Source organism: Ziziphus jujuba, chromosome 7 (assembly GCF_031755915.1).
Source record: "Ziziphus jujuba cultivar Dongzao chromosome 7, ASM3175591v1".
NCBI lineage: Eukaryota > Viridiplantae > Streptophyta > Magnoliopsida > Rosales > Rhamnaceae > Ziziphus > Ziziphus jujuba.
The window spans coordinates 10,555,836-10,686,546 of record NC_083385.1 but is presented as its reverse complement, the minus strand read 5'-3'; the positions used below and the strand labels follow the sequence as shown (position 1 = coordinate 10,686,546).

Genomic DNA, 130,711 nt, shown 5'->3' with positions numbered 1-130,711 from the left:
AAGATAGCGACACTAATTGACCTAACAAGTTCTGACCAACTCACAAAGAGTCCAAAATCTGCCTAATTAAGCAGCTCTATATTCTTATTTGGTCTACTATGTTTGAGAGCTCCTTAAGAAACCGTACAAGGCCTAACACAACAAAAAAGTTCGGTGGTACTCAAGAAAACCAAGAAAAAAAAAATAAAGGTCACATATTTGTAAATAAAAGTAAACTACTAGCTGATTCAAACGTGTAGAAGCTTCCTTCCATCCGTTTTAGAGTTGAATTAGTTCTAAAATCGGACTAGCTTGTTTGGCGAAAACCCAATACATACCAAATATTCTTTAATTTTTCTAAAAAAAGGAAAAAAAAATTACTAAAAATCAACGTGTTGAAATCACATTGACAGTTTATTTATATCGAGTTGACATTAATTAAAGCAAAATTCAAAGAGTGACAACCAAGGAAGTTTGCAATAAGATTAAAGTCAAGATACGGTGTTTTTGTAAAACCACCAAACAAATGAAGTATCTGTTAGTTTTTGGTTAATTAATTAAACGTACGACCTGATTACCAATTGATTTGGATTTTTTACAGGGGACTAAATTTGCACATTACTGACCACTTCTAGGAATTGGATTTGAAAAAGAAAGTCTTTTCAAAAACTATGTTCATATCTTTTGCAACTATTTCTACCCAAAAAATATATATATATTGCAACTAATTTGAACCAGTGGAAACAGCTGCAAAACAGGCCCTAGCCTGCAAGAACCAAAACCAGAGTGGGGGGAATAATAAGGACGCATTTGGCAAATACTCGCTCAGTTCTTCGCAGCTCACCAATTCCTCCATTGCCGCCTTTGCTTAGCTCCTCTTTTATCTAATTAATAACAATCTAACATGTACAGCTGTGAGCCTAGCTCATTAAGTCTACTTTTAAATGACAGCACATATATATATATATACATTATTCCCCAGCATTTTTCTAGTTTGAAAATGCAATTATAAATCATAATTTCTGGGTTTAGTAGTACTTTAGGAAACAAAAAGGAATAGATTGCAGAGAAAATTTTTAAACATTTAGGATATGAAATTATTTTTGCATCATTCTAGAAACTCACTTATTTGAAATTTAAATAATCATCGAGGAGTAATTAAAAATTAAAATAAAGAACGGGAAATGAAAATTCAACATAATAAAGACAAGCCTTTTTACTCCCACGTTTTTCACTAGTGTACATTTACCAAGTAAAAATAATCCATATATATATATATATATATATATATATATATTATAGAGAATTAAGCAGCCACGTGAAGATCACTGATTGGTTTCTAAGTGGTTATTTTAAGAGATTTTGAAGATCATCCTGTCGCTCTTTTCATGTTCTTCATATCCATATTTTTCATATGAAAACAATGAATACACTATATAAAAATGTACAAAATTTGTTAATAGTCGAAGTAGTTGAGTATGTTTGCACATGGGCTTCGCTTACAGATATCGACCTTTACCAGGACCCATGTTAATTAGCCTCCCCCATTTTATAGAAGCATATCACAAGCTCTCCTGTACTACCAACCAGCATATTTTGATTGAAAATGATACAAGACCAACCAATAAAAAACAGTCATATAAATATGGAAAAATCTCGTAATCAAAGGAAATTACTTTTATTAAAGTGGGAGATTGTTTATTTGTTTCAGCGATTGCTAAGTGATTTATGATGGATGCCTTATTTTTATTTTTATTTTTGGTGAATATGGATACCTAAATTGTTAGCAAATCATCTCAACCAGTCCAATTAGGACAAATAAGAAAATTGGAGGAGAAACCACAAACTGCTGATTTTTCCGAAGACGTTGCAACCGGATATATTTAAGTAGTTTTTTATTTTTAATTTTTTAAACATATTTGTGCCGTAAGTGAAATAAAAAAAAGAAAAAAAAAAGCTCAATTTAATATTATTATTTTTTCTCTTATAACAATAAAATTTTATATTAAGAATGGGAAATAAGTCAAGCTCATTGGGCCTTGACTGCAATTCTTAGTCCAAATCTGATCACCCGCACGAAAAAATTTGTTGTGTTTCCGGGAGCACAACTCTCCCTGATGGGACCCACCTCTATGTGAGAAGGTGAGTGTGCTATTATGGGTCCCAAACCACGTACTGGAAATTTGTTCCACTTGCAGAAAGATATTAAAATGTGTAGTATTTTTTTTTTTTTTTTTTTTAATGAAAAGAAGAAAAAAGAGTTATGGATCGGCTTTCTGTTTGGTTATATTTCAAAATCCTTTTTAAGTCCTGAAAAAGATTATCGCAAGCCTTGATTAAATAAGAAGTTAACAAGTTTTAATCCTATTAAAATGTATCACGATTCAGTGACATAGTTTGGCACAATTGCCATTGAATTCAATTGCTGAAACATACTGAGGTGGACAGTAAACAAAAGTAATTGACTTATGATTTTGATAGTCGTCTCCACTCTCCATTTTTGTTGATCAAAGGCTATCAGATTTCAACTTAGATATGCTTGTGCTGGCAAAAAAATATTAAAAAAATAAATTAAAATCAAATTTGAGAAATAGATATGCTTGTTTACAATCATTTTCATTTTTGTTTTGGCACGACCAAAAATTAAAAAACAATATAAAATTTTGAGATCCAAAGAGTTCAGGACTGCAACTTGTAGCCAATATCTCCCTTTCGAGAGGATTGACTGGCTTATGACCAAGAATTCTCATTTTTATCCTTCCCCTACGCTTAAAGAAATACCTTATGTATGCAAGTCGAAGTCCAAGAATCCCTCAAGCAAGGAAACTAAAGTGTTCCTTTATTCATTTACAAGGCAAGCCAAAGTTTAGAAGAGTGAATCTCAACACATACTAGTGACTGAAATCTGAAATTCACAAGCCCGCAAGGGGTAGAAATTGAGATATTTGACAAGCCATTTATTACCAACAACATGAGTTCTAGCAAACGATCGTCACACAATTGACAGAGAAAAAACACCATATTGGCAGCATCTTCAAGCACAATAAGTAAAACACCAAATCAGCTAATGTATTTACAAGAACAAAAAGTCGCAAATCTAAACAACCGTCGCTGGTTTTAAGTTCACGCGGGAAGATCAACTCTACCAACATATCAGCGCAAGGATCACAAAGACACCAATCAACAAAAGAAGATTCTTCAGAACATTATCAGCCTGATGTCCTCTATTTGCCGGGTGAGCGAACCCATGAGCATGGCCACTGTGAAACGAATTGAATCCATAAGGGAAACCAGATGTTGTCCCATATACTGTAGCATCTGGGAACCCATGGAACTGAATATTAAGCAGAGAGGGTAACAAACCACCGAAAGCAGTTGCAAAGGTGAAGTTGCCAATCCTGGCAGTTGCCATGGGCACAAACCCTCCCATGAACCCAAAACCATAATTGGGCAACTGATTTGCTTCCGGCTGAGGAGCAGTTTCAGGCCTCTGTCCCGCTGGGCGATTAGGAACATTAATACCTTGATACGTTTTCGATCTTGGATCGGCTTGCGTTTTGCCCCTACCATAGAGAGGCACCAATTTCTCCTCCTGTACAATGGCCTTACAAACTGGGCATTCCTGGGAATGTGAGTGATGGTGAAGCCATCTATACAGACAAGGCCAGCAAAAGAGATGGCCACAAAGAGTTACAATAGGATCTTGAGCTAGTTCAAAACAAATATTGCATTCGAAATCGCCTGCATCGTTTGCACTATTGCCAGAACAAGAAGGGCTTTGGGGTGGCACACTTGTTGATTCCCCAAACCCACTTTCCATGTTCAAAAACTCTCCAAAAGGTCTACAAAATGCAACTCCCTGTAATTCAAAAATCCTAGATCAATAACGCAGCAATATATATATATATATATATATTATATGTTCCCACCAAAAAATGTATCTAAATTGCTCATATTACTGCCAATAGAAATAAAAATTTTAAAAGAACCAAAAAAGATTAAAAAAAAAAAAAAAAAAATCTCGCAAGGAAAATTTTGGATTCTCCACGAGGGGCAACCAGGATTACAGGCATAAAAGGACCAATTCCAGAATGACGAACCACCAAATTTCAATCCAAACCCACCAAATGGACGTGGCTGTTTTTGACAAAATTTGTTCCCATCAAATAATATTTGATAATATCGTACAGATCAAATCAACAAGAATAATAACAAACAGAAATAAATGTCAAATAGCCATTCGAGGAGAAACTAAAACATTCTACATATTGTAATACATAATCAACATATACCTAAAAAATTACATATATAAATAAATCGGAGAAACTGTAAAAATGGGAGAAAAAAACAACGAAAATGAAAGAGATTCAACAACAACAATGAACAAAATTAGGGAAATTCTAAGACAGAAAAAATGTGGAATTTACATACCTTGTAACGAGGTAGATGAAATTGAAGATCCGGAAGGAAACCAAGAACCCAAAGGTCCACGCCTCCACCAAACCCACCTGTAATTCCAAAGGTCTCGTAATACTAGGAGATGCCTCTAAACTCTGTGGAAGTTTCCAGGTTTTACTGAATTTTTATTTTTTATTTTTTATTTTTTTTATTGTTTATTTTCATTTTTTTATGGAGTTTTTAGTCTTAACAGCGGAACTATTAACAGCATCCGGATTTTGAATACGTGTATGATGCGGCCTCGTTGTCCTTTCACTAAATTGTCGCTTTCATCGCACGTTTTGGATGCGCTTTCTGCCCCTGAATCCCACGGCTCTGATCCGTCCCTGCGTTCTGTGATTATAATTCACCGACCTGTTATGCCGACACTGTAAGTTTTTTTTTTCCTTTTTTCTTCTTTTCTTATTGGCAAAATAAATATTACATGTTTTTGTGTTTTCTTTTTGAAATTCCCCTTTCTATTCTTAATGAAAAATAAATAAATAGAATTTTTTAAATAAAAATTATTTTTTCCACAATATAATAAAAAAAATATCTTTATTGGAAATTTTTAATTGATAAATAATAAACACATTGAAAGTCCTAAAATACAAAATTTAATTATTATTTAAATAACATAATAAATCTAAACTATATGATTTTTTTTTTCAAAAATATTTAAAGAAAATTATGAATTATTTCTGTTTTCAACAAAACAATGATCAACATATCATCTTTTTTTTAAAAATTATTGGTGTGGTTATTTTTCATTATGTGTTTTCTTTGGGTTGAAGCAGGGCGGCAACCAACCCAAAAACAAAGCTAAAAGTGTTGTTAATTATTTGACTTGGGGGGTACATTTTCTTTTTAGTTTTTTTTTCTTTTTCTTTTTCAAAGATGGGTATGTTGTTTCCAAAAAATAAATTAGAATACAATTTATCTCAATTTTTTTTTTCTCTAGAAATTAATCAATCTCTAGTTTTCTAAATGTAAAACTAATTTTCTTTAAAAAAAAATGAAATAAAACTAGCTTCTTCTTCTTCTCTTTTTTTATTTTTATATATATATATAAAGCTATAAAACTAGCTTTGAAGCAGCAGCTTCAAATCACAAACAACATAATGATAACAACATCAACAACAATAATAAATTGCCTTTTCTCCACATTGAATTTGTGTAATCCTAGCCTCTAACGAACTCACCGCAGCCATAGAACAGGCACAACTAAGGTATGATCAAGTTAGACAAACAAAATTAAAGAATATATCATAAACTTAATATATGCTTATTGAATGTAGAAAACAAGCTTAATTTATCCATAAATTAAAATAAGGGGAAAAAAAAAAATTATTTCGGCTGCAGATGAAGACCCCATCATGTAACTTCCATCATTTCAAATGGAAGTGAGCCCAAATCTCATAATAGCCAAACATAGAGTATTGGATCCCAATAATTGTCAGACATGAAGCCAGCCCATTCATTTGTTTTGCGTCTTTCTAGCCCAGAAGAGGCAGATGACCAACGAGACTGTTTTATGGGCTGGGTCGAGGAGTCATGGCCTTGTCAAAGTCCACTAAGTGGACATCGATGAATGTGCTAGGTCCATACACTTAAATAAAGTACCACTGACTGCCAAGATGTTACAACTTTGTTGTAGTATTTAAATTCCTTTTCGGATAATAAAAGAGGTAGGACATAGTGTTTCCTCCACTCTCCACTAACGACGATGATCGACAACCACTATCATTACCACCACATGTACACATATTTGGGCAGAGAAAGGGAAATCCATATTCATGCAACAGATTAATGGCCAGTTTACTAAAAGGCACTTGACTGGCTAAACTTTACAAGTCTTTCCTTTTTTTCTTTTTTCTTTTTTATCATTTTTTTGGGTGAAAAAAACTTCAGAAGCCTGCGCTTACCAAGTAGATAAGCAAAACTTTATCACCAATTGAATCAAATTCCAAGTGGGTGATCTTTCTTTTGGTTTTTTTCCTGTTGATCAGTCGAATTGGTCGTTTTCAGTGAGCAATGAATGATAGCGAGCCTTCTACCAAAATAATAATAATAATAATAAATAAATGAACGGTAGAAGGGTTTGGGTAAGGTTAGCGTTTTGTGTGTCAATTTTGATGTATGCACACCGTTTCACTTAAAATCATAAGTTGTTGTATCATAGTTGATTTCAACCGTGCATTTCATTATCTTTGTTACACATCGAGCTGCCAAAGAATTTTATGAGTTTGCTTTTTTACCTTTTTTTTGGTAGAAATGAGTTTGCTAGTCCAAATGACAAAAAGAAAGACTAATAAATGACTAAGTTATCTTGCTAGAAAAATCGAAAGAGAGAAGAAGAAACCAGAGCCTTTGATTAGTTTACTAGAGGAAAAAATTTCCACGTTTTGGGGAGCATAAAGCTGACTTCTAAGCCTGTTTTATCTACCACATACAATATTTATGTATTTCTTTTGGAAATGACTATATATAATATCCGAGGAAAACCTACACAACTTCCAAAAGATGATTAGATCGTTAAACATTCCATGTGTACATTACTACTTGAGAATTGACCAATTATTGGCTTTGCATATTGCAAATTAGGCTGCGCATATACCAATTACATGTCCATCTACACCGAACTCGAAAAAATTACAGTTGCCGTATAGTATGCAAAGTGCTCAAGATGCAGACCCAATTGCTTAATTTGCAAATTAGGCTGCGCTTTTTGAAGGAAAATGACTTCAAGTATAAGAAATATATAAATTATAAAAATAAATATACCATATAAAAATATGAAAAGTGTTTTAAAAAATATTCTTAAATGATAAAATATGTATAATGAATTTGGTGTGGACTAAATATTATTAAGATGAATATTTATTTTTAAAAGCTTTTGTAAAGTTTTTTTAAAAATAATTTTATTTATAAATTAATTTTTTCAAAAAAAAAACAATATAACATTTAATTAATTAATTAATTAATGATCATAATTTTTTATAATATTATTAAAAAAAATAATTTTAAAATATATTATATATTTATATCATATAAATTTAAAGCACGTTAATTTTTTTATATTACTTATAAAATAATTCAATTGGAAATCTTCATAATATCCCTATATTCAAAACGATGATCAGTGCAACACTTGGATACCCGTCCCCAGAGAGAAATCAATTGGAATTGATCACTAAAGCAGGCAAGCCCTCTATTAAAAATTCAAATATATATATATACAGTCCGTTGGACGATTTTCATACGGACCATAATATTGGTGATAATTTTTTATAATATTAATGATGATTTTTTAAAAAATATCATTAATATTATAAAAAATCATCACTAATACTGTAATACTCATACAAAACATCCTCATCATAAAATTTCTACTATTTTAATTTTTGATGGTTTCAACCATAAAAAATGTTCATATATTCACCAAAACTAGGAAAATATTTATATAAAAAAAAATTAAAAAGGGCTAAAACTTTTAGACGAAGAAATGCGCACCAATTTGATGGTCTGCCCCACATGTCAAATCCAACATTAAATATCAAACCAACAAAATCAGAGAAGGCCGTCACATGACAAAGCTTGTAAATTAATTACACACACACATATACATATAGACGTGTAACATGACAAAATAAAAATTGTTTACCCAAAAAAAAAAATTCACAAATTAAACTAAGTTTGGAGAAAAATCTACATGACTCTGAAGCTATATAATTAATTCCCACTATGTGAAACCTGTCGCATATTTCATACAGGTTGCGTGTTGAGTTGTGACAATAAAATATTTAGGATTCCTTGCTTAAGTATTAAGTAAAACACTCGCTGCCAAGCGCTTTGTTTGTTAGGTTTATCAAAGTTTGTTTTTCATATTTTCTTGATCAGAAGTTTGCCTTTTTTTTTTTTTTTTTCTTTTTTTTTTAATGTTTATTCGTTTTCTATTTTATTTTGTGATTGGCATTGATTAATTTAGAGTGATTGCAAAGTATTCATGTAACATACAAAAACCACGAGTTTGGTGATGAATATTGAATTCATTGTCGTTATGTATATAAATAAAAGGACCTTTGCAGTTTCCACGCGCTTTGGGATAAAATAGTGATTGGCATGACTTTATGATAATTATTTGCATAAATTATTTAGCCAAAAATGGAAAAACAAAGCATAACTTCCTCATGGGCACAAAAGGTATAGATAGGCAGTGTAAAGAATACTTCAAGTGCATTATCATCGGAGAAATATATGGGATTTCTATGATCATCTCTTCAATAATCATATAAATAAACAAACAATATATTATATTTGTCTTACCTTTATTTAGATTGTTTAGTAAGATATTAAATGGAAGTGCTAGTTTTTTAAAGTAGATTGGGAGTCCATTAATTAAAAGATATTAAAGGAAGTTGCTAAGAACTTTGATAACTTCATAATAAGATTTTCCTTTTAATTCGAAGATCCGGGCAAGTTTCCAAAAAAAATAAATAAATAAAAAGGGGAAAGAAAAATGATTTTGGCCAGCTGGGCAGGCTAAGTTATTGTGCTGTGCTAATGCAGGTGTACCTAAAAGATATCACGCTGACCCCGAAAAGATAGTTATATATAAAAATTATAAATGTGGCATCGAGGTTTTGGTCGGGAGTATTAAAATTTGTAATAACTCTATTTTAAACTCCTTAACTTTTCTCAGATTAATTAAAATTTGTTTTTTATTTATTTTTATTTTCCCATTGGTCAAACTACTGATAAAGTAGAAACTCCACCTAATTCATGTACAGACTCTATCGTTCACGCAATCATGGAAAAAAGCCACAGAGATTTGCCTCATAATATGAACAGTTGAATTTTTAAGATGCATTAGGATTGCAATTTTGTCTCATTAGTTTTATAATATATATTTTTTTATATATATGGAAAATTATATTTTTAAAAATATCTTTCACTATCATTTTCTATATTCTGAATGTGGTATACATTTCTATATATGTCTTGATCATATATATAATTATAATTATTATAACATCTTGAAAATGGTATAATTTGGAATATGATATTATGATTTGATTCATTATGATCTTCATCTTAAATATTCTCAATAAACGACAAAATTATCATTTTTCCTGTATTTAAAACTTGTACAACCTTTTTTTTTTTAATTTTTTTCATAAATTCTTAAAATTCCCTGAAATTTTACTTAATGCAAATGAGACCCTTACAGTTTGATAATTAATTATCTAGTAAAGCTCAATCTGTCACCTGGAAAAGATTTATAAATACTTTACATTGCATATATTATATTGTTCATAATTAATTATTGTAACTTATTTTCATTATTGATAAGCATGATTATGTTGTTTTACTATGATTAATCATTAAATTGGATAAGGGGTCTACACAAGCATGGTAGCTAATAGTCTATTTAACATTTATTGTACCAGTCACCCGACGGGCACAGGCACGGGCACCACCGCCATGCTTGTCCTACATGCTTACCACCTACCTTTCTGTCTGGAAGATAAGATTTCTCAACCACTCATTATTGTGCATGAGAACGTTGTTTCAATTTTTTATCAATCAAATTAAGAAATAGTGGGTTTGCATATGGATTATATCATTGATGCAAATTTAATGTAGCAGAATTTTAAACATATATATTTTTATAAAACTTGGCTAACAAATCTAATATAACTCGTTGCTTAATTTTTATTTTTTGTATTAATTACGACTTCACTCAAATTTTTTATTAAGTATAAAAAAAAATATTGTCTTAATTATCACAAATTTTTTTGATAAAAAATTATTACTAATTTAATTGAGATAAAGGATGCAGTGAGAAGTTGTATGATCCTGTATATTCAGTAAAAAATAAATTAAAATTCCAGTTTTGGATAAATTACAAGGGGAGGGATAAGGAGGGTGAATGGATGCATCTACTTTTTCTTACTCTTAATTTTCTATTACCAAATTGGATGCAAATGCAATTTGCACTCATCTCTTTTTAATTCTATTTCTTTACAGTTTTCCTACCAACCAAACAGAAACAAACAAAAGAGGTTAATAAATTTTATTGGAAAATGAAAGCCCTAAATAAAAAAAATTAAAAAATGTCAATTCGAAATGCAAAGTTACCAAAAAGCATAAAACATTTTGACCGCGAAACCTTTTCAACAAAAGCACAAGTCCAAAGAACTTTTTTTTTTTTTTTTTTTCGTCCTTTTTGAATACAAGTCCACAAGGTCCAAAGTACAAAAATAAAAATTTATTCATATGTTTCACATTCGCGATATTTCTTTCTTGTATACCCCAGAAATCCAATGAGATACATACACGTGTAAAATTTATTGGCTCATTTATAAATAGTACCATTACTTCATGCCCACCGATCATTCTTCACGTCCAACCCCCCAAATTTGATCTCTCAGTATCTCACACTTCCTCTTCTTTCTATTTTGCCCCTCTCTGTCTGTTTGCCTGTCCCTCTTATTACATTTTCAAACGCTATCGTTTCGATCCCTTCTTCTTCCCCAAACGAAAATTGAATGACCTGAACGCCAAAACACAAAGACGCGATCAATCAAAAAGGTCGTCTCCACCACACCAAATTAACATCCATCCGACCAGCCTCCACCGTCTGATCGTCTGCCGGTCAACGATGGGGAAGACCTTGACCCAGATCTTAAACTTCTGGCTCTCCGAGCATCCATCCATCGTAGCCTTTCGCTGGAGCCACACTCAATCATGGGGTTCCACCTGGTCCTTCCTCATCACCTCCATCGCCTTCTACGTCATTCTATCTACCTTCCTCCGCCTCTTTCTCTACATCTTCAACCGATCGGGTCGACCCGTATCTCTGGGACCCATACCCGCTATCCACAGCCTCTTTATGGCCCTTATTTCAGCCACCATATTCGCCGGAATCCTTCTATCCACGGCGGCCGAGATTCGAGAAACCCGATGGTTTTGGCGGCGCTCCAAAACCCCTCTTCAGTGGCTCCTCTGTTTTCCTCTGGGTACCCGACCTTCGGGCCGAGTATTTTTCTGGTCCTACGTTTACTATTTGTCTCGATTTCTCCACATGTTACGTACGTTGTTCACAATACTACGTCGTTCTAAGCTTCCAGTTTTCCACCTTCTGAACCATTCCTTTATGACCTGCATGTGCTTCTTGTGGCTCGAATTCTCGCAGTCCTTTCAAGTGCTTGCCATACTATCCACCACGCTTGTATATTCCATGGTTTACGGGTACCGATTTTGGACCGCTGTTGGGCTTCCAAGTGCTTGTTTTCCATTTGTTTTGAATTGCCAGATTGTGTTGTTGGGCTGCAATCTTGCTTTCCATGTGGGTGTTCTTCTGCTGCACTTTATGAAAGGTGGTTGCAATGGAATTGGAGCTTGGGTTTTCAATTCGCTGCTCAACGGCGTAATTTTGTTGCTGTTCTTGAACTTTTACGTCAAAATGCATTTTGGGAAAAGGAAGGTCGGTAGCTCTGGAGGTGGAATTCAACGTGGGGAGACCATGGTTCAGTCTTCCTCTGATTTGGTTTCAGAGATGGGAGCTAAAGAATTGTGAATACTAAGTTTATGGATTGAGTTTTTTTGACCACGTTTTTTTTTTTTTTTTTTTGGTAATTTCGGGATAAAAAGAATAGAATCCCCCTAAGCATTTCTTTTTTTTTTTTTTTTTTGGGCTAATAGGTGTAAAAATACATTGCATTAGCATAATAAATGTATATGGTTAAGCAAAGATTATAGTCAAAAGCAAATTTTGGGTAGAAATTCTTGTGCTTGTTTGTCAATTTCGTTCCCTTTCGTTGAGAACTAAATTTGGGTTGGAAATACTTTTGAGGAATTTTCTGTTGCTGTGAATCCGTCAATGACTACAAAAATTAGTATTCTCAGATGTCATGGAGCTGTTTTGATACTAATTAAGCAGCCGAAAATTAGCAGCCAAAGGAAAGAAAAAAAAAAAAAAAAAAGGGTTTCAAAAGGACAATCATTAAAAACTCTTTTCCTATATTTTCTCAGGAGAAATTATTGGTTCAATTGACGTATTTAAAACAGCAGAATACAGCACAAATTTCTGATATGTAATGATTTTGTTTTTGTTAATGATTGGAAAAAAGGATCTTAGTACCATCAGAAGAATATACTTGTAAATTTGGTAAAAAAAAAAATTTGGAGAATGATATAATTGTAAATTTGATTTGGCATCAGCAATGGAAATTATAGAAAAGTGCGGGTGGAGACGCATGACATGACATCAACATGTGAAAGCTGAGTTTGATAACACAATCGGAGGGGCATGGGTTTCCCGTTAATAATTTAATGATACCATACCTAATCAATGATTCAAACCCAAATAAAGTAATAATATTTTATTATTTTATTTGTTCAAAATAATCCATGAAACAATTAATACTAATAAATAAATCATACAAAAAAAATTAAATTAATCATATCCTTTGGTACTTAACGCTTATATAAGATATATTCAGCCAAAAACAGGCTTATAATATATATATATAAATCTTTTATTTTATTTTTTTGGTAAATCAACAACGCTTATACATTTATTAAGTATAAATATTGCTCCACAAATGCATAATTTGGCCCCTCTCAAAATAGTGGCTCTATGTTCTATACCTTTACCCGACATGTACTTCTTTTCTGTTTTCCGATAATAAAATACAATTTGTTTTTTTTTTTTTATATTTTCATATATTTGTTTATTTTACTCGATTAGGCAAATAAGAAAGTAACACTGTGTAAGAAATGGCCTATTTTTGCTTCAGCCAGGGAATACGTCATCATAATTAGAAAATCCATGGAACAAATGATTAATAATTAAAATTCCTAAAAAAAGAATAATCTAAGCATTACGTCAAAAATCACCACTCAGTGGCCACATAAAGCAGAAAGTAAATGCATACTGGTGATTGCATTCATTGAACAATACAAACCGTTGAGAGTGGAGTGCAGACCATTGAGGATTGGGCTAAATAACAAACATAGTTCGAAGAGATGGTCCACCCTACACATCTAAGAGATACGCTTTTACTGTTTATTCACACTTGCATTCCCAACGTAGCTTTTCAACTTCAAAATTTCCAAACTCCAATATGTATTGTTTTGTTGGTTCATGTGCACTTTGCAGACACGATACATACAGGAACAAATTTTTATTTTTTTCCTTATTATCCCCAAAAAAAAAAAAAAAAAAAAAGGGAATAACTTTTTCCTAGTTGTGTAGGAATAATTTCTGACAGTAAACGACTCCAGCTTTTTTCTTTTTTTTTTTTTATTTCTTTATTAATTTTTTTCTTCTTTTCTATTGGGGTGAATGTAAAGGAGTCCAGCTTTATTCATATTACTATCGTGCAAAACATAGTAAATTTTGTTATTTTTTAATAATGAAAAAGAAAGACGGAATAAAATAATTTAAGGGAAAAAAAAAAAGAAAGAGAGGGATTGCTTCATTATGCATCTCGAAGAGACTCAATCAGCTTTGGGCCGCCTAAAAATACGTTGGGTGGGTTGGACAAATTTCAGTTGGGCTGGATTATTATGTGGATTGGGTCAAAAACCAATCAAGAATTGAACATGGATCCTTACCCAAAGTAAGGATTTGCATCTTGGGCTGATTAGAAATTACTAATACTTCGAAAACCAAAAGGGTTAGTTGCAAAATTGCAATAAAGGTACAATAGAATTTTGTGATTAAAGTAGTGATTCAAACTTTTAATTTTTCAATTTATTGCATATTGATTGAATTTTTAATTTGGCCAAATGAATTTGTAATGTAGCATAGTTTATAAGAAAAGAGATTAAAGTGTTAATCATAAAAAAGAAAGCAACTCCATGGTTGAAACTGTTATCAATTTACTCGGTTGAATTGAAAATTTGACTAATATTCATTAAATAAAATAATTGAAGGTCTAAATTATTACTTTTGAAAGTGTGAATGTCTAAAATACAAACAATAGTACACAAGCCAAACACACAAAGTATGAACAAGAACTCGATAAGCAAACAAAACATGGGGAATTTGGCCCAATACCCCTGTAGGACCGAGCTTCATGAATTTTACCCCCTCAATTCATTTCTTTTTTGATCTACCCCTCCAATCTTTTAAAATCCCAAAATACCCTTATGTGTTTTTTTTTTTTATATGTTTTTTTCTTTCCTTTCTTCGACTTTTCCCCTCCATCTCTTTATCCATAACCAGACCTTAGGAGCCCTCTGTTTCCTTTCATGAATCGGCCGGATTGTAAGCGTGGAGACTGCGCGTTTTGAAGGAGATGGTGAAGAGGCGACTCAGAGAGAAAACTGCAGGATTTTAGAGAGCCCTAGGAGCAGAAGCAAAAGCAACAGGTAGACAACAGCTCTAATTTTGATTTTCTGTTAGTGGTGTTGGGAATTTTTTTTTTTTTTGGGAGAAATTGTGAAAGAGAAATTGTGAAAGTTGTGTTCTGGTTTTTTTTTTTTTTTAAATAACGGTGGTGGTAGGCATTTCTTGCTGAGATATATGTATGATGATATGATGCTGGATGGAGTACAGCCAAGTAGGGATACATTTCATTCTGTCATCAGTTAGTGGAAAGGTGCTTTCATGTTTGTTATCATGGACTTTCATTCTTTCTGGAATTTTCCGTTTGGTTGATTTTGTTTTGTTGCAGGTGGATAAGCAAAATGCTCATTTCTTTGGTGTTACGATCAACGAGCAACAAGCCGAGTGTGGTATTGTAGAAAGAGTTACTTCAAATGCACAAAGCAAATTTAAGGTATGTATATTTCATATTTTTGCATTTAAATTGTTTATATACCATGTTTGATGACTATGAACTCTCTCTCTCTCTCTCTCTGCATCTGCATTTTCTTTTGTGTTGCTGGTGTGACATTAAATTTATAATCTAATTGCTTTATTTTCCAGTTACTTTATTTCGAGCAAGATGTGAATGGCGGTTATGGTTTGGCCCTACAGGTACCATATCTTCTTTCCTATTGTGTCTCCAATCCATTTTCCATTTTATAGTGCATATGGTTTTTGCATTCTGAAAGCTGTCATGGTTGTTTAAAAAATTTGAAGCATAGATGGAGTCAACAGTGCCAATGATCATATACAATTGGTAGAAATGTTTTGTAATAATCTTGTCATGTTAAACTTTCTGCTGTTATATCCTTCAATTTCTAAGTACTATGCGTCTCTAATTTATTTTCAAAGCATAAAATTGTGGCTGTGAAATTGTGATTTTGAATATCACACATGGGTAGAACTTAAAATTAGTAACCTACCTGTGAATGTGACAATGATGCTCAACTTCTCTTTTCAAGTGAATGTCATTGCATTGTTTCAAGTGGTCAAGTGGTATTGGTGTGGCATTTTAATGTATTTCTGTTTAGTCCTCTGACCTCATTCCCAACGGCTTTCTTACTTGCAATTTGACTACAATCCTTTAAACAATTGACTTATATAATTGTACTATGATTTTATGTAGCATGCTTCTTTTTATTTTACTTTGGTTCAGCAAATCTTTACCTTTAGTCAATAATTTTGTCATATGGAAATGCTTTTTTTCCCCCCACCCCTCATCAAGCCATCTAAATTTCAATATATATCATTGACACACAAAAATCATGACAGTCAATTGCCTATTTAATTAAAATTCATTTAGCAGAATCTCTTCCTATGCACATGCATTTGACATTAGTGTGGTCTCTTTACAGATGGATAATTGATCCTCCTCTGGAGGTCAATGTACCATCAAAATGCACACCATGGCCTTATGCCCCTCCTGAACTCCCTACCAATGAAAATGTAGTGTTGGGCATCCAAGAGCATGCTGTAAAGCATCCTACAAAGACCCGCACATCTAGATCAAAAAGACGAAGCAAGAGAAAGCATGACACAAGAACGGTGGACACACAGGTTGCTTCAAAGCATTTTGAACAAATTTGAAAATCTTAGCACGAAGACGGCTAGAGATGCATGCTGCTGTGTGAATTTTAGGCATCATTCTTCAGCATCATAAAAAAATTTGAATTGCAAAGGCTTATTAGCACAGAGGCAGATGGCCTAACCTGGTATATGTGAAAAGAATTCTTCACGCTGGGCTAGTTGATAACAGGCATTGGAGTTTGAATTTTCACTTAATTTTTCACAAATTTTTTCTTTCTTTTATATATTTTTGTTTGGGATATCAGGATTTTGGTTCAGCATGAGTTATGCCAGCAAAGTCTTGCCGTGTCTGCTACCTTGTAGGACTTTGTATCCAATATGTTTCGAATCTTATACATAATCTTGGAACATAGGAATTATAGAGTTGTGTTCAGCTGGATTTTCGTAGAAAAAAAGATACCAAAATGTAATAAACAAAAAAGAAAAAAAAAAAAAAAGGAAACTTCCATATTTGTGAAAGGATCCAATTTCTTCCATATTCAGATTTTGTTTTTAGTTTTTGCACATGATTCTCTTGTCAATAACTGTTCACCATCGGGAAATTACCGACGAAACGGTCGGGAAAATACAAATGCCCTCTGGAAAAATTACCGACAGTTGCGTCGGTAATTTCCCGAGGGTGTACAGTGCAGAATATTTTGCCAATTTTTTGGACCCCACAAGGCCCCTAAGGTGTGTTGAATGAAAAAACATGCTAAACATGGATTCTATAATTGTACTAAGGAGAGAAAATCATAAAATTTCATAAAAGTGTATCAAACTTTGCAAAAAATTGATGGCTGTTCAACCTCGGGAAATTACCGACGAAACTGTCGGGAAAATACAAATGCCTTCTGGAAAAATTACCGACGGTTTCGTCGGTAATTTCCCGAGGGTGTACAGTGCAGAATATTTTGCCAATTTTTTGGACCCCACAATGCCCCTAAGGTGTGTTGAATGAAAAAACATGCAAAACATGGATTCTATAATTGTACTAAAGAGATAAAATCAAAAAATTTCATAAAAGTGTATCAAACTTTGCAAAAATATTGATGACTGTTCACCCTCGGGAAATTACCGACGCAACTGTCGGGAAAATACAAATGCCCTCTGGAAAAAGTACCGACAGTTTCGTCGGTAATTTCCCGAGGGTGTACAGTTCGGCGTATTTTGCCAATTTTTTGGACCCCACAAGGCCCCTAAGGTGTGTTGAATGAAAAAACATGCAAAACATGGATTCTCTAATTGTACTAAGGAGAGAAAATCAAAAAATTTCATAAAAGTGTATCAAAGTTTGAAAAAAATTGATGACTGTTCACCCTCGGGAAATTACCGACGAAACCGTCGGTAATTTTTCCGGAGGGCATTTGTATTTTCCCGACAGTTTCGTCAGTAATTTCCCGAGGGTGAACAGTCATCAATTTTTTGCGAACTTTGATACACTTTTATGAAATTTTTTGATTTTATCTCTTTAGTACAATTATAGAATCCATGTTTTGCATGTTTTTTCATTCAACACACCTTAGGGGCCTTGTGGGGTAAAAAAAATTGGCAAAACAATACGTACTGTACACCCTCGGGAAAGTACCGACGAAACCGTCGGTAATTTTTCCAGAAGGCATTTGTAGTGTCCCGACAGTTTCGTCGGTAATTTCCCGAGGGTGAACAGTCATCAATTTCTTTCAAACTTTGATACACTTTTATGAAATTTTTTGATTTTCTCTCCTTAGTACAATTAGAGAATCCATGTTTTGCATGTTTTTTCATTCAACACACCTTAGGGGGCTTGTGGGGTAAAAAAAATTGGCAAAATAATACGAACTGTACACCCTCGGGAAATTACCGACGAAACTGTCGGTAATTTTTCCAGGGGGCATTTGTAGTTTCCCGACAGTTGAGTCGGTAATTTCCCGAGGGTGAACAGTTAGCTTATTTTTTTCAAACTTTGATCACTTTTATGAAATTTTGGGATTTTCTCTCCTTAGTACAATTATAGAATCCATGTTTTGCATGTTTTTTCATTCAACACACCTTAGGGGCCTTGTGGGGTCCAAAAAATTGGCAAAATATGCCGTACTGTACACCGTCGGGAATTACCGACGAAACTGTCGGTAATTTTTCCTAAAGGAATTTAGTGGTTACCGACGATTTCCTCGGGAATTACCGAGGGTGAACAGTCATCAATTGTTTTGCAAAATTTGATATACTTTTATGAAATTTTGGGATTTTCTCTCCTTAGTACAATTTTAGAATCCCTATTTGCCATGTTTTTGCATTCAACACACATTATGGAACTTGTGGGGCCCAACAAATTGGTAAAACTTGATGGACTGTACACATTCGGAAATTACCGACGAAACCGTCGGTAATTTTTCCAGGGTTTATTTGTTGGTTACGAAAAAGCATTTCTGTAATTACCGATGGTGAATTGGGAATTATCGATGCACCATTGATAATCATCTTTCCTTTAATTTTTACCACAACCGAGGGTTTTTTTTTTATCTTTTATCTTTTATCTTTTTTTTTCAACGGTTGTCAATAGTAAAGATAGGTTCAGCATATTAAGATAACATTAGTATAACATTAGTATAGACCGTCATAACATTAAACATACGATCTACATTGAAAGTTTATTAAAGTACAAATCAACAGCATATTTTTTTCTAAAAAACATAATGTCTTGCAGACCAAATGAAGGGTTCTCCTCACTACTCATGTACTCAATAAATTTCAGAGCGTAGACGCCACAATCACCCCTGCAGAATAGCATTAATGATTAGCATTAATGAAAACCAACTACGTGTATTTTCACACATAACCACAATAAAAAACAGCAGCAATACAAGTTGTTTGAAATGACAACACATTCATACCCATTATCTTGGCGGGGTGCATCTTTGATCATGGTCATCGTGAATGGATCTAAAGTGGGAGACACGTCCGGATTCTTCCCGTAATATCCCCCATCCCTCAATAGGTAAGGCAGCATATACGCAAGGCATTCCGCATTCTTCAACTCTCTATTCTGGACATATTTATTTCCCATATTTGGATCGTATAAATCAATATGTCGGGCCTTCAAGTCCACACATGCTGCCAACCAATGCGCGCCTCCATTGTTGACAGGGATGTACACCTGCAAATTAGAACATAACCTCATTATCCACAAAATGGGAAACTTAGTGAGAATTTTTTTCAATATATGTATGGACTTACATAATCACATATCCGCCACGACACGCTAGGTTTGGGTGACCTCCCACGCACATAGTTACAAAGGGTCGCATCACATGAATATGTGCTACAAGATGCGCTCCATATGGGATAACGCCCTTTGATGGATGACTACCAAATAATGAAATATATACAATATAAAATATCATCAATATAACATTAAGCAACGCAGTAGCATCCCATCATCTTACCCAAAATAACACGTCTAATATGGCACAGGTGTTGGTGAACATCTTCTCATTATCAAACCGTCTTTTTCGTATGAAATACAAAATAGTGTCAATATGCTGCAAAACCACATTAAAGGAAATAAGTAACAAGTGCGAGGTGATAAATAAAACATCATTCCAAACATAGGACCACAATGATTTTGCATGAACATAAAACATATAACTTACATCGGAATTCAACCATCCTTCATCGGTCAGTAGCTCAGCAAAAGATTCCTTTCCCACCGTCATATAAGATGTACACACGGTTGCTTCCTTCGGTGCCACCCTATACCACTCATCGAACGCCCTCTCCTTTGATGCATCAATAGGTCGAGTAAGATTAAATTTGACCTTCTTTTTACACGGGTCGGTGTAAGGAGAGATGACGTGATGTGACTGGTGGTAAACTCGACCGAATCGGCTTGTATCACTAACGTTATGCTTCCGATCTTCTACCTCAATCTCAGCTGATTGGTCATGATGTGCACTGTCAGCTGAAGCACCGATATCCCACCCGAAATGTAAAGGCCGATATGGCACCAAAGCCCAGGAATCCTCCACATAGGGTCCTCCAGGTACGATAGGCTCAACCGGTGTATTACAATCATCATCCTCCTTCCTACCATTGGAACCGTCTATGGGTGCATCAAATTCTTCAGCTTGCTCTCCAACAGACGGTGCCACAGGGGATGATGGTCTAACCGAAGATGACGGTGAATGGCTATGCATATGATGCTCGGCCTGCAAAACACAATGATTATTTTTGCAGTTCCCAAACTCTAACAACAAATAATTGCTGAATTACAATATGTAATTTAATAATGCTGAAGCACTAATCTAATTGTACTAAGTTGTCTAAATGATACCTGATGCTTTTGTTGGTCAATAACAGAACTAAGCATCTTCCTTAACGCTGCCATCTCTTTATTTAATTCATCAACTTTTGCCTCCAAGCAAGTAAGCTAATCAATATCAATATCCAAAACATAAGTCAACATATATTAGTACAACATATGAAATACAAATTTGCGTGCAAGTAACAATTGCATACCCTGAAATTAGAATCTGGAGGGCCACTAGAATGCTCCCCAGCTTTGGACGCATCTTTAGCTCTAACATCTTTAGTGCCAACTATTGGTGCTACAATTGGAGGTGACGTGTAGCGAACTTCATGTATGTCAACTGCTATTGTTCGCCAGTAATCCATAGTCTTCTCCTCATTGGTAGCATCTAACGTCCAGTGCACAACATACTACATGCAATGAAGAAAGGAAAAAAAAGTAAATTTGGAAACTGACTATGGTAATGTAACTTGAATGTAGTCGTACCATGTAGTCTAAACAAAATTTGCCTTACACTCCTATTGGAGGAGAACCAATTATGGATAGCAAAATGGTTCGGTTGCCTTGGAGTATGCCATCCAAGGATCCTCGGACAACGGGTTTCCAACCGGTCGGCAAATTGGTTACCAAAATCAGGGATTGCTTCAAACCCCCACACCTACAAAATACAAATTATAGGTTATTAAATATAAATTTTAAGTAAACGCTACATGTATTAAATATATTACCGTACCTGAAACACCAATGGAAAACCTTTTAGGTCATAATACTGTGATATATTCTTTACTGCACGTCCTCGTCCTCGTAGCTGGAATGCATTGTGGAATGAGTTGATCGTCTCCTTGTAGCTCAGAATGCCCCAAGGGTAGGAATTAAATACGTCGAGATCAGCAACCAAATCAATGAATTTTTTTTTTATTTGAACCTTCGGATCCATTCCGAGTACACCATGAACTAAGAAATATAGTAACGCAATTCTAACAGCATCCCAATCATCCACAAAAAGTGTATCCTTGAATAGTCGTTCCAGTTCGGGCGGTTTCAAGTCACTCCTGTCATCTAGCAACCTCGTGCGCAGCTCATTTCCTTTGGAAATTTGCAAATCATACATCGAAGGGTACCTACAAAACTTTAACCCACTAATGAGTGCGAATTCCCACTTCGTAAACCGCGCTGCAAATCCGCCGAAGTTAAACTCCAGTACTTCTGGATTGTTGGACTCAACTTGTCTGCAAAGCAGGTGATGCACTAACTGACCAGAAAACCGGAGGTTCTTCATGTCAAGTAAGTGTCCAAAACATGTTTGTCTATACTTTTCGAGCTGCTCACTTGTGAGGACACTTGTAATTACTTTGTTCGCCCCTATTGGATTCCCGAATGAATGTGCCCTACCTTTATTTATATCAGCATCCTTCAACATCCGTTCCTTTGGAGCATCGATGGGCTGCAATATGAATTACATAAATGGAACTGACATCAACGATTTAATCATACCCTATTTTTCCACCCTAACTTGATAATAATAATTTCCAACTAAATCTTAAGACATATGGGTTCACATTTTTGAACTGTCGAGAAATTACCGATGAAACCATCGGTAATCAACCTACAATGAACTAAAAAAAAAGCCCGATGGCCTATCGGCAATTACCGATGGCCATCGGGTGAAGTTTTTCTTCAGTTTTCACATTCATGAATAAATACTGTCACATGTCTTATCATTTACCGCACAAAACAACCTAAATGAATATAAAACTTACCGTATCAGATGGGGGAGAGGAAAGTGGAACGTGCCCTCGAAGTTTGGTGCTTTCCGTCTCAGATTTGGATTTCTTCCTAGTAGTATGTTGACGCTTAGAGTCGGGTGCTACTGCTGTGCTACCACCGCGTCTCTTACTTTCCACCTTCTTAACTCCCTTCTTCGGTTGACGTCGCAAGTTCCTCTTTGGTGCCATTATAAAGTACAACCTACAAATGTACATTGACAACATTAATAAACTTTTATCTACCTTTAACAACATTGTCAACTATGTACACATACATGTATAAATATCCGCAATCCTCAATTTCATACGCTCTCTTCCTAAGGATATTGTGCATGCCATAACATTTACTGAACATTTAATGTATAGCAGTGTGCATGCCATCTAAATATTTCTTTCTTGTTCTTCTTTAATTTTTTATTTTTTTCTTTTGTGGGGATAAAGTGTTTGCGTGTTTGCTTCTAGCTAACCATGTACCTAAAATTTTATGCATCGATCTTCTCTCTCTCTTTCTCTCTCTCTCTCTCTCTCTATATATATATATATATATATATCTATACCTTTAGAAAGTACTAACTCTGGAATTCTCAACTTCAATTCTAATTAATCATAAAGTATTTTTCTCTTTTCTCCTAGTCAAGGGCCACCACCAGGAAATCCAAATCCGGGTTGGGGCGCACCAACAGGGAACCAAGGGAAATGGGGAAGCGAACGGAACCAAGGATGGGTATGTTGATGTTGCTGCTTGTAAGGGTCCTTTTGGTCTTAGTCAACAACCGTTAAAACATATTACCTTTATCTAGACAGGATGCTTTTATGCTTTTTGGATCAAATAAACGCTACCCTAGTTTTCATACATATTTGTGACCCAAAATTCATAATATATTTCATTATTTTGTATATGAATACAAGGAAAAAAATCTAATAGGGAATTCTTGACGGTATTACATTCCTTTATGAATTACTATTAATTTCTGTCTCTCTCTCTCTCTCTCTCTCTCTCTCTCTTTCTCTCATTCTTTCCCAAAAAATACCCAAAAAAAATAATCATAAAGTATTTCTCTCATTTTTTCTCTAATTAATTTCTCTCTCTCTCTTTCTCTTATCTTCAATTCTATATATATATCTATACCCAAAAAAAATCATTTTTTTATAAAAATTTAAAAAAAAAAAAAAAAAACGACGTGTCGTCTGGGTGTCGTCCATCCCAGACGACATGTCGTTCAATCCATCTTCAACCCTTGTCCGGGTCGACCCGAACCCGCCTAAACCAGCACGACCCGATTCTTGACCAGTTTATTTCTTCCACCTCCGGCCACCGATCAAGGCCAAACCGGTCCCATTTTTTTCCTCTCTTCATTTCCTACTAATGCCCAATATCAATCTATCCTAAATCTTCAAAAAATAAACCCACCTAAACCACTACCGACCCGATTGTTCACCGGCCTATTTCTTCCACCTCCGGCCACTGATCAAGGCCAAACCGGTCCCATTTTTTTCCTCTCTTCATTTCCTACTAATTCCCAATATAAATCTATCATAAATCTTCAAAAAATATAAACACAAAAATTATAAATAAAAACCCACTCCACGGCAACGAAAGAAATAAACATAAAGCCAAATCCACACAAAAACAACCCACACCGGTCCCACGGCAACAAATAAAGAAAGAGATTCAACCAATTACCTTATTCCCTGTGCTGAGATGAGATCCTAATGTTTGCCTTTTCCACGACAGCTTCGGTTTGGTTGTTTGTATTTGTGTGTTCGTGTATAAAGCCGTTTGTTTTTGTTTGGTTTTAAAAATAAAAGGATATGTAAGTAATTGTTTTTTGTTTGAGGATTATAAGGGATATTAAGGGGTAGATCAAAAAAGAAATGAATTGAGGGGGCAAAATTTATGAAGCTCGGTCCTACAGTGATATTGGGCCAAATTTCCCACAAAACATTCTACCGGCCCAATAATTGTCTCACCGTAACACCATATTATAGTATTTCCATTTTTATTACTTATGTGTGGTATGTAATATGGGAGGAATAACTCGTGATTGAACTGGAATGTTTACAAAATCAGAATTGTTCACGCAAAGAATTTCCCCAACATTTAAAAAAAATAAATAAATAAATAAAGTTAGAATGTTCATAGCATTAATTTTGGTCAAACTAAAGTTTTATGAGATAGACTCTTTTAGTGGAAGAATACAAAGAGGAAGAATGAAAATTACGTAGTGAACTTTTCTTATTATTATAATGGACGACATATTGATGATAAAGTTTCACATTTCTTTTTTTTTAATTATTTACTTAAATTCTCTCCATTTCTACTCTGCCACATAATTCACTGTATTTGCACTCTTTCTTCGAAACTTTTACTTTACTTGTAACTACAAATGCCTAATAAAACTAATAACAAGGATAACAATAAATAATAATTGATGAAACAATTATACTTAAACCAAATTATTTATTAATAACTACCATTGTATGCTCTTATACAGGTCGACTATCTAGACAAATACACATTTTCCCAACTTAAATGATACACGTGGCTGACTTGGTTTGGGCTTTTGGTCAGAGGATTAAATATTATGGTGCTGAAGTATGTATTTGTAGCAAGTTTAATCCTTATCCAATATTCCACCAATCAATCTTTCTCGTTATTATTATTTTCCAGCAGCCCAACCAAAATTGCACAGCTCTTCATATATTTTTCTAACATGATATTTAACGAAAAAACTGAGTCTTGTTATTCATCGTTTAGACATAACCCACAAGGCAAGCAGAATTGGGTCGGTGGTGGTGGGCGTTTAACAAATTGGAGACCCAACACGGAAAAGAATAGGATTTTGTGTTTGGGATATAGATATTCATTGTTTAATTTATTTATGCAAACTTTGTTGCCAAGATATAGATATTCATTGTTTAATTTATTTATGCAAACTTTGTTGCCAAGATATAGATATTCATTGTTTAATTTATTTATGCAAACTTTGTTGCCAAACAATACCAGCGTCTGCTACAAGTTAAAATCTGGGGTGGGTGGAATGACATGACTCCTTGACTATGTCCCAATTTATTGGAGACTTGGTTTTCTGTCTCGATCCCACCTTGACTACATGGATGGTGCAGGAAATCCACAGCATGTGGATTTGTGTTTGGTTGATGGGAAAATGTTGACCACAATGGATGCATGCTTTAATTTGCACATTTTCCAATTGATTCAAGAAAATTTCAACTTAAAAGACTTTTTCCATGGCACTACTCTGCTGAAAGAAACCTTCCCCGGTTTAACACTGGCCTGCTCTGCTGAAAGAAACCTTCCCTGGTTTAAAACTCTTTTCATGAGCAATGCGCTTCCCAAACTATTTAGTCAATTTTCAAGGTCTCTTATTTGCCAAAAATGGGTTCCACAAGACAAACCATACGCACTCCCCCACTTGCTTGAAAACGTGCCACTACCATTTCTGTCTATTGTCAGCATATTGTTATATATTCTGTATATTTTTAACACATTATAAAAGATTAAAAAAATCACAATCACGTTGAATTTATTATTATGGTGTTGAGATGGGATTGGGATGCGACGGAACTTGGCAGTCTTTTAGGCCTGCTGAGAAAACAGCGAGGATGCACGTAGGAATTGGACCGGTTGAGCAAAGTTACGCCCGAATAACCCTCATGTTGAATGGTAGAACAAGTCTGACCCTTCGGTGTGAAATGGAGAAGATTGTGAATAAAATAGATATGAGATATGAGAAAAACGGAGGTAAGAAAAAACAAAATTGTCTCTTATTTGGTATTAGAATAAACTAAGATGAGAAATGAGAAAAACATTTTTTAATAACTAGTTTCCAAATTTCAAATTTATTAAGTGTGATAAAAAGTCTTTGGGTTCAAGTAACCCCAATAATTTATTCAAAAAAAAAAAAAAGTAATCCCAATAATAATAATAATAATAATAATAATAATAAAGTATGAAAAATTAAAACTTTAACTAAAAAATTAGTCGCGCAAGGCCTGTTTGAAACTATTTTGCAAATCATTTTTTAATTTTGCAAATCAAAAAATGAAATTGCTAAATTGGATTTCATATTTTTAAAATTTAAACACATGTTTGGTAATTTTTTTTTTATAAGAATGAAAAAGATAAAATCATATTTGATAAAAGCATAATCTAATATATATATATAAGAAAAAAAAAACTTCGTTATTGAAAATAATAAACATTATCCTATTTCAATTAGATATATATTAAATATGGTTTATATTTATATAAGATGAATATTTTTTAATTTAAAAGGATAAATATTCTTTATTTTCTATAGTTTTTGGACATTTTCTATTTCCAAAGTTTTCCAGATACATATAATATAGTTTTTCAACATTTTAAAAATCTATCGATATTTCAACTTTTCTTCAAATTCTATATTTCAAAGATAAACGCAGGATCATTTTCGATTTGTAAAATAAAAAATCGTTTTGCAAAACATACAGAGCATGGCCTCAGTGTCCCATATTCTAAAAATTACTTGGTTTGATGGATTTATTAATGCTTGCACATTATATTTTCTTAATCCTCACGCCACCTTACCTGCCGAATAATATATTAAATCTACTTTCTACTTGCTTCCCACTTTTTTTTTTTTTTTTTTCACCAATACATCCTACCCAATCACTAACCGTTAAAGATAGAATTCTTTGGTTTCTTGCAATAGTTAAATTATAAATTTTAATTGCTCTTTAGTTTTGACTCTGCATCTACTTAAAGGATAGTTTTAATAGGTAAAATGATAAGTTCAAAATCAAATTGCTAGCTTTCCATATCCTCTCGATTATTCCAAACCGAGTAATGGCATTCAAAACTTTTGGCTTAACATTCAGTGTCGACCAAACCCTATTGGCCAGGTATAACTGCCAAATCGGACATTATTGTCCCCTGTTCTGCTCTTTTTTTACGCTCACGCCGGCGACGCTTTTGGATGACTTTTTTTTTTCTTTGGTCCACGACTTCAAATAGTAGCCAAGTTAGAAAAACCATGAATTGCCATTTATTTACCTTTTTTTTTTGTTTTTTTTTTCTTTGTTCCGTAATTAATTTCCAACTTTGAGTTCTTTTTCTCAACTGAGTCGGCCAAATAATTATTTATACATATTTACTCTCTGTGATTTTTCTTTTTTAAATTGTTACAGAGAAGACTAATTTTCTGAGCACAATTATAAGTTTCATAAATATTAGGGAAAATTTTAAATCATAATAACACTTTTTTTTGTCTTTTTTTTTCTCTGCTAACACTCTTCATGTTAGGTTTGCTTAACATAAAGCCGCGCCTAATTTTCTTAAACTTACTTACATAGAAGCTGGGAGTAATTAAAATAAGTTAAACAAAACTGTGTAGTCATCTTTTCTTATTTCTTTTGTTTGTGTCAAAAGTATTAATTATTGATGTATAACACCAAATTGCAATTTTTCTGAACCGTCCAACGATGAAGTCGATGGGTATGGATGAAAAGCTTTCTTAAGCTGATTATACCTTCCAATGTCAAAATTATGTAGCTTCATCAATTTCCTCTGCTTTGCACTGAACCGGCTGTGGTAAAACCCTTCAAAAGAAGGCTCTATGGAGGTCCTGAGGAAAAATGCATAGCCAGCCATGAAATACGTTGATGTCACATAGAAGCAAATGGGCTCCATGACATCCCATGATAGTTCCCAAAATGTGAGCCTCATGAAACCTGCTGTTTGGACAACGAGAAAACCAAGTCCACCCCAAAGCTCCCTACGGACCAAGGACTTAGCCTTTTTGTCAATTTCTGCCTTCTGCTTTTCCATTTCTTCTAGCTCTTTTCTTCTTGGGTCATTGAGGTTTGCTTGGGGGATTGGAATCAGTTCTTGGATAGCTTTCGCAATCTGTAAAATGAAAACAGTTTGAAACGTTTGGGTAAAAAATGGATCGACCCAACTTGCTTTCTACGTTAAGTTTCAGGCATTTAAAAGGTTCAAGCATGTGACAACTATGAACTTAAAGTCCTGAACGACTACATTGAATAATGGCTTTAATTAAATTTTTAAAACATGGTACCTTTTCCTCCAAGGATTATTAACCCAAAAAAAAAAAAAAAAAAAAAACAGAGACAAATTTCAGAAAAACGCGTTTTCAAAAGCAAAATTCAATCCGAAAACCAGCTCTATCGCAATAATGTGATGGACGATGATTAAAAAATATTAACAAGTAATAAAATAAAATCAAACAAATTAGTTCCTTTAAGCTAATGATAATATTCCACATCATATTATCAAAGCCAAGAGAAAAGAATAGGCACAAAACCATGATCTGTAAAGTATTATGCTCCTATTTTTAGTTTAATAAAACTTGATGATCAACCTCCCCGACCGGCTTTTCTTCCACCAAAGAAACCTAGTCCTACCAATTTTTTGGAAACCTACACAAAAATACATCTAGTGAGGTCCAAAGGCATAATTAAAATGTTAGGAAGAAGACCCATAGTATATCGTTTTCCACTTTCACTGATTTATGAAAATGACATGAATCCATCCCCTCCCATCTTTTCTTTTTCCTTATATATATATATTTTTTCCATGCCTAATCAAATTGAAATTTACACCCACCCATTTTTATTCGTTTTCTATATCTTTTTTTTTTTTCCCCCTTAATTACGATTTTTTTTTTTTTTTTTTTTTGAAAATAGTTATAGCCTCCAAAATTAGGAGGAAATTCTTGGGAAAAAAATAAAAAATCTTGTGCCACTGTAGAAACTGAAATGGCTTTAATTGATCCTTCCAAAAGCCCTATAAGTGACCCACGATTTTAGATCTGGCGAAACAACAAAGTTTCAATTTCCTGTGGAGAAAAAAAAAAAAAAAAAAACAAACAAACAAAGAATAATCATAAAAAAGCATCAGTTTTCGGTATTGTCCTTTAATTTAAAAAGTAAATTTGATAAAATAATATTTGAATCTCGTGAATTGAACCTAACCCATTCAGGACCATGACAATCTGAGACATAACAACAAAATTAAAAAGCACAAAAGCTGATACAAAAATTAAAATTGAAATCTATTTGGTCAAATTTCTTCAAGAATATAGTAAGAGAATCAAGAAACGAGATATTCACCTGCTCGGGCTTCAAGAACACAACGTTTCCCAAGACGATAACGCTGCCACTCTCATCCAGCTTTCTGGCTAACCGTCGACCCTCTTCCAGATCCGAACAGCTTTCCCCGCATATCCGTACAAAATCCGAAAATGGAATCCAGCTGTTTTGGATCTCTCTCAGTCTCGATTTCACCGCCTCTAACTGCGCCACGCTCAGCAACTTTTTCGCATCCTCAACTCTCAGTCCCGACCTCACCATAGCCGAGGCCTCCTCCACCGGCGGCGGCGGCGGCGGCGGCGGAGTCAGGACTTCAAGCCGAATACGGTCCTGCGCAATGCCTATGGACTTGAGCTTGTTCATCAGGTTTTCTCCGATCGGAAGCGATCGAATCTCAGTTGAAAGGGACGGCTGGAGAATAGCCCTCTTGTGAAGGAACCGCCGGAAAATTCCATTATCTCCAGGATCCGGAGCGATCTTCGTACGGTTCGGGTTGGGAGGGATACTTGTTTGGGTCGAGGACGAAGATATCCGACCGTTTGTGATTTTGGAAATGTTGAACAGACGCTGAGCCAGTGTTTTTTTGAACGCCATTGATGATCTGCTCTCTAAGGTAAAAAATCCTAGACGGAGAGAATAGGGTTTCAGGAATGGGATTTTTCTCGAAGCTTTTTGGTGATTGAGAAATAAAAAAGCCTTTGCTGGTTTTGAGCGAATGGAACAAGGTAAGTCTTTTGCTTTATATAGGTGTCCCATTTGAAAGGAAGACCAAGATATATTGAAAATACCGTGGTATTTTGAGTTTCATTAAGTTGGAGGGAGAGAAATCTGCATTGCTGTTATGGACGAGAAATTAATCCAGCCTTATAATTTGGAATATTCGCTGTATTGGTTGATTAGCACTTTTACAATAGCATTGAATTATTCCCACGGAAGTAACTCCTCCAGGAAACGGTTTAACATCTCGCCAACAACGCGATAATTTGATGCCTCTAAATTCACGAGAGGAAAAATCTTAGAATCGGCTGAATCACCACACACGTGGTTGGCTATTTTGTAATGATCAAAACTACCTGACCGTTCCATCATATGATTTCTTTAACGCAGGGGTGTCAAAGTGGACCTTTTTTTTTTTTGTTTTTTAATTAATTAAATTGCTAAGCATGATTAGTGTGGAGGAACGGTCATGTTTTCCACGTGGAATGGAACAACCAATCGTTATCCTTTAAAGTCAAAGTAATAACATAGGATTGCTTACATGGGATAAGTTTCTCCTCCTGTGTTTGAGCAAAGGAAAGTAGGGATATGGCAGCTCAGCGATAACTGGGTGAGGGCGATGGGCGTTGCGTGAACGCAAACGTGTCGCCACATACACAATTTCCACGTCAGAATATAAATGTTTTTAATTCCTTTTGGGAATTATTTTATTTATTTATTTATTTATTTTTACTTGGGGAAGAGTTTTATAACAGATTTTTTTTTAAGGTAATATTTCACCAGGAATAATTTGCCAGGTGGCATGTGGTGAGTGGGTTTCCAGATTAAACCTCCACGGGTTGTGGACTGTCAAACGGTTGCCGAAGGATCAGTATAGAGGGTGTGCATAAAACCCGACGGACAGAGAAAACCGACCGACCGACCGACCTGGGCCCACCGAAATTTTTCGGTGACCAACGACTGATCGGTCGGGCCATTCTCATTGCTCCAAGTGGACCTCGGTCGTTTTGCTTCTTCCAAATTCCAATTTTCAGCTAGGTCAATTAATTGATTATTGAAAAAAAAATATAAAATTTCTGTCTAAAAATATAGTGACTCTTTGCATTTTTACCACTAATAAAGAAATTTATCATACTCATTATATGAAATTCAGAAAATAAATTTGACCAATAATACTCATATTGGTTACCCTCTATGATTCCTTGACAAGTATTTTTAATATTAAAGCAATACTATTGAGTCCTAATTGCTTAAATTAAAGGTGTGTATATATATATATATTTATTTATATAAACAAAAGTAAATGGAATTATTATATAATACTTGGTGATCTACATTATTATATCGGATAAATATTAAATTCTAATGAAAGAAAAAAGAATGGACCCTAAAAGTCCTAGTATCCATTGGAAAATAAACCAAAACTAGAGAGTTATATTTTTGCTACCAAAGGGGACAATTTTGTTGGCATAATTAGCTTATTAGACCATAACTATCCATTAGCTAGATGAATATAATTGAGCTCATTTACTAATTAGAGTAATAGACAAATAAATTCTAATTACGGGGGCTTTACATATTAATTTTTCTTCTCCATAAACCAAGTAATCAGTGCTCTATTAGTCATTAGGTAAATTTGGTCTATGACTATAAGGAGTCACTTCCTTTTCAAAGTTTGTGAACGGTTTCGTAGAACTTCTAAAATTTATTTACCAAAAAAAGAAAATGAAAAAAGAAATTCTGAAACCACCAGATCAGAACCTGTACGTAAGAACCTATCCTTGTCATCCACGAGCTTTGTATTTCATATTTTCATTAATTTCTATATCTCACTAAATGCATGTGCATTTTTTGGGATACAAATAAATATTACATATTAATTTGATCAAGGGATATTTTTATGTTTAGCATAAACTCTTTCTTTGAATAATCTATTTGTCTCAATCAAAATTATTATCTAGGATTATACTCATTCTGTAATCTTTACCACGTGTTCCAAAATTCTATTTCTTTAATTAATTTTTTAATTTACGTAAGTGCATCTGTTATCAATCTAAATAACAATTTTTTTTTTTTTAAAGCATAAATGGTCAAGGGCAATTACGTGTTATTTACTACGAACTCCAAAACTATTTATTTAATTTAATATTTCTTGTGCTTATCACTCTACCAATTATTTCATTCGCAATTGTATATAATACAACTAATTAGATCCTCATTATATTGATTTAAATTCATTTTGCATGTTGGAATTAATTTTGCTTTCGAGAATGTGGAAGCCTGTGTGTTTTAGGTGATTTAAGTTTTGTATCAAACTTTTTTCTTTGATGTAAAACGTTTGAATCAAACGACCATAACAAGAATCATGTTTACAGTTAATCTGAAGTTCACATCATTGTTTACCTATTTCTACGTTCTATAAAAAAAATCATCATTTACGTACAGTATGGAAGCCATTTCTTACTTTTATTTCTGAGTCTTGACCAAAAACAATTTGTAAATGAACAAAATTGAGGAGTTTTTTTTTTTTTTTTTGACATATGAATGAACTGATGGGACTAATTTAGCAGATATATACAAATTCGGCATCCTCTTTCCTTTTATTTATTTAAGGAAAAAAAAAAAAGTAGATGAGGATTGAGGGAGGAGTGGGAACGAAAGCAATAAGTCTTAAATGGGGGACTACGACTGAGACCACCCAACTTGATGATGCCAACCCTATCACAATGCTTTTTCTACAATAATTTTATAGGATTGGATGCTTTTTATTTTAATTTCTTGGTGGTCAATTATTATTATATTTAAAGAAAAAATATCATTACGAAAAAAATAAAAAGAACATCGTTGCTATTTCCCTCTACTTGGTGATATTGGATTGTTTGAAAAATTGTCAATATTTTCATCCTCATTTTATATAATTTGAAGTGTTCCATTAGTAAAATTTATTCCGTAATAAATTGCCCCAACAAAAAAAAAAAAAAACAAAAAAAAAAACAAAAGATTATTCTGTAATACGAGTCAAAACTGTATACGATTTGTTACGCTGGATGGTACGGCAGTGAGATTACTCTCCAAAGTATCGTTGAAATTATATCATATCTATATTGCTCCATCGGCAGATTTCTTTTATTTTTTTATTTATTTCATTGGCGACCATGTAAATGGTATAAGAAATCAAGCTTTATATATTCTCAACCGGTCATGAAATAGACTAATTAACCCTACGATGGGTCTAGATTCTCATATAATTGTCTCTTACCGTATGGGTTATAATATCAATGTGTGACAATAAAAAGTATGAGAGTCATGACTGGTGATTTTAATACATGCAAACTAATTTTTGTTCACCAATTAATTTCCAACCACAATTATAGGCATATATTCTGAGGCATTATTGTTCTACCACGAGAAATGGTGAACAATAATTTTTATTCTCACAAGGTTTGACAGGCTCCACAAGAAAGTATTGATCCTGTTCTCAATCCCTGGCCTGACTTACTAATATGTTTTAGGACTCAGTTTGAAGGTGTCCAACCCACAAATTATGCATCTAATTAAATTATTCTAATTAATCAGTGTAGCTGTTATCCTGTTTGCTTAAAAATGTCGACTGAACAATCACCATATTAATATAATCGGCAGTTGGGTCCAAATGTTTAAAGCAATATGTTCCTCATTAGCTAGCGTTTTGGGGAGGGAGGCACCGTATGGTAAAGACAATGATCTGGCTACTTATTAATTTGTTATAGCGTGTATAGCTAAGCTTAATTTATTAATTTTGTTTGTTATCTAGTGCTTTTGGGTTACACCCTTACCATGCTTTAATAAGATAATATACTGAATAATAGGATAAAGGAAAAGAATACATTAAATGCGTGTGATGTGAGAGTAAAGATAGGATATTCTAAGAATTGATGCAATATATGCAACTTGAAGGATTTATTGTATAATATCATTGTATGTATGTATATATATATAATGTAAAACTTTATTAGTCCCATTAAAAGTGCATATTGAATATTCATTTGGACTATTGCAAAAAATTAATAATACTAAATAGGGTAAAAAAAAATTCCAAACCGCTATGTTTAGGAAAAAAATAATAACATGTCCTCCATTCTCTGAAAAATAAATTCCATTGCCGGGAATCGAACCCGGGTCTCCTGGGTGAAAGCCAGACATCCTAACCGCTGGACGACAATGGAGATTATACTGTCATGATATAGTCATTAAATAAACAGGTCAGAAAATTGGCTTTTACATCCTTCTTCCGTCGTGGGTGCATATTTCGTTCTTGTTTCCCTTTACATTCCGTTACCTATATAACGATAGGGATTCCAAATTAGACAGGAAAATTGAAACAAAACGTTCATTATTTGTTTTTCTATGTTCTCTATTTTGTTTTTTAGCTAAGAAATTCGAAATATACTAATTCATTAGAAATCGTTTGCTTAAACCACAATTAAAATTTACCATTAATTGTGTGTCAAATAATCGATTAACTTACATAACTTTCATTTTATTTAATGGCTCATCAAACTTAGTAGTCTAAAAGATATCAGAAAGTCATTTTGATTTGTGAAGTTAGTTTATCACTTTCAAATAATAAACATGTCCTATACAAGTTTTAAATAACTTTTTTAGGTCCCCATGAAAAAATGTGGTATTCACTATTAATCAAATGTATGTTCATATATGTATATGTGGATTGATCTATGAAAGCTTAATATGGATATGATATTTGTTGGGTAAGACAGACACATTTTGTCTTGTATAAACTACTAACTTATCCTCGAGGATTGACTCTTGTTTGAACAACACAAATATAAAGAAATATGCTGTCTAATTCTCAAAGCAAAATATGCACATCTTTTTGAGTTAAAAATTTTTGTAACTTATCATATCATTTACTCAGGTATGTTTTTATGTGAATAACTCAAACAATATATTAAAAAAACACAGTGGTTTAATTAAAAAAGAAATTACTAACTTATCATGAAGAATTTTGACTCTTTTTTAAGTAACATAAATATAAAAGAAATATGAGTTCTAATTTTATAACCTATTATTTTTATTCATTAAGGGTTTCTTGTGTGAAACGCACCAATAACGTATTAAATGGTTTGTTCTTGAGTGAAAAGCACAAACAATATATTAAAAAAATATAAAGGTTTAGTTAAAATGGAAATTTCTAATTTGTTATTAAGGATTTTGGCTCTTGTTTGAACTGCATAAATGTAAAAGAAATATGGTGTATAGTTCTTAGAACAAAGTATGCACATCTTTTTGGGGGATAAAATTATATAACTTATAATTATCATTTATCAAGGAGATTGTGTAAGAAGCAAAGGTAATACATTAAAGAGGGCTTGTTCTTGAGTAAAATTATATAACTTAGAATTATCATTTATCAAGGATATTGAGTAGGAAGCAAAAATAATACATTAAAGAGGATTTGTTCTTGAGTGAAAAGCACAAACAATATATTAAAAAAATACAATGGTTTAATTAAAACGGAAATTACTAATTGCCATCAAGGATTTTGGCTCTTGTTTGAGCTGCATAAATGTAAAAGAAATACGGCGTATACTTCTTAAAACAAAGCATGCACATCCTTTTGGGGGATAAAATTAGGAAAAAAAATTCCATTGCCGGGAATCGAACCCGGGTCTCCTGGGTGAAAGCCAGACATCCTAACCGCTGGACGACAATGGAATGATGACAATTGTCATAAAACATTAATAATGAAATGCACACCAATGAATTCGATAATAACTACAAATACGATCAACTCGATCGACATGTTTGCGAACCAATTAAGAAACGTAAGAATGTAACACATGATGTACCAATTGGTTAGGAACATAATTAAGCTTTTGATTTGGCGTCAAATGTTCAATCAAATTGCACAACTTCCATTTCTATCTGCTAACCATCAAGCTCAGTAAATACGGAAGTCATTTGTGAAGATTGTCAGTCAATTTGAAGTAATACACCCTAGTTGTTATTTGGATTTTGAGAGCTGAAAGTCTTGGATAAGCCTTCTTCAATGTCGTCTGGTTAAATTGCTAGTAAGTTTGTAATTTGCGACAAAGAGTCAGATGACCATTGAGATGGATGCATAAACTAGGCTTAAGTTAGCACTAAAGTTCAGTAATCTATTTATGGAGAATGAGAGGGTTCCTTGGGGTGAGGCTTTATGGATTCTGGACTCACAAACTCTCTAACGCACATAGAGATTGTTCCACGCTTTACTTTGCCACCAAAAGTGAAAGAACAGGAACTATCAAGAGTCTCCACACCCACCACTTGTTTGATGAAGTGCCTAATAGAGATGTTTATTCGATTAACTCTATTCTCGCCTCGTACACCCGCAACCGCGACTTTTCTGCTACATGGGATTTCTTCTGTGGTGCGCATCGCAAGGAATCTAAACTTGATGCTAAGAGTTTTACCCCCATCTTGGTTGCATGCTCGGCATTGTCGAACACAATGTGTGGTAAACAAGTTCATTGTCTCATGATTAAAACGGGCACAGAGTCTGGAATCGTGACAAAAACTGCTCTCATGGACATGTACTCAAGGTATTGCTATTTGGATGACTCGGTCAAGATCTTTGAAGAGATGGAATTCAAGGATGTTGTGACTTGGAATGCTTTGCTTTCAAGCTTTCTACGACATGGTCTTGTTCAAGAAGCATTTGCTGTGTTCAAAGCAATGAGGAGGGACAGAGTAGAGTTTAGTGAATTTACTTTGTGTTCGGTGCTAAAAGCTTGTGCCTTCCTGAAGGCCCTTCGACAGGGTAAACAGGTTCATGCATTGGTGGTAATAATGGGCCGTGATGTGGTTTTGGGTACTGCTCTAATTGACTTCTACTCCGATGTCGGGCATTTTGGCGAGGCCATCAAAGTTTACTCTGGTTTGGATTGCAGAAAGGACGATATCATGCGTAATTCACTAATTTTTGGTTGTGTTCAGAATCGCAAGTATGAAGAGGTGTTTCCTATTATGCGTACCATGAAACCTAACATGGTTGCTCTAACTAGCACTCTCACTGCTTGCTCAGAGCTTTCAAATTTGTGGACTGGAAAGCAGATACACTGTGTCGCTATGCGTCATGATTTTACATCCGAGACTCAATTGTGCAATGCACTACTGGACATGTATGCAAAATGTGGGAAGATTTCAGATGCTCGATCTCTGTTTAATGGGATTTGTAATAAAGATGTGGTTTCTTGGACAAGCATGATAAATGCTTATGGAAGCCATGGACATGGGCTTGAAGCTCTTGACCTGTTCAAGAAGATGGGGGAAAAAAGAAGTGGAGTGTTGCCAAATTCTGTGACTTTTCTTACTGTTTTATCAGCCTGTGGGCATTCAGGTCTGGTGGATGAGGGACGAGAATGTTTTAATTCGATGAGGGAGAAGTATAGTCTGTGCCCAGGTATAGAGCATTATGCTTGCTTGATAGATATGTTGGGTCGTGCTGGTCAAATAGATGAGATGTGGTATCTTTTTTATGATATGGTTAAGGATGGTATCGTGCCTCCTGCAGCAATATGGATAGCACTCTTGAATGCTAGTGGTTATAATTTGGATGCAAATAGGGGCGAGTTTGCTGCAAAGCAACTGCTGCAATTAGAGCCAAATAAGCCTGAGAATTATATTTTGGTATCAAACTTCTATGCGGCAGTTGGAAGGTGGGATTGTGTAGACAAGTTTAGAAGCGCCATGGGGATGAAAGGTCTGATTAAGGAAGCTGGGAGTAGCTGGGTTACTACAGTCTCGCAGTGTCATGGAAATGCTATCGCATTTTCTGTTTGATAGAGTACTAAACTATTTTTTTTTTATTTTTTTACTTATTTTTCTTAGGGGAGACTAAAAGATTGCCTTGTTAAAAATATTGTGAAACTCTTAATGTCCATTGAATAAATTGATATAATATTCATAAATTTGGCATGGTTGTAAAACCTTTGAGAATATATTTACAAATCCTAAATTCGACCAAACCTAGAAGAAAGTCCATTTTGTTTAGAATATATTGCAATTATTGATAAAAAATAAAAAGAAATATAAAACCAAGTAAATTTATATAATTTATCTTACTATGTGATGTACAATTTTTCTGTCCCATCTTTATTTTAAAATTTTTTATTTTAAACACAATTGATTCAATATTTTTGTTCTTTTTTCTAATTAATTTGTCTAAAAATGGTAAATAGTTATTGGAACAGAAAATTAAGCTGAGTTTATGTGGAAATTCAGTTTGAATCGTAGAGTGGGATAAGGAACGGTGTTCTTGAAAGAGATTCCACAGTAGCATTAAAATGATAACAAAAGTTACAAAACAAGCAAGAAACCTTGCCGCATGAACATTTTTGGTGAAGCGAGCGACTTGGTCATGCGGTAACCTTACTTTGACCTCGGTTTGCGTTCAAAGTATGTACGGAAGGTTGTACCTCGAACTTTATCTTAATTGAATAATATTTCTTATATTTGATATTTTCACCAATAAATCTTATCTTTAGTATGTTTATATGTATACAGGGAAAATGACGTATTTTTGTTGTGAAAGTCTGCCTGCTGATTTAGAAAGGGGTTGCTGGTTTGGGAATATGATGAGCGAAATCGGAAGTAAAATTTCTAACGTACACTAGCGGCTAGCTCTCTGTTTTGAGCCCACAGTTCCCAAGTCCACGTCATGTCATGAGTCATAAGTCATGACGGTCAAAACCTAGGATGTATCATGTATATCTACCCAAATGCCAAAAAAAGGAAAAAAAATGTCTCTATTGACATTCAAAGCTTATGTATTATTAAATAATTTTTATATTCTTCCTCTTCCTTCTAGAACTGAATTTTTTTTGGAGAGATTTTTAATTATGATTTGAAGAGATTCTTAATAGTAATACGCATCATTAATTCCAAAAGTGATCTAACCTATAGAATGGTAGACCTTTGCCATTGGCTTCTCATATATTCTTGAGGCTCACTAGATATACAAAATGAATATATTTTCATTATGAAATTGCACACATTCCTCATTCTGCTGCATAAAACTACTAATATATATACATACCACAAAGAATATGGGAATAATTAATGAAATCAAGAACTGAAAAAGCATAACCTTTTCCTGAGAACAAAGATACTAATATTATAATATTTTTTAAGTTAATTTATCTTTGAACAATAAACATTTGACAAAGTTGCGTTTGCGATGCAAAAAATTTGCCTTTTCATTTATATACATCTTGGTTTCCCATCATGATGAAAGGACCAAAGCATACTACATATATATATATATATATATATACATACACATTTACATTTTGCACTTATATACATAGAAAAGATGTACATACATATAAATTCCAAGTTATTAATTAAGCCACCATCATTTGGTGAAACTCATTAAAATCAACCACTCCATTGCCGTCAGTATCAAAGGCTTGAATCATAGCCACACACTCGTCGTAAGATTTAGCATCACCGAGACGACACAACATCCTCTGCAAGCTTTTGGGTGTTATGCAACCTTTCTCCAATTCGAACATCTCGAACGCCTTCCTCAAATCTTCTTCTTCAGCATCCTTTTTCATCAGCTTTAGGAAATCTTTGAAATCAATCAAATCGTCTCCATCTTCATCGAGATCATTGATCACCTCCTGAGCCTCTTCATGGGACATGTACTCACCGACCGATCCGAAATACGATCTTAGTTCCAAGGCCGATACTTTGCCATCACCATTCCCATCGAAATAGCTAAAGACTTGTCTCAGCTGATAATCTTCTCCGCTGCCGCTGTTGATTCTTGGTGTTCTAGGAGACAGAGGAGAGGCAGGGGAGCTTATCGTTGAGCTGGGTTTTGATCCACGACGACCATTGAAGCTTAGCTTAAGACTCTTATTAGCGAACCATTTAGAGGATTTGGAAACTCGATTATCACTATTTGCCATTGGAGGAAGAAAGCAATAATTTTTTTTCTTGAATTAAACTTAATATGCAGCAGATGTAACAGCTTTATATAGAAGGAGAAAAGGCACAAGTATCCAACTATATGACGCTTGTTTCTTGTGGAATAAAGAGCATGGGTACTTGCAATTGGAACTTCTAGGCAGAAGGAAAGTGCTTGGCAATTTCCTAATGGGTCCCAAAAAATTTGACTGCGTACTTTGCTTTGAAATGTTATTAAGCTTTATATATGCATATATACACACACACACACACACACACATATATATATATATATATACATGTCTGTGTAATAATAATTCGTAACGCCATACTACAATAGCGTCTAATCTTAAATTATTTAGGATTTTTTTGTTGTTTATTTAACTTGAAACTTCTATTTTTGTTTATTTATTTTTTTAATAAAGTCTATCTAATTTGCTTTAATTACTCTCTTTAGATGAGGGGGATTCTTTTGGCACAAGTTTGGTTTTTTTTTTTTTGTTTCTCTTTACAAAAAATTATTGATGCACAATGAGCATTTTCCTAAAATTAATGAAGTTCACAACTTGTTAAATTTTCCAGTAACATTTTGCTTAACCTCAATGAAGCGTTCAAAACGACTCCTCTAAATAAAACCAGAAATAAAAAGCTATTTTATAGAGGTATTAAATAATTTGTCTAATAACCAAATTTAAAATTAAAAAAAAAAAAAAAAAAAACTCTGCTTTGCATTGATTAGATTTCAGCCTTTCAGGTACGTACATTTTGGAATGCGTTCCACAGACGTTTTCAATGGCTTTGGAAGGTAGATGGTGCTTTCAATGTGACTTGGACATCCTTACCTAATTCACCATGAATTAGGAATTCTTTCTGCTGAGCATCATGCACAAATATTTATGCATGGGACACCTTCTGAAAGGTCCACAAACCCAATTTGAAATATTTTACGTTGGAATATTACATATAAGCAGGAAATGAATTGAGCAACATAAGCCTATTTGTCACCTGATAGAAAAAATTTATATACATATATATTTTTTATGATAAATGTAAATAAATATAAAACATTTTATTCTTGTTTCCTAACGTTTGGTAATTGGTATGGTGTAAGTAGATAAATTAGGTAAACTTTCGGTTGTTTGATCTGCTTTGGACAACTTGATTGTTTGATTTTTTATTTTTTTTTTTTGGGGGGGGGGGGGGGGGTAATAAACTTGTTTGTTAGATATTGAATATGAAACAACGAAAAAAAGAAAAAAAAAAAAAAAGTATTTTATCTCCAACCTCAGCTCTTACATAGACTTAACGCAGGAGGTAGATGATCAGAAGTGGCTCAGCTAGGTTTTCAATGATTGATACGTTCGGTGCACCTGCAAATTGTGTATTCTGAAGGAGCATAGTCACATTAACATCGTGTAGACCAAGTTTCACGAGTATCTTGGAAATGACATTGAGTAGTCAAACTTGACCCTATACTTCGTTGGTTTCATGTTAGAGACATGTTTCAAGTTGAGCTAGCCAGAGTTAAACATGTGTCAACCGCAATTAACGAAAGCATAGTAAGCGAGATTGCCTACCCCAACTTTTAGTGATGGTTTGGTAACTTTCCATATCGTCACGAGGATTGAACAAAAAACTATTGGAGGTTGATAATTGCAACGAAACTCCCAATGCATTTTGTTCGTCTTTTCTTCTCATCAACATGGAAAGTGCACAGCAGCTTCCTCGGTGATCAATATTGTGTAGTTTACTGAACAAGTGGATACATGAGTGATCAATATTGTATAGTTTACTGTACAAGTGGATACTTGTTTAGAGTTATGACATCATCATAACTCAAGTAATTAAGCTATAAGTTCATTGCGAAGTCAGCCTACTTGGTTTGATTGTAACGTAATACCAGTACAGCTCAGCTAAATTGGTTTTTCCTAACTAATAGTTAGCTGGATACTATTTCTATTTGTATTATGTTGAATTAAATTAATATTTGTGGACTTGACATAATCAATTACTCACTTACAGGGCCTATTTATGCCATTAATGGGACTGGCTTATTTTATTATTTTGTAGTAGGGCCCTTGGTCACACACTCTCTATAAGACTCTAGTTGGCCCATTGGACTGGAGGACCAACTCTCTTAATAAGCCCAATAACTTATCCATATTTTTCCTAGTATAATTATATTATCAAATTATTATTATTTTATGTGTGTCAAAATTAATGGATAAGTCTGACTTGCAAAGACTATTTAAAGGTCTAGGGCAAGCAAACAATTGATGCCATACGGTATTTTGATATTAGGGTTTTCAGAGATCTGAGAGTGGTTTGAGAGTAGTGTGTCCATAGGCACTACTTTACATTATTTTCTATTTTGCAGGATTAAAGATCTAATTTATCAATGGCTGCGTTTGGAGGTTAGTAAATTATGACTTATGGAATTTATTATGTATATTTAGATCCATAATAAAAAATTCTAACAATTGGTATCAGAGCACATGGTTAATATGCATAGTAAATTTCTTTGGAGTTTATTGCAGTTAGCATGTGAATATTGATCTGTGTTTTTGCCACTATTATCAATGTTCTAGATATATATATATATATATACTCATGGTTGGTTTTTTGTTTGTTCTTAAAAAATAAATAAATAAAAAATAAAAAAATAAAAATAAAATATATATATATATTTTTTTTTGTAAATATCGGGCTTGGTCAAAAAAAAAAAAAACAAAAAAAAAAAAACTGGGTTTTCGGCCATGAATTTCACATACTGATTTTCTGGGTTTTGGACCAAATTAATTTGGGGAAAGAGTTTCCCAAGAATACACGAAACAAAAAGCACCGATTTTGCCTAAAATTTGCTCGAATTTCTTGTGTTTCCATGGGTTTTTTGTTTGTGTTTTGGCCGAAAATAAACCTAGATTGGATGTTTATTTTGAGTTGATTTTGAATCCAATTTGTTTGTGGGAAACGTTGCCCGAGGGAAGAAGAAACTAAAGCCGCCGGAATCGTCGGAAACGGTGGCCGGAACGGTGAGTTTTGGCCGGGTAAGCATAGCGGGTCGCGTGACCCGTTTGGATTGGAACCAGGTCACCCGTGACCCGGTTGGCTGAAGAAGATGAGAGAAACGACGTGTCGTTTGGGGTTACTGCTGACGTCATATGCTGACGTCAGCACGACACGTCGTTTGCTGACGTCAGCAGATGACGTCAGCAGGCCCAAAAAAAAAAAAAAACTTATTTATTTTTATTGATTTTTTTTGTTTATTTATTAATTAATTTAGTGATTCAATTGTTTAATTTATTTATTTATTGTTTGTTTATTTGTTTAATTATCACATTCCAATTTTATTAAAATAAATTAAATATTTGTGATTGGAAAATTGGTTTGTGTGAGCTTACCCAAAGAGGCTTTGTGCCTAGTTGGTATAGTAGTGTGGGATTTTAGGTACTCACCTGTCGTGAGACTTATTTTATCTGCATTATGTGTACCAATGTAATGTATATTGGCATAGTGGATGGGATGTTTTATATTTGCCTATTTCATGAAATTGCCAATATGTTATTTTTCTCCCACTTATTAACCAGGGTCTATGCGGGTAATTAAGCTACCCTGTCGGTAGTTCTAGTTGCTTTGTATGACGCCTGGAATGGCAGTGGAAGTTAATTAAATGCCATGTATTGCAGGTTCTGAGTTGCCCTGTCGATAATTCAGTTCAATGCATTTGATTGCGGTTATTTGATTGACTGTCCCTGGCCCGCGTAAGGGTATCTTTAGTGCTACAAAGACCCTAAGCGATATTTATGTTTGTGTTTTGTGTTGAGGGGCTGGAAAATAGTAATTGAATTGTCTTAAATTTTTAAATGTCTTGTTGTTTACTATTTTTACAGCTAGTAGCACCCCAAATCTTATGCCTATGACTGCCATGATGAAATTGGATGGGACCAATTATCAGAAATGGAAGAAAACCTTAGTTATGAATTTGACCTTCATGAAATTGGATTTGGCTTTGGAGATAGATCCACCAGAGATACCGACTGATGAGAGTACTGCAGCAGCTAAGAAACTTTATGAGGATTGGAAACACTCTAATAAGTGTTGTATGATGATGATGGAGAATTACATGGATGAGGCCATATATGCTAGTATTCCTAAAGTGGATACTGCAAAGGGACTTCTTGAGGAGATAGGAAAGAAGTTTATCAAGTTTGATATGAATGAGACGCATCATTATTTGGACCTATTGAACAATACCAAGTATGATGGTATTAAAGGAGTAAGGGACCATATTATGCTACTTTCTTCTTATTATAATAAGCTGAAGGATCTTAAGATGGACATTGGAGAGGAGTTCTTGACCTATTCTATAATGAGGAGTCTTCCATCACAGTTTGATAATATAAGGTCGAGTTTGAATACTAAGAAAGAAGGTTGTAGTTTGGAGGAATTGACTACTATCCTTGTCAAGGAAGATGATGATATTAAATTAAGTAAGTCTAGGTCTGTTGCTATGGTTTCACATCAGGTAGATAAGTCCAAGAAGTTTTTCCAAAAGAAAGGACAAGGATTCAAGCCAGGACAAGGTTTCAAGCCTGGGCAGGGTTTTAACCCCAATAGGAAGAAGTTTTCTGGTATGAAGCCTAAAGGACCTAGGGATGGTGGTTTTCAGATTAGAGAAAGGAAAGAGTACTTCAATGGAAGATGTGGATACTGCAATAAAATTGGACACAAAAAGATAGACTGTTGGACCTTAAAGGGAAAGCAAGAGAAGAAAGGTAATATTTTAATGATTGAGACCAATATTATCGATGTGCCTATGAATTCTTGGTGGTTAGATACTGGAGCAACAATTCATGTTACTAATTCATTGCAGGGGATGATAAGCCGAAGGGGCCCAACCAATCTTGAGCAGCATGTTTATATGGGAGATAGCTCAAGAGTGAAGGTGGACATTGTGGGAACAATCAAGTTGAAACTTGCCACTGGATATGTTTTGGAGTTGCAAGAAGTTTCTTATGTATCTTCAATAAGAAGAAACTTGTTATCTATTTCTGTTTTGGATAGTCAAGGTTATAGTTTTTTGTTTGGAAATAACAAAGTTGAATTATTTAAGGATGGTAAAGTTGTCGGTTTTGGAACTTTATGTGGCAATTTATATAAGCTTGATTTATTTGATAATGGTCTCAATTTATCTGTTAATTCTATTGTTGCTTCTAAACGCCTAAGAGTTAATGACAATTCCTCAATGTTATGGCATAAACGTTTGGGACATATTTCTAGGCACAGGATGGAAAGGTTAGTGAAGGATGGGATACTTCCTAATCTTGATTTCTCTGATCTGTTGACTTGTGTTGAATGTGTGAAAGGGAAGTTAACTGCCAAGGTAAGAAAGGATAAGTTAGCTAGGTGTGGAGATGTTTTGGAGTTAATCCACACTGACATATGTGGACCTTTTACACCAATTGCTTTGGGTGGTTATAGATATTTTATTACCTTCATTGACGATTACTCTCGTTATGGACATGTTGAGCTTATTCGTGAGAAGTCAGATTCTTTAGTTGCCTTTAAAGAGTTTAAGGTAAAGATGGAGCTTCAAAAGAATAAGAAAATAAAAGCTGTAAGGTCTGATAGAGGTGGTGAGTTTTATGGTAGGTATGATGAAACTGGAAGGAACCCAGGGCCTTTCGCTATTTATTTGCGTGAGTGTGGCATAGATGCGCAATATACGATGCCTGGTACACCTCAGCAAAATGGCATAGCTGAGAGAAGGAATAGAACTTTGTTGGATATGGTGCGGTCTATGTTGGCAAATTCTAGGTTGCCAGATTATTTGTGGGGAGAGGCTTTAAGGACGGCAGCTTATATTTTGAATCAAGTTCCAAGTAAGTCTGTTCCTAAGACACCTTTTGAGTTGTGGTCAGGAAGAAAGCCTAATTTGCATCATTTTCGAATATGGGGTTGCAAAGCTGAAGTAAGGATTTATAATCCCCAAATTAAGAAGTTGGATCCTAAAACCATTAGTGGATATTTTGTTGGCTATTGTATAGGATCTAGGGGTTCAAGATTCTTTTGTCCTTCTCACACCACTAGGATCGTGGAATCAGACAGGGCCATTTATTTTGAAGATGATTTTGGGTTTGGTGATAGTAATGGTCCAAAGGAATCTCAATTTAGAGAAGAAAGTGTTTTCATTCCCAGTATAGTTGTTCCTGATAGAGATATTGTTGATCCAGTAGTTGATGAACCAGTAGTTGGTCAGAATGAACTTGTTGTTGAAGAGCAGGATATTTCAGCTATTGCAGATGCTAATGTACCCTTGAGGAGGTCACAAAGGACTAGGAGATCAGCTATTCCTGATGACTATGAGGTTTACTTGTAGGAGCATGAGTTTGACATAAGTGATGATTAAGATCCAGTCACTTATGAGGAAGCCATAAGCAGTTCAAATTCAAATTTTTGGTTGGATGCAATGGAAGATGAAATGAAATCCATGGCATCAAATGGAGTATGGGATTTGGTTGAGTTACCAGAGGGTAGCAAGCCTATTGGGTGCAAATGGGTCTTTAAGACTAAAAAGGACTCCAATGGTCAAGTGGAGAGGTATAAGGCTAGACTTGTAGCTAAAGGGTTTAGCCAGAAGGAAGGAATTGATTATACAGAGACTTTCTCTCCTGTATCCACAAAGGATTCTTTTAGAATTATTATGGCGATTGTGGCGCATTATGACCTGGAGTTGCATCAGATGGATGTCAGAACTGCTTTTCTGAATGGTGATTTATATGAGGATGTATATATGGTTCAACCAGTTGGTTTCCAACAAACGGGGAATGGTAATTTGGTTTGTAAGCTTAAGAAATCTATTTATGGTCTTAAGCAAGCTTCAAGACAATGGTATCTTAAGTTTGATGAGGTTGTCATCCAAAATGGCTTTAAGGAGAATGTTGTTGATAGATGCATATATATGAAGGTCAGTGGGAGCAGTTTTATATTTCTGGTGTTGTATGTTGATGACATACTTTTGGCTACTAGTGACACTGACCTATTAGCTGAGACAAAGCAGATGTTGTGCAACCATTTTGATATGAAAGATCTTGGTGAGGCTTCTTTTGTTTTGGGCATCAAGATTGTTCGAGATAGGACTAATTATGTAGTGCAATTGTCTCAGAGAGCTTATATTGATAGAATTCTTAAGAGATTTGATATGCATAATTGTTCTCCTGGAAGTGTACCGGTTACGAAAGGTGAAAAGTTTTCTAAGGATCAGTGTCCCAAGAATGATAGAGAAAGGATGGCAATGAAGAATGTTCGCTATTCTTCAGCAGTAGGTAGTTTGATGTATGCTCAAGTTTGTACACGGCCTGATATAGCCTTTGCTGTGGGTGTGCTTGGTAGATTTATGAGCAATCCTGGTCCTATTCATTACCAAGCAGTTAAGAAGGTCTTTAGGTATCTTCAGGGTACTAAAGATCATATGTTGACATATCGTCGCACCAACTCTCTTGAAGTAGTGGGTTATAGTGATGCAGACTATAAAGGTTGTGTGGATGATAAGAAATCTACCACTGGTTATATATTTATCATGGCAGGAGGTGCTGTGTCTTGGCGGAGTGCCAAGCAGTCAGTGACAGCATCCTCGACTATGGAGGCAGAATATGTGGCGTGTTATGAGGCTACCCGTCATGCAGTTTGGCTACGGAATTTTATCCGTGATTTAGGAGTGGTTGACTCCATTGAGAGGCCTATTATGATGTATTGTGATAATACCGCAGCGGTGTCTTTCTCCAATAATTTAAAAGGTACTCCTGGTGCGAAGTACATTGATGTGAAATATTTTGTGGTAAAGGAGAAAGTTGAAGAGGGCCTCATTACTATTGTTCACACGCCGACTTATAGCATGGTGGCAGATCCACTGACCAAGGCTTTACCGGTAGGCATATTTGAGGAGCATGTGTCCCGTATGGGATTGTTAGGCAGTTGAGACTGCTGTGGGTCAGTGGAAGTTTGTTATGTTTTCTGTAGTAATATCCATGTTGAGAATTATTTATTTCTTTGAATATTTTAATACATTGATATATGTGGATCATTATTAATTTATGAGATGATTTATTACACATATTATTGCTCCTTATATTTACAGGCCTGTTGAGACTATTAGTCTATGTATATGTGTATGTTGATCCACAGGTGCCATGGTGAATCTCTACTACCTAGTTTGGGTATATTGTTGTATCCTGTCGATACGCAATGTGCTTGAATGAAATGGTTTTGTGTGTTGGGGGATAACACATGGTTAGGTAAATCTCTACTACCTAGACTGAGTTTATGGCATGCAAAGTGCTCAGTTGAAATGGTAACATGTTTTGGGAGATTTACTGAGAGAATCTCTACTGCCTAGTCTAGTATATTGTTGTGCCCTGTCGGTATACTATATATTTGGATGAAATGGCATTATGGTTCGGGAGATTCTATAGTAAGTGAGTTTGGATTATATGATGATGATTATGCAGTCCAAGTGGGAGAATGTTGAATTAAATTAATATTTGTGGACTTGACATAATCAATTACTCACTTACAGGGCCTATTTATGCCATTAATGGGACTGGCTTATTTTATTATTTTGTAGTAGGGCCCTTGGTCACACACTCTCTATAAGACTCTAGTTGGCCCATTAGACTGGATGACCAACTCTCTTAATAAGCCCAATAACTTATCCATATTTTTCCTAGTATAATTATATTATCAAATTATTATTATTTTATGTGTGTCAAAATTAATGGATAAGTCTGACTTGCAAAGACTATTTAAAGGTCTAGGGCAAGCAAACAATTGATGCCATACGGTATTTTGATATTAGGGTTTTCAGAGATCTGAGAGTGGTTTGAGAGTAGTGTGTCCATAGGCACTACTTTACATTATTTTCTATTTTGCAGGATTAAAGATCTAATTTATCAATGGCTGCGTTTGGAGGTTAGTAAATTATGACTTATGGAATTTATTATGTATATTTAGATCCATAATAAAAAATTCTAACATATTAGACATAACTGTATCCGAAACAACTTCAGAGCTCCGCTTATATAAGCTTTGAGAGCTCAATCACATCCTTTGTAATATTGATTCTGCATCATAATCTCAGAATCAATCTTTCTATCACTTAAAGTACTAATCTCTTGCTTTTAGAATTTTTTGAAGCTCTGTGGGTTTCCATGGCTGCTAAGAGAAAGGGTTGTTTGGGAAATATTGGACCAAGCAGTGGCAGAATGCGGGGGTCAAATATTTCTCCTCCAGTGCATTTCTTCAAGGTGATACTTCGCTCCACCATTGACGACCAAAAACTGAAACTGCCAAAAAAGTTTGGTAGAGAATTCGGCAATGATCTATCTGCAGTTGCCACAATTACAGTTCCCAACGGCCGCACTTGGCAACTGGGTTTGCAAAAAACGGAGGAGGGCAGAGTTTTGTTTGCTGATTGTTGGCAAGAATTTGTGGAATACCTGTCTATAGATTCTGGCTACTTTTTAATATTTGGATACAAAGGATTTTCAAAATTCAATGTCTGTTAGAAATTTTATGGATCTAAATATACATAATAAATTTCATAGATCATAAATTACTAACCTCCAAACGCAGCCATTGATAAATTAGATCTTTAATCCTGCAAAATAGAAACAACGTAAAGTAGTGCCTATGGACACACTACTCTCAAACCACTCTCAGATTTCTGAAAACCCTAATATCAAAATACCGTATGGCATATGTTTGTTTGCTTGCCCTAGACCTTTAAATAGTCTCTGCAAGTCAGACTTAACCATTAATTTTGACACACATAAAATAATAATAATTTGATAATATAATTATACTAGAAAAAATATGGATAAGTCATTGGGCTTATAAAGAGAGTTGGTCCTCCAGTCCAATGGGCCAACTAGAGTCTTATAGAGAGTGTGTGACCAAGGGCCCTACTACAAAATAATAAAATAAGCCAGTCCCATTAATGGCATAAATAGGCCCTGTAAGTGAGTAATTGATTATGCCAAGTCCACAAATATTAATTTAATTCAACATTCTCCCACTTGGACTGCATAATCATCATCATATAATCCAAACTCACTTACTATAGAATCTCCCGAACCATAATGTCATTTCATCCAAATATATAGTATACCGACAGGGCACAACAATATACTAGACTAGGCAGTAGAGATTCTCTCAGTAAATCTCCCAAAACATGTTACCATTTCAACTGAGCACTTTGCATGCCATAAACTCAGTCTAGGTAGTAGAGATTTACCTAACCATGTGCAATCCCCCAACACACAAAACCATTTCATTCAAGCACATTGCGTATCGACAGGATACAACAATATACCCAAACTAGGTAGTAGGGATTCACCATGGCACCTGTGGATCAACATACACATATACATAGATTAGTAGTCTCAACAGGCCTGTAAATATAAGGAGCAATAATATGTGTAATAAATCATCTCATAAATTAATAATGATCCACATACATTAATGTATTAAAATATTCAAAGAAATAAATAATTCTCAACATGGATATTACTACAGAAAACATAACAAACTCCCACTGACCCACAGCAGTCTCAACTGCTTAACAATCCCATACGGGACACATGCTCCTCAAATATGCCTACCGGTAAAGCCTTGGTCAGTGGATCTGCCACCATGCTATAAGTCGGCGTGTGAACAACAGTAATGAGGCCCTCTTCAACTTTCTCCTTTACCACACAATATTTCACATCAATGTACTTCGCACCAGGAGTACCTTTTAAATTATTGGAGAAAGACACCGCTGCAGTATTATCACAATACATCATAATAGGCCTCTCAATGGAGTCAACTACTCCTAAATCACGGATAAAATTCCGTAGCCAAACTGCATGACGGGTAGCCTCATAACACGCCACATATTCTGCCTCCATAGTCGAGGATGCTGTCACTGACTGCTTGGCACTCCGCCAAGACACAGCACCTCCTGCCATGATAAATATATAACCAGTGGTAGATTTCTTATCATCCACACAACCTTTATAGTCTGCATCACTATAACCCACTACTTCAAGAGAGTTGGTGCGACGATATGTCAACATATGATCTTTAGTACCCTGAAGATACCTAAAGACCTTCTTAACTGCTTGGTAATGAATAGGACCAGGATTGCTCATAAATCTACCAAGCACACCCACAGCAAAGGCTATATCAGGCCGTGTACAAACTTGAGCATACATCAAACTACCTACTGCTGAAGAATAGCGAACATTCTTCATTGCCATCCTTTCTCTATCATTCTTGGGGCACTGATCCTTAGAAAACTTTTCACCTTTCGTAACCGGTACACTTCCAGGAGAACAATTATGCATATCAAATCTCTTAAGAATTCTATCAATATAAGCTCTCTGAGACAATTGCAATACATAATTAGTCCTATCTCGAACAATCTTGATGCCCAAAACAAAAGAAGCCTCACCAAGATCTTTCATATCAAAATAGTTGCACAACATCTGCTTTGTCTCAGCTAATAGGTCAGTGTCATTAGTAGCCAAAAGTATGTCATCAACATACAACACCAGAAAAATAAAACTGCTCCCACTGACCTTCATATATATATGCATCTATCAACAACATTCTCCTTAAAGCCATTTTGGATGACAACCTCATCAAACTTAAGATACCATTGTCTTGAAGCTTACTTAAGACCATAAATAGATTTCTTAAGCTTACAAACCAAATTACCATTCCCCGTTTGTTGGAAACCAACTGGTTGAACCATATATACATCCTCATATAAATCACCATTCAGAAAAGCAGTTCTGACATCCTCAAAAGGTGTCTTAGGAACGGACTTACTTGGAACTTGATTCAAAATATAAGCTGCCGTCCTTAAAGCCTCTCCCCACAAATAATCTGGCAACCTAGGATTTGCCAACATAGACCGCACCATATCCAACAAAGTTCTATTCCTTCTCTCAGCTATGCCATTTTGCTAAGGTGTACCAGGCATCGTATATTGCGCATCTATGCCACACTCACGCAAATAAATAGCGAAAGGACCTGGGTTCCTTCCAGTTTCATCATACCTACCATAAAACTCACCACCTCTATCAGACCTTACAACTTTTATCTTCTTATTCTTTTAAAGCTCTATCTTTACCTTAAACTCTTTAAAGGCAACTAAAGAATCTGACTTCTCACGAATAAGCTCAACATGTCCATAACGAGAGTAATCGTCAATGAAGGTAATAAAATATCTATAACCACCCAAAGCAGTTGGTGTGAAAGGTCCACATATGTCAGTGTGGATTAACTCCAAAACATCTCCACATCTAGCTATCTTATCTTTTCTAACCTTAGAAGTTAATTTTCCTTTCAGACATTCAACACAAGTCGATAGATCGGAGAAATCAAGATTAGGAAGTATTCCATTCTTTACTAACCTTTCCATTCTGTGCCTAGAAATATGTCCCAAACGTTTATGCCATAACATTAAAGAATTGTCATTAACTCTTGGGCGTTTGGAAGCAATAATCATTAAAATATTATCTTTCTTCTCTTGCTTTCCCTTTAAATTCCAACACTCTATCTTCTTGTGTCCAACTTCATTGTAGTAGTCACACATTCCATTGAAGTACTCTTTTATTTCTCCTATCTGATAAGCATCATCATACTAAGTATTATTTAAAATGTCCAAATAATAATACTTCTTATTTATATCAAACTTGATAATTTCTTTCCTATCTTTTCAAGAAGTTCCTTTGCAGTATCCACTTTAGGAATACTAACATATACGGCCATCCATGTAATTCTCCATCATCATCATACAGCACTTATTAGAGTGCTTCCAATCCTCATAAAGTTTCTTAGCTGCTACAGTACTCTCATCAGTCGGTATCTCTGGTGGATCTATCTCCAAAGCCAAATCCAATTTCATGAAGGTCAAATTCATAACTAAGGTTTTCTTCCATTTCTGATAATTTATCACATCCAATTTCATCATGACAGTCATAGGCAGAACATTCGGTGTGCTACTAACCGTAAAAATAGTAAACACAACAAAGCATTTAATATATATAAAACAACAACTATTTTCTAGCCCCTTAACACAAACCATAAAATATCAATATCGCTAGGGTCTTTGTAGCACTAAAGATACCCTTACGCGGGCCAGTGACAGTCAACCAAATAACCACAATCAAATGCATTGAACTGAATCACCGACAGGGCAACTCAGAACCTGCAATACATGGCATTTAATTAACTTCTACTGCCATTCCAGGCGTCATACTAAGCAACTAAAACTACCGACAGGGTAGCCTAGTTACCCGTATAGACCCTGGTTAATAAGTGGGAGAAAAATAACATATTGGCAATTTCATGAAATAGGCAAATATAAAACATCCCATCTACTATGCCAACATACATTATATTGGTATACATAATGCAGACAAAATAAGTCTCACGACAGGTGAGTACTTAAAATTCCACACTACTATACTAACTAGGCACAAAGCCTCTTTAGGGAAAGCTAACACAATCCAATTCTCCAAATATAGATATTTAATTTGATTCAATAAATTTAGAATAAAATAATTAAACAAATGAACTAATTACCAATAAACAAATAAATAAATAAAGAAATAACATTTTTTTTAAAATAATAATAAAACAATAGATGAATAAATAATCAACAATAAATAAGTGATAAAATGATATAAAGATATATCAAATAAAATAAAATAAAGGGTTTTTTTTTTATTAACAATAAACAATAGATAAATAAATAAATCATCAACAAATAAATAAATAAATAAATAAATAAATAAAAACAAATATATATTTTTTTTTTTTTAATTTCGGGTTGCTGACGTCAGCAAGCAGGCTGCTGACGTCAGCCTTCTTCTTCCTTCAGCCGGGTCAAGGACGACCCGGTTTCCTGGTTAACGGGTCACACGACCCGCTTCCCCAACCCGGCCGGAAAACCACAAAATGCCCACCGTTTTCTTCAATTCCGGTGTCTATAGATTCCTTTCAGTGTGGAGAATATTATTCATGGATCAATTTGGCCTAAATACCCAGAAATTTTAACACCCAAACATCATGTAATTCGGCCGTCGAACTCCTCTTTTTTTTTTTTTTTTTAATAACCCAAATTAACTCAAAAATATTCCATTCGATCCAAAAAGAAATTCTACAAAGAATCCAGGTCAAAATTCGAACTAAAAAAAAAAAAAAAACAAGGTTTATATACTTTGCACAAATTTGAATTAAAAACCCGATTACCATTCGTTCCAAATAAGTTTTTTTTTTTTTTTTTAAGATTTTCGGATTTAATTAGAAATAATAAACAATATAAAACACAATAAAGAAGAATTTTTTCACCATACCCAGATCTTAATTCGAACTAAAACAAAAAATACATAATTTGCACAAACTCAATATAAACCCGTATTGTACAAAAAAAAGAGAAATTATTCAATAAAATTCCATCCTTAAAATTTGGATCTCCAAACAAGCCGCATATCAATATAACAACAAATTTCAAAATAATTTATTATGTATATTAACCATGCTCTGATACCAATTGTTAGAAATTTTATGGATCTAAATATACATAATAAATTTCATAGATCATAAATTACTAACCTCCAAACGCAGCCATTGATAAATTAGATCTTTAATCCTGCAAAATAGAAACAACGTAAAGTAGTGCCTATGGACACACTACTCTCAAACCACTCTCAGATTTCTGAAAACCCTAATATCAAAATACCATATGGCATATGTTTGTTTGCTTGCCCTAGACTTTTAAATAGTTTCTGCAAGTCAGACTTATCCATTAATTTTGACACACATAAAATAATAATAATTTGATAATATAATTATACTAGAAAAAATATGGATAAGTCATTGGGCTTATAAAGAGAGTTGGTCCTCCAGTCCAATGGGCCAACTAGAGTCTTATAGAGAGTGTGTGACCAAAGGTCCTACTACAAAATAATAAAATAAGCCAGTCCCATTAATGGCATAAATAAGCCCTGTAAGTGAGTAATTGATTATGCCAAGTCCACAAATATTAATTTAATTCAACAATGTCTGCATATTTGGTAAGACTCTTAGAAGACTGATTACCCATGGATTAATGCTCCAAGCAGTCATGTTAAGCCTCCTCACTGTGACAAGGATTCTGCAGAAAAAGTTGAAGATGATGATGATGATGATGTTGATGAACTAATGTTTGTTAGTCGTCGCTTTGGATCTAAGAATTCCAAACAAAGGAAGAGAGCAATCCATGCAGCAAGAAGTTGCAAACCTACACGTCCTTCTTTCATGATCAGTCTCTTGCAAACGAGAACAAAAAAGTATCTGCGTGTGCCTGTGGAATTTGCGAAAAAGTACATGCGGAGTTGTTCAAAGTTGGAGACTTGAAGCGATTAACGGGAAACCATGGAATATTAGATTGAATCGTTATGGCAGTTCGCACCTACTATCCAAAGAATGGCGTGGATTTGTGAGGGATAACAATTTGAAGAAAGGTGACGCGTGTGTTTTTGAGCTGATCAAGGATATTCTGTTGAAAGTTTCAATATATTATGCGGATCCAGCAAAGAAATGCTTCAAGTAATGTAACTTAGTTTACGTCAAAGGAATACTAGTAAGCTAGATAATCTAATCTTCTTCTTTTTTTTTTTTTTCTTTATGGCCCACCTAAACGGGTCTCGAAGTACCATATGAAACTCACTAATGTTGCTAAGAGGATTTTGATGGCTTTGGCTCATCGGCTGCTGAATCTTAGACTTCTTATTGTGATCAGTTTCCATGAGTGGTAATTTGTCCATGGCTAATATTGTACTGGAATTGTAAGTTTCTACTCGGTCTGAGATATTTTTTGGTATATTCCTACTTTGTCTGAGTTGTTAAGAGTTTATTAAAGGATTTGACATTTGAAAATATTTATCAATTTGTGGATGTCCACCTGGCATTGTGTGGTCTTCTGTTGATGACCTCTTACTCTTACTGAGCAAAAAACGTGGATAGTTGGTGTAAGCTTTTGATTGCCCTATCACGGAACTGTTTTGACGTTCGGGCTTTCGGAATGCATGTCTTCCGGGTGGCCAAGAAAGAATTAAGAGATGCCTCTCAAATACGATTTTGACGTGCGATCTTTCACTTGCACATTGCGAGTATGGTTTTGGCAATGACGATCAAAGTCATCGCGCAATGGGAGAGCAGGCCCAATCCTCAACCTTCTCTGGGATGTAAAATTAATGAACCAGAGGGGAGGCCTTTGGATTTCACAGCCCATGGGCCAATAAAGAAAGCTTGAAAAAGCAAAATATCTGAATTAAAGCTGTATATTTTATTTTCACCCAAAAAAAAAAAATGCTGTATATTTTATCTATGGCTATGGTCCAAAAAACCATTCATCAAAAAAAAAAAAAAAAAAAAGTATGGTCCAAAAAGGCCAAAAAGAAACTTATGGTCCAAAAAAGCAAAAAAGAAACTGGCAATAAATGATGATCACGTCTGGGGTGGACCAGCAATTTTACAATATATTTATTATCATTTCAAGGAAATAGTATGCACGAATCTTCCTGAACATTTACATTTTACAAGACATTAGAGAAAGGAAAGTGATATATATAGATATGTATCTATATTAATATTACAAAAGAGAAAGCAAACCAAATTTATTTTAAAAGATGTGAGGAATTATATAATGAAGACAGCGACATATATATATATATATATATATATAATGGAGAAAGACTCGTCAGGTCAGCTTTAAATCTAAAGAGGAGAGAAATAAATAAGTGGAAAAGAGACCACTACTGCTCAATTCCTAATTGGAATTTCATAATATGACTTGATATATTGGTAGCCAAGTTACAAACTCTTCCTTGATCAATTTTAAGACAAATTTTATTCAATAATATGTACGGTGCGTTGGAATTCCAGTTTTTGTTTGGTCTTTGCTGGTTTGTAGCATTTATACATCATTATCACAGAGAGTTAATAGTTGCCGCAAGGCAGAAGAAGACTATCCAGAGACAACCTTCTACATTCTTATCGCCATCGCTGTTTTTTGTTGTTTAAAACATTATCTTTTTATCTTAGAGAAATACATATATAATAATTAAATATCTTGGATGGATAATTATGAAAATTGACACGTGTGCTAGAGCTAGACTTTCATTATCCTAGTTGCAGCAAACCGTCGCCGTTCGTTTTATCCTACTTTTGTCTTCTTTATGACCTTTTAGAATTTAGAATCGATTAGTCATTGAATTCTCATCGTTTACGGGTTGGGTCTTTTTGCTTCTTTTTCTGTTTCCTTATCTCGTAGAACCAGAATGTCCCGACAAAATTCCTGATTAGCTTAAACGTAAGCAGCATCTGATAGTTTATCAAAAGGGGCACGTATTTGCTAATATTAACAGCATGCCATTTCCATTTTGCAACCGTTTGTTTACCTCTAGATCATTAGTCTCGGAAACAATGTGTAGACCAAACCAAACAACTTGTATTATATACATGGTCCCTAGAAAATCAATAAAACATATCAGAGATGTTTGTTTTCGTTTCTGACATGAACCTAGATCATTATTACCCAAAAAAAAAAAAAAAAAAAAAAGACATGAACCTAGATCATTATGTTGGCCAGGTTCAACCGATTCTATTGAATTTAACCACTTTAATATTCACAGTCGTTGTTTTTGTTTCCTTATATTCAAATCTAGAGTAGTACCTTATTTTTTGTGTCTTTTAGTTTGAACTTGGCCAGTATTGTGTATATGGTTCATAATGCCACCTTTATTGATAGACAACTGCCAAAATTTGTAAGACTCGAAAACATAATTTTTGGCTAAATCATGGGACAGGGATTATGATTAGTGACTTGAGGTGATGAAAAGCCTCAAGCATCTGCATTGTTATACTATATATATATATATATATATATATATATATATATATATATATATATAATAATAATAAATACTATATATAGATATGTATAATAATAAATACTACCTATAGCTTTGGACTATTGAAATATATAACACAAAAGTAAAAATAATATTAATCATGAATAAAAGAGAAAATATTTCATACGTATTGAAATGTACATATTCTACGAATTCATTTAATGTCTCCATGAATACTGCAAATAGATGGTTTAATTAATTGTGAAAACAAAGGAAAGAAGATGAATACCCTACCCACAACATTAGACATGGGGTTTTTATGTAATTCTGTATAATAGCTCGTGCATATGTCAGCATGAAAAAAGTCTCTACAGCATTAAGTTTCCTACTTTATATGTTGATCAATAAATTAATAATAATGCATGCAGGTCCAAAAAGAGTAAAATATTACTGTTTGCTTTATTAATGAAGAGTCAAATAAGGCAACTTGCAAAGTGCGGTGCAAATTAATTCAATTCTTTTCTACTTGACCTCGACATGACACATTATCAAATGGATGATTAGTGAGTGTTATGGTAATTAAACAGCCGAGGACCTTTAAGACTTTCTTCTTTTTAATGATGGGACCTAACAAATTAAACTGACAATAATGTGTTGTTATAATATAAGGATTCCACTCCAAAAAATCAAACACCAAATGTACATATAAGACGATTAAAAAGCATGTTAATTTTATTCAAAGCAAGAAGTTAATTCTTTGGTAAGATAATTTTTGTTTCACATTGACGTCCGTTGATCTGTTAGATGGTGAATGTTTCCTAAACTACAACAATTATTTTTGAAAAGTAATGGCACTCCAAATGCTCAAAAAGAGCAAATAATTTTTGTGTTACTCTCTCGCTTCTTTCTTTTTTTTTTTTTTTTTTTTTTTATATGAATGAATGATAAAAATTAAATAAAGAATATTTTTCTTATCTTTCAATCATAGAAATCATTATTATTCTAGAGAAGATTGCATATACTATGAATAATTCAATGTTCCAAAATATATAAAGCCTTAAAAATTGTTTCATTTTCAATAATAAATACATTTCTATTTTAAAGTCGTATTCTTTCACGGAAACATATTTTTTATTTTTAAAAATAAAAATTTAATTTGTTTTAAATAATTGGCAATAAAAAAAAAGTAGTATTTAAAATTTCTATTCACATGTATGTTTTGCTACAAAAGGGATAAACCAGTAAACATTTGCTTTTTTAGACGATAATTTTGAATTTGCATTTATTATTAAAAAAAAAAAAAAAAAAACAAAACAAAAGATGTATGCATACAAAATGGCAGATATGTGAATATATATATATATATATATGGGTTTTCTATAATATGGATACTTACATTTAGAAGTAGCTAATATCCACACATGATAAACTCTATTCCATTATACCTGAATATTAGCGTCATAAAAAATATTTATGTATATAAATTTATACGTGTACATATACATATATATATATATATATATATATATATAAAGTTTTGTATAGATAGTTTGTGATTATTTATACACAAACAAAAAGAAAGTACTGTAAATAAATTTAAGATGACCAGTTAATGATTATGAACCGTTACATAATTGTTAAATTTCTTTATAAAAAAATGACGTAAAGGAAATGGCGTATATTGGAATTGATCTTTCATAAGCAGATGTCAACATGTTCTCCACATCTTGTACTAAAATTGAAGTAATAATTTAATTCAGACTGATGTGTGGACTGTCAGTTGGAATCAAAAGCTATGGCAATGCAAGGAATCAAAGTGAAGAATATGCGTACCACTAAAACATGATCCCTGTGATGATTACTATTGGTTTCCTTAATTTCCTCTTCTTCCAAAAAACCTCCTACATATAAATATAAGAATATGTGTACCACATGTTATGGCATTTCCCATTTTACAATTTATTTACAATCCCACCCCCGAAAAAGGACAAGAATCAAAGAGATTATACTTTGCTATTTTCTATCTGCCTTTTATATATTTTTTACTCTATAAAATGTGAATGTACCCTCACTTCCTCTCAAAAACTATCTTCACCTTACTGCCAACCACAAGAATTCATTCAGCCATTTAAGGGTTAAGAGAGAGAGAGAGAGAGAGAGAGAATGCAATTCTCTTATTGTGTAGAGGAGAAGAAGGCGTGCGTGCGTTGGGTAGAGAATTACTTTGGGGACTGTCTGTGCAACGTCAAGGATGAGTTTTCATTTGCTTTTGGTTTGATAAGCTTAGTCTGTTGGGGTGTGGCTGAGATTCCACAGATTATCACCAACTTCTTCACAAAGTCCAGTCATGGAGTCTCTCTTGCTTTCCTCCTCACTTGGATCGCCGGGTGAGTTTTCTTAAAACCACTCCACTTTCTCCAATCCTGAAACAGAAACTGAGAGATTTTAATAATAATAATAATAATATATATTTATATATTTTTGATAATTTAATGTAGTTTTTATTTATTTATTTTTGTTATTGGTTTTGTTGATTTGCAGAGATGTTTTTAATATGGTTGGTTGTCTTCTGGAACCAGCAACGGTAAGTGTGAAGCTGTGGAAACTAAAAGCCATAGTTTTGTTGTCTGGTAGCCACACCATACGGTGGTCCAGACACACCGAACCTCAGTCCTCAAGATTGGGTGGCTCTGTTCCACCGCCCTATCAAATTTTTCTGCTATCAACTAGAAACATCTCCGTTTTTTTATTTTTATTTTTCCTTTGAATTAGTAAATTTGTTTTACCATATTAATATTTTATGTTTTTGGATGCAGCTACCGACCCAGTACTATACAGCTTTGGTAATTGCACTTTCTTTGCTTGCTACATCTCATTCGTCATCGTAAACTGTCTTATTGTATTTCATTAAAAAAGCCAATGTTATTTTTAAATCTTGGATCTTGGTGTAATAATGGGCCAAGTTTTAAGTACAAAAATCTCGGCCTGGCCCAACCAAGGGATGGGTTTTGATACACCTGAATCAAACATTATAAATTGGGCCAAGGTCTGTAAATAATATATATATATATATTTTTTTTTGGGGCTCTTGACACACAGCTATACACAATCAGTACCGTGGTGTTGGTGATACAGAGCGTGTATTATGACCATTTCTCTAAATGGTGGAAACGCCGGCAGATTTCTGCTAACCAAGAGGTACACTAGTTCTTCCGATCAAACAATTAAAACTTTTACTAATTAGCAACCATTTTTGTATTTGCTATTTTAAAGTGGAGACTAATGAATTAATGTTTATATTATAAATACAAGACCGAGGAACAGAAAAAATCCTTGAAACCCAAGTCAGTTAATTCAGGTATTCCAATACCAAACGCTTCACCAAAAGCTACTTCTAAAAGGGAATTCTACTACACGTACGTATATGTTGATGTTCTTCCACTGCTCAAGCAACTTTGAAACTTAGTTTTGTATAAGTATGAAATTTTATGAAAAATGTGTATGACTGAAATCGAAACAGGTCTGCGAGATCACTAGCAGGAAGTGGTACACCACCATTTCGATCGTATATGAGGGCAGCTAGAAGTGGCCCTTCAACATTGACAATTGACAGCGACTCTTCTTCTGAGGATGAGGCTTCAGCTTCACTACTTCAATCCAAGAAATATATTAGCCAGCCCCGCCCAATCCCAAAATCTGTAGGCCATAGAAATCTACCATCAAACTATTATTTACCCTAAAAATTGGTTCATCTATATGTAAAATAATTATGTACTGTAATTTCAGGTAGGACGTGGAGCATTTTTAGCTGCATCAGTGAATTTGCCCCTGCGGGGCAATGCTTTGGCTCAATTATATGTGGGAATTACTGGGAGGAAGCTCTTACATGTATGATATATAATATATATACATATATTATATATGATTATTTTATTTTTTATGATTCAATATAAGAGGGCTTAATTAACTTGGAAAGAGATTCATATAGCAGGAACTGAGAATTGAGAGCACTAGTACAGTGTATGGACAATGGTTGGGATGGATGATGGCTGCAATATACATGGGCGGTCGATTGCCACAGATATGGTTAAATGTAAGTAAGTTATATGGTCAAATCTCAAGTTTATATAATTATGTGTCATTAAGATTGCCAGCTGACTTCTAATTAACAAAGTTGTTCATCATATTCGACAGATTAAAAGGGGGAGTGTGGAGGTACTACTCCTTTCTTGGATTTGTAGTACATATAATTCGATGTTAATTCATCAAAATTTAATGATCAAATTTTCAAATATACATAACTTTTAAAGTTTTTTTCTTTCCGGTTTGTTCAGGGCTTGAATCCTCTCATGTTCATATTTGCACTGGTAGCAAATGTAACTTATGTGTTAAGGTTCAATTCTCTCTCTGTCTCTATTTCAAGCTCTCTTTTTCCTTGTTTAGAAAATAAATTATATGGAAAACTTTATTATTTATGCCATTATTTGTAATTATTGTAATACAATTAAAAACCCTGAATGTTCTTTATTTGAATGCAGTATTCTTGTTTCTTTATTTGAATGCAGTATTCTTGTTAGAACCACAGAATGGGGAAAAATCAAAGCTAATTTGCCATGGCTGCTGGATGCTATTGTCTGTGTGGCATTGGACCTATTTGTATCCTTATTGTGCTAATCTTATTGATTTCAGGCTAAAATGAATACAATCCTCTATCTTAATTTCAGACTAATCTTAATTTTCCAATCCTCTATTTTGTATGGTAGGTTCCTAATTAATTAGTGCACCTTAACCAACATAATTAAAGATCATATTGCAGTACATTTATTACAGGCATTTCAGAAGGAATACAAACAATGGAGAAGACTATGGGGACTACGTGGAAGCAAGCAAAACAATTGTCTCTTAGATTGTTCACTGTATTTTGACAATTAATTTATAGTTGATGGGCACAGAGTCTAGAACTTGTTTCCATTGTACTGCCGACGTCTGATATCACGGTCTAGATTAATACTGTGTTTTTTTTTTTTTTTTTTCCTAGTTTATATGATAAATTAGCAACATATAGTGGCAGCTATATGTATCAACACTGTTACTGGGGTCAGGCGGAGTTACAAATTGTATTTTTGAACATTGAAAAGCTAAAAGGGGCATCCACCAATTTTGGTGAGCAATGAAATATGCCTTTTCCCTTTCAAATTTTTTTTATCTACCCATCTGTTCCCATTTTGCCCTTAATAAAAATAAAAACATTACTTTTGTCTTTCCTCCTTCCCGAGAAGCACAATCCTTGCAATGCTTTCCTTCCTTCCTTCTTCCCAAACCCACACACAATCCCATTGAACTTTAAAAATAAAAAGCTAATGAAAATTGTAATTGATTTCTCTTGAAAGCCAAGAAAGAGTGGCACGGGAGCTCAAGAATTTACCAATTTTTGGAACTGAGCACACTTTTTTAATATGCTAAGTTCAAAGTCAGAGGAGGATATGGATGATGAATAGGAGAATAGGTATCAGATCCGACTTAGCAATGAGATTGTACTTGAGGGCCACACTAAGGTAATGTTTTTCTTCTCTGCAATAACTTTGTTGTTTCTACATTCTAGGGAAAAAAAAAAAAAAAAATTACTTTGTTCTTCATATTTGATAGGTGTGCATTCTTTAGAAAAAAGAAAGATTTTTATGTAGTTTTTTCTAATAAAATTAAAACTCATACTTCAGAGGAAAAAAATAAATAAATAAATTCCTAATAGCTATGCAACTACGACATTTAAATTTTTGAATAAATATCCGATTCAAGTGAGAAATTACAGATATTTAAAGAGACATAAAAAAAAAATATAGCCGAAATCGCCATGGTTCAGACAAATCATTTCTCGCCTAAGCTTTGTTCGCCGTTCTCTCTCACTTTCTCTTCCTCTTTTTTTGTGCTCCTTTCAAGTTCAGAGGAAAAATGGAATGCCCTTTCAGTAATTTTCCCTCTTGCTTTATATATTTCAAAAGGTTAATTTGAAAATATTGAAAAATTAAAGGGTTTAATAAAAAAATTTAGAACGGAGTGGGCAAAAATCTTTAGTGGCCTTTCAAAAGGGATATTGGGCCAAATTTCTCAAGCTAAAATTGTAATAAGTCCATGGGCTGAGCGATTCGTATTTTTAAAACCCATATAATTTGGCAAATGTTAGAAATGGGCTTAATTGTAGTGGACGTCAATCTTTACAATCCACTAAATATAACCAGAAACTTAAAGAGAAACCTTTTAAATTGTTTTTTTGTTTTTTTTTTTTTTTTTCTTTCTTTGGTGAAGAGAAAGCTGAGCAGCCATAAATGGTACAAAAGAAGACCGTCCCCTAACTACTAACCTGTCTTTTCAATGAAATCCATCCATCAAAGTTCTATTTATCACTTTATCCAAAACAAAATAATAATAATTCTTTTTATAATATTGTCCAAGGCTCTAAGCAAATATATATATATATATATATATATATATTCTACCTATAATACAAGTAGGTTTAGGGTTTAGGTTGCCAAACACTAGTAAAAACCCCCTGGCTTGAGTTGAAGATTTGTTGCTGAAACTCCACCATCTCTTTGTTGCTTAAATTCCACCATCTCAATTTTACAGAAAAATACTTATATTTAAGTAGCCACACGAACTGCACCATATAATAAAAGGCGTGTGCACCAAGTCCGTACTATATATGATGCAAAATCGCCAACCAATGCAAATTCGTATAGAAAACATTCATAACAATGCGTTAACAAAATGGAAAACTCTGAAAAACAAAAGTGACAAATAAGCCTTTTCTCAATTTTTATTTTGTTTGATAAGGATAAATTAAATTAGCCAAGTTATTCAAGATCTAAGGGAGAGTGCATACAAAGCCAAAGGTTGACCGAATCATCAAAGATCAATTAGGGGGTCAAAGTCTCAACATCACTGATCAACAAAGCAGGATTCTCTATCTCTAACATCAGGATAAATCAATCACGATTCGAGATTATAAAATAATATTTATTTGAATATTATTAATATACCAAATATTTGCGTTAATAATATAATTTATTTATATGCCAAAAAGTTCAACTTTCTTTATGAGCTATTCACACAACCTATCCAAGCTAGGCTTGCTTGATTTACCGTTCAAGTAGTGGTTTTTTATTGATTGGTCGTATTCGAAGAAATCACGTCAATAAGACTGTTGGTAGTCTATTGACAACATTAACTGCTAGTCAGTCTATTTACACCACCAATTGTAGCGTACAAATTGCTGGAAACATGGAACTTGAGGGAAGATTGCAAATAGACCAGTAACTTGGAAGCAAACAATTCCAAAACGCATAAACAAAATCAAAGTTGTAAGAAGAAGAACAATTTGGTTTCAGCAGAGTTCCAAGAAGCCAAATAATTGAGTATATGACCATAAAAGGAAGCTAATTTCAATGGAGAAAAAACAATATCATGACAAATTTGACCACAACCCCCTTTCGGAGAATTTTGGGTTTTGACATAGAACTCATATACTCAAATCTTCTGCTTACTCATTCTGATGAAACATTTTTTGGGAACATAATTATGTGTTTAGGGGGGAAGAAAAAAAAAAAAAACAATTATACTACAAACATAAACTTAAAAAATTAGTTTTGCCTATAAGCAATGTAATTGGCCAACGCAATCAAAGGAGCGGCCTTATCGGGATCAAATCCAGAGAGCTGATCTTGAGCATCCCTGTTCAATTTCTGAGCAAATTCCCTGGATTTCTCAATACCCAATAGTTTCGGATAAGTAACTTTGTCTGCCACCAAATCTTTCCCTGCTGTTTTACCCAATTCCTGCGAAGACTTGGTTACATCGAGAATGTCATCCACAACCTGAAACAGCAGCCCAATATACCTCGCGAATTTCCTCAATTTCTCCACTTCCACGTCCGACCCACCTCCCAGAATCGCCCCCAGAACCACCGCTCCTTCCAGCAATGCCGCCGTCTTGTGGACGTGGATGAATTCCAGCTGTTCCAGCCCCACATCCGATAACCCCTCCGAGTTTATATCGACGACCTGGCCGGCCACGAGCCCTTCCGTCCCGATCGACTTCGCTAGCTCTCCGATTGCCCTGACGATCCTGACCGGTTGAACTCCGACGGTGGAGACGGCGATGTGCTCGAAAGCGAAGGCCAGGAGCGCATCGCCGGCTAAAACCGCGACGTCTTCGCCGAAGACCTTGTGATTGGTGGGCTTTCCTCGGCGGAGATCGTCGTTGTCCATGCAAGGGAGGTCGTCGTGGATCAGAGACATGGTGTGGATCATCTCGACGGCGCAAGCGGCGGGCATGGCCATGGATTCTTGACCACCGACGAGCTCGCAGGCGGCGATGCAGAGCACGGGTCGTACTCTTTTCCCTCCGGCGAGGAGCGAGTACCGCATGGCTTCGTGAATCTTCTGTGGGTGTCGGAGCAAAACGCTATCGTCTAAGGCTTTGTTGACGGAATTAGCTTTCTGGACCATATAGGCCTTGAAATCGAAGCTGGGTCTTTCTTCTTCCTCTTCTTCCTTGAGGGCCTCTTGCCTGGTCAGAACCGCGGAGATAGAGAAAGAGGAAACGACATGTCGTGTTTTTGGGGATGTGAAAATGGGTAGCTTTTTCAAAGGGTGAGGAAGATTGAAAGGTGGGGATCTGGATCTGCAGCGAACTTGGACCCATGTACTCAGATTCACACAGCTCATCTTTCTTCTCTCCCTCTTCCAAACTTAGTTTCTATCTCAGACACAGGGAAATTTTGAACCACCTGTTGAAAACCCAAAAGCAAGAGATTTATATGGCAGAGTGTTTGCTATTAGTGTTGTTTATAGTAAATTTTTAAAATTTAAAGAATCTTTGTTATGGAAATCAACGGAATTTCCTAATAAAGACGATAGACAAAAAGACAGATTGAACCCTCAGACCAAATTAATCCCTCTTGAAAGAAAGCAGAGAGGCTGAGATGATGGAAATTGGAAAAAGGTTGGATTTTAAGTGGTAAGAGCAATAGCAAGACCAACCAACCAAGAGATGACAAGGATAGGATTTAGGATTGAATGGTTTTCTACACTATTGGCATCTCTTTTTTTGCTCCCTCAAAAAAACTTTTATATGCGGTTGTGCATTTCCACGTATCGTGGTTTATATATGTTAGAAACTTTATCTGAAACTCTCATAAAATTAAATTAAATGGCTTGTCTTTTTGGACCCTTAAATTCGATGGATAGACTTTTAGTACACAACACTATGAAAATTCATTATCAGTTTATTACTTGGATCTTGTCTGCTTGTGGCATGTGAAGACATATAAATGTACGTAGACACATGTTTTTCGGCACTTTTTGGCAGGCAAACGTCTTGTGGATAAAAATGGCCTAATGGTGGTTTTCCGACTTTTCACTAAGTTTTAGTATGGTAAAAAATAAAACAAAGATTTCAGCTATATATACAAAACTGGTTTCCTACTTAATACAAGTTATTGGAAATTAAATTTGTTATAAAATAAAATGTTGTATTTTTAATACGTGTTCAAAAAGGAAAAAAAGATAAAGCAATGGTAAAAAGTAATGAATGGTCATAAAATGAAAAATAATAAATGTTAATAACAGATGCAATAATAATTTGCTGTTGCACGTGAAAAATGCATCAAATAAATTAATCAAATTTATCCGCAACGCAAGCTATTGTTTCAAAGTCCAGTGTTTACATTCCTCACGGGGAGGTGTGTTACACGAGCACAAAATTTTTTTATATTGGCAGAGAAGTTGAGCCAGGTGCAGACATCATAGACCCATACCATATTTAACTTTTATATTACGATGGCACTATTTGAAATGTAAATCACGTATAGACCCAGAGAAATCTGAACAAAAATACAAACTGCTTTTTTCCTCTTCCAAACACTGTCTGGGTCGCTTAAAGACTATTCTACATGCCGCGTTCTATATACTATTAAAGAAATCTATTGGATTGTTGGGCCCAATCAATGTGGTTGTTTTGATAAATAACAAAATCAAAAATCAAAATGCTGGGAATTAGTTTTGCCTACAATACCTTATGTATGTATATCTTTAAAAAGGTCCTTGAAACCTTTCCATTTATAAAGGATGAAAAATGATAAATTAGTAAAGTATTTAAATGTCAAAAGAAAAAATAAAGGATATATTATATCATAACTACTATAAAAATACTATTTAATCAAAAAGCCTAAAATGTTTTCCTTTTTCATCTAAGGGTACAAATAAAGTTGGGTCCACCGATTTACTTGTTGTATAGAAAGATGAAACTGAAGATAAAGAACCCAGCCACCTGCGACATCAAAAACAAGTACTAGAGTTAGAGCAGACATTTAAAGAGATAAAAACACTTCTATAGCCTATAGGAACAGAAAGAGGAGTATACCGTAGTAAATGACGCCCCATAGTAAGGAAAAGCAGTGGTTATAAATCGATCATATTCGTTGTGTCTGAAAGGCCGCACAGGAATCTGCATGTTAAAACATCGTAAAGGTGTTATCACACTGTAACGTACTGCACTGAGTAAATAAATGGTTCATTCACCAAAAGAATAAATAAATAAATAAATGGCTTGGCAACACGTTTGTAAAACAATAACCTTCATGTTTCTGCCAATAAAATGTGTCATGAAGGTAACATTTTTTTTTAAAAAAATTCTCTTACCCATTGAAAATGAAAATCAGATAGTAAATCTAGAACAGTACTTGAGCTACAGTACATTAATTAAAAATTGCTTTCTCAAAACAAACGAAGATGCCAGAAAAAAATGTTATACTACCCAAACACTAACCTGTTTGGAAAGGGACAAGCTAGTGTACCCAAGCCTGTGGTATTCAACCTTGAATTGGAAAACCCCGTAAACATCAGGAACCTTGAAGGATGTGCTGTATAGACCCTGTCAAAACAAAACGAATAAAAAAGTGAACCCTGTACATACAAGGCTGCAAGATCACAAGAAAATGTGTGCTTGGTTAAGCATACCTTCTGGTTAGTTGCTAGGGTTTTCAACACGTAAGGGCTCATCATATAGAACTGCACTTGGACATCATTAGCCACGTATGGTTCCCAGCTGTTCCCAGACCACTCGTAAATCTCAACTGAAAAATCCTGCAACCGGACAAAATAACGAAGAATCCAGAAAAATACTTCTGGTTTAGCATTTCAAAAATACTATAGTCTGTTAGTCTAAACATCTAAATATGTGTGTATTTGTGAGTTTGACACGTGTATACATGCATCTATGAAGGCATTACCAAATCATCTTTGATCCGATACATTGCAGGTTCATCAACTTCTCCAACTTTGTGGTGTCCAAGGTTGACCACCTTAAAAATAAGCACAATAATTATCATATTATGCCAGATGTCACAGCATAGAGAGAGAGAGAGAGAGAGAGAGAGAGAGAGAGAGCTTGTCAAGTTGGAAAAAGTAATTGCCTTGGATAGTATAAACCAATGATTCATTTAACTTTACCAGCTCAAAATTAGCAAAACATATATGAAAGCAATGAGTCAGGATAGAACGAGAAATCTCACCTTCAGATGACCCCTTTCATGGAAGACCCACTTGCTAAGTTCAGACACAAATTGTTGATTGCCAGATTTCTTGTATCTGCGACAACAATGTACATGATGATATAAGTATGTTGCTTTGAACATAAGAGTTAAAGAAGGCATAGGACATCATCGAGATCAAACAAAAAGAATGCTGACTCTTTGCAAATCCACAACCAAAGCCAATGGCAACACTTTTTTCATAATCCCAACCAATGAGATAAATAACTGAATGGATGTGACAGAAACTCGTGCAGTAGGCAGCACCAACAGAAGTAATGGTATACCAATCTATAATATGGATTATTTTTAAAAAACTAGCTCATAAGAACATACAGCTTGATGTCAAAGGTCTTATAGACAACTGAATCAACTCCATATTGTCATTTATATTGAATATATAAATTTTCAGAAGACGAAGATAAGTAATGGATGAACTGCTTATGAAGACCTGAAGTGCTTTTGTATTTCATTTATACACATAAACAAGAATTTTTCAAGAAAATGATCAAATATTAAATTAAACCTTAAACTATTTAATTATAGATAGCTGGTTTACTCTCTTCTGAAGGAACCCTCTTGGACATCTTAAAGTGTTAGCAAACAACTTTCTTTTAACCCATTGAAAAGGAAGTTAAAATGTCCTCCTATCATCCATTATTGAAGTCTTGACGATGAATAAATAATTAGTGTATAAGACTTTTAACCTGTTTTAGATATTAAAATTGAAATACAAAGAGCCAGTTACCAGCAAGATATGTGCACAAACATGCACTGTTGACAATATCTACTATCAACCTGCAGATATGTGCATGGTCATGCATGTAAAAAAAAAAAAAAAAACAAAAGATTAAAAGCCTGAAAAGAAGATGGTTCAAAGCTTCACTCACATATTTGTACTCCCAGCCTTTTGAACAGCTGATACGAAAAATCTGTCTCACATGCAGAAGCCGGTTCTATTAAAAAATCAATTAATGCCAAAGAAATTCCAGGACAAACACAAACCATTATTATAAGTACCTGTTACTAAACATATCTAAGGATCCTGAAATCATAATCCGAGCATTATTTCTGGCCTGCATGATACAAAATCAAAACAATAAGTTCAACAGGCATAATGCATTAGACATGTATCACTCATTTGTGAAAGCGTGAATAACCAATTTATCTGGAAATTATGTGAAAGGAAAATGGAGCCACCAAGTGCTAATGAAGATTTTCCCAATTTTGTTTCAGAGATCAAACGCAGAGGCTCTACCAAGTTAAATACTAGACAGTCCCTTATAATTTTTAGCCATTAAAAATTTGTAAAACACAAACACACATCATGAAAAGAAATATTTTTTAAAAATACATATGGGATAATAGAAACACCTAAAAGACAATACCAACAGAGAGAAATAACTTACTTGCAAAACAGAAACCAGCGATACAGTAGAACCAGTGAGTGATGGAGGTTGTGACGACTTAGAACTTGGGTTAGAAGAATATGCTGACGGAGAAGCTGAGAGGACTTTCAAGACCTAAGAATTGAAACATATAACATGGAAACCAAAAGTCCATCATCACAAACCATAGAAATCTTTGAAGTGTTCCCTAAGTTAATAACTTAACGGTATCATTGAGCTTGAATTAAGCATAATCATTAAAATCAATCATTTTTCACCTTACCAAGCTATTGGCAGCATTTAATGAATGTGCAATCCCTTTGAAAAGAATTGGAGCCTGTTCCATGTAGTATATATATATATATATATATATATATAAAATCAGAGTGGCTTTATGTTGAATTTGCTTGAGTAATGCATAAGCAGCTTTAAATAGTATGATCATAAACAATGATTATGAAAATTTAAGCTGACCTCAATCTTAGTCTGTCCCAAAATCACATCAGACTGAATAAAATCATCGCTTGCGATCAATGTATGATCGCCTTCAGTCTCCGACACCGCATAGCTGGTGTGGTCGATTACCACAGCCGATGGATCCTATGATAATAGTAGCCAAATACAGAATTCATAGAATTTCAAAATTCACATACAAAGACCACGATACATCTATCTCGTAACTCACATACCTCATCGAAATCAACCCCTAATTCAGTACCAATGTTCCGAATCAAATCAGAGGCGGAAAGATCAGCCGCCACGATCAAGTCGTGCCCAGAGTCAACGAAATCGAGCACAGCCCCCAAATTCAGAGAGCCTCCAAAACCTTTAATAATTATTTAAAAAAAAAAAAAAACGATTACAAACTATAACTGCGGCGCTTGAAATGGACAAAAATGGCGAATCGGAGGGTCAACTTACTGTCAGTATTGGGAGAGAAGAGAATCAGACCGTCGTACAAGTACTGGCCGTATCGTTGGAGTGTAAGCTTGGGATCGTCGGCGAGCTTGAAATCCAGCTCGAAGCCGCGGGACTGGAGAGAATGAAAGAAGATGGAGTGGGAGGACTTGAGAGAGAAGTCATCGAGTAGGACCAGAAGGCGCCGATCGGTAGGGTTTTCAGGCGAGAAGGAGTGGCAGAGCAAGGGGAGGAAAGAAAGCACCGTAATGAAGGAGGAGATACTCCGCATTGTTTGTGTGTGTGTGTGTGTGTCTCTCTCTCTCCCTCTCTCTCTCTCTCTCTCTCTCTCTCTCTTCCCCCTTGATCGCTCACTAGGGCTTTGGAGACGCGGCAGAGGAATTGAAGTCTTCACAAGATTTGGAATTGGATCTAAAATGGACCGTTGAAAACTGTTTCATTTCATTTTTTGGCGTGGAAGAGACTCTGAAAATGTAATGCTCCTATGCGCTCCGATTGGCCGGTTGGATTAAACCGGACGATGGTATTTAGCATAACCACAGCCGTTAGATGACCATCCATGGGTTAAGAATTCGTCATATTCAGATTTACTAATTTTTTATATTGAAAAAACGCAACTTCGTATAAAAATTATACGAAAAATTTATTGTACATAATAACAAAAAATAATAGTCCGACAAGTATCAATACAACCCTTTCTCAAAATATATAAAAATATCAATACAATGCATTACCCGTTAATAACAGGTTTAAAATGATTTTGTAATATATATTTACATATTATAGTTATTTTATTTCAAACAATTCTACCAGTTTTTTTATTGTTTAGCTTTGAGTGTGTAAAATGATATAAGTATAAAATATGTGCGTCTGTTTTATTCATTTTTTTCTAATAGTTATTAACATTGAGTCTTTAAAAAAAAAAAAAAAAAACGCACACATACTAGGTAGTTTTGTGTTATATATATATATATATATATATATATATTCATATATATTCATATATGCATTGGATTGCTTACAGTTATTATTATTTATTTAATTTTATATTATCTACATAATTTTTAATTTTATAAATATACTTATTTTTTTATTTTTTATTGTGTTATGAGCTGTTATTTAAATATAATTTTGTAGTAATTGTATCTATTTAAATATATTTATAACTTCTTATTTAAAATAATAATAATTTTATAATTAAGTTTAACACGTTAATAATTTGGTGATGGTTACACAACAATTTAATAAATATGTTTTGATTTCTATGTTTTAAGATAAAAGCTTAACAAATTAGATTTGAATGAATAAATTTTAATACGAACATAATATAACATAATAGATATGTTGGTGGGTGGATACAAGAATCTAATTATCTTATCATTTGTAATTTACAATAATTTTTAAATTTTGATGTTTCAAATTGGTAATTTTGAAAATATAGATGTAAATGATATATCAATTAAGATAGTTTTTTAGCCAATGATAATTTTAGTTTATTAAACATATTAAATAATTATATATTTTAAAAAATTTATAATTAATTATGATATTTAACAAATTCTAAATAGATTATACACAATTAAATAAAAAATAAAAACTTAAAAACCAGACATCCATTCTTTATCACCACATTAGAATTTTATCTTATATTTTTTGCTTATAAAAAATAAAGTTATGAAATTTTTATTAATTAATAAATATAAAATTTTAAAAGTTCCCTCCATTATTTCAGTAAAATTTGGAAATTTAACCATTATTCACATGAAGCACATACAAATACAACAGAATTGCATATATATATATATATATACAGAGTAATTTTACGATACGGATCATCTGCATAAAAAATTAATATTTAAAAAAAATATCAACTTCGTTATATATTTTGATACGATGCACATATGAATAATCCACATCATACAATATTTTATATATATATATATATATATATATTCTTTTATTGTATAACATCTTTATTTTGCTTTAAAAAAAAAAAATGATTTCTGAGAGTATGCATCTCATCTTAATGTGACATTGCATAATTTTTATTTTATTTTATGAAACATTGCATAAAGTTTCGTTTCGCGACTTTTAAAAGGTAGAATTACAGGGAGGGATGCCCCAATTTGGTCAAAGCAGACGATGCCACGTGTCACCCGATATACGAAAAGGAAAAGGAAAGGCACCGTACATATAAAGCTACATTGTCTGTCACCGTAGTATCATATATCCCGAGAAAGCAGGCTGAAACGCAAGTCGTTTCTTGCCAAATCTGTGTCCTCTTCTCTTCTCTACCTTTTCCTCTCAACACCTTCTCCACCTTCTTACTCGTGGGCATCCCATATATTGCCAAATCCTGTGACCGTCTCTCTGCGGTTTTTTCTCAACCAGGTTAGCTTCTTTAAATCACCCTTTTCATTTTTTTTCTTTTTTTGTTAATGAATTTTATCGTAGATTTTCTGCTCAGACTTTCTTTTATTATTATTTTGTGTTCTGCTGGAGTTTCATCGTCTCTATCGTTTGTGTTTTAGTGAATATTTAGCTTAAAGTCAGTTTTTCAGCAATAATTGTTTTATTTCATCAGAATAGGATATTTATTAGGATTTGTTATTTCTTTGCCCAAATGTTTTTTTTTTTTTTTTTTTTATTCTGGATTTATTTTAACCACTGGTGTGCGTGTTAAATCCCTCTCCCCTAATCTTAGTTCAAATATTTTTTGTTGCGAAATCGGCCGTAATTGGGAGTATGGTATCATAAACAATGATTTGTTGAATCAAAGATATTTTGCTATCTGAGAAAGTATGACAATTTTTATTTTTATTTTAAAAAAGAAACTTTTATAATTTCAGGGCAAAAGATTATAGTTTTCTCCTGATTAGGGCCAGCCTTTGTTTAAAACTTTGTGCTTTAACTTGGCGATTTTGTATACTGCAATCATAATTCGAATTGTCAGAGTCATAGATTACGCTTGGTACGTATAGTGGTAACTTAATAAATCTAATTTCAGGTTTATTTCTACCATACCCATTGATCTTGTAAATAATGATACTGGAAAAACCATTCTATCACTATGTAGACTGCCGGATAGACTGAACACTCTATTTGTTGGAACCGACTGAACAAAACATTAGAACCTAGGTTTTGACCTCGTTCAAATCAGGTTTATCATGTTTATGTATCCAGTGTCTAGGTATAAGATCTAATACATAAAGGTGAATGGTCCTTTGTATCTTAAGTCATATTGCCAAGTCGATGTCTTAAGTCCTAGAAGGGAGGTAGAAATACTGCACCCGTACATGATTAAAATTCTCTTTTGATGAAATCGTGTAACCTTTTTGAGTGAATCTTTAATTTGATTATTGTCTAAAAAAATATTTGTATAGTGTATATTGCTGGTGTTTTTCCCTGTCGCAGATGTATTTCCTTTATCACATTAAATTTCTTAACAATGCATGATTACTGTGGATCACAACATGTATGTGCCCTATAGGTTAATTGTAGTTTGTTACTTGTAGGAGATATGATTAGGCTATTTAAAGTAAAGGAAAAGCAGAGAGAACTTGCTGAAAATGCCAATGGAGGGGCACCAGGTAAGAAGCAAAGTGCCGGGGAATTACGTCTTCATAAAGGTAACCTTCTTCTATCTAATTTATCACATAACTTCCATGGTACCTTTTTTTAATTTTTTCCTTTTTTTTTTTTTTTTTTTTGATTACGGACATTCTATTTGCTGATTAACATGTTGATTTTGCTCAAGACATTTTATAAAAGGTAACAATTAATTTTTGTGTGAGCAGGTATAGCCCATCAGGAAGTTTAGGTTGTCTATCAATTGGTTTATCTATTAAACTTTTAAGCCATATCCAAACAGTGTTTTATAGAGGCGCTTCCATTTTCTCTGGTTCAAATTTATCTTTTAACTAATTATAACCAAGGTAGTAAACTAGATACTGAAATCTGTTTGATAAGATCAGGGTTAGAACTGCCAACCGAATTATCATGGTTCACATATAATAATTCTCTATGAGCTTTCATGAATAATCTGTTTGGATACCGGGTTTGTTGACCAAAACTTTATAGAGACTTATATTTATATGTAAGCGGTGATAATTATGTTAGATTTTTTCATTTCTAAATCTGTCTCATTTCTGAAACTTACTTCGTCGTTTTTTAACAAAAAATGATTGAATTCCCCACACATAGTTGATTCTAATTTATTGTCCAGTTTTCTAATTGAGGAAACATGTGGGACAGAGTTTCAGAACCATTGACCCTGATAGAACTGCTTTAGTAGCTTCTTTTGCCTCCAATAATTTGGTTATTGTGTGCAGTATTCAACTTCTGTTAACTTCTGCTGACATGTTTGATAGAGTGCCTTATCTTATATTTGGAGTCCCACATCCTGCAGATATAACTGAGCTAATTCTACCAAAATCTTGTTCCATTACATTCCCCAATGGCAAAGATGACCTGATGAACTTTGAAGTTTCAATTCGACCTGATGAAGGATACTACTTGTAAGTTTCCTACTTCTGCGTGCAAAATTTGTACAAAACTTATTTCTACCGGTTCAAAAATCTACCAGTTCAAAAATTAACTTTTTGTTACTTCTCGGTTTATGGGTCAAGGATCAAGATTGGTTCCTTGTTTCTTTTTTTATAAAATCTGTCTATGGTATTTCTTCTAATTGGGGTCATGATAAATTTGTTGGTTTCTGTTCAATTGGTTGTCACAGCGGTGGAACATTTTTGTTTACTTTCCAAGTTTCCCCTATCTATCCACATGAAGCACCAAAAGTGAAGTGCAAGACCAAGGTAAACTGCATATATATACATTGTTGCAACTGAGTCCTTATTTTTCCCTATTTTAGATTATTAGTTTCATTTTTGCTATTTAATCTGTTTGTATGGTAAAATTTTCTCATACTTGGTAAATTTTTTTTGTAGGTTTACCATCCTAATATTGACTTGGAAGGAAATGTATGCCTCAACATCTTACGAGAAGATTGGAAACCTGTCCTCAACATAAATACTGTCATCTATGGATTGTATCATCTTTTTACGGTATTATCCTTTTTGTTGACACATCTCCATGATTTTTTGTCAGATTAATATACGAAGTTGTTTGAATTTTTATTTATTTATTTATTTATTTTAAATTTTGATTGCAGGAACCGAATTATGAGGATCCCCTAAATCATGATGCGGCTGCAGTGTTGAGAGATAACCCGAAGATGTTTGAATCTAATGTGAGAAGGGCTATGGCTGGTGGTTATGTGGGGCAAACATTTTTTGCTCGCTGTATGTAGATTTTGTTACCATAGCACCAAGGCCAATGGAAATTTCTTATCAATGCTGGATGTGGATTGTAAAATTCATTTGCAATTTACATTTGTTTTTTATGTTCTTCCCCCCACCCACATTATTTCCATGAGACCTAGCAACTGAAAACTAAACGAAAATGTGTATGTGACCAAACTTTGGCACTTTGTATGTTTACATGACACATTAATTATGTGGAAAAAGGATACGCTGGTCAATTATTAGCCTGAAACAAGTCATACAGCATCTCTCGTATAATCTCTAGTCCCGTTGCCATGTCTTTTAAACTTTAGGTATATTGCAAATATTTTCTCAAAAAAGGTTGATTGCATCTATATAAGCTTAGATATTAATATGGGGCTCCTATAGTAGCCAACAAAGCCACTGAATTCTTGCAACTAGAATAACAAAAATGGTTATGCTCTGACATACTATCACCAAGAGTCTCTTGAAAAAATAACTATCAAGCGAACTGAGAATACCACCTTTGTATGTGAAACTGTAGCAGATTGATTATAGTTTTCCAGAAGTATAGGATACCATTACTTGCGTCAACTGGTCGACCATTGGGTATATTACTTAAACAAAGCAAGCTGACAACAAAATAGTCAATTCAATTCGGTATAGTGCTAAAATTTGATGAATTGCAGAAGAATTGCACCATTTCCTAATGGAAACGTAGATATTTGTGTCTTATGTGATCAAATTCGCTGTCTACAAAACCAATCCCAGAAATTGTAAGACATAGTTACACCAGTACGAACTGGTCAACAATGAGGCATCACCATTATAAGATATAAAAGATGTCGACTTGAATGTAAAATTTCACTGTAACAAAACCATGTTGCATCAAAGTAAAAGAAGGTCATTCTTCACAAAATGGCTGCATAAAAGTCAAAATGGATGCAGCTAAAGCGCCTCTTTGTATGCCTGAATATCGTGGAAAAATAACTTTTGAATCCTAAAGCTTAGGAACATGTCATGGGCAGTAAAATTACAAGATTCATTTCTCCTTCAAACTGAATACCCGTGTAAAACCATCTCTTCCTCTTTCAGACTGGAAATTCTAGCATTCTCACGGTCTCTCCTAAAAATCTTATACAAAGGAGTGTAAAACAAACAACACAAACCGAATGGAACTACCATCATTGAAAGAAGACCTTGTGACAAGGCCAAGGCCTCCCGTGCTGACCCTTTAACTGGATCAATAGATTTTGAATCATATCCGAACATCTTCTCTGAAAGGATACCAACCAAAGGAGCAGCAAAAGAAGAAACTGATCCCTCAAAAGCACGATCAAATGCATAAATCATGGTCCGGTGTTTGATAGGGACGACCTCAGCAAACATAGGTCCATTCGCAGCAGTACCATTCCAGCTAATTGTCAGACCCATCAGCAAGAGTGTGGTAGAAAATGCATAATAGCTACTAGTTGACTGTGGAATCACTTTAAGTAGGAACCATGAGAAGGGAATGCCCATGAAGGCGCTGAACTGAGCGCACATGGTACGACCTGAGTGAGGATAGGTTTGTGATATCCGATCTGCTATCAGTCCTCCTAGAAGGGAGCCCATAGCACATCCAATAGCAAAAAGACTAAGGAGTGCTGCAGTACTATTATGATCAAAACCTGCAAATAAGATTACACGACATCACACATCATGCAAACAAAAGAAAGAGCACCACTGAACCAAAATATTAACAGTATGAGTTGTCACTAACATCTAATTACATTTTCTAAGAAATTTTATAATTTTTAAGGTGGATTTTGAACATGGTACAGAGTAAGTATAAGTTATTGAGGTCTATGGAAAAGACTGTAAGACACTGTTTTCACTTCTAATTGAGATTTGTGTGTAAAATACAAGCAAATACAGGAATCTGTGATCATGCTTACCAATTAGTTCAAACCACATGGTGAAGAACACCATGGCAGTCCATGGAAGCGATCCAACAATGCCCTGCAAGACAATAACTTGAAATGTTTGCACTTTCATAACAGATTTCATGGCTGTCCAAGACTCCAGCCAAATTGATGCCGCACTAGCATTGCCTTTTTCTATTAATTCATCCCTGGAACAAAAAGGTAGCCAAGTCACCCTAAACGACAGAGTTGGTAAATACATCTTAATGAAATCTTCCCACCGAAGTTTCTATTTCCCACGCAATTTCCAAGGAAATCAAAATGTCGATGAATGTGATCTATATATATATTTAACTGGCAGTTCAATTCTAAAACTGAAAGCAGAATCATAAATACAAAGAAAAGAAGATTCCATTACCTCTCGTAACTCTCGCCATTATTATTAGTGATGTTAGTTGTTTTCCTTGGGTCAACTACGAACAAGAAAACAAGGAATCCAATTGTTGCACTTAATGCTGCCATCATAATGAAAGCAAAACGCCATCCAGGTAAGCCCCAGTATTCCTGACCAGCCATAATAGTCGCCAGAACACCACCTCCTATCCCACCTAAGGAACCGACAAGGCTTAACAACCCAAATCCAGTACCCCTTACACCATCCATATAGCTATCAGCTATAAAAGACTGGAGTGCTGGTATAACAATCGCCAAACCAAAACCATTCACTGCTCTCCAGAATGCAACTTGCAAAAACTGCTGGCTTGCACCCACTGCAGCAGTTGATAAGGCCCAGCAGAAAGTACCCATAGCCAAAACCGTAGGGCGATCATAGTTAAGTACTAACACACCCGCCAGGGGCGATGAAATTCCCTGCACAAAGTTCCTTATGAATGTGAGGTAACCTAGATCAGATGGCCCAGCATTGAACGCTTCACTGACTTCTTTGTAAACAGATGGGAGGAGATTTTCATCAGCACGTTCCATTATAGCAGCCATGTTGATAAGAATGAGAGAGAGAGAAACACCAAATATCTTTCTTGCTCTGCTCGAAAGTAAATGCATGGCCAGGATACGTAAGAGATCATCATCCTATGTAAAACTCACATAAAGATAAAAACTAAGTGGAAAATTTTGAATTACACATTCTTGCCCTATAACGTTGTTTAGAATCAAGCACAGACAGAAAATAGCCTCAAAAACAGCGAAACCATGTCAACAAAGGGCATTCCATTGAAGTTCATGTTCCAATATTTGTTGCATATAAGAGTTTATTGATAAAAAATTTGAATAGCTTTATTAATTAAAAAGCAGTTCATAAGTCTCCAGCTGGTTCACACATCTCAGAAGCCAGCCTGCAACCATATATTTCTGCACAATTTTGTAAGTAATCTGCTAGCACCTCAATATGATGACGATTCTATGTTTTTGGATAATACTATGTATTGTGGGATTCGTTTGGCTTTCTAACATAGTTGGAGTACCGTCCAGGGGAACAATGTTATGCATTCACTCCCAAAAAAAAAAAAAAAAAAAAAAAAAAAAAAGGAACAATGTTATGGGAAAGTTCCACGTGCCATTGATGGCCATTGCTATTCTAAAGTTGCCTAAATATACACTTCCTCCGTCCCTCCTTCAAAAGTCAACTACCATAAGTTCAAAATTTTCCATGGAAGATGTCCTTCAGTTTCTTGACCTTTCTGCTCTATAATCAGTGGTTCGGATATTTTCTTCCTACTTCAAATTTCTGTATATAATATGATATGATAGGACTAATCTCTGGAAGTTATCGGGAAAAATCAAAAATTGGTTTCTCAGTCAGCCATGCAAATCTGAAGTGGTCCAGAATCCTAACAAGTTTGGAGCCGAAGAAATCAACAAAAAAGGAACAATACTAAAACATTGAATCATGAAAAATAAAAAATAAAAATTCCAACACACATCCATTACTATTTTATTAAAATAAAGAAAAAGAAAAACAGTTGCCAAAACTGAAAGCTAAGAGACAGAATTATGGGACTCTACCTCATGGCTTCCAAACTTCTGGAGAAACGAGGCTTGATTCGAAAAGAAGGAGCAGGGTATATGGAGGCCCGATTGTGGCCCATAAACACAAACCAAGATCCTTCCCAATCCACACCAGAACAACTCCTCCTCACCTACAGGTCCAGCTTGGACATGACACCGCATCTATGGCGGATCTGGAATTATTACCCACTTGACCTCTCTCTCTCTCTCTCTCTCTCACTTGCCTCGGACCCATCAGGAATTTCACCATTTTGAATATTCAAATCACCCCTCCCACATACACTTGCGTTTCAGAATTATTCTAATATAATATATAAATATAACATAATATTAATATAAACAAAATCCAATAGAAAAAGATTGACATTTTTTTTTAATTTTTTTGCGTTGTCTTTTTCTGTAGAATATTTGTGTAACCGATGACCGCGTCATTTGGGTTAACACTATACGTAGGTGGTGGGTTTGGATGGAGTTTGTGAATTTTAAGGTCGTTTTCAAAAAGCTGTTTTGTTTTCTCAGCTAAGTGGCTACTTGAGATGATGTGGCAGCGACTGTGGTTATATCGAGGGTTCAGAAATTAACGCGTGAGGCTTGGAATTTGATCTCTTTTTTTATTTTTTCGTTTTTTTGGTAAATTGCTTGGAATTTGATCTAAATCCACATTATTAGCTTACCCTTATCTTTTTGACCTTTGGACTCGGATTTCTGTTCGCATATTTTATGTTGGTTCTCATTTTTTTGCTTTAAAGTCTTATTAGACATCGCTATAGTTTGTGAACTTCTATGAAAATTTGTAGGCAACAATTGAAAATTGTCTATCTTTTTTCAATTTGGGAAACATGTAAATTAATTTCTAACTAATTCTCAAGCATGAAAAGAGGGGGAAAAATTTATAGTTCAAAAAGCATACTATACTTGTTTCTTTTGTGTGTGTGTGTGTGTGTGTGTGTGTGTTGGACTATTAGCATTATTGATCCCTACGCTGTGTTCACGTTTGTTTAGTTCATCGCACATTTTATAATTTGTAAAAATTAGATTAAAAGTTGTTTTATAGATTATAATATAACAAAAATTAAAATTTAGGACCAAGATGCCGTAAAGAGTTTCAAAATGTTGGTGCAAAATATGAGTATGATTGAGAAACAAAGAGTACTAATAACCATTTTCCTTTTTTTTTTTTTTTTTTTTTTTGTTTGTTTGTGAGAATGAATGGATGAATGTTTCTTGTGCTGTTGATCTATCGAAATGCCGGACACTTCAGAATCTAAATATGAAATATGACCCGGCCCAATTATTTTTATTGGTTCTTATACATACCCAACTCCTGGTCTCAGTTTTGCATATACAATCTTCCAAAGCCCAATAATGTTAGTTGTTGGACCAAAAATAATAAGAAATGGGTTATAGTTGCTGTTGGGTTTAGTCGACGAGTCACTAAAACACAGTAGTGTATATGAATCTTTTGATAAACGTAAAGGCGAAATGACATACAATCTTTATAAAATGAGCTTAAAAATATTTGCTAAGGAGGTGTTGATCAAGTGCAACACTATAGTATTGCATGCTAAATAGAAAATCAATAAGTTCAGTAAGATGAATTTTGACTAGACATTTTGCTATGTTTTGAGAAATAATCCATGTCAAAGATAAAAGAGAAGAGGATTATTATTAAAATTAAAATTTGTATAATTAATTAATGACCACTATATATAGGGATTGAACTCAAACAAAACTGGTCAACCAAAACAAAATTAAAGAAACTATACCATTTTAGGGAATTGCATTGCTAAAACTCCAAGTATTAATGGTTGATAAAAAAGTCTATAAGAAAAAGCATGGTGCCGTACAAAATGTAGATATAAAGAAAGAAAAGTCGAATCCACGTGAGGGTTATGTCCAAAAACTCATTTTCGGATATTAACAATAATAAATGAATACTCATGGCCCTCGCTGGCATAGGACTTGGATTAGGACCTGTACATTGTTTTTAGACACTAGACTCCACCAAATCCTTATATCCGTTTTACAACTTTTACCATTTTCTGAAATACATCATCATTTGTTTCACAGCTGAATCATACAAGGGACAACTCATTCGAAATTTATTGTTAATCTACTTTATTTTCAATTTTATCATTTATTTGGGACTCTTAGGTGAGAAGATTGTCTTAGGCGTCTTAGATCTCCGGTTCGAATCCCTTCACTGGCAACATCAAATATAAATATAATATATATATATATATATATTTGTTCATTATGAAACTTTTTGTTTTGTTTGATTGAAAGAAATTATGAAACTTCGAAAAACTACTTTATATATGATTTCTATATTTTTGTTTTTCATTTTTTATATGGACTAGAAAAAGAAAAACAAATCCGACGTGAATTGTATGATAAATCTACACCATGCAGGTGGTTGAAACTTGAAAATGATAAAACAAAATGCTCGTGGGAAGAAAAAGGATTAAAGTAAGATAATAATTAATTAGGGGATTAAAAAATTTGGGAAATTTGATGAAAGCTGTAATGACAAAGGAAATGCTTTGAAGCAAGCGATGGAGCCTCCACGTGGTCTCTTGTACCAGTGAAGACCCATTAGCATGAGAGAGAGAGAGAGAGAGAGAGAGAGAGAGAGAGTATCTGCATTCCCCATGGAAAAAGAAATAAAAAAGCACGGCCGCTGGGACCCACCATAAAGGACATCGCATGCGTCTCTGCTCCCTTCGCTAAGAACCGCACGTGCGGCAAGTCCTTTGTTGCTTTCATGGCTTTGCCAGCTTGGGATCCCGTCGCACTCCAGCTTAGCTGGGTCCGCACGTGCTCTTCACCACGACTTTAAAGACTTTTTTGTTTTCCATCGCGTTTTTGGTGAGAAAGACTATTTTTTTTTTTTTTTTTTTCCCAATGTAAACATCAGAACAATAAAAATCATAAAATAATACCATCCTTCGACTTCACATTTCCTCTTCGTGTTTGTCTGTTATCTTCTAAATAATTTAGCACCAATAATTGATAATCGCTTTGCATGGCTGGATAGATTGAGCGTATAATCGCTATTTTGCCAAGCCAACTCATATATATATTTGTATAAATATATTTTTGGTTTGCCCTTTATAGAAAAAAGCTATTTGGCGGAATATTAATAATTAATGCAATAATTGAAACATAGAACATGTTATTTATTTAGAGATTATAGTTTTACCTGTTATAGGATTGTAAGTTGAAAATAAAAGGTGTGGTTGGTTACAAAATAATAATAATAAAACAAAATAAATGACTCTATATATGAGTTGTAAAATAAAATGAAATGAGAATTATCTGTTTTATATGTTTCTATATAGTTTGAAATATAAATATGTACTAAATTAGAAATATTCAGAACATAATAATCCTTTAAATTTATACGTATATATGAGCGTTTCTCCACTAGTTTAATTTTATGTACCATAATTATGCATATTTTTATCATTTTTTATATTAAAAGTTGAAAGATTTAAATACGAATTATTATCTAAAAAAATAATAATTCTTGCCACTTAATTGTTTTTGTATAAACTTATTTACATACCATTTAATTGTTCTCATGTTAATTTGTCCGTATAAAAATTAAAAATTGAAATAATAAACATTGGTTAAAATTATAGTAAATATATATATATATATATATCTTAATCAATTGAATAGAATAGTGATTATCTTTTTGTATTTGTGAACAATGATAATATAACGACATAGTGGTAAATAAATAAGCACAGAATAAAGATGACAAAAATTCATCAACTAGAGCAGCAGCTAAAGGATTGGGTTTAATTACAAAACTCACCGTTTAACCATTTTGCTGAAAGTGGAATAGACGGATCACGCCTCAACTCATGGCATGGTTGGCGATGAGCTAAGCCGCTGGTTGGGGTTGAGCCAAGCCGCTAGATTCCTCAATTCCAAATGCAGACCAGAGAGAGTGAAAAAAAAAAAGAGGGGGACCACATTCACGTGTTGAGAACTCTGATTGACACGTCAAAGGCGTCAGTGGTCCCCGGCTATAAGCAGGCTGGGGTTGTTTAATCACATACAGGTTTTTCTGTGTCGCACGTGTGGAGCCGACTGACCCCTACAAAAGTATACCAATGGGACTGTAACATGATTTGAATGCTAGGACTTTGGGGTGCGGGGAGGGAAAATTCGTGGGCCCCACACCGTTCTCGGCTTGTTTTTTGTCCATATCTGTACCGTTCAAACTGAACATCACGTCAGACCTACCCCAAAACCCACACAGAGAGAGAGAGAGAGAGAGAGAGAGAGAGCATCTTTCATTCGTTTTGATCATCATCGCTAGCTGGTGAAAAATAAAAATTATATCCCATGCATTCAAGACCACGCCAGATTCAAAGGAACCCTCTTCATAACCGTTCGATCGGAAAAAGCATTGGGGTTTCTTCAACTCTAATAATCGAACGATTGTGGAGTGAAGACTCAAACGCTCGTATAACGAGACCACCAGCCAATTGGACGTTGTTCATGTTGGTTATTAATTTAATCATAAACCTCATAAATACTAGTTTTTAGGGACCAAATCCACGACCATAGTGGCATGTCTAAGTAAATTGTGCACGAATAGAAGGCTAGATTATTATTATCACACAAGTCGGAGACATAAATTAGTGAAAAATTAAATGCGACTTTAGGAGCACCCAAAAGAAAAAAAGAGTAGCAGGACCATCCTAACCTAACCTAACCTAGTCTAAACTGGGATTGGCTTTAGGCTTCTTCTCAATCTCATCGAAACCATTTGTCAATAATGAAGGCAGACATATATCACTAACGGGACCCCCATCATACATACAAACAAAAGGCAAAATAACATACAGTGTTAAACAGTGCACCCAAAAATACTTCTTTCTTTCTTTTTTTCTTTTTTTTTTAATTTTCTTTTTTTATGGAGCCAAATCCATTTATGGGAGCTTTGTTTGACTGGTCTTAAGTTAGTATGGCTTATCTCCATCTCTCTATCTGTCTGAGGAAGTGAAATTGATAAAAAAGTGTCAATTTTCATTTGATGTGATATGGGGCAAGGGTTGGGTTTTTAAGCATTGTAGTTTGTAGCGAATGTAAACTGACATATTTATTTATTAAAAATTGGAAAACAAAATGGAAAAAAAGAATATTAATAAGGCATCAAAGCAAAGCCGTATGGGTGTGGTGGGTTGGCATGGAAGTCACCTGTTCATGTCGCTCGCTAGTTGCCGCACTTATAGAATTTATTTATTTATTTTTACCAAGACCCTGAATTTTGGCTCTCAGAGAGAGAGAGAGAGAGAGAGAGTGTGTGTGTGTGTGTTTGTACACATACTACCCAGCCCATCCATGTGCGTCCATCAATGAATACAGATCCAATACCCGCTTCTATGGGTCCTTTTTACAATCACTAGCTGGTAATTTTAGCTTCATATTTTTTTATTTTTTATATTTTGCACCCATTAAACGTCCCACATGTAATTTGTGGGATATTATCTTAATTTTTCATAATTACTTTTTTTTTCTTTATTTGATTTATTTTTGTCTTAGAAATTTACAATTTGCAAATTGAGACGCAGGCTAAGTGTGATAAGGAGAGAGCAGCATATTTTCTTCTCATACAAAACTTGAATAAAGAAAAGCGTTGTGGTCGTGAGAAGGGGGGGAGAGAGAGAGTAATTTTGAGCAGTGCAACGAGACGGCCTCTTCTCCTCTCCACACAACCAAGATTTTAGAGAGAGAATCTAGAGAGAGAAAGAGAGCTGGGGTTTGCTGCGATCAAAACATGACGGCCGGTGGGTCATCGGGAAGGTTGCCGACGTGGAAGGAGAGAGAGAACAACAAGAGGAGGGAGAGGAGGAGAAGAGCTATTGCTGCTAAGATTTATACTGGTCTTAGAGCTCAGGGGAACTATAAGCTTCCCAAGCACTGCGACAACAATGAGGTCTTGAAAGCTCTTTGCGCTGAGGCTGGTTGGATCGTCGAAGAAGATGGTACCACCTATCGAAAGGTTTGTTCCTTTCTATTTTTCTTCCGAATCGGTTGCTTTTGAGCTTCACTTCTTGTTCTGTGATGGGGTATTTCGTTTTTCTAATGGGTGTTTATTTCGGTGATTTTGAATTTGGATTTCCGCTCTTTGTTATTTTGTAGATCTGCATGCATGTTATAGTAGACATGGTTTTCCTTGTTGGTTTTTGTCCCTTTTTTTTTTTTTTTTTTTTTGCCTTTGTACCTCGTCTCGTTTGAAAATGCAGAGTTCGTTGTTATGATATGGAAGTTTGATCTTTTTGCAAGCAGTATGAAGCTTTTGATAAATTATGTTGTCATGAAGCGTTTGATAAATTATGGTTCTGGGTTTTATGTTAAATCCATTCTTTGATCGAAGTTTGTTGTAATTTGATCTTGGCGAAATCACTTGACAAGAACAGGGGCTTTGAGCTTCATGTGGTTGTTTCTTGTCATTCAATAAGTTGATCAAAACTCTTTGTGCTTATTTGTTTTATCTACTATGGTTAGTTTATTCCTTGAAATGTGAATTTAGGTTTGATTTTTCATCTCCAATATGAAATAAATCATGGGTTTACAACAGAATTAGTCTTCTATTATTCTGGTTCTTCTATGGGATAGGATCTGACAAACTGAGGGTGGTTTCGTCATCCTGGTTTCTGTGTAGTTTTGTTGTGTTTCTTCTCGCTTGTTCCCTTTACGCTGGTCTTATGGCATTCTATGATGAGCAATACATTTTATACTATTTCTTAATCATGTGCTTTATGTTTGTTGACAGTATGCGTATAATGTATTTTTCTGCTTTTAGCATAATCTGATACAAAATGGAAAGCACTATAATCTTATAAGCTCCATTCTGTATCAGCATTCTGTTTTGCATTTCTTTTTTCATGCATAGAGTCTCATCCATTTATCTAATTTCAGTAGCTACCTCTTATACAGGGATGTAAACCACCTCCAACTGAGATTGCGGGCACTTTAACAAATATCAGCGCTTGCTCCTCTGTTCAGCCAAGCCCACAGTCCTCATCCTTTCCAAGTCCCGTTCCATCTTACCATGCCAGTCCATCATCATCTTCCTTCCCAAGTCCAACTCGTTTTGATGGAAATCCCTCGTCTTATCTTCTCCCATTTCTCCGTAACATAGCTTCCATCCCCACAAATCTTCCTCCGCTTAGAATCTCCAACAGTGCCCCAGTTACCCCACCTATTTCTTCTCCAACTTCCAGAGGTTCAAAGCCAAAGCCTGATTGGGAGTCCCTTTCCAATGGCTCTCTAAATTCTTTGCACCATCCTTTCTTTGCGACGTCTGCCCCTGCAAGTCCTACTCGTCCCCACCATCTTACGCCTGCAACGATACCGGAATGTGATGAATCTGATGCTTCAACTGTGGACTCTTGTCGCTGGGTCAGTTTCCAGACAGGTGCAGCCTCAGCAGCCCCTCCTTCTCCAACATTTAATCTTATGAAACCAGCTGTTGCTCGGCCAAATTCTCTCCATGGCACGGTTAATGGCCATGGAGGGATAGGCTGGGGTGGCACTGCAGAAAGGGGGCGAGGCGCGGAGTTTGAATTTGAGAGCGGAAAAGTGAAAGCATGGGAGGGTGAAAAAATTCATGATATAGGAGTTGATGATTTGGAGCTTACACTTGGTAGTGCTAAGAATCGTGGTTAAAGCACCCCACATGAAGTTTTAGCTTCGGAATCTATGCAAACATGAGGCTTTGCTTCATGTCTACCTGGATTTGGCTGTGCATTCTTAATACTACTTTTGGTAGCCATGTGGGAGTGGTATAGCTTGGGGGGTCTACTGTGGCTGCTGCAAGTATCGGAGACTTCAAAAAATTATAATCGTGCATCTTTTCCTTCTCTAATATGTATAGTTTACTTTCTTTTTCTAGTCATTACAGTAATACTGAATTCGTTAAGCAAAGAGCGAATTTTCAGACAAGCTTCATATGGAAAGCAGTAAGTCTCTCAAATCCTTCTTGTGGGTGGGCAAAACTCAGGCTTGTGAATTGGAAGGTTATTTTCTTTCTTTCCCTTGATTATCTTTGGACCTTCAATTCTACATTGATCATAGTATCCTTATAAAAAATTAGCAGGTGGGATAATCTCATACGCCTCAAGAGATTATTTCTTTTCTGGTTTTGGACCAAGCAGTTTAATGTATCTTTAAACACTAGCAAATTATTTAAAGGTAGTTTTTGTTAGATTTCGTTCAGGGGAAAGAACTTTTTTTATATTTGTTTTTATAGCGATCTATGTCACAAATCTGGGAGCAATGGATAACATTTATTATTTCTTTCACAGTTAATGGTAGGCAGTCTGGTGTTAATCCGTTTGAGAATGTTGGTCTTTTGTACACGATATATGCTCTAAACTTCTCACTAATTATAAGGTGTTTACAGGATCCGCTTTTAATCACAATTTGTAACTAGATATTCCAAACAAACAAGATGGGATGGATCAAAATTAAATTAAATTAAAGAAAGTGTGTGATTTTCTTAATCAGTTGGACCATCTCGTGCTTGTGTCTGAAAAGAAGGTTTGGTTTTCTTTATCCATTTGATATATGAAAGTGATACTGAACTATCTGCAGCTGGTTGGCCTTTTTGTGGGTCGTGGGTCAATAAAGCATCTGGGAATGAAGCCTCAAGGAGGGCCCCTTCCCATGTGATATGCGTTTCTTAAAGGCATGTGACCTATGTCATTCTTGATGTCTCAGTGTACCCAACTAATCCAATTGCTTATCGTTTCCCAATTATTAGTCGATATGCTTTTACTGCATTGCCCCTCCCCCAGTCCCTTTCTTTACTAATATAATGTTCTTATAGGGACTTCTACATGATATATAGTCAGAAAAACCAAATAAGTATTATGTCAGAGAAATATCGTCTCAGTATCTGTGGTTAAGTATTGTGGTTCAACAACTTTTTCGAGATCAAAACAAAAATATAATTGTAGGCTGTATTAATTTTAGTTCAATTAAACTAACATTTAAACCAAACCTGAAAGGTGCCAGACAATTGAAGAGCATAAAAAACATGATAATGGAAGTCATAAAAAAATTCACTTCTATCAAAAAAAAAAGAAAAAAGAAAAAGAAAAGGAAAGCAACATTCACCAAGATAAAGCACTGGAGTATTTTCATCATCAAAATATGTAACAGGCTGCCTGCTAGCTAGTTGTAACATTTTTTTTTTCCCCGAAAAATAGCAGTTTTCATGCCTTCTCTTTCTTTACTTGCTAATTAATTTTCAAGACCTCTTCACACATGGCATTTCCAAATTCTCATCCAAAAAATCATTTAATATGGTTTATATGTAATAATGTCTGCAATGATATTTACTGTATTTCTACTCTAATTATTTTTGTTTTCCTTTTTAATTTAAAGTTACTATACACATGAAGTAAAAAATATATACATATATATATACACACACACACACACACACATCAAGTCATGCGCATATACCTTTGTTGCATTACTATATATTAAGAGACAACATAGTGCGACACCTGCATGATACAAACAATTTAAAAATAATAATAATAATAATCATATGGAATAAGAATCGTTATCCAAATTGTTGCGATTTGGCAGCATAATTACAAATAAAGGAGGTTACAAATTAATATTCAAGTATTGGAGATAATGCGACACAAACTAATAAAAATAAATGGTCGTGCATATTTGAATCAAATCATATATACAATATGTTTGGTTCAGAATTTAGGGTTTAAGGTATATTTCTACATAAGTACTATTTTTTTTGGGAAAAAAAAAATCCCCTATATTAACCCTTTTCGGCTGATAATCTTGGTTACACTTTTATTTTTTTTAATTAACTATTATATGGGAATTTGGAAATTTGAAACCGTTATCCGAAGAACAATCTTAACTGTACTTCAATAAAAATAAATGCTTTTTTTTTGCCAAATAAAAGAAGTTTATTTACCGTAGCTTATTAGTGGAAATATAATATTCAATCTCACAAATTCTCTCTCTACTCGAAAATTAATTAATTACCAATCTAATTAGTCCTATTTTTTTTTTTTGGTGAATTACTTAATCCTATTTTCAAATTGGATAGATATAAAGAAATCCTCCGTTCTTGTCCACAAAATAACTAATCCTGTCAATCAGCTACATCAGAAAAATCACAGAATTAATTAAGGAAACAGTTTCGTTGTGTCATAGGAACAGATACCGACTTAACAAACAAATTACGGGACAATGCAATTTATGATGCGAGTGTAGGACGGTGACGTGAAAGAAGGAAATGTTTTTGGGTAGACTGCTGAAATATAAGTTGATGTTGGTATTTTGTAGTATCATCTTGTTGGGATGTATAAAGACCAAAACGCTACCGCTTAGATATTTTGGAAACACTTTACAAAAACAAAAACACAGGGTCATACTCGTCATGTTACTTATGAACTTCCTTTTATTTCAAGATTAGTAACTATATGGTAAGCTCCCTTACCAACCAAAAAAAAAAAAAAAAAAACCCTCCTTCCTTCAGTCTTTCGCAGACTGCAGTAATGTTATTTTAGAGAGCACATGCAATAACACCAATGTCTTATCCTTTTTCTTTGTTATTTTTATTTGGTGACAACTAATTTCTGGTCGTTGCTTGGCTCATATATATACCAAACTTCCGTGCCAGCGCTCAAATTAACTTTGAAATAACTTTTCGTAATTATATTTTTAATTAATAGAACAGGCAATGAAAATTGGATGAGCAGTACAAATAAGCTCAGAATGTGTCTAAAATTTGTATTGGAGGGTAGCAGCAGAAATTCTTATTTTATTTGTCAAGACCATTTTGAGCTACCCCATATCCAACCGTCTAATAAAACGTACTATTTTTAAGGTTCGGTCTTTAATCCGACAAATAAAGAACTATAAAGCAACCAAAAAAATGCCTCATTTATATACACATCTGGCAAACCAGACTTCGCACGAAATGAATATTAGGTACCTGTCCCAAAAGAAAAAAAAAAAGAAGGAAAAAAAAAAAAAAAAAGGAAATGAATATAGGATGAACAAAAATATCCCACGTATATGCATCCAGATACAGCCACGTAATCTGAAAGATTTGAGTACTACGACCTACCTATACTTGAATTTTAATTTACTTCTTTGATTTTTTTTATTTTTATTTTTTTTTTGTGAAAGAACACTTGTATAAATAAATATTAAGTTCAATGCATCAGCTAGCGTTTGCATATACTATACTATTCAACCCAAAATCTCTATTTTTTTAAGCAAATAAATAAATAAACAATCAATCTACAATTGATTGCTTTGATTTTCCCGAAGTTGAACAAAATACAATGCAGAGCTCAAAAAAAACCAAATGCAACACTAGTCTGCAGCCCAGGCATGGGCCATCTCATCCCCATGCTAGAGCTCGGAAAACGCCTCGTTATCAATCACAACTTCACCGTTACCATCTTCGCCGTCGCTTCTCAAGCTTCAACCCCCGGTGAAAGCCAAATTGTAAGGTCCTTCATGATTAATCGACACCTCTGCAACATCATCGATCTACCAGTACCGGTGGATATCTCGGAGAAAGTTCACCACGATTACGCGGTCGTCACGCAGATAGCGATAACCATGCGAGAAATCAAACTGGTCCTTCGATCGACTATCTCTTCGATGAACCATGAACCAACCACCAACTTTACTCATCGACGACTTCTTCGGCACCGAATTAGCATTGGAATTGGGAGATGAACTTGGCATTCCCAAGTACTTTTATTCCGACTTCAAATGCTTGGTTTCTTTCGTTCACCATACATTCCAACCCTAGATAAGGTTGTAAAGGGAGGTTATGGAGATCTAACGGAGCCGTTTAAGTATACCCGGTTGCAAAACCCTAAAACCCCATGCAGTGCCTACTCCATCGCTGGATCGAAGTGATCAGCAATACAGCGAGTGCCTACGTATCGCGATGGAGGTCCCAAAAGCCGATGACATTCTGGTAAATACATGGGAAGGGCTTGAACCTTCGACACTTGCGGCTCTTAGAGATAATGAAAACCTTTTTGATAAGAAACTGCCTGTTTATCATGTTGGACCGCTAACGAGATCTGTCGTCGTCGATGTCGTTCAACAAGTAGTTTGAGTTCGAGTTCGACGGACCAGCTGTTTCGTTGGCTTGACGAACAACCTTGCCAATCCGTGGTTTTGGTGTCGTTTGGGAGTGTTGCGACACAGTCTTACAAGCAAATAAACGAAGTCGCTTGGGGTTTGGAATTGAGCCGGCAGAGATTCGTTTGGATAGCAGGCCAACCCACCGTAACGACTGGAGACGAGGCTTTTTTCGACTCAGCAAATGGAGGTGATCAACCTTCGTTCGATTACCTTCCAGAAGGATTCATCAGGGGACCCACAAAGTGGGGCTGTTGATTCTAAAATGGGGACCGCAAATGGACATCTTGAACCATCCATCTGTTGGTGGGTTCTAGAGTCATTGCGGTTGGAATTCAGTATTAGAAAGCATCACCAACGGAGTCCCGATGATCGGATGGCCATTGTACGCTGAGCAGAGGATGAATATGCGGCATTGCTGAAGGAGCACCTCCACGTGGCCATCATGTCAGAGGCGTTGACGATGTCGTCGAAGAAAGTGGTATTGGGGAGGGAGAGATAGCGAAGATGGTGAGAAGGATAATGGTGGAGCAAGAAGGGTTGCAATTAGGGCTAAATTGAAGGACCTAAAACAGGGAGCTGTGAAAGCTTTGGCTGAAGACGATTCCTCTTCTCATGCACTGTCCCAATCGGCTAAAAAGTTGTGTGGTTTAAGCGTAAAGCATGAAATTGCAAGTGTATATACATATATATATATATATATATATATGATTTTGTCAATTTGGTGGATGTAAACAAGGAAATTTACTGATTCCTTCTTGGACAAGGAACGTACGTTTTCGATCATGCATGTCTAGCAATAAATGTGAGGCTAAAAAAAAAAAAAAAAATATTCCAACTCTGAAAGGTTAGAAGGCTAGAATATTGCTCGAGGTCGAGATTGTAATCGAAATACCCAGTTTGAGAAATATATAATCTGGAATCTTGCAACGAAAAGTCCTGGAACGTGGACAAAGTTGCATAAAAGTTGGGGTTTTGTCTTCAAAGATGTTTGAATGAAGATATTTCTTAGGGAATGGCAATTGGAAACTTTTTAGTCCCCACCGTATAAGCCGTGAGCCTGTGACTTTTGAATTAAGAAATTATTTCTCAGCAAGAAAATATAATATAAAAGTTTTCTTGGAAAAAATAAAAATAAAAAAGGTAGCAATAAAAAATAAAATAAAAAAGAAAGGGAAAATGGGATCATTGGATAAAACATCAGCGTTGATAGGTTCAAGCCTGAAGTTTTGTTGTTTGATAGACACAGGCCACGCCCATTGTGGTTGGAAGACTCGTAGCTGGGCCCAATGATTTGATGATCCTTTCAATGAGCTCATTCATCTATCTGTTTGGGCCGCCTTGATACAGAAACCCAAGTTATCTAATGCCCAGCGTAATGTGACGATGACTTCGAACTATAAACATTAAAATTCTTAAAGTTTTTTTCTGAGTGACAAAATAAATAAATAAATAAATAAAAACTAAAGAATAAATCTTGGTTATTAATTTGCTAATTATCACATGTCATTGGATTATAGAAAGAGAAAATAAAAGAGTAAATGAAAGAGGTCTTTTAATTGTTGAATTACCACTTATCACCCAATTTTCAAACACCTATATAAAGTTTATAAGAAAAGAGTATTCAATAGCAACATAGGTATTAAATTGTTCAAAAACATTTATCAATATATTATTAATTAAATATTAATATAATTTAAATATTGATAAGTTAACATTTAAACAAATAAATTAATTAATTAATTAAATATTTTATTTGATAACCAAATTTAATAGATATTCTTGTACCTATTATTGATATTAATAACTTAGGATCCGTTTGGTATAACTGATAAAATAGAGCTATAGTTTGTAGAGATTTGTATAATAGATGTTTGTGAAAAAGAATTTTTATTAAAAAACTAATAAGTGTTTTGTTGTAAATAAAAAAACTGCATTAAATGCTCATTAAGCTATATTAAATTTTTATTAAATTTTTATAAAATTTTTTTTTTTTAAAGAAGCTCAAAATTTGGACATCTCTAAAACAGTTTTAAAAACTTATTTTTTGGTCTATAAGTACTTATTAACTTTTGTCAAATATATTTATTTTTTGATAAAAAAACTTTTGATCCTCAAAGTAGAGTTTTTAAATAAAAAAAAAAATCCTGCTAAACAGAGGCTTAGTCTGTCCGCCGTCTTCTACAACTGTAAAAGACCACTTAAAAAAAAATCCAAAAAATTATATTATTATTAAAAATTACTACTATTAAAAAAAAAAAAAAAAACCCCTCATTTTTATACTACTTACCTTGATATTCAATAAAAGGGTAAGAGTCCTTTTTGGATAACCAATATGCAAATAATCTCTTATGCGATCTCTAATAACAACATCTACAATGACTTTGTAGATTATTAAAATTCCTTTTGCCACATAAAAAATAAATTAATTAGCCAGATATGTTAGAAATGCCACGTTAATATTAGACAAATTAAAATAATTTAAAATTGATCATTAAATTGATATATCAACTCCTTCCAAACTCTATGATACATAACAATCCATAAAATCATTAAATATGCTTCTAATAAATAAAATCAATAATTTATATATACCAAATAAATATATCAAAATGTGTATCAAGTGCTAGATATAAATAATTGATTGGTTTGCATTTATCCCTTCAAAGGTTCACTTATACATAACTAAGTATAATAATTTGTTAATTAATAGAATATTAACACCCGACATTTGGTAGACATCTTGTAAATTTTTTTTTTTTTTTTTTTGGTATCTCTAACATTGCTCAAACAAAATACCTTACCAAGCTAGCTACTATCATTGAAAATTAAAAAATAAAATAAAAAAGAGTCACATGATACCCTTGGCCTATTCCAACCAACACTTGATCTTTAAAAAATTCATTTAATTTATTTTAGTTCTTTATTAATGTTTTTAAATGATATGACATTGTATCAATTATCAATAAAAATTACTATTTATTATTATTGGTTAACGGTCACTAATAATAATAGAATTTATATGATAATAATTAAAATGATTATTATTAATGATTCACATTTAAAATCTGAATATAAAAAATAATAGAAATAAATATTTTCAATTAAAATCTGCTAGATAAACAAATGATTGCCACTGATGATCACAAAACTCAAACTCGTATCAATATAGATAGAGACAAAAAATAAAAGGATAAAAGATAACCATGATACCTCATTTACGGATTATGATTTTTCTTTTTATATATGTATTACATAAAGTAATGAACCAAATCACTTTATCCTACTGCGCATATCCTAACCAGCAATTATAGATGGTTATACTAATTTTCTATTACATTTTACAAAATTATTTCCATCAACAATCACCAAACTGTCATCAATACAAAAATATTTTGTTTTATATCGTATCAAATTATTTAACTAGCTATCCACTTCAAATAGATCGCACGTCATTTCTTTTTTCAATTCTTTATTTTTTTTGGGGTTAAAATCAAAATTTGAAACCTCTTATTCAAATAACAAAACATTATGTACATATCATATCATCTATGTTTGTAAAAATTATATCATATTTTTTGAAAAAAATAATATCAATTAAGACAGCTCATATCCTCAAGATAAGAAATTCGATCATAACCGGGAAAAAAAAAATGGAAAAAAAGATAAGATACTCTATTTTTTGTAAATAAAAAAAGAACAGAAATTCCATTGATAAACAAACTTCTAATATAATAATAACGGAATCATTGAAGCATAATATATATATATGTGTGTGTGTGTGTGTTCTTCAAGACAGAGGCATTGAAGGCGGTTCATCAAATAAACATAAAAAGGGCTCATTATAGATAGACATATTGCTACCCACTTAAAACACATTTCCATTTCATTATTTATTTCCTGTCCTTTTCTTATCGGGTCTTTGGTTGAAAGCATGCAGAGCTCTAAACCACACGCAGCTCTCCTCTCAAGCCCAGGTATGGGCCATCTTATCCCCGTACTCCAACTCGGTAAACTCCTCGTCACCCAGCACAACTTTACCGTCACCATCTTCGTCGTCGCTTCTCATACTTCCGGCGGTGAGTGGGAAGTTCTCAGATCCTCCATGACTTCACCATTCTGCGACATCGTCGAACTGCCTCCGGTTGACATCTCAGGCCTCATCCATCCCGGTGCCGCTGTCGTTACCGTGATCTCTGTAATGATGCGCGAATCCAAACCGGCCCTCCGGTCCGCCATCTCCGCCATGAAGCTGCCACCGACTTTACTCATCGACGACCTTTTCGGGACTGAATCTTTAGAAATCGCCAATGAATTGGGGATTCCGAAGTACGTTTACATGGCTTCCAACGCCTGGTTTCTGGCTCTGACTTTATATGTTCCGACTCTGGATAAGTTGGTCGAAGGAGAGTATGTAGAGCAAACGGAGTCGTTTCGTGTTCCGGGTTGCAGACCGGTAAAACCCGAAGTAGTGGTGGATCCGATGTTGGACCGAACCGATCAGCAATACAGTGAATACCTACGCATAGGGATCGAATTCCCGAAAGCGGATGGCATTTTGGTAAATACATGGGAAGAATTACAGCCTCAAGCACTCGCAGCACTGAGAGACGTGAAGCTTCTCGGAGGTTTAGCCAAAAACCATCCAATTTATCCGGTTGGACCATTAACGAGGCCGGTCGGATCACCAAGTTCGCGAACTAACAAGCAACTGTTTGGATGGCTAGAGAAACAACCTCATGAATCGGTGTTGTTTGTTTCATTCGGAAGCGGTGGGACATTGTCGTACGAGCAAATGAATGAGGTGGCTTGGGGTATAGAATTGAGCCAGCAGAGATTCGTTTGGGTAGTGCGCACACCCACCGTGACAAATAGAGACGCGGCTTTTTTCACCTCAGGGACGGGAGCTGATGATGATGGTCCGTCGAATTACCTACCGGAAGGATTCGTGGACCGAACCCGTGAAATGGGCCTGCTGGTTCCGGTTTGGGCTCCTCAGGTGGACATCCTCAGCCACCCATCTGTGGGTGGGTTTTTGAGTCACTGCGGTTGGAATTCAACACTCGAGAGTATCACAAATGGAGTGCCGATGATTACATGGCCACTGTATGCAGAGCAGAGAATGAATGCCACTTTGCTTAGGGAAGAGCTCGGCGTGGCGGTGGGACCCGAGGCATTGCCGTCGAAGAAATTAGTTGGGAGGGATGAAATAGCGAAGCTGGTGAGGAAGATAATGGTGGATGAAGAAGGATTTGGAATAAGGGCTAAAGTGAAGGAGTTAAAACGAAGTGCAGAGAAAGCTTTGTCCAAAGGTGATTCATCTCATCGTGCACTGTCGCTATTTGCTGAAGTTTGTGAGGTTCAACAGAATGCCTGAAATTTGGTGGATTGCTATTAGTTCTGCGGGGTTTCCAATCATGAATGTCTTCTTATAAATAAATTTTTTGTTGTTGTTGTTTTTCACGCTGCTTGCTGAAGTTTTTGAGGTTAAAGAGAATGCCTGAAATTTGGTGGATTGCTATTAGTTCTTTCACGTTTCCGATCATTATCTCTTATAGATAATTTTTTTTCTTTTCTATTATTCGAAATGTGGTGGTTGGCTTATAGATTCATTTGGTAGTAAAGATTGTATAATATTAATTTTGTTATATTGTATTAAACTGGATGGTATTGTATTATATATATATGGTTGCACTGTACTATAAATTTTCATTAGGAAAATTAATTTTGACAAAATAAAATTGATTTCTATTATTAGTTATTTATTTTTCTTAAGTGTTTACATTATTAAAAGTATAAAAATTGATCTTTTCCCTTTATTCATTTAGTTTTGTAAATAATTACATTCTTCAAAATAGATTAAATTGATTTTAATTTTTAAAAATAATTTTATTACTCATAATATATCAAATTGAGTTATTTTAAGTCATTCATGGTAGTATTTACATTATCAAGTTAAATAATATTAATCATTAAAATGATTATTGGAAAGCTTAATATTACAAAAATTGAAAATTAAAAATATCTAAGTAAAATCTTTTATAGTTATTCATTATTGATTTTATTATTAAGCAAGAAAAATAAATATAAATATAAATAAAAAAGAAAAAGAAGGCTAAAGGGAAAAAGAAATAAAAAACAAAAAAGAAAAAGAAATAGAGGTGCTTTTGAAAAATAAATAAATAAAAGAAAAGGAAAAAATAAAAAGAGAGAAAGAGCAGTTAAAAAAAAAAATAATAATTGCATTGTACCAGCAAGACGCCCCCTTCGGATCTGGTAGTGCGGCATGTGGTGCGGGCCCCTTTTTATTTAAAACGCCTCGATTTCCGTGCTTTAAATCTTCTTAAATTTTTTTTTTTTTTTTTTTTTTGGGCTATGGTAGTCTTCTTACAGGTTGATGAATAGAAAAGGAGATTAAAATATAAAAATTTTCATATAAAAATTAAAAAATATTGAATATAAATAAAAATATAATAAAAATTTGTTTAAAGTTATTTTAAAAATCAGAATTTTTATTGAAATTTTAAAATTAATTAATTTAATCAATTAATTATAAAATATAAAATATTAAATAAATATTATATTATTAAAAACATATTATAAATGGTAATAATTATAAATAAATTATTATTAATAAAAATATAAAAAATATATATTTGATAAAATTATTTATTAATTAAAATATATAAAATAATTATTATAGTCACATTACATTATATAAATATCATTTTAATATTATATAAAACGTTTATATAGTTTAAAAGTTAATCATTTTTATTTTGAAATATGAAATATAAAAAATAATTATTAAAATATATATTTTATTAGTAATTTTTTTAATTGTTAATATACCAACTATATAGATATTGTATTAATTTGGTTGTTCTTATTATTTAGTATAGTATATTACATCATATTTTTTATTCTTATTTGTTTAATATTATTAATTTAAATATCACCAACACAAATTCTATATAATATTGTATTTTTATATTATTATTTTTTATTTTTATGTAGTCAACCAATAACTTGTAATTATAATATTCTAATAAATCATTTTCATATAAAATATATATAATTTATTAATGAATAGAACATATGAAAATTATTTAATTTTCAATTTATTTTCTTTTATTTAGATTATTAAATATTAAAAGATGATGAAAATGTAATAAATTCTATCAATAAAGTTAATTTGGTAAAAAAATTATTAAATATCAATAATATTTATAAAATTTTTTTGATAAAAAATTTAAAAATAAATAAATTTCACAAATATTTTTAAAATTTCAATTAAATTTTAGATTTTTTAAATAAATTTTTAATCAAATTATTCAATATTTGATTTGGATATTTTAATAAAAAATTTCATAGAAATTTCGATGAAATTAAAAAAATTGTCAGTTTTGCGACTTAAATTTTATTTGCATACTCTAAAAAAATCACGAAAATTTTGATTTTCCAAACCTTGGTCGATACCATGTTAATATTGTGCTTGGCCACCAAATTACATAGCCATAATTATAAGGTTAGTGCAATTAATTAAATGCTGGATTTTAAAATATCTCAGTCGTGTCAGCTTTGTTGAAATAACTTCGCATAAATTAATACAAAAAAAAAAAAATCAATATCCATCCCCATTTTTCTGTAAAAAAAATGTTATATCTGTACATTCCCACAGCGTTGAAATATGTATAATGACATTTTGTATTAATATATTTGCCCTTCACCTTATTTTTTCTCATTAAATGATTTTTCTTTGGAACTACATGGACGCTTTTGAAAGGAAAAGAACTTGTGTACAACCGTGGCACACAGCCTTTGAAAGTCTTCATTTAGTATCCCCTCTCACTTTCCATCAAAATTTAATTTAAAAAAAAAAAAGAATAATCACCTTTTCACTGCGCTAATAAATGAAAATGGAGTCAAAAGAAAATTAATTCTCACTCTAAAGGAAGAGGTGCCACGTATTATGCATCATTATGTAGTATATGCACAAGTCATCATTATGATGTCATTCTTTTTTGACCCACATAAGCCCGATGGCTAAAACGAAGGAATAATATATTTACGTTGTTGACACAAAGACCCCAGACACGTACGAGTAGTAGAATAATGGGTTAAATAGAAAGACATTGCGTATAAGTCTTTATATACAAATCTCCATTTGGTGTGATTTATTCCAAAAATAAGCACTAATTAGTCGCATCCTGATCCAACTTTCAAAAGCCGTGTTCTAACTTCTTGTACTGACCGCACATGCACACGACCATTGATTAAAGATGGAGGAACTGGAAAGCAGCACTTTTTGAACCCCACAACAGTAGTTTGGTAGAGGCTGGAAAAGCGAATAGCGGGAGTCCTAAAGATTTTACGTTTCGTTTGGGAGAGGCTGGTAGTAGCAGGACCAGGATTTTGTTGTAGGCTAGCCGTTGCAGCTGAGTCAGCAGAGAGATATTTTGGTTGCTAAGGCCTAAAGTTGGGAGAGGGACACACAAATTGGTGGGGCCCAAATTTATATTCTATGATTTATTCTTCAATAAAAATGTATGATATTTAAAATATACATATATCATGTATAGAAGGGATTCAAAAGAATGTCATATTGCGTTGACAGTTGTACGTGGTTGGATTTTTAATCCGTCACAGATATACATTCAGTGCTTAGAGCCAATGAATTGCATGCATCAGGTGCACAATGGCCTGAGGCCCGATTGAACCGACAGACAGATGGTATATTTGAAGTTTATAAAAGTATATAACTAAAATCCTATCAAATTATCTTAGCAATAAAATAAAATAAAATAAAATCCTTTCATATAATATTAGACTGCAAAGCATTTAGAGTTCCTTTCCACTGAGTTAAGATTCTGTCGTTTTTGAACCTGACCTTTCCCTGTCCAGCCAATAAATGGTTGACATGTCATTTTTTTAAAATTAAATTATAAAAAAAAAAAACTAATTTGTCATATTAACTTGGCTTTCGTGTTGTCCATTAACTAGTGTTTTTATAATATTTATCGATAGTTTACCTTGCTTTCTAATGTCAACTACGCTCCCTATCCCTCAAAAACCTGTTCTGAATTTGGGTCAAACAACAAGCTGTCATTTGTCTAGGATAGAGTATGAGTTGTTGATTACGAATATAGAATATAACCCAGATTCGAAAATTAAAATAATAATAATTCCGATCATTAAAGGTCAAAGGTGCCGATCTGGGGGTGGGTTTCATCCAATATTGCCACAATTAAGCGGTTTCTAACAAAAAGAAAGGCCGTTGCTGAAAGAAATCTCGGCTTTTGGGACTAGAAAATTCAATGTGGCAAAAAGTCAAAATAATTATGGTTGTGGTTACGGCCACGTTTAAAGTTCTTGCTTTGATTATTCTACTCTTAAATTGGATTTTAATCGATAATTATTTGCTAGTAAAGACACGGAAAAAGCACAGAAGCCCCAAAATGAATACTATATAACTGTTTTATTGCTCTGAGATGAGCGAAAAATATTCTATAAAACATTAGTGATAAGTCATACCATTTTGAGATGTTAGTGATTACCACTCTAATGAAAAATAAAATGGTTTTAACAGAGAGTAAAGAGAAAGATCGATTAACCTTAAATTTTTGAAAATGGCATGCAAAACAACTTATTGGTTGAACGTAGAAGGGTGCAAGTTCAAGGGGACAGATGATCACAGGATGTTCAGACCTCAACGGCAGCTTAAAGCATGTTTTAATGGTTAACGTAGATTGCTTCTACTGATCTAATATAAAAATTGATAATCTTTGAATTATGTGACATAAATATATATTTAATTTGATTTTTTTTTTAATTGTAACGTGCATATTAGCTATTTTTGTCTATTAATTAACAATATATTTTATTAATTTTTAAATAGTTAATTCTTTAAGAAAAATTATTTGAAAAAAATTTATAATATCTAATAGAGTTTCTAGAATAAACACTCACTTTAACAGTGTTTATATTAAATTGACATTTATTCTAAGCATTATCATTGAAGAGTATTTGAAAAATATATATATATCCATATTATCAATATATATTTTGACAATTTACATTTTTATTGAAGATATTCTAAAAGTAAAATAAATGAGGCAATCGCCTAAGACGCACAATGAAAGAAAAACCCTACAAAAATTACCTAATAGAATGGGTTGCCTGGACTCGAACCTGGAACTAGTCAGATGGGATAGATAATTATAGAATTAGAAAATAAAAATAGGTAAAAATAAATTTTGATTTTTTGGAAATATAGAGACATTTTTAGAAATTTATTAATTTCTCTAAGCTTTTATATTAGAACCAATCAAAGCATTTATATCTATAAACATATCCAATCATTAATAAATTTTTCTTTTGATAAATATATAGGCTAATAAAATTGGCATTATTTTCTCTTATTCAATATACATTCGACACTTCTACATTAATTCGTTTCCCTACATGCGATAAACAGAATTCTCTTTCAAAAAAAAAAAAAAAAAAAGAATTCTAAAATTTAACTAGTAATTTAATGCCAAAAGAAATATATTATATATAAAAATATATATATATATATATATATATATATATATTTTTTAAATAATAATAATAATTATGGCGTTTTCTATCATTCCCTTAGGCCTTCAAGCAGGTTGAGCCGGCCCCGACCTTTAGAATTGAACTAGTCAAATGTCTGTTTTTTCCTTCTAATTTCAAAGCAATTTATTTCTTTCCTTGTCTAGTCTTTAATTAGTGATGTTAGAAATATCAAAACAATTTATAACGATGTGAACATACATTAAATGAAGTTTTTAATAAATAAATATAATTAAATATGAATTGAAAAATAACCCATTTGATAAATATTTTAATAGACTGTCCAACAACAATAATAAAGGATTTTGTCTGTAATGCAAAGGCTTGCATTATTAGTCTTTGTTGCATTTTCTGTTAAAATAGAAACAAATTAATCATCTGTTTTGCACCCGAGATTAAAACAGGGGCAAAAGGTGTCTTTTTCCACTTCTTGGATTTAGGAAAGAGGGACTGAGAGAGAGAAAGAGGGAGCACCTCCATCTTAAACAGACCGAGAAGGAAAGATTAAGACTGATCTAAGAGAGGGAGAGACCCCTAATTTAAAATTGTATACTTAATACAATATGCGAATTACATTATTTGGGGGGAAAAAAGACTAAATATTTCTACATTTTTCGGTAATAGTCAAATTCAGTATGCTATAGATTCGAGTGGCAGCTCAGTGGCAGAGCCCCACGACAATCCACGCCTGTGTATGGGGTTGAGTCTTGGGGAGGGGAGCCTGGGGCCCAGCCACACTAGCCCACAAAAATAAAATAATTCAGTATGCTATATAATTCATGCATCCATGGATTTCCCACACAGGGCTATTTGGTAAAATTATCGCATTTATAACCGCTGTAACAAGATTCTCAAACGCATTTTAACGCACTAAAAGCTCATATAAAACTGAATTGCTTCAATACCCAATCGAATTAGGAGTTCGAGAAGTTGGATCTTTCACAATGTTGACTTCTTAAAAGGCAAAAGCTTTATATTCATGATAAAACTTAAATACTAAAGAATCAAAAAATCTGAATAATTTTTACCCATCTCTGTTCTATTCCAGCACATAGCTCATAAATGGCCACCAATTCCGATCCATTACCCAAAAAATAAATAAATAAATAAAAACTACACCAAAACCAATTAGCCAAGGGCCAATGGGACTAGCTCGGTAAAGAGAATAATCAGGGGAATTTAATCCAATATACCTATTTTAAAAAAATTATCCACTACATTTACATATGTTTTGTTTCACCCATTTATTTGTTAATTTTCCTAAATTACCTTCTTTTTTTAAATAAAATCAGGAAAAAGAAAAACCAAGATCAAAAACTATTCTTCTTCTCAACATTTTTCCTGGTCGGCGAGCAAGTCTACAACAAACTCCTTGCTCCTTCCTCCTCTTCTTCTTCTTCTCACCACTCTTTCCATTCCCCTGCTTCTCACTAAGTCTCTTCACATTTTCGGCTATGCCTCCCCATTTCTTCAGGCAATTGTTTTGAAGACATCTGGCACATGAGAATGAGAGATGCCATGCGTCGGGAGCTTGATTCATTGTGTTCAAGTTTATTGTAGCCTCCACCTCAGATTGCCGACCAGACAAAGAAACCGCTCAAACCAAAATATATTTATAAAAATCCAAAGTCGCTCTTTTCAGTCTCTTTTTAAGTTCTCCATTCTTTGCTTTTGTTTTTTGTTTTTTTTTTTTTTTCTTTAAATTATTTGGAAAGCAATTTATAATTACTGTTTTCATTTTGCTTCCTCTTCCTCTTCCTCTTCCTTATCCCCTCTTTCTCCCCATCCCCTTCCCCTCTCCGCCGCCGCTGACGACAATTCCCTCCTCGACAGCCTATCTCCACCGACTTCTCCAGTAGCAGCCGCAAGCTCTGCATACTCAAAAGTTCCTCCATGAAGGCTTTGTCATAGGAAAACCTTCAACACTAATATTTTCGTAGGTGCCACCAATCCGAGCCAATTTCCTCCTCAGATGAAGATAGGAAAGGAAGACCCTTGCGGGCTTTTTACAATGGGATTGTGAGCTGTCTCGGAAGAAGGGGAAACGAAAACAAAGTAATTTTTTGTTTTTATTGAGGGTAAATTTAAAAAATCTAAAAAGAAAGGATAAAAACAAAAATGTGCGGGATCGGGCTTGGGCTTGAAGCGGCCCTTCATCTTCTTTGTGCTCGAAGACTGTAAATGAATCGTTTGACGCTGGTAAGAATGTTGCTTCTGCGAGTTGCGTGGGGACTGAGGAAGAGGGGAAGGAAGTGAAAAAAGACATTTATCGCTCATGTTTTAATTTTTCATGCAGAGCGTGTGATTAATCAGTTTAAGTTTTGACAGAAATCGGAAGGAGCAACAGTGTAAGATCTTGCACATTTCGGATGCAAAAATGTCAAAAATGATATAATTCAAGGTGCAACAGTTCGTCCCCTAATAATAATAATAATAATAATGGAATAATAATAATATTATTCCATTTTTATTATTATTATTATTATTAAATTTTGCAATTTTCTTTTATTTAACTCTATAATGAAGATGTAGAATCCAATTTATTGGATAAAATAAACCTACATGCAGAGGAAAATCTTTTATAAGCTTGATTGCTGGACTATATAACTTTAATTCTTTTTGCCTTCCAAGTTAAAGATTTTATTTTATTTTTATTTTTTGTAAGTTCAATAATCTTTTTAGTTATTTTTGTATTTAAAAGCACCACGAGATGCCAATGTTAAAAATCCTATACGAAACACCAATCCAATAAGAAGACAGCTTCAAGCAAATTAAAAATCCTAAAATCCAGAAAAAAGCACCATAATACGTTAATCCAAGAGGAAGTAAATAACAAGCAGCCAATATATACGTGCGTCGTGCACAATAAACAAGCCCATCAACTTCTTTATCTTCTCCTTCAAGACTCAAATGCAGGGAACAAGTCACGCGCTTACAGGTTCAGTGGCTTTCTTTAGCCATGCCTTCTCAGATCCATCCAGATATGGTGCCAGAATATCCCTACACTTGGTATGGTAAGCGTTAAGCCAACCCAATTCTTCAGGTGTTAAAAGGCTCAAATCGATCAACTTTGTCTGATATGGAGCCTGAGACAAAAACATTGAACTTAAAATAATGACAAACTGGCTATTATTATTAGCTTTAAATATTAGAAAATACACGTCTCATTAACTCTCTGTATATGAAATTTAGTCAAGTGGAGATAAAAGACAGATATGCTAAACAAATATTGAAACTCTACCAAGCATTTAGGATATTGAAACAAATATCCCTACACTTGGTATGGTAAGCGTTAAGCCAACCCAATTCTTCAGGTGTTAAAAGGCTCAAATCGATCAACTTTGTCTGATATGGAGCCTGAGACAAAAACATTGAACTTAAAATAATGACAAACTGGCTATTATTATTAGCTTTAAATATTAGAAAATACACGTCTCATTAACTCTCTGTATATGAAATTTAGTCAAGTGGAGATAAAAGACAGATATGCTAAACAAATATTGAAACTCTACCAAGCATTTAGGTTTTCTTGGTTTTCGTGCACAAAAGTACAATCTAACCAAAAGATAATATACATAAATATGCGGTTTTGATACGGTAACAGATTTATAGAAAGGGACTGTGAAGCACAGCCATCTAAATAAAAAATAAATAAATAAATAAATTATGTAGATTTGAAGGCTATGAATGCTGTTCCTCACAATTGCTCATTTATAAATCCCTCATTATTACTGTATAAATATGCGATGGAAACTAAACGAAAAATAAAATAATCAAAGAAAGAAAGAGAAAAACGCTAAGATTTAAAATGCAAAATCATTTATATTATATGGAACTTATTTACAGGGACACACAACATAATCAACATAATCTCGTGAAATAGCTTATTATGACTCGGTACTGGAAAAAAATAGCAAACTCACCCATGTTATATGCTCAAATGATAAGTAACCTTTGTCACCGAAATTAAATTTTGTATCAGCTTCCTTGATTATAAGGACATTCTCCAACCTTATACCAAAACTCCCGTCCTCATAGTAACCAGGTTCTGAAACAAGAAATTTGAAGTCCACAATTAGAACTCCAATGAAAATAAAATAGGAAATTTGAAGTCCACAATTAGAACTCCAATGAAAATAAAATTATCAGTTCTACGATTAGAATTCCAATGAAAATGAATTATAAAATTATCACATATCTTTTCAATTTCAAACAAGAGCAATTGATAGCCTGCAATGACAATCATCCCACATATTTTGCCAATTAAACAGAAGAGAGTTGAGAATGCCAAAGATTAAATCTACCAAACAATTAACAAGTTTCAAAAACATGAATAACTCCCTAAATTTTGGTGAAACCTGAAGCTGAGATGCTATGAAATAGCAGGCATGAACTATTAACAGAGGATACTGTTCGGCAATCATCAAAGACTATAATAGCAAGATACTAACCGTCTGTTACAGTCATTGAAGATTGTAGTGGTACATTTCGAGCATGTGGCCTGAAACTAATTAAATGGGGTCCTGTTCAATGTGTAAAAATGAATTAAAAAGGGGAAAAGAAAAAGAATGAAAACTTACAATAGCCTTAAAATCAAAACACGAATAATAGAGAAAAGAAGTAGTAAAACACACTTGCCTTCATGAACATTAAGGTAAGACCCAATTCCATGGCCTGTACCATGCCGATAATCAAGGCCATTTTTCCATAAAGGAACTCGAGCAAGAATGTCTAGGGCATTACCTGTAGGAAAAAGAACATGCACCTTACTATCATACAAACTTTCAAGAATATAGGTAATACATTTCATTTAAAATGAAATACATACTTTAAAAAAGAAAATAATATACCATTGGTTCCATTAGGAAATCGAGCATTCCCAAGGGCAATATGACCCTTGAGGACCTGCAAAATGAAGAAAACCAAATTACTTTGCAATACTTGAAAAAAATATAATAATAATAACAATGATAATAAAAAATAAACACAAAATAGATTAGTCTTTTTGGGAAGTTAGAACCTAAACCAAAGTACGTATTCCTATAAACGTACATAAAAGAAATAGCACTTACTGCAGTATAGCATGCTTTCTCATGTTCTGATGGTTTTCCAAAATGAACTGTCCTTGTTATATCAGTTGTTCCATCTAAATACTGCATAAATGCCCATAAAGATAACCACTTATAAGTTAAAAAAGTATCAATAGAGAACACACTCTACCTATTTAAGATATATAATAAAAATAAGTACATGAATGCAGTTTGTAATTTATACATAATTGTTACCAGTCAAAGTACATATAATAGTTAATTATAGCTAACAAACCTGCGCTCCTGAGTCAAAAAGATATATGCTGTCTGGATTAAGCTCAGCACAAGCTTCTGCTTGTGGCGCATAATGGATGATTGCCGCATTTGGACCAACTGACGAAATAGTAGGAAAACTCAAGCCCCTAAAATGCTGCAGATATAACAGAAAAGAATATTTCTATCATGATAAATTTTGTAAGAAAAACATATTCCTCTTAGTGTATTACGGAATTTATATTTCAGTTGCCATGTGTCATGTATAATTAAATTAGCTTCAATTTTCAAAGTATTTTTTATCAGACCCATGCTATGCTAACTAGAAAATCTATCAAAATCATCATTATTTGGTCCAATAAGATAAGAAACAAACATAAAACTGTTTTGAGGAACTAGTACCCCAACATTTTCAACTATATCACTTTTTAAGAAGTACATTTGAAAGTAGTTGATAAAGTAGGAATTAGCAAACACATGTCAAAGTTCATTTGAAAGTGGAAAACCCTTTATTTCTGTTTATATGGTGGAATTTGCCATGCATAGCATGTCATGCTAGCTTTTGAAAGTGGTTACTAAAGTAGGAATTAGCATATCCATGTCAAAGTTCATTTGAAAGTGGAAAACACTTTATTTCTCTTTATATGGTTAAATTTGCCATGCATAGCATGTCATGCTTGCTTCAGAAGCAGGTTGTGCCCATGCAATACAACTTAAATGACAATGTCAGAGACAGGTTATATTATCACATAGAATTTTCATTTGAAGTTCACAGATACCTCTTTTGCTGCACGAAAACTCTCCAGCTTATCGCTTGCAGTCACCTCTGTTAGTTTAAGTGTTTGCCTGCCATCATTGCATCATTATTTGATTAGTGTGTATTGAAACTGCACAAGCAGAGCATTGCATGTAGACGCATAGAGATATACACAAGCTGTGTACTGATAACATGTCTGATATGGTTTATGTCCTCTTACTTTCCTATTTTAGGCAATACTTAAGCCACAATACATCTCAACAAGTAATTCAATCAAAGGTTAGATGTTGCAAAACAACCTAAAAAAACAAAAAACTAAAAATGAACTTACAATTGTTTTTTCTTAGTCACTTCCTCTCCCTCCAAGAAGTAACCAGAAGCCCCATATATCTCCTGCATCTGTATATGCACTAAAAGCTTAGACATCTTTTATTTTTTTATTTTTCAGTTCTATTGTTTTTATAAAAAGCTTTTCCTCCAACAAAGGTATATTGACTACTTGTCCAAGAAATAAACAGATGCCACAGGTTTCACGGACTACCTGCTTATCCAACCAGACAAGATATTGCACCACTGCAGCACCATCCCGAATGTGTGCTTTCTTCAAACCTTCCAACTCCACTGGGTTCTAAGTTTTTGAATTATCAGTTGTAAATAAAATAAGAAAAAATCAGAATTCAAACCAAATAAATTGATTGCAGAAAATTTATTCATTCTAAGATATCAAATTGCAAACAGAAAATTATATGTGCCATGTTTTCACAGGAAAATGAACAAAAGTCAAATCCTTGGATAAAATCATAGGTTTAATTATATCAAGTTTTTAAACAGTTTTAAATTTCCTTGTTATAAATGGCTGTCTGACTATTTGAGGGCTATCTCTAATTTGGGTTGGGCCAGCCTTATTTTGTTTTGAAAATTGACTAAATAATTAGGCTACTATATACTTGTTCTCTCACACTTTGATGACTAATACTTTTACTGGCTGAACATACAAGCATCCATCCAGTTCTCCCCTGTTCCTCTATCTTTCACATTATTCTATCTCCACTAATTTTCTGCTCTCCACTTTCCCCTATTTACCCTATTAATCCTACATCACAGATTACATTACTCAATCATGACATCTAAATTCTTATCCAATTAAAGCTTCATTCCAGCTCCCACAACATTCGACCATTAACCAAATCATTCATAAACACGCCAATATCAATATAAATGCTACCTTTAGAGCCTTTGCAAGGGCCAAAGGTGACTGCTGCAGGAGGACTTTATCAGAGTTCAGTTTTATATACAAAGCATAGCAGCATGAACCAGGGTCAGCCCATATGAGGTCATAATTATTTTCTTCTGCTTCAGTTGTGCCATTTCCTGTTGTCTCAGCCTTCTTAGAATTCAGCTTATTAGATGCAAGCAAGGTGACATCTGAGCTGACCGCACTATACTCTCGGACTTCAATCCCATTTTCCTCAAAGTAAAGGTTTACCTGCATACAACAAAAATTTCTCAAACAAGTCTCTTTTTCAGAATAATTCATCCAACTCTAATTTACAATCTAAAAGTCTATCATAGAATAAAATTAACATTCATAAAACAAAGAACAGCAGAGCTTGTCTGCGTAACTAGTTTACTACTGATATAATATACAATATTATGTTAGATATGGCATCATGAGTCTATTAATTCACCACTGATTCCAGCCAGAGAAGATGATGAAAATTGAGATATATGATCTAACTGACCTCTGATGACACCTTTCTCTTGTCCACATAAAAGAAAGCTGAGCTAGATGTTACTATAGCATATGCATGGACAACTGGGCAATAGGAGACATCACTCCCACGAATATTATACAGCCAAGCAACCTGCATGGCGGAAATTACACTGACATTTACATCAAGAAATCAAGAAAAGATAATCAAAAGCATTTCCAATCTTATCCAGCATTATTCCCCAGGAGAAAAGGAAACAGACAAAACAAACCCACCTCATCCAGTGCTGTAATAATTATGCCACGAGCTTTCTCTTGTATAAGCTTTTCTCTTAAATCCTTCAACTTATCTGCTACAGAACGACCAGAAAATTCCATTGGATGTACAATTACAGGATTTGTTTCTACAGGTGCCCGATTTTTCCAAACTTCATCTACCAAATTTGTAGAAGTCTGAACCAACTTCTGTCCTTTCCTTACAAAAGCATTCTCCCATTTCTGTGCAGTGTCTATAGATATGCACCAAGGATCAATACCAACAGCAGCATCTTCTGACAGATTCTAATAATCACAAAGAAAATTTTTATTAAACGCCAACTTGAATATGCAAATTTACCATAAAAAACTTAAACTACTATAGCAATTGTACCTTTCAATCTTCCTATTTTTACAATTTAAATGGCATCAAACAAAAGCAACTTCCAACTAGTTCAGAGAAGTAAAACAGGTAACAAAACAATCAAAAATCTCTTTGAACAATTTAAAAATTCATAAGAACACTCAAAAAAAAATGTAGTATTAAAAAATTTGCAGCATACAAAAGAAATGGATAGGACACTCAACAATTATTGATGTAATCCACCAATATACAATACAAAATTCTCAAGAACCATATAACAGTAGGAAGGTTTCTTAAATCAGTTACTCACATCTGCGATCCAGATATCTACAGCGGGATCTTCTCCCATTCGCATTAGTATCCACTGATCACTAAGTTCTTGTGTAGCCTGCAAAAAGTAACGCCCGTCCGTCCACAGCCGTGCTTCATTTGTTGTTATGAGTGCCAAACCTGCTCGATGATTTAGATATCAGATACACAAATTTAGTATACAAACTGAAGTGTAATATTTGCAATATTTCATGTTCACACTCTCTTGAGAGCATCCTAGATGGTATGGTCAAATATATTCTGAATTTATACAACTGGCGATTCCATATGAACAATAACTATTTTAAATAGTATCAAATATACAGTAAAATCAAACGGACCAGCGCTTCCAGTGAATCCAGAAACGAATTGACGCCTCTTGTCGCGTGCAGATACATACTCACTCTGCAAACAACATACAAAAAATTACCATATAAGAGCAGCCATTGAAAGATCAGTGAAATGCCAGACTCAACAAAATCATATCACAAAATCAAAAAAAAAAAAAACAAACAAAAAAAACAAAAAAAACAAAAAAGTTACAAAGAACCAAAAAAAATCAATCAAGCTTAGTGAGAAATTGAGAAATCAGAATCAAGTTATTTCGATTTTACGATGTATACTATTGAACATGGAAAAAGTAAATAGAAAAAAAGAAGAAGAAGAAGTTGCTAATCGAAGAATGAATGACATGTAAAATTGAGATGATTATAAATTATACAGAAGCAGATTAGAATGCAGAAAAAACGCAGAGGAATTCACTCATCAAGAAGGAAGGATTAATAAGAACCTGGTGATAATCTTCGGAAGGTACAACTAAGGCATCGAGAGGCGGGGAGTGAGACGCCATTAAAGCCCTCAATTCAGCCAGAGTGTCTCCCATCTTGCTTTCTCTCCGAGTTTACTCAGAATTGGACTCTCTCTCTTTTACTCTATCTCTCAGTGGAGGGGTAGATGAATATATACATATATATATATATATATATTACACACACACATATATATGTGTGTATGTAGCCTCGTTCACGTCTCCGTATAGGATGTTTCCCATTTTCATTGAGAAATGTGATACGGTAATTTATTTTTACGGGATTGACCTTGTGCTTTGGTTTGTCGATTCCACTGCTGTTTCACTTACTCTTCTGGATAAAATAGTCAAACAGAATTGTAACTCGGCGTTACACGAACGCCATGTCGTCAATCGTCATGAGATGTGATTCTACGCGTTTTACGCTTAGAATAAACTGTGTAAGAAATATTTTTTTACTTAGAACATCTCGAATTTCTTTTCCTTAGCGTTTTACCTTTAGGAATAAATTCTGTACAAATATATCTCAATGCATCTTTTTTATTTTTATAATTACTCAGAGCATTTGTGGTAAGGAATAAATTGCTTTTTATGTGCAATATAAATTGATATTGCTTAGAGTTTGAAATCATTCTTATAATGTATTTAAAAGCTTATAACTATTAATTAATTATATATTTTATTTTTTTTAAAAAAAAATTGTTTTTAAAAAAATTTATAACGTTCAACCACCAAAACTTTAGAAATAAACATTCATTTTAATAATCTTTATATCATATTAACTTAACATTTATTATTGACATACATCATATATTTTCATAATTCATAATTCCATTGTAAATGCTTTTACATTAACAAATCAATTAATCAATTTATCGATTATATAAATCTTTCTAAAATTTGTTCCTTTGTTTTTTTATTTTTTCATACCTTTTAAGCCCTTCTTCCTGCAAAGTACATAATCCTTTTAACTTCTTTACTTCAAGCCATTTAAGTACAAATTCTCAATTTGGAATGAACAAAAAATTAAAAATAAAAATAAAAATTCAAGTATCACATTCTAATTATTGATATCCCTTCATAAAAAAAATAATAAAAAAAAAATTATAGACATCCTTTTGAATAAGGGTAATAGCCGTAAGAGTCGTCTTCAATCCAACCAATCACTATATTCAAAGCAAAGCAAAGAATATTAAACTTAATTAAAATATATTATTAACCTAAAATTTATTAATTTTTTTATATGAAAATACTGTGAGGCCAAGGCTCCCCAATCCCATCATCAAGCTTGGACAAGCTTCCTGACAACCGCGGCCATGTACTTGCCCTGATGCTCTGCGAGCGCCAACTCTGTTTCACTGGGCTCTCTGGTGCCATCGCCAGCAAAAACACCAGCACCATATGGCGAGCCCCCTCGTATAGAATCCATCTTAAACATACCGGCTCCAAAGGTATACCCGATAGGAACAAACAACATTCCATGGTGTGCTAGCTGGGTAATTGCCGTCCAACTGCAACAAATGGCAAAAAGTCTCAAATATATGTATCTCTAAGTTCTCAAAATCAAGTTTTGAAAAGCAACACAATAAAGAACTAGCAATTAACATAACAAAAAGTTTCAGTCTGTAACCTTCATAACAACTTCATACAGAAAGTACTGGTAGAGGTAATTATTATAAATTTGATCCGTTGCTCATTTGAAGATGAAAAAGTGGGAGATACCAACATTAAACCCCCAGTCACTTCAACACTTCAAGTTTTGAAGCATATACATCTAAACGAGTCTTTCATGATTATCTATCGTAAGAGTTAGGTTATAGTTGCAGAAAATTTAACATTTCTAATGCAAGTCTGTAGTTGAATATTGGTGCTCTAAAACACCTTCCTGATGTATGTAGAGCAAAAGAAATTCGGGGAAATCTTTTCTCTAAGGAACTAATATTTAGAGGAATAGTGGGTGAAAAAAACAAGTGTCAAAATAGCACTTGATGAGAGCATCAAACAATATGATATATGAATTCCAGAAACAATCCTAAACTGAAACAGGAAATCCAGAAAACATGTATATAAGAACACTCATCATGGATACAATCATGATTTAACTATTAGACTTCAAGTCTTCAATTGGGACGAATGTGTGACACTGTTCAAATAGTTAGAAACCTCCATTCAAAAATATAATTGCTTCCAAGTTCTAATCCAAAGTTAACCAACATAACCTATATTTATTTTTGAAGTTTGACCTGTTTCAGATGATGGCCTTGAGCTCAAAGGATGAATATACACCACAAGGCCAGTCATATGACGTTAAATCTCCATACACTATAGTATGACACTCCTATTGATTGAAAAAATCTACCAGTTTAAAGTTTACTGAAATCCACTCTCAATAGAATGACTGAATCCTAAAATTTTTACTTCTAAAACAACTAGCTGAAGCATTAGGAGCCATCCATTTTAAAGTATTATCTCCAACAACTAATGCATTTTCCAACGCTTAGATTGACCTTCAATTTCATGTGAATGGAGGTGGATACAAAAGGTTTTCCATATGGTTACCACTTGGCCATTTCTACCAAGCTTTTCACCTAGCCATGACTCCCAATTCTCTCTCCAATTTCATATCCTACACATGCTTCCAATCCATACAGATAGGATAAACAAACACACATTCTCTGTTTCTTATAAGATTGAAGATCTATATGATCCACCTCAAAACATCAGTGAAATAAAAACGCTCTTAATTTGCAAAATGCAGTATGAAGATAAAAAGAATTATTAATCTGCAAGTATAAGTTAAAGTTCACCACAGAGGCAATAAATAAAACAGATTAGCAGCAAAATCATGCCAGCTCAAAGTTAATTACTGTAAATTCTAATCCAAAGCTAAACCAATGTGTAAGTCAGCGAGAGATAAAGTAAGTCTTACGCAGTGGTCTCTTGGCCACCCCCCTGCGTACCGGTACTGACAAAGAACCCGGCCGGTTTACCGGCAAGCTTCTGCTCCTTCCACAATTGCCCCGTCGAATCAAAAAATGCCTTCATCTGCGCCGCCATGCAGCCGTACCTGGTCGGAAAACCGAACAAGACGCCGTCAGCGGCCGCCAACTCCGCCGTCGTTATCTCCGGAATATCCGGGTCCTTGGGCGGCGCCTTCATCTGCTGCAACACCCCAATCGGCAATGTCTCCGGCACTCTGTACAGCACAGCCTCAACCCCATCGACTCCGTCCACGCCCTTCTTCATCCTCCTCGCCAAGCTTTCCACGTGGCCATACATGGAGTAGAAGACTATGAACAACTTCAGCTTCACAACCGGATGAGAAGCAGCGGCCTCGTGTACGGCATCCGACACGGCGTCGTTGGGCCTATCCTCGACGGGTATCGGCGCGTTGTTGGAACCGCGTTGGACATCGTCGGCGACGCCGGAGGGAACCTTCTTCTTGCTTGGAACACAGCCCCCACCTTTCCCCATCAAGAATATCCAATTCCTTAATGAGGATAGCTACACACCTAAACCTGGATAGAATTGCGTCTATACAAACGAATCCACGGCAATTTGGATTACCTTGCTTGTTAAAATTTTTTCTTCAAATGAATAAGAAAAAATGTGAGGAAATTGTCAAAATTAAATATGTAGAAAAATAAGTAAAATTACTTCGTATTTTTTTGCTTTGTATTTTGGTAATCAAAGAATTTGCATTTTGACGTTTGGGGAGTTTTCTAATTTGACAAAATTTTGTTTTCAAATTTGAACTTAGGGATCAGGAAATTCAGTGAAGTGTAGAAGTGGAAGCCAAACTTACGCAAGCTTCCGGGACTGGTTCTGCCGTGTGAATTCGATGATTTGTAATTTGGTTTTATAACACGACACGTGGAGGTTCCATATTCGAAAAGTAATAAACGGCGTCGTGTGAAGCTGTTTTTCCGATTAGAGTATATGGGTTTGGAAGGCCGTTTTGGAATTGTAAGCGAAGGCATCCCTGAATTGTCTCTTTCGGAATTGGGAGGAAAAACAGGAAAATTTTGACGGACCTTTAAAGTTATTGGCTGCCAGTTATCTCTCATCTACCTAACCTTAATATTTGTGTTTAAATTATTACAAATTTTAAAAAGGAAAAGCACGGTTTTCCATGATGTTGATATCCACAAAACGTAAGAATATTGTTATTTATATATAAAAAAAAAATCTTATTTTTTGGATATATTGCACGGAGGTAGTAATGGGTTTTTGACCTTTTCCCCTATAATTCAATGATATTCCGTTTATATTTCAGTTTTTTATTATAAACTTTCAACATGGAAGCTATATTAGCCTTTGAATTTTGAATGGTGGGATTATATGTGTAATGGAATTAAATACACTATCAACTATGATATTGATGTTGAAAATATAACATTAAATTAAAGAAAAATTCCCTGTAGGGGATAAAGAAAAAATGTTATGAGTATTCCATTTGTTATAATTGTGATTATGAAATATGAGCCACGATCGAAAATGGTTGATCCACTAGCATATTATACTTGTTAAGTTGCTAATGCTGGGAAGATTGCATTTTTTTTTAAAAAAATTTATTTATACAAATATCTATTTAATTTTGTTGATATTTCAGGCTGGTTTCGTTTTGGGTTCGATGTCAACAATTGGGCTACCTGATGGAAGAATGTAACCTGGCCCATTTTGTGGCATAGAGGATTATTAGGGACTCGATGATGATATGTTTGGTCCATGGATGGAACTCCCAACTTTCTCACACATCACATATACATAAACTGAAAAATAAAAGCACAATTTTTTTTTTTTTTTTTTTGGGGTGGATAAATAACAGCACGTGCCACATATATATCATGGAGAACTTCATTTCATTCTTAACCTGGACCCCAAAGCGCAAGATTATTCTTATAGTATATATATTCCCAAATTGATTGATTTTGAATTTGAAGTACTTCAAGGTCTTCAAGGTCAATTGTAGTTTTTATCATTTTATTTTTGGATAATACAGGCTAAATTAAATTTTATTTTTAAACGACAGATGGTGAATCTTTATAGACTTTATAGAAGCTTAAATCAAGTTAAATTCAGATAACGATGGTGAATTTGAAATATATATATATATATATATATATTTTTTTTGGGTCGAAGATAAGAAAAACAAAATTGGGAGGAGTTGAGGAGAGTGAGACTAATTTAATAGATGTGAAAAGGAGGTGAAATCACCCATCATGAACAGATGGAAGCTGGGAAAAGATTAACACAAAAATGAATTTGAGAAACCTACATGAAAATTTGGGAAAGTAAGTTACATGTATGGCAAATTTTTCAATGAAAAAAAATTAATAAAAATTAATTTGAGCACGTATATATACAATTGCTTCTTTGGTCCTCTCTAGATCTATCCTGCTCCAAATACTGCCTTTGTTTTCATGGTGGTGAGATTATCTAATCATTTTTGTTTGTTTGTTTGTTTGTTTGTTTTATTATTATTATTTTTTTTAAAGGTAGAAAATCATATCGTCGCTAAAATATACTTTTTTCATAAAGGGTTTCTCAACAACAAACAACATACTCCATCTGGCACATAATCGATTTTCGTTACATTAATATTAAACAATTTAAATTCACAACCTAGACAAAAGTGGAAATTGAAGCAAATGTGGTTTTCCCGTCGACTTAATAAGTTAATAAGACTTTTTTTTTTTTTTTTGATTGATTTGATTCCATGTAGCCAAACACGAAGCACCAACCACAAACAAAAAAATGGGGTTCCACAAACCACTATCTTCGGGTCTCAGGACACCTTGAGAGAGAAATCTAGACAAAAACTTTAATGCTCACCAAAAAGAATCCTAATGATCTCCAAGGCAAAAGGCTGCTTTAGTAGCCCTACACGTGTAATACCAAGATGATCTTTAACCCTTAAAACACATGAAGGAATTAAGGAAGTAGTAATGAATTTAGAGGGGGAAAATAAAAAAAATAAAAATAAAAACAATACTAGTGGGTTACCATGTGCTAAAGCCAGAGGTAGCTAAGTTTTTGCAGAGAATGAAAGAAAGCCAACTTGGAATCCCTAAAAGGGTGTGAAAGAATATAATATGGCAATTGGAGGGACGTTGGAATGCCACATAGCACCTCTTGCTGTAACCATCTAAATACATTAATTTTCAGACAGTTTCTGAATGCTTAATTAATCACAAGCTATTGTCTAATAGAATCTTTGATTATTATTTAAGTAAACCCATCAAAGATACTAACTTAGCTGTTTGGAGATTTTTTGATTTCAAGTATGGGGAATAATCCAACTTTATGTTTGTGATTACGTGTTTTGATGTGGACTTTAGCTTTAATGAAAGTGACAAGCTAGAGGGTCGCCTTCCAGTAGAAAAGATTAAAAGGAAGCTGTCTCTCTTTATGGTTTTCTTTTTAAGTATTTGACTACCATCTTTTTTCTTTTCAGTTCTTTTTTTTTTTTTTTTTCTTTTTCCCTCGTCCTTCCCACGGGGTAAGATGTGGGTTAGGTTTAATCACTACTTTTTTCTCTCATCATGATTTCCTTTCAATCCAAACAGCCAAACAAACTACTCTCTCTCTCTCTCTCTCTCTCTCACATCCGGAATATATAGGGCATGTAGGTAATTACCACCCTAACAAAACGACATTGAATTTAGAGCTTATAAAATATAATACCATAGTACGACTCTTGAAGAAATAATCCATACCAAGATAATGGCCTAAATTATGGCGTAATTCAGGGGTTTGTTGAAATAAAAGTAATAAATTAATTTATATGCATGCTCTTTTTTTTTTTTTCTTTTTTTTTTTAAAAAAAAAGTCTGCTTCTCACAACCATGCTGAGAGATAATTTCACATAACAGTTAATTAAACAGTGACTTAGAGAAGAAAGCGTGAAGAGGTTTTTAGGATGGTAGGAGGGAAACAAGGAAAAATACTGTATATGGCATTTTTAACACAAACAAGGCCCCATGAGACTTCTAGATGAAATAGACCCATTTGAAAATTTGTCACACACATCCCTATCCATGCAGCTTTTTAGTTTGATATGCAGTGGAGGAGGGTATAGGCTCCTATACCCTTTAATTACTATGAGAGGCAGATATATATATATATATATATATATCTGTAGATAACAAAATGAAACTGATATATAGCTAAAACAACATAAGGGGGCCTGGTTGTACTAGCACTTAAATAGGGTTCCATCAAAGTTGATATGGTGCAAAACGTCCCAGAGCGCATCTTTCATGTGAAATTGATCGGTGAGAACAAATTATCTTAATTTGTTGGTCCATATTGATCTCGTACAAATTCTGTCTAGCTAAATAATTAAAGTCTAGTCTAATTCTTCTACTATATTGTCCAGTACAATATAGTTTGTTCAATGCTTCATTTATTCGTATACATCGGTGTATATATGCATGTGTATATGACTGTTCGTTTACATTTTATATGCTCTATTTATAACATGGTAGAGATACAAAATTGAGCAAAAAGAAAAGAATTATGAACATTAGTACGGATATATGCACAATGAGATCATATTCAGATCGATCTAAAGCCATGGAAGCTGGCGGGACCAGTTCTGTATATTCCTTCAAGGAAGCAAATTTCTTAGTATTTTTTAGATTATTTTGACAGATTGGATGCATTTAGATAATGAAGGATTATTGGTGAATTTCCTCCCTCAATGGGAGGGAGAAATTTGATTAGGCCTTGGCTAATTAATAAGTGAAAAAATCAGAAATCTCCAATAGCTGTTAAGCATCCAAGTGAGAGTTGGAAGATGGGAAACAAGGGTTTCAGGTGTCGGGATAAATATGACACCCATTATAATAAAGTTTTGATTAAACCCCAATAAACAACTCCAAAAGCAAACAAAGGAATCACTTCCATGCCATGCGCATCTTTTCAGCAAACTCTCTACCTAATACTATTTCTTCATTAAACAATTACCAAAGATTAGGACACAATTAACTTAAGCTGCCAGCTTTAGGAAGAGATTCTCTCTCTCTCTCTCTCTCTCTCTCTCTCTCTCTCTCTCTTTTTCTTGATCGTTCTTCGTGGGGGTTTTCATCCTTATCCTTTTTCTTACCTCTTACTTGTTTACTTTAATAGGGTTAACTCTGGTAAACTTAGGAAAAGCCTGCCTAGAGGGGCTTATCTTTTTTCCATATTTTTATCTGGCTTAGGTTAAGTCATTCCCAACTTAAATTACAAGTTAAAAACTAACCTAACCTTTATAAAGAATTCCCACCACACTTAACTTAGTAAATAAAGAAAGTCATACACGTCACGTCTTAGTTGGTCACAAAGGGATTTCATTTCAGTCTCCAAGACCACACATTTAGTCCCATTTATGTATAATATTATATAATTATTCACAACTATATAATAAAATAATAATTCACTCATACACAAATATCGAACCCCAATCAATGCTCCCATTGACACCTCTGACAAACCCATCTCACCCTCCGAATGACATGGCATCATTTGCTAAAGAAGGGGGTCTAAATGCCACCATACAATATGTTTACACGTGTCAAGCTTTGCTGCACCCAATTTTGGGCATGGGGTAAACGGAGTGTATTTTCATGAATTTTATTCTTCTACTGATATGGTAACTTACTATATATGTTTAGCCATATCTCCCACTTTCTCCGATTTTAACCCTCTTCTTTCCTACTCCCCAAGCCCAAATCTAAGAGTACACACTGTGTTTCCAATTTGCATTCATTGAACTTGCATTTGGCCAAAAAGCTATACGGCCAAATTATTAAAGACTTTTACTAATGAAAGAAAACATAGTAGATCATCTTGGATTCCTTTGAGATAAACATGTCCATAAGAAGAAAGCTCCTTAGGGAAAGGGTTTAGGTCTCTTTCTGTGTAAATTTTTTTGTTAAACCTTTAATTTTCTTGGTTATGTTTGGGACAAGAAAAATATTTAAAAAAATATTTAATTAAAAGTTAAAATCAAAGGTTTTTTTACCCAACAATCAGAATTATTCACTTGTTAGATGTATATTGGCGGCTACCGTTACTGGTTAATGTGAAAGCCTCCGAGTCTGGGTACCTGATTGGAGGGCAGGCCTTAAAACTGTCTACGTCAATGAAAATCATACACGTGTATGGATAGAATATGTGGTCCCCTTAGGCGTTCGCGGGGTGTTAACACGCGTAAAAGGGTTTCTCAATTGCACCCCATGTGCCTTTCCTTGACATGGAAGCTGTCCTTTTGTCACTCTTTCTCTCTCTCTCTCTCTCTCTATCTGTCTGTCTGTCTGTGTGTGTGGGTGTGAGCTTTTTAAGCTTCCCCTAAGCCATTGACTTGGCTCGACTACTCTTGAGTCATTTTAGCCATTGCGATCTGCGAATAAAAAGTTGCATTCATGGAGGGGGGGGTAGGAAAATATGGACCAGGGTATGACTGCCAGTGGGACTGCCATTTTTATGCGGTTCTACGAGTCCTCCTAAACCGTAGCTAGCTTTGCTAATTAAGTCTTGCGTAATGGTTCTTCTTGTCCAAGTGCATGCTCGATCATCACCCTTATATAAAAGTTAAAAAACAAAATAACATGGATAAAATCTTTGATCAAGATATTTTCTCTCTTATTGTATCTTAAAAGCTTATATAAACATGTTCCTTCCTTATCCTTTAGAAAAATCTTTGTCATAATGAAACAATATCCAACAAATAGAAAGGATTAATGATTTTTTTTTCTTTAATATTCATTGTCGAACTAAAAAAGTATACCATTTGAGGTACCTATTATTCTCCTCCAAAAGAATTTTGTTACCATTTTTAAGAGAACCAAATTAGTGGATAAATATATATCCTTGAAATCCACATACAATAACAGTAAGTTTAAACTCAATTATTACAACCTAAAATTGAGATCATATAACTTTTTTTCCATTTAAATAAAAATAATGTTTTTGTGTATATATACATATAATTTTGCTATAATGAATATTCACCATATATGTTATAGACATAGTAATTTTTGTGTATTTAAATATTAATATAAATCAAATTTTCAGCATTAAAATTTTATTTGAGAAGTATAAAGTTGAAAGAGAAATTAATTTTTGAGATTTAGTTTTTTAGAACTTAATACTGAAAATTAATTTTTTTTTTGCATGTTTGGTGAGTAATATAAAAGTCGAGACTTATAAATCATTAAATTTAAAATTATATAATAAACTAAGAGTAAATGTGCATTTTAAAAAACATTTAAAATTATATTTTTTGGAATTTTTAAAATAACACCTTTATAAATGAGAACAACTTTTTTACATATTTTTTTTTACATCGATGAGAATTTAATTCCCTATTCCTACATTTTTCCATCTCACATTAAATATCCAAATAAAAAATCATTATTTTTTTCAAAAAAAATTATATTTTCACTAATTTTACTATTACCCAAATATTTCCATAAAAGATTAATTATATTTATGATAAAGTGGATGTGCAAACATATGACAGCGAGATTGTATATGCATATACATAGTATTGTTTCTGTGTATGTATATTTATAATTTCACTATAATAACTTTAAATGTTATTCATATATATCATGGTCACACCCAATTTCAATAATTTAATATTGAGAGATTGTCCACACTCATAATATAATAGAGGTACAACATTAGAAATATAGTTTCTTTTATATTGGATCATTAAGATTGCTATTTGTGCAATTAAAATTTTATTTAAAATTATTAATCAATAAAATATCCTTAAAACTTTAATAAATAAATATATTCTTATTTTATATTAAAAGTATGTTTCCAACAAATTAGTGTGTGTGTGTGTGTGTATATATATATATATATTACTTTTTATCTAGGAAATTTAAAAATGATTCTGGTAGAGCGTGTTACGTGTGACAGGCCGAGTTGACGAAGTAGTTGGCAACTGATCCCTACCTTTCACTCCGAATATAGCCAATATATTCCAACACTATGAGGAAAACAACTAGTTGTGATTGGACTCTCAGAAATCATAATGACGAATTTTTTTTCCTCCGGGGCTTACAGGCTTTTTATTCTGAACGCCTGTTATGTTTTCAATTCCCATTGGTTCATTTGGTGCACAGCTTTTTTCAGACGATAAATATAGACAAAGTGGGCATGCTTTGCTTGTCCATATATACCTTGAGTATTCCTGGAAAATTGGTTAAGAAAAGCCACGTATACCCCTCCTACTCGGTAGATCGTTTCGTCATGTCCAATTGCATCAATGCAAAGACCACGATAGAAAAAAAAGAAGAGAAAAGAATGGCCTAATCGATGAGAATTGAGAAAGCGACTCGTGTTGTTTGATTGCATGTGCAGAAAACAAGGAAATGTGTATTTTCTTTTTTTTTTTTTTTTTTTGGTTTCTTTTTTAAAATATATTTCTAATTTCAAATAGATAGCCTGATGAAAACATAAAAGAAGAGAATGAAAGACTCTGGATCTTTGATAAAATTTGTCTCTTCTTGCTGTTTCCGCTTCTTCTTATTTGTTGTGGCTACGTATTGATACGTATAATTTGTCCTTACAGTATGCAGTTTACAAAGTTGTTATCTATATCCCACTAGTTATTTCTAATATACAGCTCTAGGAGTTTTTCTAATTTCAAGTTTCTAGAACTATATATGGTTTCTTCGGTCTTAAACCCAACAAATGTTTGCTTGTGTTAATTTATATAAATATAAGTACTGTCATAGAGGGTATATATATATTTATGTGCGTGTATTAAGTAGTACGAAATATTTGAGTGCATACATGAATCTTATATTTATACTTAGTGAAATTACCTATTATTTCATAGATAATTTTTGTTGAAAAGTATGCGAGCATTATAAACGGATAAGACACACTAGTGTTCAAAAGACTTTTGATTCTCCACATTGCATTGAATACTTTACTCATCTATTTACTCAGAATGGAATTTTATGTATTCAGCAATATTTAATTTTGTGTCTTCAAAAGTATAAACCAAAGGAGGGTTAGCCAAAGCAAAGACGTCAACAGTGACGGCATCTAAACGTGGTCCTAATTTAATCCAATTAAAATTTCTCCCTATTTTTTCTTTTTTTAATACTACCTCCTCATAGTTTACTTAGTTCCTCAGACTCCCAAAACAATCGTACATTCACATGTATATTATTTGTTTTTGTGTTTTTGTAAAAGGAAAAGAAAATAAAAGAAAAGTGAGCTATCAAGCAAAGCCCAAATTTTGGAGATGTTCACATTTTCACTCATCTCGAGCCACGCATGAGCCTATCAAATAAAGCCAAAGCTAAGCTAGAAACTTCAAGTGTGTGGCTTAGCTATTAGACATGGGAAAGAGGAGAATACCACCCAATTGGACAACAAAAGTGACTTACGAGTCCAAATCCAGAGGCCAACCGTACCTTTTTTTTTAATGAAATCGAGGTGGTCAGGTTTGGGATCCCAACCCCAATCCCATTTTTACAAATTTATGCTTTCATACCATAATCGCCCTCTCTTTTTTAATTAATTACCTGATCGGGAAAGCCGTATACTCATTCTTACTCTAGGGTGGGTTACATCTTACAACTTACAAATAACAACCATTTTAGTATTGTTTTTCTCGTTTCTTTTTTTTTAATTATGTTGTTTCAATCATGGCCATCGGAAACTTTTATGATCATCACTTTCACGTACCAACGGTGATTGTGGTAGTTGTACCATTTACCCATTTTTTATTTTTATTTTTTGTATTTTCCATTTTGTCCCTCACTTAGTATAAATTTATAAAATAAAACATGCAAGTTGATTAACTCAGTACGGATACGCCAGTTAATAAAAAGCCAAAATAAATAATAAATAAGAATAATAATTCCGATCGTGATGCGTTTAAATTAACCAAAAAATATTTGTAGGTGCGTTGTCCATAATTTTTATTTATTTTTTTGCATGTGCTACCAAATAAAGAACTTGTTTATGTTTTCTTTCTGGATAAAAGAAAATAGGTGGTACAAAAATTTTGAGTCGTGTGTAATTCCAAGGAATTACCTATATTTGTATATGTACGTATAAATGTAGGTGGATAAAATGGCATATTCCATATAATTTCACAAAACTAGGGACTTTTTGGTAAACGCGGAGTTCTTTTCTTTTTGGAATACGAAAAGATGGGGGAGGGGCATACACATAACATTTTCCTTATAAATAAACTCCTAGTATTGTCTCCTAAGTCATTCACTCGGGTCTCATAACACTCCCTTTGGAAAGAGAAAGATAAGGAAAGCGAGAGAAATAGAGAGAGAGAGAGGATGACAACCTCCATGACGAACCGAGTTGAAGATGATTTGGCACTCATCTCTCAGCTCTACCCTGCTGGTGTTTACTCCCAGATGGTACCCCAGCAAGGTTTGTCCTATAAAAATAAAATTCCCCATTTGGCCATTTATAAGCTTTTTAATTTTTAAGTTTTTTATCAGCTTTAATTTCGTTGCCAATATATAACACTGCATTTTATTCTTATTGTGTATGACATTTTTCTTTTTCTTTTTTTTTTTTAATTTTGTTAGCGGAGTCATCAAAACCGAGACGACGTCGTAAGAAGAACAAAGGTGGAGAAGCCGGAGGTGGTGGGTTGAAAAAGAGAAAGCTAAGCACGGAGCAAGTGAATCTTCTGGAGCTGAATTTCGGAAGCGAACATAAATTGGAATCCGAAAGGAAAGACCGGCTCGCTTCGGAACTGGGCCTGGATCCTAGACAGGTCGCAGTTTGGTTTCAGAACCGAAGGGCTCGCTGGAAGAACAAGAAATTGGAGGAGGAGTACTCCACCTTAAAGAAAGCACATGATGCTGTTATAGTTGAGAAATGCAGTCTTGAATCCGAGGTTAATATTATCAATTTCTCTTTATTCTCTTTCTATTTTCTCTCTCGGTGTGTGTGTCTCACTGTGTGCGCATATGTTTTTGTTCTTTCGTGTATTATACATCACTGACTTTTTTTTTTTTTTTTTCTGGGTCCAGTTTTGGTTTCCAAGAAAACTTAGAAAAAGAAAAAAAAAAAAATTTGCTAATTGGTTTTTATTGCTTCTAAAGTTACAAAAATCAATGAAAGACTTGACCCGGTCCGATCATTCTGAGTTATATGTATCTTTATAAATTTCAGAGTCCAAAACAAAGGGGAAGCATCACTTGGAAATTTCCTCTGCTTTTAATTCTTAGCAACCAAACAAAAGGAGAATATAAATTATGCTATTCTTTTTTTTTTTAATAAATAAAGAAAAAACGTTGAAATAGATTTAATAATATATTTATCAACTTTTAAATTTTATTTTTTTTACTTCACTCTACAGTGTTTTTCATAATTTATGTACTTTTTGATATAAAATAGTTTGATTGCTTAAAATTTCAATGAAAATATTTTATACATTACTTAAATAATTAAGCAAAATTTTGCTCTTATCCTTTTGGAAAATAAAAAATAAAAAACAATGTGACCCACCATCCATGAACGTGCATGAGCTCTGGGCTCGAAGAAAGCCATGCCACCTTGTTGGGTTAGGCTATAAATAAACACGCACACACAAAAAAAAAAAAAAAAAAAAAGGAAAATTTTGACAAAGCAACGAGTGACTGCCACCTCATTAGACAACAGCAAAAGGTACTTATGATTTCCTGACCTCAAGGGTCCGTACAACGTTGTTTACGGAGATTGGTATTGGGCCTTGTCAAGGCCCACTTCGGGGAGCATCACGTGACGATTGGCCCCCACATAGGAATATAGCCCACGAACAGTATACATAAAATTTTAAATTACGTACATATCCCCTATGATGAATTAATTAATTGTTGATATGTTTTTCAGGTGCTAAAGCTCAAGGAGCAACTCTCAGAGGCCGAGAAGGACATCCAACGGCTCTCGGAACGTCGTGTCGATAGCGGCTCGAGCAACAGCCCTAGCTCCTCATTGTCAATGGAAGCCATAGATCCTCCATTTTTAGGCGGATATGGATTAGAAGGATATGATGACGACGTTTTCTACACTCAGGAGAACAATTACATTCATGGGATTGAATGGATGACCATGAACTTATATATGTAGACTAAAAGTATATTAGTGTCTTGTAGATAGTCACAACCTAATGTAAATTTTTATTGTTTCCTGTCTCTATTTAGTACTAGCTAGCTTTTAGTGTGTTTGACTAGAACGATCTCAAAATGTTATTATTAGTTTAATAAACTAGCTTTCTGACCGGAAACTATTACATCTCAAATGTCACTTGATGCTCGCTTTTAATTTTCAGTGCAATGATCACACATTGGAACACAAAGACTTGTGCCTTGCCAACAGTATATTGGAAGAAAAATATAGAAGATAAATAAATTAAAGTAGAATTCTAAAAAGTTAATTCAAAGCTACCTGCATAAAGGTATCATGTACACAGATTAATGTTAAATCAATTTGAGAAAGTCTTTTATTCAATCAAAAAATAGCATATGTTTTTTTTTTTTTTTTTTTCTGTGAATAGCTCTCCAACATCTAATTTAGTCGTTTTAATCTTGTATATATTATATGTCAACTTGGTAGTCGAAAATTATGAAAGTTGTTCTTGCTAGGCTCATTTATAGATTGCTGGGCACCAATGTGTAAAATTACATTAATTTGTGTTCGTTAGGCTAAATTATTATTAACGGTTGAATACAATAATAATAATAAAATAAAAAAGGTCACAAAAGGAGTGATGCTGACCTTAATAATTGTTTAAAAATCATATATATGCTAAAGTATTTTAAAGTACTGGTACTAATAGTATCCTCCACCAAATTGAGAATACAATAAATGAAATATTTATAAAGAGAAATAGACAGGCAGAGAGAGAGAGAGAGAGAGTACATCATATGTGAAACTAAGATGTACATGTGAGTATGAAATTTGCTAGTATAATAAGACTTGAAGATACTTTATTTCTTTTCTTTTCTTTTTTTTTTTTTTAGACAATGGACTTGAATGTACTTTCTTTGACCATTTGCTGAGCAATTTCATTGTGTGGAATAAAAGACATTTATTAAATGATACATATCCTATTCACAATAAAAGAGTTGGCAGTAAATTGTTCCATGAAGTACCAAAAGAACAATAAAATATGGCAATGTCATTTGTCAATCAAGAAAAATGTGTTTGTCGAGAGAAATTATTAAAAAAAAATGCACCTTATCTAGACTTTAATGACATAAAATTGTTGGTTGTTGTCGTATATAATTTAATTTAGTTTGATACCATAAATTGTATATATTATGTCCATAAGCACCACAAAAGTATTTAGGCTTATCAAAATCTGAAGTGTGGATTCCTCAAACATATCAACTCTAAAGTTCAATGAACAATCCCAAAGTTTCATTTGCATAAGCAATGTCTCTCAACCGACACATTGTTTGAAAAAGATTGTGCACACAATGACTCTAAACGGCACAATGCGTAGCTTTGCCAAGAACATATATAGAGAAGACCTAATTGATCTCAGCATCAACATTTTCAAACCCTTGTTAAGGACAAATAAAACTCTAGTACTGCCAAACAACATCGGATCCTGCTGACACTATTCTCTCGCTCTCTCTCTTTTATAATAATAAAAAAAAAAGAAATTTTTTTTTTTTTTTAATCTTTGATGTAACACTAATTATGTAGAAGGCACGTACACGAAATGTACTTATATTTTAAAATACTAAAGAAAGAAGATATAAATCTGCGACGACTCATATAGAGAGAATTTTATACAACTTAGGCTTAAATATTAATAGAGAGAATTTTTGTTTTTTTTTTTCAAAAAGAAAAAAAGTATTGAAGAGAGTAGCAAAAATATAGACCTGAGAAACAGTCTTTTTATTAAACGTAAGTGAGGTTGTATTTGCCAAAAATTCCAAGTCCCAAATTGGATAGGTAATTAAACAAATAAACATATACTCTGAATTAAATAGCCTACCATGCCAGTAGCGAGTGACGCTCTTTGTTGCCCTCCATAACTAGAGTTTCTTAATTTTTTTTCAGTCCCTCGTCCATCTGCATATTGCCATAGAGTCCTCTTTTCATGTAACATGTAAGTATTTTTTTTCATTTTCCATTAATATATATATATATATATATATATATCTGTTTACTAAAGTTATTCTTCTTTTTTGG

At 33.9% G+C, this 130,711-nt stretch overlaps 15 protein-coding genes, 2 non-coding genes and 1 pseudogene across 24 annotated transcripts; 8 read left to right on the top strand and 10 right to left on the bottom strand.

The window, feature by feature from the left end:
* Positions 1 to 2,915: 2,915 nt before the first annotated feature.
* On the bottom strand, positions 2,916 to 4,590 carry LOC107424847 (uncharacterized). Of its 2 annotated transcripts, none has more exons than XM_048479817.2 (2): positions 4,411 to 4,590; positions 2,916 to 3,838 (listed from the first exon to the last, which is right to left on the bottom strand). In XM_048479817.2, the coding sequence occupies exon 2, from the start codon at positions 3,797 to 3,799 to the stop codon at positions 3,122 to 3,124; it is 678 nt and encodes a 225-aa protein (XP_048335774.1). In that variant the 5' UTR covers positions 3,800 to 3,838; positions 4,411 to 4,590; the 3' UTR covers positions 2,916 to 3,121. The 2 variants fall into 2 exon arrangements, with proteins under 2 accessions (XP_048335774.1, XP_060675174.1); XM_060819191.1 differs by lacking the exon at positions 4,411 to 4,590 and adding an exon at positions 4,047 to 4,071.
* Positions 4,591 to 10,712: 6,122 nt separating this feature from the next.
* On the top strand, positions 10,713 to 12,266 carry LOC107424820 (elongation of fatty acids protein 3-like). The gene has a single exon (XM_048478439.2). The coding sequence runs from the start codon at positions 11,081 to 11,083 to the stop codon at positions 11,996 to 11,998; it is 918 nt and encodes a 305-aa protein (XP_048334396.2). The 5' UTR covers positions 10,713 to 11,080; the 3' UTR covers positions 11,999 to 12,266.
* Positions 12,267 to 27,788: 15,522 nt separating this feature from the next.
* Positions 27,789 to 30,253, bottom strand: LOC107424860 (calcium uniporter protein 2, mitochondrial). The gene is made up of 2 exons (XM_016034744.4): positions 29,549 to 30,253; positions 27,789 to 28,322 (listed from the first exon to the last, which is right to left on the bottom strand). The coding sequence occupies exons 1-2, from the start codon at positions 30,119 to 30,121 to the stop codon at positions 27,852 to 27,854; spliced, it is 1,044 nt and encodes a 347-aa protein (XP_015890230.3). The 5' UTR covers positions 30,122 to 30,253; the 3' UTR covers positions 27,789 to 27,851.
* A 4,124-nt stretch (positions 30,254 to 34,377) lies between these two features.
* Positions 34,378 to 34,449, bottom strand: TRNAE-UUC (transfer RNA glutamic acid (anticodon UUC)). Its single transcript has one exon. It is a non-coding gene; the product is annotated as a tRNA-Glu (tRNA).
* A 1,438-nt stretch (positions 34,450 to 35,887) lies between these two features.
* On the bottom strand, positions 35,888 to 35,959 carry TRNAE-UUC (transfer RNA glutamic acid (anticodon UUC)). Its single transcript has one exon. It is a non-coding gene; the product is annotated as a tRNA-Glu (tRNA).
* Positions 35,960 to 36,028: 69 nt separating this feature from the next.
* Positions 36,029 to 38,196, top strand: LOC107424825 (pentatricopeptide repeat-containing protein At5g66500, mitochondrial). The gene has a single exon (XM_016034701.4). It carries the CDS (start codon positions 36,416 to 36,418, stop codon positions 38,066 to 38,068), a length of 1,653 nt encoding a protein of 550 aa, XP_015890187.3. The 5' UTR covers positions 36,029 to 36,415; the 3' UTR covers positions 38,069 to 38,196.
* A 1,262-nt stretch (positions 38,197 to 39,458) lies between these two features.
* LOC107424831 (probable calcium-binding protein CML41) lies at positions 39,459 to 40,322 on the bottom strand. Its single transcript, XM_016034706.4, has one exon. The coding sequence runs from the start codon at positions 40,201 to 40,203 to the stop codon at positions 39,631 to 39,633; it is 573 nt and encodes a 190-aa protein (XP_015890192.2). The 5' UTR covers positions 40,204 to 40,322; the 3' UTR covers positions 39,459 to 39,630.
* A 19,703-nt stretch (positions 40,323 to 60,025) lies between these two features.
* LOC107424824 (probable vacuolar amino acid transporter YPQ1) lies at positions 60,026 to 63,415 on the top strand. 4 transcript variants are annotated; one of them, XM_060819220.1, is made up of 12 exons: positions 60,048 to 60,533; positions 60,688 to 60,730; positions 60,963 to 60,989; positions 61,246 to 61,344; positions 61,459 to 61,562; positions 61,667 to 61,844; positions 61,933 to 62,034; positions 62,135 to 62,239; positions 62,341 to 62,361; positions 62,481 to 62,539; positions 62,712 to 62,802; positions 62,951 to 63,415. In XM_060819220.1, the coding sequence occupies exons 1-12, from the start codon at positions 60,310 to 60,312 to the stop codon at positions 63,050 to 63,052; spliced, it is 1,155 nt and encodes a 384-aa protein (XP_060675203.1). In that variant the 5' UTR covers positions 60,048 to 60,309; the 3' UTR covers positions 63,053 to 63,415. The 4 variants fall into 4 exon arrangements, with proteins under 4 accessions (XP_060675205.1, XP_060675206.1, XP_060675203.1 ...); XM_060819221.1 differs by having other exon boundaries at positions 60,065 to 60,533; positions 62,138 to 62,239; XM_060819222.1 differs by lacking the exons at positions 62,712 to 62,802; positions 62,951 to 63,415 and having other exon boundaries at positions 60,026 to 60,533; positions 62,321 to 62,361; positions 62,481 to 62,506.
* A 2,121-nt stretch (positions 63,416 to 65,536) lies between these two features.
* Positions 65,537 to 67,254, bottom strand: LOC107424859 (geranylgeranyl pyrophosphate synthase, chloroplastic). The gene has a single exon (XM_016034743.4). It carries the CDS (start codon positions 66,867 to 66,869, stop codon positions 65,784 to 65,786), a length of 1,086 nt encoding a protein of 361 aa, XP_015890229.1. The 5' UTR covers positions 66,870 to 67,254; the 3' UTR covers positions 65,537 to 65,783.
* A 964-nt stretch (positions 67,255 to 68,218) lies between these two features.
* LOC107424814 (dolichyl-diphosphooligosaccharide--protein glycosyltransferase 48 kDa subunit) lies at positions 68,219 to 72,562 on the bottom strand. Its single transcript, XM_016034686.4, has 13 exons — positions 72,043 to 72,562; positions 71,811 to 71,947; positions 71,596 to 71,721; positions 71,405 to 71,458; positions 71,143 to 71,256; positions 70,754 to 70,809; positions 70,624 to 70,665; positions 69,716 to 69,791; positions 69,434 to 69,505; positions 69,162 to 69,287; positions 68,971 to 69,075; positions 68,566 to 68,649; positions 68,219 to 68,472 (listed from the first exon to the last, which is right to left on the bottom strand). Exons 1-13 carry the CDS (start codon positions 72,308 to 72,310, stop codon positions 68,425 to 68,427), a joined length of 1,308 nt encoding a protein of 435 aa, XP_015890172.2. The 5' UTR covers positions 72,311 to 72,562; the 3' UTR covers positions 68,219 to 68,424.
* Positions 72,563 to 74,251: 1,689 nt separating this feature from the next.
* On the top strand, positions 74,252 to 77,599 carry LOC107424815 (NEDD8-conjugating enzyme Ubc12). The gene is made up of 6 exons (XM_016034687.4): positions 74,252 to 74,430; positions 75,555 to 75,668; positions 76,448 to 76,556; positions 76,775 to 76,853; positions 76,986 to 77,102; positions 77,210 to 77,599. The coding sequence occupies exons 2-6, from the start codon at positions 75,560 to 75,562 to the stop codon at positions 77,345 to 77,347; spliced, it is 552 nt and encodes a 183-aa protein (XP_015890173.2). The 5' UTR covers positions 74,252 to 74,430; positions 75,555 to 75,559; the 3' UTR covers positions 77,348 to 77,599.
* Positions 77,600 to 78,171: 572 nt separating this feature from the next.
* LOC107424810 (uncharacterized) lies at positions 78,172 to 81,620 on the bottom strand. Of its 2 annotated transcripts, none has more exons than XM_016034671.4 (4): positions 81,248 to 81,620; positions 79,644 to 80,314; positions 79,259 to 79,434; positions 78,172 to 78,991 (listed from the first exon to the last, which is right to left on the bottom strand). In XM_016034671.4, exons 1-4 carry the CDS (start codon positions 81,410 to 81,412, stop codon positions 78,375 to 78,377), a joined length of 1,629 nt encoding a protein of 542 aa, XP_015890157.3. In that variant the 5' UTR covers positions 81,413 to 81,620; the 3' UTR covers positions 78,172 to 78,374. The 2 variants fall into 2 exon arrangements, with proteins under 2 accessions (XP_015890157.3, XP_015890158.3); XM_016034672.4 differs by having other exon boundaries at positions 79,644 to 80,267; positions 81,248 to 81,493.
* Positions 81,621 to 86,474: 4,854 nt separating this feature from the next.
* On the top strand, positions 86,475 to 89,577 carry LOC107424842 (BES1/BZR1 homolog protein 2). Its single transcript, XM_016034717.4, has 3 exons — positions 86,475 to 86,679; positions 86,842 to 87,272; positions 88,211 to 89,577. Exons 2-3 carry the CDS (start codon positions 87,048 to 87,050, stop codon positions 88,940 to 88,942), a joined length of 957 nt encoding a protein of 318 aa, XP_015890203.2. The 5' UTR covers positions 86,475 to 86,679; positions 86,842 to 87,047; the 3' UTR covers positions 88,943 to 89,577.
* A 2,983-nt stretch (positions 89,578 to 92,560) lies between these two features.
* On the top strand, positions 92,561 to 94,460 carry LOC132804459 (anthocyanidin 3-O-glucosyltransferase 5-like; annotated as a pseudogene).
* A 2,730-nt stretch (positions 94,461 to 97,190) lies between these two features.
* Positions 97,191 to 99,129, top strand: LOC107424817 (anthocyanidin 3-O-glucosyltransferase 5). The gene has a single exon (XM_016034688.4). It carries the CDS (start codon positions 97,365 to 97,367, stop codon positions 98,805 to 98,807), a length of 1,443 nt encoding a protein of 480 aa, XP_015890174.3. The 5' UTR covers positions 97,191 to 97,364; the 3' UTR covers positions 98,808 to 99,129.
* Positions 99,130 to 106,740: 7,611 nt separating this feature from the next.
* On the bottom strand, positions 106,741 to 113,687 carry LOC107424858 (aminopeptidase P1). 3 transcript variants are annotated; one of them, XM_060819028.1, is made up of 17 exons: positions 113,519 to 113,687; positions 113,070 to 113,133; positions 112,730 to 112,869; positions 112,077 to 112,361; positions 111,832 to 111,954; positions 111,315 to 111,575; positions 110,631 to 110,717; positions 110,421 to 110,488; positions 110,112 to 110,178; positions 109,355 to 109,489; positions 109,102 to 109,182; positions 108,880 to 108,934; positions 108,668 to 108,772; positions 108,481 to 108,552; positions 107,953 to 108,077; positions 107,271 to 107,386; positions 106,741 to 107,115 (listed from the first exon to the last, which is right to left on the bottom strand). In XM_060819028.1, exons 1-17 carry the CDS (start codon positions 113,609 to 113,611, stop codon positions 107,094 to 107,096), a joined length of 1,899 nt encoding a protein of 632 aa, XP_060675011.1. In that variant the 5' UTR covers positions 113,612 to 113,687; the 3' UTR covers positions 106,741 to 107,093. The 3 variants fall into 3 exon arrangements, with proteins under 3 accessions (XP_060675011.1, XP_060675012.1, XP_015890227.1); XM_060819029.1 differs by having other exon boundaries at positions 107,305 to 107,386; XM_016034741.4 differs by lacking the exon at positions 107,271 to 107,386.
* Positions 113,688 to 114,569: 882 nt separating this feature from the next.
* On the bottom strand, positions 114,570 to 117,361 carry LOC107424822 (probable NAD(P)H dehydrogenase (quinone) FQR1-like 2). The gene is made up of 2 exons (XM_016034697.4): positions 116,466 to 117,361; positions 114,570 to 115,047 (listed from the first exon to the last, which is right to left on the bottom strand). The coding sequence occupies exons 1-2, from the start codon at positions 117,008 to 117,010 to the stop codon at positions 114,819 to 114,821; spliced, it is 774 nt and encodes a 257-aa protein (XP_015890183.1). The 5' UTR covers positions 117,011 to 117,361; the 3' UTR covers positions 114,570 to 114,818.
* A 9,406-nt stretch (positions 117,362 to 126,767) lies between these two features.
* On the top strand, positions 126,768 to 128,800 carry LOC107424830 (homeobox-leucine zipper protein ATHB-40). Its single transcript, XM_016034705.4, has 3 exons — positions 126,768 to 126,946; positions 127,108 to 127,421; positions 128,399 to 128,800. Exons 1-3 carry the CDS (start codon positions 126,850 to 126,852, stop codon positions 128,633 to 128,635), a joined length of 648 nt encoding a protein of 215 aa, XP_015890191.1. The 5' UTR covers positions 126,768 to 126,849; the 3' UTR covers positions 128,636 to 128,800.
* The last annotated feature ends 1,911 nt before the right edge of the window (positions 128,801 to 130,711 follow it).

Bases quoted from the DNA above. Each gene is read 5' to 3' on its own strand.
- LOC107424820 (XM_048478439.2), top strand. From the start codon at position 11,081: ATGGGGAAGACCTTGACCCAGATCTTAAACTTCTGGCTCTCCGAGCAT.
- LOC107424860 (XM_016034744.4), bottom strand. From the start codon at position 30,121: ATGGCGTTCAAAAAAACACTGGCTCAGCGTCTGTTCAACATTTCCAAA. The intron at 28,323-29,548 runs GTGAATATCTCG...TTCATTTTACAG, and splicing joins TGTTCTTGAAGCCCGAGCAG to ATTGCGAAAGCTATCCAAGA.
- LOC107424825 (XM_016034701.4), top strand. From the start codon at position 36,416: ATGAGAGGGTTCCTTGGGGTGAGGCTTTATGGATTCTGGACTCACAAA.
- LOC107424831 (XM_016034706.4), bottom strand. From the start codon at position 40,203: ATGGCAAATAGTGATAATCGAGTTTCCAAATCCTCTAAATGGTTCGCT.
- LOC107424824 (XM_060819220.1), top strand. From the start codon at position 60,310: ATGCAATTCTCTTATTGTGTAGAGGAGAAGAAGGCGTGCGTGCGTTGG. The intron at 60,534-60,687 runs GTGAGTTTTCTT...GTTGATTTGCAG, and splicing joins CTCCTCACTTGGATCGCCGG to AGATGTTTTTAATATGGTTG. The intron at 62,803-62,950 runs GTATCCTTATTG...ACATAATTAAAG, and splicing joins GTGTGGCATTGGACCTATTT to ATCATATTGCAGTACATTTA.
- LOC107424859 (XM_016034743.4), bottom strand. From the start codon at position 66,869: ATGAGCTGTGTGAATCTGAGTACATGGGTCCAAGTTCGCTGCAGATCC.
- LOC107424814 (XM_016034686.4), bottom strand. From the start codon at position 72,310: ATGCGGAGTATCTCCTCCTTCATTACGGTGCTTTCTTTCCTCCCCTTG. The intron at 69,506-69,715 runs GTGAGATTTCTC...CTTATTTTTAAG, and splicing joins ATGAAAGGGGTCATCTGAAG to GTGGTCAACCTTGGACACCA. The intron at 68,650-68,970 runs GTTAGTGTTTGG...TTTAACATGCAG, and splicing joins GCTTGTCCCTTTCCAAACAG to ATTCCTGTGCGGCCTTTCAG.
- LOC107424815 (XM_016034687.4), top strand. From the start codon at position 75,560: ATGATTAGGCTATTTAAAGTAAAGGAAAAGCAGAGAGAACTTGCTGAA. The intron at 76,854-76,985 runs GTAAACTGCATA...TTTTTTTTGTAG, and splicing joins AAGTGAAGTGCAAGACCAAG to GTTTACCATCCTAATATTGA. The intron at 77,103-77,209 runs GTATTATCCTTT...TTTTGATTGCAG, and splicing joins GATTGTATCATCTTTTTACG to GAACCGAATTATGAGGATCC.
- LOC107424810 (XM_016034671.4), bottom strand. From the start codon at position 81,412: ATGCGGTGTCATGTCCAAGCTGGACCTGTAGGTGAGGAGGAGTTGTTC. The intron at 80,315-81,247 runs GTAGAGTCCCAT...AGTTTTACATAG, and splicing joins AGAAGTTTGGAAGCCATGAG to GATGATGATCTCTTACGTAT. The intron at 79,435-79,643 runs GTAATGGAATCT...TTTTTGTTCCAG, and splicing joins AATGGCGAGAGTTACGAGAG to GGATGAATTAATAGAAAAAG.
- LOC107424842 (XM_016034717.4), top strand. From the start codon at position 87,048: ATGACGGCCGGTGGGTCATCGGGAAGGTTGCCGACGTGGAAGGAGAGA. The intron at 87,273-88,210 runs GTTTGTTCCTTT...CCTCTTATACAG, and splicing joins ATGGTACCACCTATCGAAAG to GGATGTAAACCACCTCCAAC.
- LOC107424817 (XM_016034688.4), top strand. From the start codon at position 97,365: ATGCAGAGCTCTAAACCACACGCAGCTCTCCTCTCAAGCCCAGGTATG.
- LOC107424858 (XM_016034741.4), bottom strand. From the start codon at position 113,611: ATGGGAGACACTCTGGCTGAATTGAGGGCTTTAATGGCGTCTCACTCC. The intron at 113,134-113,518 runs GTTCTTATTAAT...TGTTGTTTGCAG, and splicing joins CTTCCGAAGATTATCACCAG to AGTGAGTATGTATCTGCACG. The intron at 108,553-108,667 runs GCAAGTGTGTTT...CACATTGAACAG, and splicing joins TTACCTTAATGTTCATGAAG to GACCCCATTTAATTAGTTTC.
- LOC107424822 (XM_016034697.4), bottom strand. From the start codon at position 117,010: ATGGGGAAAGGTGGGGGCTGTGTTCCAAGCAAGAAGAAGGTTCCCTCC. The intron at 115,048-116,465 runs GTAAGACTTACT...CATTTGTTGCAG, and splicing joins GGTGGCCAAGAGACCACTGC to TTGGACGGCAATTACCCAGC.
- LOC107424830 (XM_016034705.4), top strand. From the start codon at position 126,850: ATGACAACCTCCATGACGAACCGAGTTGAAGATGATTTGGCACTCATC. The intron at 126,947-127,107 runs GTTTGTCCTATA...TAATTTTGTTAG, and splicing joins CCAGATGGTACCCCAGCAAG to CGGAGTCATCAAAACCGAGA. The intron at 127,422-128,398 runs GTTAATATTATC...TATGTTTTTCAG, and splicing joins AATGCAGTCTTGAATCCGAG to GTGCTAAAGCTCAAGGAGCA.